We start from the raw sequence: 135,134 nt of genomic DNA on the forward strand, positions 1-135,134 counted from the left end.
CTCCCCAAAATAAATGCTGGAGTGTTAGAAATCTACGTGGTCAGCAATCCAACTTCACTCTCCACATCCTGTTTAACATTGATTGATAAAATAAATCCATTATAGTTCATGTCTGATGCTTATAATATAAGTCAATTAATATATGAAATACATAAATAAGTTATTTGATAAATATAGTTGGTGTCCATTGGTCTTTAAAGATGTATTAGAAAAATTCTATTTAAAAATAATTGAAAATGACATCAAAATATTCAAAAAAGTCAATCTTATAGTCATTTGTGTGGAGACATTGAGTAAAGAAAGTGGGCGCACTTTGAGTTTGAATCCTTTAGTGGTATTCTATGTGACATCAATCAGTTTTATTCATGTAATAAAATTATAAATATTATTTAGAATCATAGACATCAAAGACGCCGTATGCGTGGAGGTTGTGTTTGATCATGACCTATGACTCTTTAAACACATGATTCCAAACTATCCTACCTCAGAAGCAGCAAAAATACCATGAAGGTGATTATGTGATTGTGATGGGATTATCTACCTGCGCTATGAGGACATTGAATCAGGGAATAAGATATAGTTAAATATCTAGCCAGAGAAGTGGAAATATGAGAGGTGTTCTATTATATTTTCTCTATGCATTAGGATCGACTAGAATTATTGATTTGGGTTTATTTGATAAATATATAGTAATTCATTCAGGAGTATCATATGGATAAATTATTATGGGTACATGATAATAAATGATGATAAAGAATTCCATCAGAGAGTTGGCAAACTCCTTTGTATCTTCTAGAGCATGAGGTGTAACTGGGCACCCCACGCGATTCCAAGTCAACTTATCAATTGGGTTGGACTGATTATTGATCAATCTATATGGTGATATAATTAACCAATAAGGTTGACCAATAAAATTTAATGGGCCTTTGGAGATATAAACTAGACAGATACATGGTCCTCAATGGTCACAATCATAATATCTTTAAACATTTGTAGCTACACCCTAAGTTGAGACAAAGACTTCTAAAGAAGTCTAAAGGCATTTTACAAAGGGTTCCCATAGAGCATACATAGAGGGGGTGTACCTTATTTGATACCCAAGTGAGTCACTCATGAGTATCCTCCCATTTTTTCTTCTCTTCGTCTTTAGTTATGCCTCTAGCGAGACTAGATGGCATGTAAATCGTATGTCTAACATAATAATTTGAGGAAATAAGAGGATTTCATGTGCTTTGAAGATTTCATGGATACATCTAGAGTTTTGACATCTGAATGGCTCAAAGAGAATCATCCAAGGGACCAAGAAATTTCATATTTAGTCATGCAAATGTGATATTTTTGTACTTTCTATGTTTTAACTTTAAAATTAATCTTCCATTTTTAGTATAAAATAATCTTCAACTAAAGTTAATAAAGGCCATGCTTCCCAGAATAGAGAACTTCACAATTTCCTTATATTTTATTGATTACATCATTTCACCTTGGGATCTTTGCATACATATGGATTTTAAAGCCGTGGGACCCCTATCATCGAACATGAGTTTTCAACAATATAAACTGAAATATGACATAAATTTAGAAGAAATGTACTCATATAGTTACAGACTTCATAAGCCTAATAACTATTTATGAGCTAAGTTAACACCTTTAATATATGAGTTGCTAAGAGACAAGGGGTTCATCACCATTTTTATAGAACTTTTTTCTCATTATTTACCACATATTTGGCATCCCTCACATGGGCGACATTACTTGAATGCCTTAGTGTATGGTCTATTGTCAAACCCAAATCAGTCATCTTATTTAGGATCATTTTTTTGAGAAATCACCATATAACTCGCTCTGATATTTATATTGCATTGGTCAATGACTTCATCACACATATTCCTTGATTCAGTATCTTCTTATACAAATGATTTACTATCCCATATTTCCCACACAATCCCCTTCATACACTTATTATTTTAGGTGTCGCAGCTATAAGAAAAACTTTTATAACCATAAAAGGAATATAACTGGTGGATAGTTATATATTTCTCTATAGTGCACCATCTATCCTTAGCACCTCCACTCTGATGGTTATAGATCAAACATGGTCATCATATGAGAAAGAAAAAATAGTGTAATTATATACAGATATTTCAATTTCCTTCTCAATTATCCTTTAAATAGGATTATTCAAAATACATTCAAACATAGGTGATCATCACATTATGATTTCATTGTAATTTACTAGTCAATTTATATGTTCTTCACCTTCATTATTATTGTCACAATTGTATAATCATAAATATGGAACAATTATCTAAGTTCATTAATATGGAACAATTTGTGTAGTGTGTGACTAGATTATAGGCCATATTTAATTCACGAAGGGACCACATCTCAAGTTTTTTTGCCTTCTCAGCACCTTCAGATCATCATCATAAATAGACATCAAGATTTATGCCTATTGTTTGTCATTTACCATTGCATAACCTTGGGATCCATGTAATTTGTTGCTATAGCTCTCACCATCGTATTGCATGACCTCAGGGTTTTCATTGACCCAAGATTTCATGTCACTTCTGTAACTTTTGTTGTCATCCTTTATATATCATCACCCTCCCATGTTATCCCTTAAAAAAACTAGCAAAGTGACTATTGTTGATATCTATATTCAATTTAAAGATCTATCTCTTGTTACTGATGCATTCCCACTTGAAGTGGGGTTAGCTTGGAACATTTCCAACAAATTGTAGCTTTGGTCAGTGTGAATATAAATGCCAAACATATAATTAACATAATTTGGACCCAAAAGAAAACTTGATTATGTGTACCTCTTTAGTATCAATTTTTTCTTCCATGAACTAGAGTTATGTACTTAGCCCTAATTATATACTTTAGGATAAATCTCACATCCTTCTATTTTTATTGTCCTAGATCAGCTTATAATGAGCTCCCAATGTTTAGAGCATAGGCCAAGGTGTTTGCCCTCCCTTCATGTACACGATGAACCTGATTACGTAGGAACAAGGGATTCATTTCATCTTTGCTCGCCATTCAAGAGTCTGTTTATGAATGATCCTCAAACAAATTAACTCATATCCCTCATTGGTATGAGAACTCTTAAGGAGTTCAATGGTGCCAAACCTTTTGATGTTTGTGTCTGTGTACATTAATTGGGACAATCCTATCAACCTCCTTGGTTCATCTCTGCATATTCCCTAAATTTAGGTTTTATGGTAGAAATACTTCATAGTGAATTTATTTAAAAGCCATGAATTTATTGAGGAAAAGATTCCTGCGTCATTCTTAAAGAGTGGAATTCTATCTACATAAAAATATTTCAGAATTTCTTGTGTTTAACAATTTTTTTTCACACATGACTCATCTTCATAATAAATGTTATAATAAAATTTGATTTCTTCATCAAATACTTAATTCCAACTTTAGATAGTCTGCATAAGATCCCTATTTTCTGCCGGGATCAATGAAATTTCTAGAATTAGATCAACCTTGATGGATCTTCATACATGCAGGACATCAAGAATCCTTGATGGATCTTCATACATGCAGGACATCAAGAATCCTTGATGGATCTTCATACATGCAGGACATCAAGAATCCTTGATGGATCTTCAGAAACATCACTCTTTTTCAATCAGCCTCTCTAAGAGGAAGCACCTTTAAATATGTTTTCTACATAGTTTGGTGGTTCATTTCATAAATCTAAATATATTGATAGATATAGAAGAGAGAGACAAAGTTGATCAGCCTTGTCAGATATGAAGCTCTGAAGTTGGATAATTATTGGCCATTGATATAATTCAAATATTTGTCTCTCATCCTTACAATGCCCACATCATATCAAGGGATTCTTCCTAAATATCCCCAAAATTCTTCCAATGGTTGGCGATGAATTTCCTTTTCCTTCTCAATCAATGGCTCACAACATCATGCCATGTGTCCTTGTGGAAAAAAAAAACAAAATAAATCATAATATATCAATTATATTAAGAGTGTGACATGGTGTTGGGCCAGTGTGCACCACATTGACACTCAATATCTTTTAAATGAATCCTATATTGACACATCAACACCACTTAAACACGTGAGCATTAATGGATACATGGATCTGCCTATGTGTTGATATATTCACTAGTCACAAGAAATAAAAATAATTATTTTAATACATCATCACTGATCCAAATGACACATTTATTGCAAATAAAATATGTCCCTTTTCTTGATCCATTCACATCATACATGCATATTAAAAAATTACAATCTCAGATTATGATTTTCTATTATGGCGTCACGACTAGCAATGCCATAATATCATCTTTTTGCTTGGCAATCCCAATAATTCTGAGAAATGCAGACTGGTGGCCATTTGATATAACTGAATGAAAACATGTGCCACAGTGAAGATTAAGACCCAAAAAATGCTTTTAGAAATTCATTTAAAGTGAAAAAATATAAATCAATATAATTTCTAGCTCAAAAAAATCATATGTTCGGGAATATAATGTCAAATATTTCAGGAAAAATAATATTCCATTCTTAAAAATATATTATTTCATAATATCGTGTTATACAAATCCCTAAAAATACCTAAAAATTCACAAAAAAAATAAAATATGATTCTAAAAATAGATTTAATCATTTTTATGCTTGATAACAGGCATATATTATCCATATAATGAAAATAAATTTGTGAATATCATGATATTAACTTCCTTAATGGGTATTATCAATAACCATTCGGTACTATCATATACACCCCTCTCTCTCTCAAGGTTTTTATTGGATAAAGTGATTTTGGCTTCTATTTGTGAGATTTTATGATCATAGTGCACCACTATGAACTAATTTTGAATGAACTTATTATCAATGGATGTTATATGGCCATCAAGCCAAATCACACCACCATGTTTCATTTAGTTCATTGACTAAAATGTTATGTTCATTATTATTCCAGTGTGATGTTCATAATGAAGTCCATGAGTATGTGCAATGACGTAGTGACCTATGATGAGATAAAAATATAGTGATCACTAGTTTTTAAACATGTATTCTAAAATATTCATATTCAGATATTCAAGATAAAATGTGAATTATTTGGATATAATAGCACTAACTAATCCTACTAATATGATAAGTATAGTTGATCATGTAGCTATTAGTGTGGCAACAATAAGGACAAATAGTGGATGTTCTTTGAACAAAGAGTTCACTGAATTAAGTCAAAAAATCCCTGAATGGTATTATACTTAAACATCAATCAGGTTTATTCATGTCAGAGTTGTATAAGTTATTCATTATCTTGAGACAACAATGATATATCATGGATGAATGACTATAATTTGACTTTGACTTACGAGCCTCTAATCATGGGATTCAAACAAGTTATAGCTCAAATGTAGTACGTGATGGAAATAGATGTGGCCGGCAAGCCAATCACACATTCCACATCTCGTTCCATGTTCATTAATACAACATAGTCATTATAATGCACGTATGATGCTTATAATGAACTCCATGAATACATGATCATACTTAGTGAATTATGATGAGATCATAATACGAAGATCATTAGTCTTCAAACATGTGTTCTAAACATTCCTATTTGAAGGATAGGCGAGAAGGACATCGAAGTATCCTGATTGAATAGCACTATCTAGCCTCACTCATATGATGAGTATGACCGGTTCGGTAGCCATTAGTGTGGAGACACTAAGGATAGATAGTGGGTGCTCTTTAATGGAAAGAGTTCACTGAATTGATCAGTATGAATCCTTAAATAGTATTACACCGAATTTTCAATCGTATTGATTCATGTCACGATGGTGTAAGTGGTCCTTAGACCTGAGACACCAAAGACTTATTGTGGATGGGCAGGTGTACTTTGACTATGGCCAACGAGTCTCTAATCATGGGATTTTAAACGGTTTTAGTTTGGATGCATCAAGAAGTTCATGAAGATGATTGAGTGGTCAAGATGGGATCATCTACCCTTGGTATAAGAGGTGACAACTCAAGGAAGACGATGCGATGAAGTTCTTGGCCAAGGTAGTGAAATATAGGAAAAGAGTTCTACGATGATTTCTGAATGCATCAGTACTAACTCGGATGACCGATTAGGGTTTGACAATTGACCATAACCTAAGTCATCCAAGGAGCGTCAAGTGGATGAGGGATTATACGTACAAGATAACCGATGACGAACATATTTCATGAGTGAGTCGATACACACTCCTTTCTATCCTCTAGAGCACGAGTTGTAGCTTGGCCCCCCATGTGTTAGAGAGTCGACCTATTAATTGGGTTAAATCGATCCGACGTTAATTAATCTATATGATGATAAAGTTAATTAATTTGGAAGGCCAATAAAGGTTGTTGGGCCACTAGAGTCATTAACTAGACTGATACATGGGCGTAGAGGGTCACACGCAAATAGTCTTTTGGATGTCGGAAGATATACTTAAGTTGGGGGGGTTTTATGAAAAATACCCACTCAGTATATATAGGGGACGGCCTTGAATGAAATTCACCTAGGCCAGAATTGTTTAGGGGCCTTTCCCCTTCTTCTACCTTCTCCCCACACCCCCTCTCCATCCCTGATGTGATTGGGACAACGTAACGACGACAGAGATTGAACGGGGCTCGCCAACGAGAAGGAGGAGATCCGACATGCCGAGGATCACATGGATACATCTAGAGGCTGCACACTTGAGGAGTGTGAATTGTCTCACTCCGGGATACAAGAAATCGCGGATGCGATCCGTGCAAAAGTACTTCGTTTCATGATTTTATCGATGTCGTTTCGATTCCGTTACATGTCTTACGTTGCAGAATATTTTGATTTATTCGTCCATATCAAGGTCTTTAGAACCCAACAGACACTTGGTAAACTTTTCTCATATTGAGAAAATATCATGAATCTTCTCCATGCGAAATGAGTAAGGTTCAAATCTAGAGTTAAGATGTAAATAAGGGTCTTATCCTTACAGAAGTTGTATAACCTCAATTATCTTACTTGGAGGAAGTCACTCGGATATTAAAGTTGCATGAATAAAAAATATAGAGTTAAGATATAAATAAAGATGACACATTTCCTTTTGTTTGTTCCTAATGAAAGAAGAAAAACGGCGATTCAAGTCAAGATGAGCTCGAGTGCATGGTTGTTTGTGTGAAACTGGTGAAAATCATGGCACCAATGAGGTGGACTCTCTCAGGGAGATTGGAATATAAAGTTTAGTTCAATTACTATATTTATGGGAAGCTCAAGCATTATGCTTATGAGATCAAGAAAAAGAGAAAAGGGAAGCAAAATCTCCCAAAAGGAGGGAACAATGAGTAAACATTCTTTCTAATGTTGATTAAGAATCTATGTATTTCTTGAGGACTAACTCATGAAATCCAAACTGAATGTTGCTCATGCACTATTTTAAAGCATCACAAGATCCTCACTTCTTCTCATTATTACCACTTCATCCTTACTCTTGCGCAATGTTTTCAAACCTTAATTATCACTATCTACTAACTACTATCAATATTTTAATTATAGTACTAATTATCACTATCTCACCTTTCATTTTCTCATCACTTGATTTCATATTTTAGATGCATCACATCTCATCACAATAATAACCGTTAACTGTTTTAAGAATATTAAATCCTTAATTACCCATTTCTTGTGGAGATAATCTGTACTCATCACTAGTTAAAATTACTTAGTGAGTATATGTTTATACTTTTTTGAATAATCTCAAAAACACCAACAGTGAATTAAGACACTAAATTTTGAGCTTGTAGTAAAGTGATCCCATATAACCAAACAATTTTATCTCTGTTGAAGAAGCCAATACTTCATCCATCTCATGAGCGATCAGTGAAGGCTTATTCAACCATATGATGGAAGCAAATTGCATTGTTATTTTTAAATGTTGTTGTAAAATTAACTTGCCTACAATCAAATAAATTTGATAAAAGATACAAACTTACTCAAATGTATATTGTGAGTAAGGTCGTCTCCACAGGGACTGGCCTTTAAGAATAGTTTTAATATTAATTAATAAAATATAGTAATAATACTAAAGATAATGAATATACGAAGAGAAAAGTGATTAGTAAGTAAATGGAATATTACTTTAATAAGAGTACTAGAGAAGATAGAATATCATATATTATATGTATATATATTTTGTAAATATTAAGAATTGTAAAGAAGTGAGATACTAGATATCGTAATTAAGGATGATATTAACCTAGGTGGTGAGAAAGTAGATAAGATAGATATAGCAGTAATATATCTTGAATAGAGATAATAATATATATTATTTAGTTAATAGTAATTGTATTCTAGATAGAAGATAGGTGTAAGTATATTTGATTAAGGGTAACTAAGTAAGCTAGAGAAGTATTTCTATATGTACTAAGAACATATATAAGGAGAGAATTAAGTAATTACCTATATATAATATAGCTAAATAAGTAGATAGGTAAGTACAGATATGAAGATATTAAGAGCGAATAAAGGGATTAGAAGAAGTAATGAGCGAGTAAATATATGTATGTATATATATATACAATCACTTATAATTTCAGAGAATATATTATACAGTTACAATGCTTAATCTAGAGCTAATATATCTAATGTAATAAGTTTTTATAATTCTTTTATCTATAATTTTTTTATCGTCAAAAATAGGGGCTAAGGGACAGTTCTATCAAACGCCCTTGAGGTATTTGACAGAAATCCCGATAGAATATCGAAATAGGGTAGATTTATATTTTTATACGTTTATTTTATTAAGTAAAAAATTAAGAAATAGAGGTAGTTACGTCGACACTCGAGAGGTGTTTGAAGGGAGAACAAGAGAGGAGGTGTAATTTTTATATTTGATATATAATTTTAATAAGGAAAAATATGTAATAACTTAAGTAGATTGATTTATATCATCAATTGCACTCCAGGCGCTTGATGAAATTCTCAAACCAAAAAAAAAATGAAGATGAAAACAAATACCCGATGAAATTTATTTTTTCATAGATTCAAACTGAAATCTGCCAATGCATGAGTGTAGGTGACATGAAATTCTACCAGATTAAGCAGGAAGCAGACCTGATTCGTCCTGAGTCATTGAGCAAGGGTGGTGGCGCCGGTCACCACCGCATAACCTCAGTATGCAGCCCCCTTAGCTCTTCTCCCCCGTCCTGGAAACAAATACTGGTCATCTTCAGCCTTCTCTAGCGCCATCCGGAGCTCCAATAGCGGTCGAAGGGGTGTCACACCCCTCCTCTTGCTCTCGCCGCCACTGGATGGGATCCACGCCATCCTTAGACTTCTGGTCCAAAGATGTTGAAACTGGGGCCTTCGGGGCCACTTTAACGGCTTGGGATGGACCTCTTAGGCAGTTCGATGGAGGGGGATGGCTTTGGGGTCCTCCCGGGACGTTAAATCGCCCAATGGTCCCCCCTTGTCGGTCGAAAACTGCCTCTGACCAGTAGTGTTGATGGCCAGGGGCGAGAGTGGACATAAATGCCCTTGGCCTTTGGATTGCCTTAATCTAGGTCCAACGACTGCGATAAAATTACAGCCGTGGACCCGGATTAGTATGGTGTTCCCCCCCAGTCACTCCATCTTGCCCCGTTAGCAGCCCACGTTAGTGCCTCATCAGCCTTGTGTACTTCTGATTCGTCTGTTGAAGGATCCCGCAATCCGCGTCAACCATCAGAGCCTAGCACAACCCTGAAAAAATATATAAAACAAGTTTAAAATATTGGATAGATCTCGCCAACCGATCTTCTTTAAGAAGATCGGACGGACGAGATCATATCCCTTTATTTCAAATGCCCCAAAATGATACATTCTTCGAGCCAGGTTGGTTCGAAGCCCAATTTTTATATATATATAATTTCATCAACGGGCCACGATCCCTTTGTTTTTCATCATCCCGGCCCGATGCGAGAGTAAAATAGATAATGGGATTTGCATCCCTTACCGAAAAATATAGAAATATGAAATGCTTTATAAACGTCGTCATCTTTTCTCTGTTGAATTAAGATGTCGTACCTCTATGTGAACTCGAACTTGCATCTCCCTATGGGCATGAATGCACCTATGTGCACCTTATGTGGCCATTGCAGTTGCTTACCGGGCGCTGTCCCTAGCCGACAGTGGGCTGGCTTGAGCCCTGCGCTCGATGGCCTGCGGCTAGCTTGGGCAGCTACGGGCCTGGTTAGATCCTTAGCCGGCCCAATAACCTACTTTTTTAATTTTTATATGTATTTCTCCTCTTTCTTCTTCATTTCATTTTATCTCTTTCTTTCTGTCTATTTCTTTCTCCAACTTAGTTTTCTTCCCTTTGATAACATAGATACATACTAAATAGAACATTAGAAAATTAAAAATGTCTGCAATATATTTTTACTGAGAAATATTTGAAGTTGTGAACATGCATTAAAATGTGTTATTTCATTACTTGTTGTATTTAGTCCATGAAATGCAAAATTAGTATAAAATTGGAGAAAATACACATGAAATGTTCCCAAATCCTCTTTAGAATATGTATAATTACATGATACATTTTGGGTCTATCACCATACTATATGAAAAGGGGTTTGATTGATTATATCTTTCTATTTTTAGACGACAAGAATCCTCCTCAATGAATCTAAAAAAATCAATTAAAAGAACAATGAGTTTTATAGTTGTGTAGGAAAATTGTCATTTGATTATCTCAGAGGCCTATCCTTTCTCAGCCCCACACAACATCATTATTTTGATATGTCATTGGGAAGATTCAGAAACAAACTTACAAGATTGAATTGATGTTTCTAATCCCTAAAGGGGCACAACCAACTAATGTGACATGTCTTCACGAGCATACCATTACAGATTTTAGAGGTGCATTCGGTCTTCCTTGGTGTTGTAAGATACAAATCATCAAAAAGTGTAAAAACTTACTATGGATTGTTCAACTCGAGGGCACTCAACGCCATCACTTGGTGTCCTGGCACAAATTATGTCAATCAATAGATGAGGGAGGTCTATATATTATTTATTACAGAGATGTCCAAGAGATGTTTGAAAATAAGCTAAGGCACATGAGGACCAAATTTTTTTCATTATGTACTATTTTTCCATCGAAATATTGTGAATGAGGTCAACTCTATCGATATTAAAGGATGATAAGCCAGAGACAGGGGTGATATTGCAATTTTATAATCCCTTATCGTTGTTAATTTTAGCTTATGCAATAAAATTTATATGACCTTCACTTAAGATGTATAATGATAAGTAGAGGTATCGTCCATGGGAAGCTAGTAAAGTAATTCAATTGATGATCTACTTGAATAATTTGATCCTGATTAGAGTTAATTTAATCTTCACTTAATATCAAATGACCCTAATTAGAGGAATAATTTAGAAAGGGAGGTAGAAGAGATTAGAAGAATAGAAGAAACAAGGAGCTCTAAATTGAATTCTTTGATCCAATTAAAAGGATCAAAGGAGTCAAGTAGAGGGATAAAGATAGAAACTTGATTTGCGTTTTAGCTGGTTTTAGGGATTTGGTAATTCAAAATGTATTAACTATTAGATCATAAAGGGCAATTTAATCTCTCCTAGAAATTAAACCTTCTTTTTTTGTAAATTTTTTATGGTGCACTTGGAATAGCTGATAACTTGCAATTTATAATGTTTAATTGGTTAATATTTTAGTACATTTATATGTTTTAATGGTTATATTTGCATGTTATCATATATAAACGGAGACAAATGACTTACACTTTGATTGTATTATTATTTCTACTTTTTTATTATTTTTACATGGTATTTAACCTCATTTCATTGAATAAATATTTCTTACAGGCCTTAAATACTTGGCTAAAGGTTGTTAAGAGCTTTCCTAATTTTCTGGAATTTTTCCATATATTTTTATAATTTTTGGACCAATATTTAGCCAAGAAATGATTTTACGAATTTAAATAATACATATTTTATTTATTTGACATTTTAAGAAAGCATTTTATAATTTATGTACATATATACCATGTGACATCCACGTCATTCGCATGAAATTTGGGCAAATAACTGGATGCATTTGTTTTAATAATAATTATAAGAGAGAGAGAGAGCATTATTTGCTCATTATGGCATTGCAATGCGCAATGCCATAATGAGCGAATGAGTTGCTAAAAAGGAGTGGTGGGGTCGGTGAGGAAAAGGTACATTTTCTTTTTATTATTGTTTTTGTGCAATATATGCACGCAGAGAATCGATATCCGCGTGCATTTAAGACGTACTTCCTCATACGTGCAGTGAGTTAGCCGCGTGCATTGATTGCACGCGGCAACCGACCCACGTGCATTTATAAAGAAATAAACCCATTGCACATTATTTAATGCACGCAGCAGTCAATTCATCGCGTGCATTAAAAAAATTGAGGTAAGCTCACCGCTTTACTATTTTTTCATTTTAAAGGGCGTTCACACGGATAACGTGGTGCTTTGCTAGCCATTTAAATGAAGCATCAATTTTCCAATGATTGCGCATTGTGGACGCGCACAACGACGTGTTAGAATGTGATCCGAGAAGGGGGAAAACGAGAAAATAAGCGTCAATCAATCAGAAAATGCCATTTTATGAGATTTTTTGAAAAGAGATAAAAGATCCAACGGTTGAGATTAAACGCCAGTAAAATGGCGATATCTTAAGATCTAGACGTCGGATTGAGCCGAAATTTTGAGGGCATGTTTTTTTTTTACCCCTCTACGATCCATATAGATCTTCAAATAAAGGTCTGTAAAAAGGCAAATTTCACTTTTGGAAGCTCTCCCCAAGAATTTGGCCAGGAAGGACACAAGAGGTTATTCTGAAGTCGACAAATCTTCATTATGCATTCAATGTTGTAAGTTTGTCATTTGTATTTTGAGCTTCTTCTTGAGAGATTCTAAAACGCCTTGGCATGGGCGAAATGTACATACCCTAGAAGTGGTTTTGAATGAAATTAACATTGCAATTTGAGTTTGATTCGAGGTCTGATTTTTAATCTTTAGTTTTAAATAGATTTGGAAAAATTCTGCATTTTAAGATTTTTAAATAGGGTCAGATTTCACTTTTCCCCCAAATTCTTCACTTTCTCTCTCTAGGTTAATTTGTCTATTTTCTCTGTCGAGATTTTGAAATTGATTGTTTGGAAACTTAGTTCAATATAAAAAAAACCTAAATATAAAATTTCATTCAAAATTTTTTCCATCTTGAAGTCCAATTTTGAAAACCCCTTTTTGATTATTAATTTCCAATTTTAATTCATAAAAATTATCTTAAAATTTTAGAATAATTGGGAAATTAGTAATTTGAATTAATCTGATCTAATAATTAAAATTATCCTATGTTGAGTATTTTGACCGAAAATATTTAAAATCAAAATTAAGTTTTTACTTAATTTTGATTAATTAAAATCATATTTAAATATAATTAAGGTTTATTAATTATAAAATTAATTCATTATTTATTATAAATTAGATAAAAATTCTTGTTTGTTGCCTCCCTGTGATTCGAGCCCTTGCTTGCTCTATACCCAATATTTAGTGATTAAGGGTATTTTAAAAAAAAATTGCATAAGTCTAAAAGCCCAATCAATGACGTACTTATACATCATTTTTAGGCTTATCAATAGCTAGGTAAATCTCACCACTCCTCTGAATCCCAATAAGGGCTTGTACATTTTGCTCAAGCCTAGCAATTTAGAAGTTCAGACCAAGATTGACAAGACTCACGAAGAAATTTGCTGAAAAATCATCCAAATTACACCACAAATTCAAATACAATAAGAAAAATCCAGGATGAAGCTTCTCTCTGTCTTGCAGCTGTGAAAGAGCAACCTCCAGAATGACCTCCTCTCAAAATTTGGCTTTTATACTTAGGTTACATGGTAAAAATTACCATTTCACCCCCAATTAGTAATTAATTTGTATCCATCAATGTACGCTTGATCTGAATGATCCAACGATACAGATAGAAAGAGGAGGTTGAGATGAGCAAATCCATAAAAAAATAACCTCAATCGGACTTCAAGATCAAGTTATTAATAAAGGAAAATCGACCAATTAAGCCGTTGGATCAATTTTCATTTATTTGATTTAATTTTTTTCTACACACAATGTCATGTTGTTCTCTTGTTGGATGATGCATTTAAACTTAAAATGGCAGGTTCATTCTCACATTGCCACGTACCCCCTGCTAGAAATAAGAAAAAATAGAAATGAAATTTAAAATCATTTAGTCTTAGTTGATTATAAATTTTTGATTTCGAATCCTATCTGTCCACTGAATCTCAAAAAAATTCCTGAATCGTTTTCACGGTCAAATAGTTCTTAAGTTAGCAAACCGTGAGTCATATTCACGATTTGCTAATTTAGGACATATTTACAATTTCAAATGAATAAAGATACGATAAAAATATAATAAAAATATAATAAAAATGCTCTTAAAAATAGCATAAAATTGGTTTTCTGATTCTTTAAAAATAGTAAATGTCTTCTGATAAAAATAGTGAAACAAATCATAGCCATATACCAAAATAGAGATAAATCAATTTCAAATTTATTAAAAAGAAATTTACAATATATATATATAATTCAAAATGACTAAAGATTTTAGATCAAATATAAAGACAAACTTAAGTGGTTTTATATCTCTGTTATTTAATAACAGAGAATCATTAAAATCACTTAAGTTCAAAAGGATAAAATGTTAGTTAAAATTTACAAGTATTAGCATTTAAATAAAGAAATTAAAACATCATTTCATTTAGGTTTCAAATTCAAAACCCTAATTAGAAAGAAAATTGAATATTTCCTATCGCCTCCCTAGGGTTCGACCCCTTACTCAAGCATTAAGGGACAAAGAAATTTTAGTGATTAAGTTCAATAAACCCCTAAATAACAACATATATACACGCATTATTGAGCTTATCATTTGGCGCCATTGCCAGGGAGGCAGCAAAGCTGACTTTCATTTTTTTTCGACTTAGGGATTCATTTAAATACTTATTGGAATGATGAATACTATGCAAGTGTTTTCTGTTTGAATTTGATTTTTTTTTGTGTTAAAAAAAACTGCTTGAAATAATGTATAACTGTTATGGAATTAATCAATTCCATAACGGAAATATGGGAAGTATGGGAAATATGGGAAATTATTCTCCTTATTGTTCTGATTTTATCAGTGCATCAACATCTAATTTCCCTGATTATTAAAATAATTTTCACTCACATGCTCCTCTTTATCCTCTTAATCCTCAATTTTCAAATTCGTATTGCAATCCTTCATATAATCATATCGACGTTTCCATGATTGAATGTCAAGAGAATAGATAGGAGATTTGCAATAATCAATACTACTCGGGAAATTATTTTTCATATGATCAATTTTCTAGCAATTATTCTAATTTTCATCCTATTTCTAGTAATTTTCATGATAATTTTCCTATTTCAAGGAATATGAATGGATTTAAAGAAAATGAATGTCATAATTCTAGAATTTCTGACAAATTTGCTTCCTATGAATCCCAATCTGAAAATTTCTCTTCAAATTATTATTCCCCTTCTACTACTGATCCTGGTAAGAAAATTTGCTTGAATTAATTGTTGAAAAAAATATGCAAAATAGTTCAAATATCATTCATTTTTCTGACAATTGTGATGCATATGCACATGATAATTTTGAATCTCCTAAGTGTGATTCTCCATCTACTTCTGATCTTGGCAATAAAACCTTGTTTGAATGGATGATTGAGAAAACTATGAAATATATGCAAGGAAATGAACATAAAAATTCTCAGATTGCTGACATACATTCATCCTATGATTCTCGATCTTCAGATTGTTCTTCTCTTTCTACTTCCGATCTTCGTGGTAAAACTTTGTTTGATGTGATGATGGAGAAAGAAATGCAAAGTGCTTTGAGCGTCGCTAAATTTTCTAAAAAGTGTAATCCATATGCTTATTGCAAGTCTGAATCTTCAAATGCTTTTTCACCTATGTCTCGTGATCAAACTAACCAAAGTTTGTTGGATTTGATTGATGAAAACAAACTATGGGAAGATTATATAAGATTGCAGGAAAAGGAAGAAGCTTGGGATGAAGAGAAGAAGCTCATTATGATTCAGATCAACATGCTGAAATCAACACAGACCAAGATGAGCTATGAGTTTTCTGAAGATTCAGCCCAACTCCAATCCATGTAACCTGCTAATGAAAGGGAAGATCAATCTTCACTCAAATCTATTACTAGTTTTCAAATTTCTAATTCATCATCTTCATACCATGAAAATGATTATATTCATGAACTCGAACCTAGAGAAGTACCATTTAACTGTGTAAACGAAGTTCATGAAAATAAAATCAGAGATAAGGATATCATGTATGATAGTGATGCAAACGAGGTAGAGGAAGACTCATTTTCTGATTTTGTCATTGATTGCAAAGATTTGATTAATGGAGATGAGAATAAGATGAAAAATGACTTGGTGATTGGAAAAATTTTAGATTTTGAGGGTTATTGTCCACCGATCACTTTTTCCCAAGCACTTTATTCAAGAGCTCCTAGAAGACAAATAGATTTTATTATGGAGGATAATGGTCATACGATGGAGTTGGATGATATTCTTATCCATATGCATATGATATTTGAAGATTTTGGAAATGAAATTGAGGAAGAAGATGAAAAATTTCTTGAAAAAGATTTCATTGAGGATAGAAAGGAGTTATATGAGAATAAAAATATGAGTATATGTGATTATCATAAAGAGCAAGAAATAGATTTCATTCATGATATTAAAATAGTTGAAACTTTTTTTTATGATGATTAACCTTTAATATCCATGAATGAACAGTTGAATGTTGCATATTTTCCTCTTCATTAGATATCTTTGAAAAGGAATATGATGAGAGAAGTAAATATTATGCCAAAACTAACAAAATTTTTCTTCACCGATTGGCATAATCATCTTTTCAATAATGAGAAAATGAGTTTTCAAGCTCATGATTGTCAAATAATCTTGCTTAATCAATCTATAAGTTCATATTTTCTGTTAAAAATGATTTTCTTTTCAGAGTGGCATGATCATTTTATGGAAAATAAAAGTCTTTCCCATATGGTTATTGACTATAATATCCCATCTAAACAACTTGATATATCATGTCAGGAAAACATCTTTAAATATCTTTTTAGAGGATCATATAGGTATTTCATGGATTATTTTATCTGGGTTAAATCAAAATTGTATTGCACTGGTATCCATATTCTGAAAATTCAACTTGCTATAAAAAATCTGTGGACTTACCAAGGCATAAAACCCACCATGAAATACAAATACATCCATATGGGAATAGAATTACTTGTGTTAGTATAGTAGTATCAAAACTTTCAGCATGAGATCTATTTTTTAGTGGCATGCGCTTTGTTTGCTTTTCATAAAACTCTTTCTTAAAAAAAAGAACGGAAAAAAAAGAGAGAGAGTGCCAAGTTAGGCATAACTTTGGCTTTTATTTTCTTTATTACAGTTAAATAAGGAAGAAGGCAAATCGTTCAACAGCAAGGGGGAAGCAAATCACCATACCCAAGCAAGATGGAAGAATGTTCCTACATCCAAGAGGTGGCATCATCTCAATAGCAAGGTACAACAACATCACTACACCCAAGGTTTGTTCTTCTAATTTCTATTTTTGAATTGCTTGTTTTGTTGTTAAATCTAGTTTGGAATTGCATGTAGCTACATTCTTTAGTGACACCCATGAACAAACAAAAGTGGGGGGTAGAGGTCATAGGAGTATATTTTCTTCGTCACTTAAGAATTTTGAACAAATAAGCAAAACTTTACCTTGCTATACCATAGGAATAATTGAGGTCAATAAACTGAGATGACCCTCCAAGTTTTGATAAATGAAAGATTAGGTAACCTTTTTGTGCCGTAGAATACCATTGTAAGGAGTGGCTCTGTAGGCGAGTCCCTTCGGGGTTTAAGCTCAGCATAGTCAGAGAATTTCTTCGCCCACTTCTTCTTTTTAATCCGAAATTCTTTCCTCAATGCAAAAGTTCTTCTAACATGGGAATAGCCCATAACCTATGGTGAATGTTACGGGTATTATCACTCCCAATCTCTTTGTGTCCATGTGCAAGAACCTTAAAAAGAGTGAAATAAGCTGTATAACGACATACCCTATAAGTGGTGTCAGCCGCAAATAAGTGCTCTGCACAAAAGTCGTTAACAGCAGTTAGGAATCAAGTGCTCTGCACATAATAAATGGCCTTAACTGTAAATGGTGACAAGACCTATCTACTTTTACAAAATAAACGCTAATAAACCTCCCCCTTAGGTTATGGATGGCACTGTAGCTTGTGATGGAGATGGTAGCGTTGATGACCCTGACATTAATGATTTGGATCACATTTATGAGGCTGTGACGATCTAGGCAGACATAATCATTGAGGATCCTGACCTTGTCTTGGGGGGTGTGGTTGCTCGATTGAGAGTCTTAGTCACATGCATTCGAGCAACGACTCGATGATGCCAACAATACATGAAGATGTGCAAAGTCCTTGAACAAAAAAATCATAACCAAATCCCATCATATTGTCAAACATGATGGAACAGTACGCATGACATGTTACATGCTGCATTAGAGAAGGGAGATGTCATCAATTACATGGCTTTACAAATCTTGGCTGCCATGGATAAGGACATAAGAGTGACTCACGAAGGGTGGGAAATGTTGGCCAACTTTTGGGACATCCGAGGGCAATTTTATAGAACAAAACACTATGTTACTGGCTCAAATATAGTGAGAGTCATGGAAATGCCTCACATTTTGAAGACGTTGAGGAGACATCAATAATGTGCTACACAAGCTTGATGTATCTACTATCTTTACATGGGGATGAAATCTGACTTCTACGCTAGCTGCATCGATTGAACATGCGTGTGAGAGTATGAAGATTAAGCTATTGAAATACGAAACAATTTGATCAAAGAACCGTACGATCACAACATCAACCATTCTTGATCCGTTCAACAAGGGGTCATCACTCGATCCTAGTGTCAATAATGATGATGTGGAATTTGTATGATGAATAGTACCCCTTCATGGGGACCACGATCTAGCCTCAAGTGACAATAAGGACAAAAATTGGCTCATTGAACTCATCAATGGGCTAACCCCCCACCCCTAGAGAAACGAGGCGATGAGTAATCAACCTAACTGAGGAATTGGAAACTTATCTCCAAGCATGAGAGAAACAGGACACATATATTGCACTAGGATGGAGGGCATGCATATGCACGCAGAGTTACTCTCGACTAGCTACTCTTGCACAATATCTTTCTTTTTGAATGTGTGACTAGTGCCCCAACAGAGCTCTTGTTCTCTACATGAAGTGCAGTCATCACATTCAAAAGGGCTCATCTTACTACTGAAAGCATTGAGCTTCTTGTCACTATGAAGTGTTGGTTATGTATTGAGACTTTTCAACTTCATGATGGGGATAATGACAAGGGGTTTTCTTACAACCTCTCGCCTAACTGTTGTACCCGTCGCACACCTCAACGATGGCATCTGATGAAGGCAGGTGGATTGCCCCTACTCCATGAATCACCATAGCTATGGCGCACATGCACGTTGCGGACATCAAGCAGCCTTCTCCCAACACTACCTAGTTATTACTCTTGTATTTATTCTTTCACTGCATCATGGGCAGGGGCAAGTAGGGTCCATGTGTAATTGGGACATTTATGCTCGCTCCACGCCTATAAACGCTTATAAACTCTATACTTAAATTTATAAAACCCCCATGGATGGCATCCATGGCACAATTGGGTTGGTCTACGGGAACAACCCTTGGGTTGGCTGTACCCGGCATTGTGTTTTTGCCAATTAAAAAAAAGGGTTTTCTTAAGATAACTAGCAGTGTGAGGTAATAGTTCTCATTTAAATACACAAAACACTTCATATAAATTTTTTTTTTTTTATTTACCCATCCAGTCCTTTTTTAGAGAACAATATGTGCCTCATATTGCAAGTGGGAGGGAGCGTACCAAGGCGGGGGTGAGCAGTTGTACCACTTGATGGAGTTTTAATTTTGAGTTTACTGATGATGTGTCTAGATTTAACTTTGGAATATTCCATACCATTTGAAAAGTCTTTTTTTAAGTTGAGACACATTTTTTAACGATAATGCTCTATATTCATACAATAATGCTTGATAAATGATTTATATATTTAACTTACGATTAAGCTAGAATATTAGAAATTTCCATTGTATAGACGAATCTCCATCAGATACTGAAATACAGTATGTCAGAATGGTCCATTGAATAGATGAAGCTCCCTTAAATTAAAAACCTATTGCCCCTTTAATTTTGCTTCTTTCTTTACTTAAAAATTGTAATGTAATAAGCTCCATTAAATAGATGAATTTCCATTAAATAATGTTCCATGAAATAACGATAGCTCCATTAAATAAAAAACCTAGTATACCAGAATTTTTATCATTAGATGAATCAAATTAATTTTTCATACTTTCATCGCTGAACAAGGAGGAATGGTTAAGAAAACAAGTGTCAAGAGAGAAACTATAAAAAATGTATTAAAGTCATTTTACATACAATCATGGAAGTTCAGTGGATATTATGTATATATATATACTATTATGTACATGAATATTCACATCAAAATACTGAGAAGTATGATATAATTATATTGACATACATACATAAATACCTTCTATTCAATTTGGCAGTTTAAAGAATAATCATTTTTTTGCCTCGTGTATTTATACACATTAGAGTGTATTAATTTTTTAAATAATTTTTTAAATATTAATATCTACCATCATATCTCTCCTTTTAATGTGTCTTAATAAATTTTAATTTCCATTTACTTTTCTTTTCCCATAATTTAAAATTTTAATATCGCATAGGCTCTTATACATAAATACCTTATATTTTGGCATCATCTTATACTTAATATCACCATAGTATTTCTTTTGAATTATGGAATAAAATTGTATAACAAAATGTATTTTAAAATAATTTAATAATTTTAATTTATCCACACTATTTCTCCTTTTATTGTAAAAATAAAAAAAAATTATTATCCCCTTTCCCCCCTTTTATCACTTAAAATTTTCTGTCACCATCATTATATGTGGCGGCCGTCCCGTCACATCACACGTCTGAGACCCTCCATTGACATCACATCACCCTTCACAGGTATTATGTCACCATCACCGGAATGAAAAACATCATCTATCACTGTCACATTATCCTTCACCGTAATGAATTATGTGACGTACGATGTTTGTCATTCCCTAATGGAAGCTCACCTCCTATGAGTGACAGGGGGATTATCTTGGAGTAGCATGGTCTCACAGTAGCACTCCCGCATGATTCTTTAATGAATAAACCCACACCGAATGTAGATCATCCCATCCAAACCCTCATCCTAGGTGGAAATTTCTCGTCACTCCCACAACACCACTATGGTTTCTAAAATAGATATTTGATGTGTTGATGAGTTCTAAGGGAAGCTCATGCTTACATATCATTACATCTTACTTGTTATGGGAGACTTGGAAACGAAAAAATTATTTTCATTCTAGAAAACAGCCCATGTTTATGCAAGATATTGTGCATTGATTCAAACCATGGTTGAGTATAACCCATCAATTAGTATCACCTTCCACACAATGATCTTGTCTTAGAGAATCCCAGGCACATATATTTAAACTGTGACCACATTGCGGCTTGTTCGACGGCAATCACCACCATTTGGGCTCTTGAAGCTCAATAAGGATGGTGCAGCTAGGAAAATACCGAGACAAGTAGTCAGTTGAGAGGAGACAAAGGGAGAAGAGAGAAGAAGGGTGCGGCACTTGAAAAATTCAACCACGGTTAATTATATGCAGGGCCTTCTCATATTTATACTAAATGGGATTTTTTATCAAACCTAATAAATTTTAAGTATATATTTTGACGTCAAAAAGATCATTACCTTGAGACTGTCTAGGTCCATGTACTACTCTAGCTACCACTCCAATACATGTTATTTGCTAACATAATTAAATTTATAATTCATCTTATATTAATTAATAATGTATTGGTTTATAATCCATAGGTTGAGTTTCCAGCCCATAGGGTATAAAACTACACCTTGTGCTCTAGAAGATACCAAGGAGTGTATTGACTCACTCATAGAACCTTAATGTCATCAATTACTAGTTATGTGTATTCCTGATATGCTTAACACTTCTAGAATGACTTACATTATATTCAACTATCAAACCCTAATTGGTCATCTGGTAAACTTTGATGTCTTTGGAAATTATAAGAGAACATTTCTCTTATCGTTAAAGTCCTAGGGCAAGGACTTCATCATTTCTCAATTGTTGAATTGTCTTCTCTTATATAGAGGCCTATATGTCATATGTTTACCATCCAATCATCTTTGTAAACATATTGTGACACCTAAAGCTTAAAATATTCAGAATTCCATGAATAGGAACTCATAGGTCATAGACCAAGTACAACTATCAATCAGAGAGATGTTTTTTGTTGAATGGTCATAGGACATACATAGGTCATACCATTTATAAAACTGTGATATGAATAAACTTGATTGAGAGTTTGGTAGAGTGACATTCAGGGATTCATACATATCAATTCAGTGAACTATTTCTGCAAAAGAGCACCCACCATATATCCCCTATGTCCCCACAATAATGCTTACTAGATCCACTATACTCATCATATGAGTGAAACAATATAATCCTAAACATGTTCAATGTCCTTCATGAGTATCCTTCAAATATGAATATTAAGAACACATGTTTAAAGACTGTTGATATACATATATGATCTCATCATAATTTACTAAGTGGGATCATGTATTCATGGACTAAAATATAAGTATCACACATGCGCCATAATAAATACATTGGATTAATGAGCATTAAATCAGATATGGAAAGTGTGATTGGCTTTCTTTCCCCAACGTTCCTTTCAGCTACCTAAAGTATTTTTTGAAACATGTACATGTACCCCCCATCCTGGCCTACCTTACACCATTGACCTATCGTCATTTATTCCTATACTTGCCCATCTATTATCCATCTATTATACAAATGTCCTTTAATCCCATTTTTTGTATTCTTTTCCTTTGTGATATCATTCTTTCATGATATCTTCTCCTTGCTACTCCACCTTTATTTTTCATATATCTTCTTAATTCTCTATCATTTTTTCTTATTATCATTAGATGAATCATATGAAGAGCTTCTATTTCATCAGCACTTAATTATTTTTTAACAAAATTATTTTATTATAGTATAGCATTGTTTTAAAAAATTAAAAATATAAAAGATGAGAATAAAACATTATTACATTATTTTAAGGAAGTGTCAATCATTGAATTTAACATTCATCAGTCGAGTGGGCAAATTCTTGTAAATACCTTTGGTGTATTATTTTCTTTTGTCTATCTTCAAGAGTAAGATATCTTAAGTATTATTTATCCATCCATTATTTCCTCCCTATGTTTATCCATTATATCGAGCAATCCACCATTATCTTTCTTCTGTACCCATAATTTGATAGGAGCCTCACCACCCAGGTTTCATTGCTACACCATTGATATTATGTGCTTAAAAAAGAGGATAAGAATGCATATCATTTACTTGAAGGTAGTTGGAAGGTCAGTGAGAAATTCCAAATACTAAGTAGCAGCCACATGTGAATAATTGATCCAGATAGGAAGAGAGGAGAAGGTACTATAATTATTCACATGTGAATAATTGATCCACATGTGAATAATTATAGTACCATACCAAGTGAGAAGTAATATTCCCTCCTCATCACCACCAGCTCTTTCTGATATCCTAAGGGAGTTAACATGTGTGCTCTAGCATTGCATGGAAATATCCATACTTAGGTTCCAACTTCATATCTTTAATATTTCACACTCATGTTTTTAGGCTCAGAAAGAGAGTGTACAATCCAAGAAAATTTTAAGGTCATATGCAATTGATTAGCAATGGATTACATAGAGGGGTATGATAACATGTGAATTATTGGAATAATGTCATCCAATTTACATGCTTTGTGCATTAAACTAGAATGTGTGTTATCCTCTCTAAAAGGCTTATATATCTCTAGTAACATAATATTTATTTTTGTGGATTTATTGGGATTTTTAGTGATTTTTTTGCCACCGTATAAATGAAATTAATTTTATGAGTCAGAATATATATTATGTGTTATGATTTAGGATTTATTTTATGGGTATTTTAATTTTTTTTCTTATTTTCTTCCATTGCCACATTTCACCATTTGATTTGATTGATCGCTGATCAATCATGACTTTCACAATGATTATCACATCTAGTCAGTGTAAAAAGGAGCCATTATGGCATCATAAATGTGATGCCATAATGGCCAATGACTGGCTGGTGAAACTTAATTTGTAGGGCGAAGTGGACCAATAAAAATATGAGATTAAAATCATATAAATGAATGTGGGAAGACTGAGAAAATATCGTTATTTGGATGCTCTTTCAAAAATCAAAATTTTGAAAGAAGTCAGCGCAGCGATGTAACATCACATGATTGGCAAAAAAGAAGGCAACGCGTTGACGTGGAGTTTCAGTCCACGTCGCCGCATCATGTAAGGTATGTATAATTTTCATTGTCGGTCGGCTGATTTAAGGAGAGTGAGTTTCTGAGATACATCAATCTTGTCCTTGATCTCTTAGGTGTTTAAGAAGAGGTGATAGAGAAGAGAAGGGGCTTACCTGCACTTGCGAGTTGTCGTGACCCTGATTGAGCATAGGGATCCATGGGAAGTGTTGGCTTATACACATCTTGCCATCACATCATGTATTTACACCGTTCAATCACATCGCATGCCTTTTACATCATTATGGCTTTGTCATCATGCACTTATCCCACTTATATGAATCATTCTTTCATCGCATGGATATCTATATACATACATTCTTTTTTTTTTGTTATTCCCTTGTCTATCTCACTCTTTCTTATAATATAATTCATATCACTATCTCCTACCCATTATTATTACCTTAATCATATTAATAACTATCACCTCATGCCTCATATGTCCATTGTCTATATACACTGTATTTCATACATATCCCCATCATCTCATTAGTCTTTATTTAAATAATATTGAATCCATAATTAACATGTGGATATGATATGTACTCATCACTAACTAAATTTATTTACATGAGTATAAAACTATATTTTTATTGATTAACTTCAAAAGCACCAATGGTAATTTCAAACCTAACTTTGAGCTTATCAGGTACAACAAAGGATCTAGAGAACATGAATTTTTTTAATTTCAAACCATTTTTTTTCAAATTTATCGAGGTGATCCACAAAGTTACTATTGTGAACCGCTAGGAGTAAAAACATAGGCCTGGAGAAGATAATTGTTTTCCGAGATCATGCCTTTTTTTACAGATATTATTGAGCATATCATACCTATGAGAATCATTATTTGTATAAAGATGTTTTTTTTATTCTAAACATTGATAACCCCTCTCGGGTTTTCTAAATCAAAAAAGGGATAAACTTTTGAGCGCTGAGTCATTCATCCTGACGGGTAAGTGACAAACACAAAAAAACATGCTTCTTCCTATAGTAGTTCCATGTAGTTTTATGATTATTTTCATTGATGGTCATAGATGCATGTTATTAAAGTCTAAAATGAATTACTAAATTTTATAATAAAATTATGAATTATCTTGATTTTATGTTATTTGAATAGAATCTTGTAACATTACTTTCACATGTAGATACTTATACAAGACAGAAAATATACATTTTATTTTGTACGATTAAAATAATTTCAGGGGTTTATTATACTCTTCAAATAAAAAATCTGAGGTTTCTTAATTTTCTGGTATTTTTACGGAATATTATGACACTTTATTCACAAAGAATACATACTTTAAAATTTATTTAAATGTTTATTACGGATTTATTGAATTTAATGTTCTCCACCATATCCCAATCCAGCATTTGGATCATCACCAATGATTGCCATCAGCCAATGATTGGCTGCAGCAATTTTTAGTGCAGCCAATGATTATGTAAAAAAAAGTATTGTAATTTTTAATGATATTATTGATTAAATGAATTATTTTTTCTAAGTAAATTGGAAGGTACATAAGTTGATTTTTAGGAAAATTTGAGAAGACAGCAGGAATAATACGATATATTTTCAGAAGAAAATTACAAGTTTTTAGGGTTTTGCACCAATGGTTATTTTACAAAGCGAGAATCGTCTTTTTATGAACTGAATAACTTAATACAAGGTAAGCCCCATTTAGAAATAAAAATAAATTAATAATAAAAAATATGGTGCTCTTTCTCTATAGCTATTGGCCTTTTTCCTCTTTGGCATTCTATCTCTATCTCTCTCTATCTCTATCTGTTTATATATCTATCTATCTCTATCTCTTTACTGACCTGACTCTCTCTTTCTCCAAGGATCTGACTGTCTCTTGCGTCTTGATCTTGCTTCAACAATCTAGCTCTCTCTCACTCTGGCATTCTTTCTTAATGACATCGCTCTCACTTTGGCATTCTTTCTGAATTTTAATTCTCTCACTTTCTGGACTTCTTTCTACAACTTAGCTCTCTCTTTTTGGCATTCTTTTTGCATGGCCTAGCTCTCTTTGTGGAATTATTTCTGTATGGACTACCTATCTTTCAAGAATTCTTTCTGAATGACCACACTCTCTCTTTCTGATATTATTTTCTCTCAGATTCTGGCCTTTCTCTTATGGTGGTTCTGGTGGTCTGGGAGTCTCCATCTTGTTTCTTGCTTCGTGTAATGTGTTGGATGATAAGAATCACAGTTCTTGTTTCCTATCATTGACATATTGGTGAAAATATTATTGGCTATTTCTCCCTGCTGCCTTTATAGATGTTATTTTATCGATTATTCTGCATTATTTTCTGGAGATGTTTATCATTTATTATCTGATTAATATGGAATTTTATTGTCATGTAAACTGTAGCTGATTTGTACAATGAATTTAAATATTAATAAAGTCAATTTTTGTATATTGAATTGGTTTTGAGACAGAAAACTGAGAGGACATGATTCAAAAGCATTGTTCAATTTACCCAATACTGATTCTTAGTCATCCATGAATATTAATTGATTTGTGTAATTGTTTGCTCTCTGATTTTTTCTTCTATAGAGATATGCGCAATACATCAATACAGATGTGTGCAATATCATCTATAGAGATCTGAAATATTGTCTACAAAGAAATCTGAATTTTTCTTAACCCTGTATTACTGAATTTGAAGCTAAATTTTTTTCTAAAAATTGTCTACAGATCTCTGAGATAGCTTGCAAGTTTCAAAGTTTTAAAAGCTTTAACTCTCTTTCTGTAAAATTTCCTACAGCATCAACTTGGATTCTTATCTGTACTTTTGGCAGTATTAAAAGCTTTACCTTTATTTTTGCAAAATTTCCTACAAAATCTATTTGGATGTTACCTCTAATTGTCACAGCTTTAAAAGCCTTAACTCTCGTTCAACATGATTGCCTACATCATCAATTTGGATTTTCATCCGTAATTTTCATAGATTTAAAATCCGTAAACCTCTCCACAATATTTCCTAGAGCATCAAATTGAAATTTGACCTAAAAGTTTTAAAGCGTCTAAAATAGTAAATCTTCAATATGAAATTTCTTAGAAGCTCATTTCATTTTTTTTGAACTTACAATTTCTCTGAAACTTTTAACTGTTGAGATTCTGTAATCCCAGATACCACTTTCTTACAGAGATTCCACGTTTTGATGAATTGAATCAGAATTTTATGTAGTCATTATATAGCAATGAATATTGAATAATGTTCTGAAACTTTATGCAGTAGTGAATTTCAAATATATTTTTTGGAATTTTTTTTAAAAAGCTATATTAAATATTTTCTGTAATATATTGGTTTTTTTTGCTAATGATAGTTCGGAGTTTTAGTGACACTTTTCTACTCAATTATAAAACTAAGCAGGTTGGTTCCCGAAACAGGATAATTTTTTTTTCTCCGACTGAAGAAGAGTAGGAGTGTCACTCCGGGAATATAAAATTTGAATTTAGAAAAATATAAGAGCTGATATTAAAAACAACAATTCAACCCCTTTCTTAGTGTTTTTGACATCTGCTTGTTACAACAGATTAAAACACATACTTCAAGTGCCCTTTTTAAAAAAAAAATTGATGCCCAGGACAAGTGATGAAATTAGAAAATTACCTATTTTATTGCAATTAAAGTGCCCACCACATGGAACAGGAGGAGAAGAAACAACTGGCACATTTAATGCAAAAAGTTATCATTTTCTTTCTGTCATTTCAGTTATATGGGGCGCCATAAGATTGGACAAAAAAATGATCACAGGAATAGAATTTGAGAACATGTCCGCATATTATATATTGCACGTACCTTGGAGGTTTTTATTGAGAAGACATGTGCCAGAGGAGCAATGGAGCATTTTTTTAATCCGTATCATATGCAAAACATTTGATAAATATGACAATTTTGAACCACACTATGGATCTATGAAGACGAGAGAGAAAATATAAATGGCTAAAATTTCTCTAACTTTAAATGATGTATCAACGAAGCTAGAAGGACTCTAAATGATGTATTTACCCCTCTATCTATAGACCATATTGGATCTATAAGTAGACTCCATCCTTATAAAAAGGCCTCCCTTCGGACTGCTCTGAATTATGATTTTTTCATTCAGAATCTCGTTTGTTTCTGTTCTTGCATTCCACGAGTGAATAATTAAAGGGGTTATTCACATCGAGATTCATAAAACACAACATTGGGCACATGACGACAAGGTTATTGTGATCTTTGTATTTTTTTTACTCCTATTGCCATCCTTTTTCCTAGATTGTTCTCCGTATTTCCTAGGTTTTCATCATCTCACAAACCGCCTCCAATTCCCCTGCTCATCACCATGTACTTTCCTCCACCTCTGCTGCCAGAGATAATGATAAAATCATCATCACTTGCCCTGCTTTGCCAATCTTTGATGATATCCAACACCATTGCTGTCACAATCAGAAATATTAATTTATCCACTCATATCCACTTCCATCAGCCGTCACCATGCATCCAAAGAACCATCTAAGAAATTTAATGAGAATTAAATATGATTTCTCTGTAGAAATTTCAATTAAAATCCCCAAATTTAGTTTTTTTATAATTTTAAATAATTTGGGTTAATTAAGATAATTATTTAATAATCATTTGATAATTATTTTGAATTAATTTTACTATTTTCATTTAATTAAAATATATTTAGTTACAATATACTTAAATTGAAACTTGATTTCGAATCTGCCTTTGAAATAATCTCTCATGGGATTTAACCCTTAGTCACACTATGCTCTTAATAGGAATATTTTTCAAGCCCTTTTGTAAACGCTATATTTTCCTCTTTCCCAAACTCTTTGAAGTAGTCAACTAAAACATAAAAGCTAAATCCACTTATTTAAATTATTAATTAATTGAACACATTTTGAATTCATTAACTAAAAGAGATGATGTTTTTCCTAAAGAAGCTACAAAACTTTTGTGAAATCTAAAGCTTAGACCTGGAAAGAAATATCACCAAGGGAAAATAAGAACCTAGGTTAAATATCATTAAAACAAGGCTTACAAAGGAGTGCCAGGCTATTTTGGAACTTGTCTGCCATCGGTAATTGTGCAAGTATAGTCCCTCATCCAGTTGATGCTCTTATTATGACTTTGGGAATGGTCAACTATTAAATCATAATTGGTTATCCGAGTTTTGGGTTTGTGTCATCAGAAATTTATGACATTGGATTCATAGAGATATCAATCTTCTAAGGCAGAATATATGTTTGGAATTATTTAAATATTTAATATGGTTTTAAATGACTTTACATGGTAGCTATCGCATTCTGACACGTGTTGCAGTCTGATTCAATGCAAAAGGAGATATTAACAGATCAATGCAACAACACGTCATCACTCATTACGACGTGCTCTCGCCTCTCACTCATGTAATGTTCTCAAGGAGGCCCCAATCGATAAAGAGATCAAAAGAGTCTTCATGACTTTATAAGTTTATAACTTTATATTATAAACTCATATAGTTATAAATGTGTATTCTCCAATTGAGCCTTCACAAGTTCATCTAATTATAATTTTTCATATTTTCAAATGTATGCACAAGATTTCATAATCAAATATTAGTTCCCCCCTTCTGAGCTCAGGACGGATGATGGATTGGGGGAATAAGATGACGCCCCGTTCAGTTCGTCATCCGTTCACGGCCCTTAACCCTAGCTATAAATATCTCGTCGGCATTTTCAATCAAATGGCGCTCCCTTGTCAGTCGCCTGGTCTGTTCTTCGGTAATTAGAATTTAATTTATCGTCTTTCTTGCAATTGAAAGTTGGAATTACTTTATCTTGTTTCCGCTGATCTCGAAAATACTGATTTTTCTCATTATTTCGTTGATTTTCGGCAATGCACGTATCATATTCTCTTCTGTGACATGATCTGTGTGTTAGTTTTTATAAGAAGATTTGTTATTGTTAATTTGGTTATTCTGATTTGATTTATGCCTACTTGTCTAACGGCATTTCATTTATTGCAAGAAATTATATACCTTGTGTTTTTTATGTGCCCACCTTGTTAATTTTCTCGTCGATAGATAAGTTTTAACTTCTAAAGAAACCCTATGAATCATTTGGGAAGGGTTTTCGATCTCCAGTTTCAATCTGAGAATCTGCATTCAGTTTATTATTTAATAGTTTCAACATCTTACGAAATATACTATGCAAGTGTTGTTCGAATTTCCCAGTTGAGAGATTAATTGCGAGTTTTTCACTGAATCATTTGGGAAGGGTTATCGATCTCCAGTTTCAATCTGAGAATTTGCATTCAGTTTACTACTTAATAGTTTCAACATCTTACGAAAGTGAACTATGTAAGTGTTGTTCGAATTTCCCAATTGAGATACTAATTGCGATTTTTTTTCTGAATTAAAACTTTTAGATGTTTTTTTTTCGCTTTTTATCATGTTCATAAATCTGCAAAGGGACTTCGATAGTGATCCTGGAGTTAAATTATGGCTTCCGGAATTGACAAGTCCCTCATATCAATCTTCCATCTTCTTCACTTTGTCAGCTTCAATTTCCATTTCCTGCTGATCATTTACGGATGGAAAATTGCAATCATTCTCTGAAATTACTATGATTTTTTTTACCTATTTCTGTAAGTTTTATTGAAACAATTGGTGGGCTGTAAACACTTGATGATTTATTAGCAGATTATTGGATGTTGATAGCCCTTGTGTTTGTGATAGTATTTTTAGCAAGAAGGTTGCTCTTGTGATGGGTTCTCATACATGTTAAAAATTGTTGGATTTTGCGAATATCACTGAAGAAAGTGGAGAGAGACATGATGATTAAACATAACATGGGAGAGAGAGAAATAGAATGATGGACATCTCTCACTTGAAAAGAGGTGGAAAATATTATTGAAGTATGTTTGCATTTCCTTATAATTCATTCAAATATAATAATCAGGGGATAATTCTTTTAAGAATTCTATCTCAAACAGTTTCAATGGTACCCATGGACTTAATCTTAATTTACTAGGGCATCAAACTTAGAGTATTTCTAAAATAAATTAAAGTATTCTATTGAAATCAAATGCCTCAAAGTTGACAAAATAATTTGCTAATTAAAAGTTTACGATTGTTTTTTTAAAATCGGGGTGAATGTTACATCTGACAAAAACAGGTGGTTGTAGCCTTGTAGGTATGATTTCGTAAAAAAAAAGCTCATTCCATAACTGAAAAACTTTCAATGGTTTAATATACTGAATATGATCACTCTCTGTAAAAATATAAGTTTTATCAAAGAGTTTCAGTCAGAAAATGTACCTATAAGGCATCTGGAAACAGAAATGAATTTGGAACAAGTGACATTCATGGGTATCTTCCACAGCGAAATCAGAGGTCAAAGAGAGAATAATTTTATTATTTATTAATATTAAATTTATAAATTCGTACTCTCACTGGACAGAATGCATATTCCATATAGTGGTTATAGTGCAGGGATGCGGATGGGACCGTAATTTCGTCTGTGGACAAAAAAATCGTCCCGTCCAGGACTTAGGACGATTGACGGGACGAAGAATCGCTTGCCCGTCCCCAGACGGGACGATTGCTTTGTCCATAGACAAAATAACCGTCTCGCCTGGGGCCTTGGACGGGGGACGGAACGGTTTCTGCGTCGTGTGGGAGTATAGGATGTGCCTGACAGGTCCAGTTCTAAAAATTGGGATGTAGGACCGGACGGGCTTCGTCCTGTCCCGTCCAACGTCCACGTCCCAGATGATCCGGAACTATATATCTGGTTTAGTTTAAGGACTGATATAAAATTATGCCACAACCATGCATTCAAAAAAATAAACTAAGTGTAGTTTTTCATTAGGGAAAATAGCGAGAACTTAAGAGAAACTATGCTCTTTTATAATTTTTTATAACAACAGCTTGATCTCAACCCACAAGCAAGCAATTGATCATTTATTCACCATTGTCGAAAGACTAAAAATCTATGATTAGTGGACAGACGATGGTTTGTCATTCCTTTCATCCCAATCCATCATCTGTCACTGTTGTAAGGATGACAGTCATCAGTCATCCGTCATTAGACATTGGTCATCAGTCATCCATCTGAGATGACGGACAACGGATGACAGAAAATTTGGAGAGTGAGAGGGAAAGAGATTGAGATAGGAAGATGCCATTTGGAGAGAGGGGGAGGGAATGAGAGAGACACAAACCAGCGGTGGCTCTGAGAGAGATAGGTTTAAAAAACCTTTTTTATTGACTTTAACTTTATAATCTTTTATAAGGTACGAGTTTGCGAGCGAGAGTGTTTATGAGCAGAAGCACCTTTAAGAGTGAAGTGACGAAAGATTATTCCTATTCAGCTTCTTGTTGCTGAGGAGAGAGAGAGGGAGAGAGAGATAGATAGATAAAGATAGATAGATATATGTAGAGAGAGATAGATAGAGTTAGATATATAGATAGAGAGAGAGGGAGAGAGGGAGATTTTTATATATCTATAGAGAGAGAGAGGAATATCCCACTATGGAGAGATGGCCAAAGGGACAACAATAAACCATTGGAATGGATGACCTGAAGGCCGACTATCGATGGGAGGAGGGATAGAGAGGGAAATGGCCATTATGTTCCTGCTTTGGCATAAAGGAATGACACAACAGGAGTAAAGACAGAATGGTTACGATGCCAACAGAGACTACCAAAAATGATGACAAAATTAACATAACCTTGCATCATATGTGAGATTCAACATGAATGAACTGACTACTTTTGCTTGTCGCTTCACTCCGCTCTTGCTCGTAAACTCGCACCTTCTTTTATTTATCAAAATGCGTGTTATTTTGAATGCTTACTCTATTAAGTAAATTAAAGCTTCTAAGGGAGATGGCGAAACAAGAGAGATAGTCCGTTATGTTCTTCGGCACCGACGAATGACAGAACAGTGACGATGATGAAACCTGGACAGATGACAACAAATCCTTGGAAGGAAAATGGAACAGACGGCCATATGGTCCCATCCAATATTTTCATCATCCGTATAGTGCGGGATCGTCCAGGACGTGGACGAAGGACGGGACGGGATAAAGATGGTCCTGTCCAATATTTTTCGTCCACGTCAGAAAACCATCCTGTCGAAGACATTCTCGTCCCGTCCCTCGTCCCGTACGCGGTAGTGCTTTAGGCCACTCAGAATTTGACACGTGGCACATCACGTGTCAACTTTCAACTGGAGCTCTCAGACTGATACATGACTCCCGCAGGACAGAGAAACAGTCCCGTCCTCCGTCTTTCGAAGTTTGTCCAAATCGCCCTGTCTAATATTTTTCGTCCACGTCAGAAAACCATCCTGTCGAAGACATTCTCGTCCCGTCCCTCGTCCGGCACGCGGTAGTGCTTTAGGCCACTCAGAATTTGACACGTGGCACATCGTGTGTCAACTTTCAACTGGAGCTCTCAGACTGATACATGACTTCCGCAGGACAGAGAAACAGTCCCGTCCTCCGTCTTTCGAAGTTCCTCCAGATCGCCCTGTCTAATATTTTTCGTCCACGTCAGAAAACCGTCCTGTCGAAGACATTCTCGTCCCGTCCCTTGTCCGGTACGCTGTAGTGCTTTAGGCCACTCAGAATTTGACACGTGGCACATCACGTGTCAACTTTCAACTGGAGCTCTCAGACTGATACATGACTCCCGCAGGACAGAGAAACAGTCCCGTCCTCCGTCTTTCGAAGTTCGTCCAGATCGCCCTGTCTAATATTTTTCGTCGACGTCAGAAAACCGTCCTGTCGAAGACATTCTCGTCCCGTCCCTCGTCCGGTACGCGGTAGTGCTTTAGGGCACTCCCGCAGGACGGAGAAACCGTCCCGTCCTCCGTCCAAGCTCGCGGACGAGATGGTTGTTTCGTCCCGTTTGAGGACAGGCAGACGATTCTTGGCCCCGTCAATCGTACGGCCATTCTCGGACGGAACGATCTTTTAGACCATGGACGAAATAACCGTCCCGTTCGCTTCCCTGTACTATAGTCATCCGTCCTCAAACCAGCCCTAGATAACCCTAACCCTAAAATTGAATAGAGAAACTCATGGGGAGGGCAAATTCGTCATTTAACAAATACTTTCTCTCTCCTCCTCTCCTGCCTTTCCTCCCAACGACACGTTTCTCAGTACTGGCAAGTTCTAGAAGCTGCTCAAGAACACTTCTCTATCATCAATCAGATTCATACAGAATTCCCTCGCCAAGGGTTTGTTTTGTTCTTCATTCTGCAGCAGATAATCTCATGAGGTTTGATATTTCTATCAAGGAATTCTTCATGATCTTGCTCTGATTCTTAGATTGTTCTCCAGAGGAATTTCTATACATGGAGTTTTGAATAAGTTTCGTTGAACTTCCTTTTCTTCTTCTGTTTTGTACGATTATTCTTTTCCAGCAGTTTTATTTGTTAATTTTTTTTGTTGTTTCTGATCGAATGCGATCAAGCGAGAAGAAATTCACATTTTATAGATTTCTTTCATCATATTTTTTAAAAGTTTATAATGATGCTTATCTAATTAACTCATGTTTGTTCAACCCTTCTTCTCGGTTTTGATTCCACGGTGAATCTTTTTTTCCTACGAAAAATTCAGACTAAGCATGATGAAATTCACATTCTTGGATTTCTCGATCCATTTTTCTCTATGTTTCTCCATTTTTCTAGCTTTTTCTTCGTCAGGGTCGAATCGAATCAATCGTTAAGAAAGTAAACTCCATTGTTTTTCTCGATCCATTTTTCTCCATTTTTCTATATTTTTTTTCGTGTATCTTTTTTTTGGTCCTCATCGAATCAAATAAATCACGAAGAAAGTTAAATCCATCTTTTTATCTAAATATATTTTTCTCCATTTACTCTATTCTTTCTTTTTTCTAGCTTTTGATTGTTCTATGATTCTTTTTTTCTCCTCCTATTCGAATCGCACCACGCATAAAGAAATTCAAATCCTTTGATTTTGTAACTTTAATTTATTATTTTTTCTGCAGGATCGAAATCTTACCGAATAAGAGGAAATTCACATTTTCTTATTTTCGAGCTCCATTTTTTCAGTTTATGGCAGTTCTTTTTTTTTTCCTGGCCGAACCTAACCAACGATTATGAAATTTACATTAATTTTCTCCATTTTTTTCTGCTCTCTAACTTAACTCTTGATCAAATGATATCAAACATGAATAAATTTACATCTATTTCTAGCTCCAATTTTTTCTCAATTTTCCTCTATTTTTTTACGTTATGATTCTATTTTCCTCTAATTTGTTAGCTCCATTTTCCTCTATTTTTATGGCGATTCTTTTTTTTTCTCCAGATTCAATCAAACCAACCATTAATAAATTCACATTAATTTTCTCCATTTTTTTGCTCTCTAACTTTAACTCTTGATCGAACCATACCAAAATTTACATCTATTTCTAGCAACAACTGTCTTCATTTTTCTCTATTATTCTGGTTCCTGATTTTATGGCAATTCTTTTTTTTTCCTCCAGACCAAATCTAACCAACCATTAAGAAATTTACATTAATTTTCTCCATTTTTCTGCTCTCTAGCCTAACTCTTGATCGAATCATATTAAACATGACGAAATTTACATGTATTTCTAGCTCCAATTTTTCTCAATTTTCCTCTACTTTTCTGGCACCTGATTTTATGGCAATTTTTTTCCCCTCCAGATCAAATCAAACCAGCCATTAAGAAATTTACAGTAATTTTCTCCATTTATGCTCTCTAACCTGACTCTTGATCAAATCATACCAAACATTAATAAATTTACATCTACTTCTAGATCCAAATCTTTCTCAAATTTCCTCTGTTTTTCTACGTTCTGATCTGATTTTCCTCTAATTTTTTGGCTCCATTTTCCTCTATTTTTCTGGCGATTCTTTTTTTCCTCCATATTAAATCAAACAAGCCAATAATAAATTCACGTTAATTTCCTCCATTTTTTCTGCTCTCTAATTTAACTATTTCTAGCTCCAATTCTTTCTCAATTTTCCTCTGTTTTTCTACGTTCTGATTCTCTTTTCCTCTATTTTTGGAGCTCCATTTTCCTCTATTTTCTGGCGATTCTTTTTTTTTCTACATACTAAAATCAAACCAGCTATTACTAATTTCACATTAATTGTCTCCGTTTTTTCGACTCTCTAATTTAACTCTCGAACTAATCGTACCAAACATGAAGAAATTTAAATATATTTATAGTTTTCTCAATTTTCCTCCATTTTTCTGGCCCCTGATTTTATGGCAATTCTTTTTTTTCTCCAGATCAAATCTAACGAGTCATTAAGAAATTCACATTAATTTTCTCAACTTTTCTTCTCTCTTGATCTAGTTTACATTAAGAAATAAAATTGTGTAAAATATTTTACATTAATTTACAAAATGGAACTTCACTCTTGATCAAATCATACCAAGCATGAAAAATTTACATTATTTATTTTTTTGGCTCCATTTTTCTCAATTTTTTTTACTCTGATTCTACGGTGATTCCCGCTTTCTTTCATCAGAATCAAATCATACCAAGCATGAAAATTTCCACATTTTCTGATTTTCTTGCTCCAGTTTTCTCCCATTTTCTGGCTTCTTATTATTTAATGTCTCTTTTTTCTGATCATCAGGATCAAATCACCCCAGGTATAAAAAAAATCACATACTCTGATTTTCTACCTCCATTTTTCTCCATTTTTTTCTACCTTACCATGAAGAAATTCACATCCTTTGAATTTCTAGGTCCATTTTTCTCTATTTTCTCTACCTTCTGATTCTACCATGATTTTCTATCTTTTCCTAAAGATCAAATCACACCAAGCATAAAGAAAAACTAATCCTTAAAGTAATCCTCCATTTTTCTAATTTCTAATTTTATAGTGATTCTTTTCCTCCTGTTTAAATCATATCATCCAATAAACAATCAAACCTTTCATTTTCTCCAACTTACTTAATTTTCCTCCGGATCAAATCACACCAAGCATAAAGAAATTCACAACCTTTGATTTTCTAGCTCAATTTTCTTCCATTTTTCTAGCTTTTCGATTGTACGATGATTTCTTTTCCTCCTGTAAAAAAAACGCAAATTATTAACAAATCCATTCATTTCCTCTAACTTTATAACCTTCTGATACTCTAATATTTTTTTCCTCCGTATCAAATCACGCCAAGCATTCAGAAATTCATATCATTTGATTTTCTAGCTCAATTTTCCTCCATTTTTCTAGCCTTTTGATTCAACAGTGATCCTTTTCCTCCTGTGAAAACACACCAACAATAACAAATCATATCCACTCATTTTTTCCATTTTTTTAACTTCTGATTCTAATATAATTCTTTTATCCTCCGGATCAAATCACACAAGCACATAGAAACTCACTTCCTTCGATTTTCTGGCTCCATTTTTCTAGCTTACTGATTCTATTTTTATCCTCCAAATCAAATCACACCAAGCATAAAGAAATTCACTTCCTTTGATTTTCTTGCTCCATTTTTCTAGCTTACTAATATTATTTTTATCCTCCAGATCATATCACACCAAGCATAAATAAGTTCACATCCTTTCATTTTCTAGCTTACTAATTCTATTTTTATCCTCCAAATCAAATCACACCAAGCATAAATAAATTCACTACCTTTGATTTTCTTGCTCCATTTTTTCTAGCTTACCGATCCTATTTTTATCCTCCAGATCTATTCAGACCAGGCATAAAGAAATTAATGTACCTCGATTTCGGCGTTCCAATTGTCTTCTTCACTTTTTTTTCTTCTAACTTTTCCATCTGACCACAATCTTCTTCGAATTCGCCAGCCGGCATCCCGAAGTAAAGTGGGCAGAGAGAGCCGACGAGGTTTACCTCACAATAATCTTGCCAGATGCAAGAAACGTGAACGCTGATCTTCAACCGGAGGGAATTTTGACCTTCTCCGCAAATGCCGGCGCAGAAAACCATCTCTATGAGCTTAAATTCAACCTCCATGATAAGATCAACGTGCAGGTAACATTTAAATGATAAGTTTTTTAAGGAAACACGATTTTCTTTTTTTCTTCCTTTTTTTGTTAAATCAGGAAAGAAAAAAATAAATATAGGCGCGAGAAACATATTCCATTTAGTCAAGAAGGCAGAGATTCGATTATTAGCTCCCACATTAATATAGTTTTTTTTTAAGCCAAGATTTTCTTTTCTTCTTTCTTTTTCTGGGGGACTAGCCAGATGTTCCTTTTTTTAGTTAAATCAGGAAAGCAAAATAAATACAAGCGCGAGGAAGAAGGCAGAAAGTCGGTTGTTACTGGAAACTCTTCAAACAAGAAAAATAATACAAACATATGACTGTCTATTTTTTTCTTCCTTTTTCGACTTGCCAGGTGTTTTATTGTATTTTTACCAAATCATGAAACTAAAACAAATACAAGCGCGAGGGATAATAAGAAATTAAAAGCACACGGTTTTCTCTTATTTTCCTTTTGTCACTTGCCAGATGTTTCACTTTATTTTTGTCAAATCAGGAAAGTAAAATAAATACAACCAGGAGGGGCATATTCCGTTTCTTAAAGAAAGCGGAGTCTGTGTTTCTTTTTTCAAAAAAAGGAATTAATCTCATCGAGATTATCTTTTTTTCCTTTTTCCGTGACTCCCCAGGAGTTTCTTTTCTCTTAAACTAGAAAAATAAAATAAATAGAAGCGCGAGGAAAATATTCAATTTAGTCAAGAAGGCAGAGACTACCTGTTAAATTTTAATAATAAGAGATTAAAAGCATCACGATTTTCTTTCCTTTTTTTTCCACCATCTCATGTATTTCATTTTTATTTTCGCCGAATCAGGAAAGTAAAATAAATACAAGCGCGAGGAAAATATTCTGTTTAATCAAGAAGGCAGAGAGTCGGTGGTGGAGGAAGCTCTTACGTGACAATGAGAAGCCACCCCACTACTTGAAGGTTGACTGGGAGAAGTGGGCGGATGAGGAAGATGAAACTGGTGCGTGGCTTTTCAATTATTTTTAATGAATTTTATTAAAAAATATTTATAGGTAATCATTTCATATTTACGGATGATATCAGGTACTGGGGGACTGGACTTTGAAGGCGAGTTCTAGCGTGATAAAATGAAAAGTAAGGATAAATCTATGCATATACGAGATGCATGGAAAATAAGAGAGTATTTACCTCATTTTTAGCAGATGAAGATCCTTCGGCTGGAGGGAGTGTCAGCGATGTTGAAATAGTTCACATCAGCGACATTATACCCAAGGTCATCTGTTCCTCGAAGGAGAATAAGAAAATTAAATTCCAAAACTTTTGTATTATAAAATGAAATTGTTCTTGCTGTAAAAATAGTTAGGTCAATTTAATGTTTAAACTCAATTGATGTTTTCATTGAATTAAGCTACTCTGATTGTCTGTAGTGTTTATTCAAGGTATATGAGCGTTAGTGTACATGTCATAGGATGGATTATAATACATAGGAAATGCGCATGGAATATGAAAAATAATTGAAGAAAAAGCTCGATAGATTTGAGTTAAGGAGCTCTCAACCTTCGTAGATGGTTCTCACGTAATTAACGTATTCTGGAACCAAACAATCGTAGATGATGCCACCGGGATGAGCATCCAAAGCAACCAGGACACCTGGGGCACAAGGATTGAATGTTAGTACAGTTATGATAACCTTTATGGGAATTGGTATAGAGGAGATATATAAGTTTCAAGATAGGTCGAGGGCAGAATGAAAGTAGATAAATACGTTTTTAGAGAGAGGGGGAGAGATAGACACCAACTGGGCCAAAGGAATGTCGTTAACCTCATGGTTATGTTTTCTGAGGATATAAATACTAGTTGTTTGGAAAGAGATCTCGATGTGTTTAAGAGGGCAGTCAAGAATCAAGGTAAGATCGGCCTCTTGGCTCACTGTCTAACCTTATCATATACGTCCCCTCTGACTGTACAATGATCCCCTATCCTCACGGTCGCCTCACAAGATCTTCAGCCGACTCCCCTCCAATTCGATTCCTACCTCTACTAACCGGTTATCTTCTAATTTTTTATGATCCCCATCCCTGCGATCCTTAACCCTTCAACCCATCACTAGCCGGCTCGTCCCTGGTCAATCCTTGCCTCCTCTGTTCGGCCTCTCTTTTCTCCTCTCCCTTGATATGAACCTTGATCAAGGTTCGTATCAGAGACATCAATGTGGATAGAGATAGAGATATCTACACATATACATACTTAGAGAGATGGAAGTAAATTGAGATGAATAGACAAATAAAGAAATGGAAGTAGAGAAATTTTTTAAATAATGAAAGTAGAGAAATAAAAGGATCAATGTCGAAAAAGAGAGGAGCTTGGGTAATATAGGGCATTGAGTTAAGGAATATTTACCGGGTGCCAACCAACCCTTCGTTCGGTTACAGGGCAACGGGGCCAGCCAAAGAATATTCCTCAGATTCATTGAATCATCATATGCTAAGCAAGACCCTGGGAGAAAGTCTATTATAAGCCAAACTCACGAGTACGAGGGCAGAACAAAGGAAATAACAAGGTTGAAAACGAATGTATAAAAAAGAAAAGAGATCTCCACCTCTTTGACAGTAGCCCATATTAATGGGGAATATGTTCTTCTCATACGCAGGATACTCTCTGGCATGAAACCTGGCCATTAAATGCAAATAGTAAGAATCATAATAACGCGAAAGTTGTTTTTCAACAGGAACACTAATTCGTTATGATCGGTCTGAAAGTTTCGAGGAAAATTATGAACTGGGATTAAGAAGGAAATAGTGTCTCTAAGTTAAAAGGATGGCAATCAATTTGCACGTTTCAAGGGTAATTATGAACTTCAAATAAGAAGAAAATAATCTATTTACTAGAACATACAATTTGTGTGTAAGTTATTTGGGTCTCTGGCTACTATCTTCAGAAAGATTGTGACACAGACTTGGATCGTTCAGCTTTTGGCCAAGATCATAATATGTGCCTGTAAGTTCGTATTAAGGGAGAGGACAGAAAGGATGGAAGATGCCGGAATAGTTGTCGGCACTCTCCTTAAGGAGGGACAGGGAATGCCGGGATGGACTGGACGCTGCCTAAGAGGAGGTCAGACACATCTCTTGATACTTCTTGGCTGCTCTCCCATAGGAGAGCTGCCTATTTAAAGGAATTACGTAATGGTCAAATGACTTAAATACCCCTATTGGACTGGAGTAACAAAACAGACGTAGATAAGACGGGGATCTTATCAGATCAATATATTCAAATCAGTTGTAACAAAAAATATATGAAAATCTACCAACGTCAATCAGTGTCACAATCAGAGGATAGGATTTATGGGGTAGAAGAAGATGGAAGGAGAATGGGTAATAGAGACGTAGATAAGACGGGGATCTTATCAGATCAATATATTCAAATCAGTTGTAACAAAAAATATATGAAAATCTACCAACGTCAATCAGTGTCACAATCACAGGATAGGATTTATGGGGTAGAAGAAGATGGAAGGAGAATGGGTAATAGAGAAAATATGGACTGGAGAACCATCCAAGAGGTGATAACTATGAGAAAATCGAAATGGAATTGTGATCTTCTTGTGTCTTCTTGAAACAAAGCTCTTATCAATTCAATACAATGCGTGAGCAGAACAAGAGATATACAAGGTTTGTATAACGTAGGTATACGGAACTGAATGCAAGATACCAGGAACCAGGATCAAGCGATCCATTCTTCTGGATGTTTCTCCTGCTCTCCAGCCTATCGCCCTGCTCTTGAAATCAATACCTGTAGGTCTTTGATACGATACCCATAAGAGTATATGAAAGGAGAAAGAGGAGTGGGCAGAAAGTAAGTGGGCCAGCTGGAGCTGAGCTGGCCAAATAACCACCTTTCTTGAAAGGTAGTTAGTTAGGAAATAAAGAAGCAGTACAAATAAGGAGGCAGGGGCGACAAGAAAGGATACGGAGTCTTTGGACTTTCTTGAGCAAGGGGTCTGGAAGATACGGGAGCTGCATTCGGCGAGGGATCTCTCCAGAGTTCTCGGGGGAGCAAGCGTGAAGACACCGTGTGGTATTAGGAAGAGACGAGGAGCATCGTTGAGGCTATTTTGTAAGTCTACATTCACAGTATTTTTACCTAATTCGATACAGCCGCGTATCAGTCTTCCCTTGTCTTTATTTATAGGGTATTTAGCCCCCTCCTTCCTTTTGAGCTGACATGGACCTGATTCTTTAATTAGCTCGCCTCCTTTTATATTTTCTTAAAAAGAACTTATAAGGAGGCAAATTCTCCTCCTGAATCGCAGGTGCACTCCCTGCCCCCAGCCTCGGTTGTGAAACGACCGCCCAATCTGGAACTTCTTGAAAATGAATCTTGAATGCCTCAGGTCGTATTTATATGCTCGTGGCACGTGCCACCGAGAGAGCACATGTAGTTGCTACCCTGGCAGCACCTTCCTTCCTTCGTTGATAAGAAGTTCTCTCAAAGAACTTCTCATATTGTGCTTTGGTCAAAGGCCTACAATCAATATGTATGTTTCAAGGATAATTATGAACTAGAATTATTTATTAGCAACTTGTCAGTCTGATATTTCGGATACTGGCTACTATTTTCAGTAAGATTGTGATATGTTCTTTTCGAAGAAGTACAAGAGAAGGCATAAGGAGTCAGCCGGTCAACGGCCCGTTGACCGCACGACCTGACCAATGGGGACTAAGCCCCTATAAATAAGAGAAGAGCTGATGGGGAAAGGTATCGGGCTTTTCTTGAAGTCAGAGGCTGACGGTTACGACTGTCAGAGGGAGAGAGCGCCACCACGATGATCTTTCATACTGTTCTTCTCGTCTTATTCTTTCCTTGTTTCAAATCCAGAAAGACATTGTGGATTTCTTGGATAATTCTTGAGTCACAATTAAGAAGTAATTCATTGATACTACCTTGTCGTATCAGATTGCTTCCGCTAAAAGGCCTCATAAAAAACTGCAAGTCTATCTTGTAGTTTGAACAAGAGCAAAGTTGAGTCAACTTACAGTATACCTAGTCTTCCTGTGTCGGGGGCTAGAAAAATATGACCATGGAACAAGTCATAGCGGCTCAGATTAATGTTTAGACCAATCATTGGGCTCCTATCGGAAATTAGTTCAAACAGGAAGGCGAGATATGCATTCAGTCCCTGAAACACAGAAAATTGTGGATACAGGATTCAGATTTCCATGCAGAGAGTACAAAATCCTGCATTCATTAACCCCAGAAAAAGCCAGCTCTTGATTTGTATTTTTTAAATGAGAAATATCTAGAACTTGGAAGAGCAATGCAAATAAATTTCTTGATAATATAGAAAAAAATTGCCCCTTAAATCAGTTCAAACAGGAAGGTGACTTATGCATTCAGTCCCCATTATTCCCAAAATTGTAGGCAGAGGATTCATATTTCGGTGCAGAAAATGAAAAATCCTGTAGTCATCAAACCCAGAATAAATCCAAAGATTGATTTCTGTTAGGAAATTTAGGCAAAGAAAAAAATAACTAGAATTGGGGAAAAGCGATAAAATATTTTCTTATAACATAGAAAACATTACTCCCGGGAAATCAGTTCAAATAGGAAGGCGAAATATGATTCAATCTTTGAAACTCCGAAAATTGCAGAAACAGGATGCAGATTCCAATGTGGGGCGTGCAAAAACTTGAATTCATTAAACCCAGACAAATTACAGACATTGACTCATAGTTAGTAAATTAGGCAACGAAAAAATTCTAGTACTGGGAAAAGCTACGCACATATATCTTTTTCTACAGAAAATATCAGTCATTCAAATCATTCAAAGTCGGAAAGCGAGATATCCATTAGTCCCCGACACTGACATAATGCAAAACTCTGAACTTAATTAGATTCAAAATCATGCATTCACTAAACCCAGAAAATTTCCAGATATTAAATTCTATAAAGACAACAAACGGAATATGTTCACAGTATAGAACTCATCGTTGCACCTCATTTATGAAGCGTCTTCCGTATGGAGTTCTTGTCAGTTGGCATTTATCCTCTTCCAATCCTTCCACGTCGGGTATCTGACGCCGAAAAATAGAAAACCAGATGTTGGAATTTGAATTTGAACCGAACTTTCTAGCATTGAATGTTCACCTTCAACACGGCGGGATCCAAAGCGGCCTGAATGGCAGCGGGATCTCCACCAGAATCCACCGCCAATCGCGCGAGTTCCATCACGGGCTCCGGTGGCCATCTGATCCGTTCATCCTCTTCTCTGAGAGATCGACGGCGGATCTCCATTCTTCCCCGAGAAAATCCAGAATCTTCAGCGTGGAAACGATTAGACCGCGGATCGCTACGGATCTTCAGAATTTCCGTCGAGAATGGAACGAGAAACCTGAGACATGACCAAATCCGAGTTGCTTCCATCTTGTCTACGGCGGAGGCGTCGTTCTTCGATCCGAGAACGGAAAGAAGATCTGTAGCGATCGCCGATGGACATGGCGGCGAGGAATACGGCAAGAACAAGGATTTGGTAGCGGATTTCGCGCGAGGAAGAGGAATTGAGGAAGAACAGCAGAGAGATATCGCGAGCGCCGCTCCGAATGAAAGAGGAAGTTTGATCATCCTTCTCTGAAGAACAAGAACACTGTTCATATATTTATCATCCATTTTTTAAAATATATATATATGTGTTTTTTAAAGAAAAATAGTGCCTAGATTTCTGATTTCTTTAGCTCCCATTCAGATGACGATGATGATGATTTTTATAAAATAGTGTTCTAGTTCACTGAAGAACTATTTTTTTATCATCCATTGTTCATATATTTATCGTCCATTTTTTAACAAAATTATGTTTCTTAAGGAAACGTAGTGCCTAGATTTCTGATTTCTTTAGCTCCGATTCAGATAATGATGATGATGATTTTTTAAAAATAGCGTTCTAGTTTTCTGAAGAACTATTTTTTATCATCCATTGTTCATATATTTATCGTCCATTTTTTTAACAAAATTATGTTTCTTAAGGAAAAATAGTGCCTAGATTTCTGATTTCTTTAGCTCCCATTCAGATGATGATGATGATGATTGTTTAAAAATAGCGTTCTAGTTCTCTGAGGAACTATTTTTTATCATCCATTGTTCATATATTTATCATCCATTTTTTTAACAAAATTATGTTTTTTAAGGAAAAGTAGTGCCTAGATTTCTGATTTCTTTAGCTCCCATTCAGATGGTGATGATGATGATTGTTTAAAAATAGCGTTCTAGTTCTCTGAGGAACTATTTTTTATCATCCATTGTTCATATATTTATCGTCAATTTTTTTCACAAAGTTATGTTTTTTAAGAAAACAATAGTCCCTACATTTCTGATTTCTTTTGCTCCCATTCAGATGATGATGATAATGATTTATTTAAAAATAGTGTTCTAGTTCTCTGAAGAACTATTTTTTATCATCCATTGTTCAAATATTTATCATCCATATTTTAAACAAATTATGTTTTTCAACAAGAAATAGTCCCTACATTTTCTGATTTCTTTTGCTCCCATTCAGATGATGTTGATAATCAATTTTTTAAAAATCTTCTAGTTCTCTGAAGAACTATTTTTTATAATCTATTTTTAATATATTTATCATCCATTTTTTTAACAGAATTATGTTTTTTAAGGAAAAATAGTGCCTAGATTTCTGATTTCTTTAGCTCCCATTCAGATGGTGATGATGATGATTGTTTAAAAATATCGTTCTAGTTCTCTGAGGAACTATTTTTTATCATCCATTGTTCATATATTTATCGTCCATATTTTTGACAAAATTATGTTTTTCAAGGAAAAATAGTCCCTAGATTTCTGATTTCTTTATCTCCCATTCGGCTGACGATGATAATGATTGATTTAAAAATAGTGTTCTAGTTCTCCGAATAACTATTTTTTATAATCCATTGTTAATATATTTATCATCCATTGTTTTAACAAAATTATGTTTTTTAAGGAAAAAGAGTGCCTAGATTTCTGATTTCTTTAGCTCCCATTCAGATGTTGATAATGATGATTTGTTAAAAATAGCGTTCCAGTTCTCGGAAGAACTATTTTATATCATTTATTGTTCATATATTTTGATGGCGAGGACGCCAACACATCACCGTCGAACGCGTCACCACGGTCAACCGGAAACAACACGCGTGCTATGGACCCGACGGCGAAGTAAACCGAAGTCAACCCGCCACGGTCAACCGAAGTCAACTCCAAAGTCAAAATGCCGCAACCGTCAACTAGCACGTCTCCACCCGCGCACGTCCCTACGCGCGTCATGACACGATGCCAAAGGCAGATCCACAACTGCCCTTTGGCATGACACGGCGCATGTCTTTAATTTCTTGTTTCTAATTTCTTTTCATTTTCTCTTTCCTCCAAGGCCTATATATAGGCCATTGTTCTCAAGAAACATTAGGTAGTCATAATTTCAAGAATTGAGTTTCAGTTAAACTCTTCTTGGAGGACTGCCCTGCCTCCCTCTACCCTCAAACCCTAACCATCGCCGTTGACGCCGTCGCCGCCGCCCCCGTCACGTCGCCAGTCACCACCTCTCCCCATCCATCTTCTTCTCTTCCTCCTTTCTCCCACTCTCTCTCTCTCTCTCACGCCTGCCTCAGGCGCCCTTCCAAGGCCGCCCAAGGCAGCCACCCAGACGCCCGCCATGCGCCATGGCTGCCACGCCATGGCCGCCTGGCCAGGCCGCCCGCCCGTGCCGCTGCCGCCAGCCGCCAGCCAAGGCCGCCGCCCAAGGCTGCCTTCAAGGCCAGGCCGCTAGCCAGGCCGCCAAGGCTGCACAGGCCGCCAGCCGCCGCCATGTCGTCAGCCGCTGAGCCGCGCTATGCGCGCGCCTACGCCGCTTCGCGCGCAGCACGCGCCGCGCGCGGCGCTCTGCGCGCTCTACGCAGCGGCGTGCGGATATTTGCCTACGCCTGACTCTGCGACAACAACATCTAGTCTCAACCAGGGCCATTCAACACCCGGAGCGCCCAGATTCCGTCATTTAGCGGGCCTCTCAATGCCCGTATTTGCCGAGCTTCATCGCGATCTGAATTTCCCGCAACCTCTTCACGCACTACGGTGACGAGGTACGCCTGAACTCTTTGGTGTCGAAGTGTTCTCCGTTCAGTGTTTTCTCGAGAAGTTTCCACCGCCGTCAGAATTAGATTTGGTTTAGATTTTCTACTTCTTCTCCCTCTTTCTCGAGTGTTTCCTCGCGACGCGAATTCGGGTATTGATTTCGGTGCTTAGGCATCGTCGCAGTGGGGGAAGATAGTACTCCCGCCCTCGATAAGGGTTGGAGCTGCACCACCAGATTTTAATCGGTTTTAAAGTCCGAATCCGACCGTCTGAATTTCTGTGGACTGTTTTATCCCTCCCTACAAACCCGTCTATCACCCTTTACCCGTCGTCAACCCATCCGTCTCCTCGGTCACCCTTTTTCGTAGTCATCCATTCCTTAATAATCCATTCCGTAGCCGTCCTGCATCATATTTATCATCCATTTTTTTAACAAAATTATGTTTTTCAAGGAAGAATAGTGCCTAGATTTCTGATTTCTTTCGCTCCCATTCAGATAATGATGTTGATGATTTTTTTAAAATAGCGTTCTAGTTCTCTGAAGAACTATTTTTTATCATCCATTGTTCATATATTTATCATCCATATTTTTGACAAAATTATGTTTTTCAAGGAAAAATAGTGCCTAGATTTCTGATTTCTTTATCTCCCATTCAGATGATGATGATAATGATTTATTTAAAAATAGTGTTCTAGTTCTCCGAAGAACTATTTATTATAATCCATTGTTAATACATTTATCATCCATTGTTTTAACAAAATTATGTCTTTTAAGGAAAAATAGTGCCTAGATTTCTGATTTCTTTAGCTCCCATTCAGATGATGATGATAATCAAGTTTTTAAAAATAGCGTTCCAGTTCTCTGAATAACTATTTTTTATGATCCATTGTTAATATATTTATCATCCATTTTTATAACAAAATTATGTTTTTTGAGGAAAAATAGTGCCTAGATTTCTAATTTCTTTAGCTCCCATTCAGATGATGACGATAATCAAGTTTTTAAAAATAGTGTTCTAGTTCTCTGAAGAACTATTTTTTATCATCCATTGTTCATATATTTATCATCCATATTTTTGACAAAATTATGTTTCTTAAGGAAAAATAGTGCCTAGATTTCTGATTTCTTTAGCTCCCATTCGGATGATGATGATGATTTTTTAAAAATAGTGTTCTACTTCGCTGAAGAACTATTTGTTATCATCCATTTTTCATTTATTTATCATCCGTTTTTTTAACAAAATTATGTTTTTTAAGGAAAAATAGTCCCCAGATTTCTGATTTCTTTAGCTCCCATTCAGATGATGACGATGTTGATTTTTTAAAAACAGTTTCTAGTTCTCTGAAGAACTATTTTTTATGATCCATTCTTAATATATTTATCGTCCATTTTTGTAAAAAAATTAAGTTTTTAAGGAGAAATAGTGCCTAGATTTCTGATTTCTTTAGCTCCCATTCAGATAATGATGATGATGATTTTTTTTAAAACAAAATTATGTTTTTTAAGGAAAAATAGTCCCTAGATTTCTGATTTCTTCAGCTCCCATTCAGATGATGATGAAGATTTTTTAAAAACTGTGTTCTAGTTCTCTGAAGAACTATTTTTTATCATCCATTGTTCATATATTTATCATCCATTTTTTTAGCAAAATTATGTTTTTCAAGGAAAAATAGTGCCTAGAATTTTTATTTCTTTAGCTCCCATTCAGATGATGATGATGATGATTTTTTTAAAAATAGTGTTCTAGTTCTCCGTAGAACTATTTTTATCATCCATTGTTCATATATTTATCATCCATTTTTTTAGCAAAATTATGTTTTTCAAGGAAAAATAGTGCCTAGAATTTTTATTTCTTTAGCTCCCATTCAGATGATGATGATGATGATTTTTGTATAAGTCATGAAAGATAAGTGGTTCCTTGTTATTCCAATTAGAAGATGTCTATTTTGTTTCCGACTTCAGAGGGAGAAATTTAATTCATCGAATCTTTATTGACGATAATGAAATGAATGGATCCTTGTTTCACCTTCTAAATTGACACCAAAAAGATAAAGAAAAGGTGAGAAGCTATGGAAACTACAACCAGCACTTGTACATTGTTGGGCAAAACACATCACTGCATTGAAAAAAGAGGATTTGTGTAGAAACTGGACTGATATTGTATCATTGTCACAATCAGATGTTATCTTAAATCACAGCACAAAAATCGATAGGACATAGCCAAATATACATTATAAAATATAATGATGAAGATTGATGTCCATTTTTTGAACATGCCATTGCAATACTGATACAAAACCAATTATAGTAAAGAAGTTTGACAGATAGGGAAAGTGTATTCCAATAAATGTGAACTACCATGGCTTGCCTGGCGAATATTATTGATTCACACTACAAAGATGATTGAAATATGTCTTAAGAATATATTACATTATGGTATATACTGCCAGAAATTCTTATCCGAATATAAAAGGTATACGTATAAATAGTCTAAACCTCATATTGAACCTTAACAAATATCTAAACTCCTAGGTTCTGAAAGATGCTTGAATTTTCAAGAAGCATTGTACGACTTAGTTTTGAAAACCATGGCTACTGCTCGTCCTTCTTGCCAAAGTGTACTACTAGTCGAACTGTTTCCTTTAATCGATGATTTTTTGTCATGGAAGCTAATTAAATAAATCAAGAGATTGGAAATATGAAAAAAACATGCATGTCAATAAATGCCCTTGGTTATTATTTTCCTTCTCAAGTGTCCATTCATCTGTTAGGCTAATTATCCTTCATATTTAAGTCAGCCAATAAAGCAGTAAACTATGTATTAAAGAGAGTACTTTTCAAGGGTAATATGCCATTACATCCCATACCAAAAACAAATTTCATCCTCAAACATTTGATGATTCAAAATTTTATTTTATCATACCTCACGACAAAGTTGAAAATATTCATGGATGTTAGATAAAAATGCCTTGTTAATCATTTACTTTATTCGATTACTTCTAAAATAAAGACATGATTTTTCATCCCAAATAGCATTTTTTCCCATAAGAGGCGTTTAACCAAGACTATTATTAAATATAAAAATCCCTAAACCGGGGAAGTCTGCTTACCCCTCAAAAAAAAAACGGCTGGATAATTAGACAACTAATCCAACTTTAAAATATCCATAATTAGAAAGTAGTTTTTTACTCCAAATTAAATCCATCCATGGTTCAAATGTTATTTTGAATATAACAGCCAAATTTTCACCAAAATTAAAGTCAATATTCGATAAAAAGAACCTTGGTTCTTGAATATAAATTGGTTTCTAAGTACTTTTTTGTTGGGTTATTGTGGCCTTGAACTGGATGAACATGATAATTCCGTGCAGTGGAAGACTTAAAATGGAATTACAACAACATCAATAAAACATTGAAACGAAGAACACATGCACAGATTGCATCTGTGATTTCTCGTGGAGGTATCCACACCGTCCATGGCACTTTGAATTTCATATCTCTCTCTTTGAATTTCACTTTGAATTTCATTTCATTACTCGTGGAGTGGAGTAGAGCTCTCTTTCTTTTCTCTCTCTCCCTCTCTCCCTCTTACTTTCCCTCTTTGTTTCTCTCTCTATTGATCTATCTCTCTCTCCATCTTTCTACCTCTCATTCTTTGACTTTTCCCTCTCCTTTTCACTCTCTATCTCTCTCTCTTAGTCTCTCTCTCTCTTTCACTCTCTTGTCTTCTCTCTCTCTCTCTCTCTATTTCTTGCTCTTGTTCGCTACATCTCTCTCTCACTCTCTTTCCTTCTCTCTCTCTCTCTCTCTCTCTCTCTCTCTCTTTCTTGCTCTCGTTCTCTCTCTTTCGCTACCTCTCTCTCTCTCTCTCTCTCTCTCTCTCTCTCTCTCTCTCTCTCTTTCTTGCTCTCGTTCTCTCTCTTTCGCTACCTCTCTCTCTCACTCTCTTTCCTTCTCTCTCTCTCTCTTTCTTGCTCTCGTTCTCTCTCTTTCGCTACCTCTCTCTCTCACTCTCTTTCCTTCTCTCTCTCTCTCTCTCTCTCTCTCTCTCTTTCTCTCTCTCTCTCTCTCTCTCTCTCTCTCTCTCTTTCCTTCTCTCTCTCTCTCTTTCTCTGTCTCTCCATCTCTCCTTCACTCTGTCTCTCCATCTCTCTCTCTCTCCCACTGTCTCTCCATCTCTCTATCTCTTTCTCTTTCTCGCTCTCTCTCTCTATTTCTTGCTCTCGTTCTCTCTCGTTCGCTACCTCTGTCTCTCTCACTCTCTTTCCTTCTCTCTCTCTCTCTTTCTTGCTCTCGTTCTCTCTCTCTCTTTCTTGCTCTCGTTCTCTCTCTTTCGCTTCCTCTCTCTATCTCTCTCACTCTCTTTCCTTCTTTCTCTTCGTCTTTCTCCATCTCTCCTTCACTCTGTCTCTCCATCTCTCTATCTCTCTCTCTTTCTCTTTCTCTCTCTGAGTCTCTTTCTCTCTCTCTCTCTCCCTCAATTTCTTGCTCTCGTTCTCTCTCGTTCGCTACCTCTCTCTCTCTCACTCTCTTTCCTTCTCTCTCCTCGTCTTTCTCTGTCTCTCCATCTCTCCTTCACCCTGTCTCTCCATCTCTCTCTCTCTCCCTCTGTCTCTCCATCTCTCTATCTCTCTCTCTTTCTCGCTCTCTCTCTTAGTCTCTTTCTCTCTCTCTCTCTATTTCTTGCTCTCGTTCTCTCTCGTTCGCTACCTATCTCTCTCACTCTCTTTCCTTCTCTCTCTCTCTTTCTTGCTCTCGTTCTCTCTCTCTCTTTCTTGCTCTCGTTCTCTCTCTCTTTCGCTTCCTCTCTCTATCTCTCTCACTTTCTTTCCTTCTCTCTCTTCGTCTTTCTCTGTCTCTCCATCTCTCCTTCACTCTGTCTCTCCATCTCTCTATCTCTCTCACTCTCTTTCCTTCTCTCTCTTCGTCTTTCTCTGTCTCTCCCTCTCTCCTTCTCTCTGTCTCTCCCTCTCTCTATCTCTCTCACTCTCTTTCCTTCTCTCTCTTCGTCTTTCTCTGTCTCTCCATCTCTCCTTCACTCTGTCTCTCCATCTCTCTATCTCTCTCACTCTCTTTCCTTCTCTCTCTTCGTCTTTCTCTGTCTCTCCATCTCTCCTTCACTCTGTCTCTCCCTCTGTCTCTCCATCTCTCTATCTCTCTCTTTCTCTTTCTCGCTCTCTCTCTCTATTTCTTGCTCTCGTTCTCTCTCGTTCGCTACCTCTCTCTCTCACTCTCTTTCCTTCTCTCTCTTTTTCTCTCTCTCTCTCTCTTTCTTGCTCTCGTTCTCTCTCTCTTTCGCTTCCTCTCTCTCTCTCTTTTTCCTTTTCTCTCTTCGTCTTTCTCTGTCTCTCCATCTCACTCTCTGTCTTTCTCCATCTCTCTCTCTCTCTCTCTAGCTCTCTCTCACTGGCAGTCTGGCACTCGTTCTCTCTTTCACTCTCTTGCCCTCTCTCTCTCTCACGCTCTCGTTCTCTCTCTTTCGCTCCCTCTCTCTCTCTCACTCTCTTGCCTTCTCTCTCTTCGACTCTCTCTCTCTGGCACTCGTTTTCTCTCTTTCTCACTCTCTCTCTTTCTTTCTCTCGTTCTCTCCCTTTCGCTACCTCTCTCTCTCTCACTCTCTTGCCTTCTCTCTCTTCGACTCTTACTCTCTCTCTCTCTCTCTTTCTCTCTCTCTCTCTTATTCTCTCTTTCTCAGTTGTTCTTCACCAGTTCATGGCGAGGCAGTCGATCAGCGAAGACTAGGAGATGATCCGAGCTCGCGATTCTCAGCTGTGATCTGCGCTCTGCGATCTTCGATCGCCGAAGAAATGCCGATCCCGCGCCCTCGTCAATCGCTCGATCAGCCTTCCGAATCGCTCAAACAGCCCTACGCCATGGATTGCGATCGCAGCGTCGCCGAGCTTCGAGCCCTAGACTGCAATCTCACATCTCTCTGCGATCACATCCAATCCGAAGGCTTCACCGGCGGAATCTTCTCCGACGTCGTCGTTCAGGCCTTGGGCACCACTTACCATCTCCACCGCATCATCCTCTCCCGAAGCCCCTACTTCAGGTTCGAATTGGACAGGAATTTTGTTTTTTCGTAGAAAATTTCGATCAACCTGGACGGAGATCTTTCTCCATCTGTGTTCTTATTGTTTTCTTCTTCTGTTTGAGTGACATTGATACCACTCGCTCTCGTTTGGATTGTAGTTCTCTCTCGATCTACTGTCTTTGCTGTTGCATTGAACAGGAATATTGTTTTTCGGAAGAAAATTTCGATCAACCTGGACGGAGATCCTTCTCCATCTGTGTTCTTATTGTTTTCTTCTTCTGTTTGAGTGACATTGATGCCATTCGCTGTCACTTGGATAGTAGTTCTCTCTCGGTCCACTGTCTTTGCAGTTGAATTGAACGGGAATTTTGTTTTTTGGAAGAAAAATTCGATCAACCTGGAGGGAGATCCTTCTCCATCTATCTTCTTATCGTTTTCTTCTTCTATTTGAGTGACATTGGTACGATTCGCTGCCGTTTGGATTGTAGTATTTGCAAATTCAAGATTTTTATTCGAGATTGTCTTTGAACTTGAATACACTGTCGTGTATCAGAGATGCATACAGAAATATGTTGTGCCCAATACTACGGTCTCTTTTTTTCCGATCAGATCAGATTTGAATTTTTTAATTTTGCAGGAATATGTTGCAGGGGCCTTGGAAAGAGGCCGGCGCGCCTACTCTGAAATTGCTTATTGATGATGATAATGTCAGTCCTGAAGCGATGACGATGGCGTTGGCGTACTTGTATGGACATTATCCCAAGTTCAGTGATAGAAATGCGTTTCGGGTGTTGGCCGTTGCATCGTTTCTTGATCTTCAGGTGCTGAATTTTCTGCAGAAATTCTTGTTTTACTGCCTAGACTGGTTGATCTAAAGAAAATTGATGGATTCTCGTTTCAAAAAGGAGGAGAAGTCTGGATGTAATGTTAATTTATGCCTCAGGATTTATGTGGGATTTGCACGGATTTCATCATTTCTGAACTGTGGACATCAAACTTCTTGACGTATCAGGTTGGCCCGTTGGGTAGATGCTGATCATCAATTTCCACCTGATAATTGGCAAGAAATTCCTATCCTGGTATTTTATTTATTGTTTAGGTATTTGCGGAGAGCCATGATTATGGTATTCATGGGGAGCGTGTGAGAAGCGCCTGCTGGGGATATTTATGCCAGTGTGCATGTGTGGAGCTCAGGGAGGTATGAACTTTTCTCAACGTTTTTAATGAACTTTTCTCTTTCAAAAAATTCTTTTAATGAACTTAAGTCAATGATCTGGTTGTTGATATTGGAACCTGTAAAATCTTTTCTTCATTTCTAACCCGGAACTCTTGAGAATTATTGTGTTGGTATGAGCAAAGGCGTGTTTTCTTGGTATTTGAGGCAAATATTCTAGTATTTGCGACGAGATAACCTTGATTCCTAGCAACGGACAACAACTCTCGATAATTTTGACAGAATGAGATGATCTTTAGCTCGCATACTTCCTGTTTTTGTCGGACAGAAAGGTGATATTCCTGGATGAGCTCTTTTTACGGAAGAGATATAAAAGATAACAAAATTCTGAAAGTTATAGGAAGAAAGAACTATTCCTCAATCGTCTGGAATGTGCCCAAACTTATTGCTGATGGTAAGAAAATGTGAGTCTTTCTTCAAACAACTCGTTGTAAAACTGAATGGAATGCGTGTTGAGGGACTTGACTAATCGCTCTTTGTCGTTCCAAAAATCTTTTTCTCGAAGATTGTCTAATCACCACCTCTCGGGCAGCCATTTTACTCGTAATTACTGCATTTGAACTTTCTCCAGTGACGCATCAGTTTCTTTTTCATTTTCTAGAAGATAGAGGTCTTGTATGTATCGTTTTCTAGAGGAATCTTAGCCCATGTCATGTTTCTAAGGAGAAATGAACTTCTAATGCACCGATTAAATTATCTTGAAAAAGTACGAAGCACTTTAAATTATCTTGTCTTATCGATTTCCTTCCATTCTAATGTTTTATTTAATCACGTTGTATTTAAGGAACAGTAGTGGATCCGCCATTCGAGGTGAGCCAGGCGTTCATGTGATAATATTGTACGATTTCATTTTTCTGAAACAAAGGCAGGTTTAATCTTAACTGTCAACAAAGCAGAAAAGAGTGAATGTTTGCTTGTGAAACATTGATTTGAATGTTAATAATTAAGACCTCACGTAATTGCTAACTCATTCTTCGTGCAAGAATTTTACGGCCCATAGATTCTGTTGATTCTTTGAAAAGACGGCACATTAATACAAAATAAACTCGTGCACTCATTATTTAGCAGTTTATGAAAAAAATCCTCTATGGATATTCCTTCATCCTCGTAAACAGGCCTCTGAATATGATTCTCTATGGAGTAGGTGCTACCCAGGCTTTCTGCTCCAACATTACTCGCTCTTCTAACATCAGATGAACTTTGGGTGCCCAATGAGGAGAAACGGTATTGCGTTAATGCCTCATCAGCGTGTCAAGTTCTTTGAGATTATGTTGTTAATCTTTAACGGTCCTCTCGTTGCAGCTTTGAGTTAGCCCTGCACACTTTGCTTAAGAGAGATTCCATTAACGAAGCAAAAAACGTGGAGCTCAAACAAAACTTCGATGATTCTGCTTCTCTGAAGGGAAAAGCACCTTCTATTAAACAAATGGAATCAGAGTTGGAGGGCATGAGCATACAGGAAGTTGACCTTTCAAGCTATTCACCAACCAACGACGGAAGTACTCTCTCTGCCACAAAGCCTCTGAGACAGCTGGACAAAGTTGGAAACTTTGCTTTCCTGCAGACTTCCTTTCCATGTTCTCGTGTTGAGGCACATGATTGCGGTGAAAGAAGCAGAGTATCAGATGCGATGTCCTTGATGGAAGGGCCTTCGTCCACTGATGAGTCTCATTTTCAGCTTGAACGGGATTCATCAGCAGATTGGGGAGGCTCCGATGGGCTTCCTTTCGAATGGGCTGAGAGAAAATACTGCCAAAGTCACCCAGAGGGGTCAGTGAAGAGTGTCCCTATTGCACAAAGAGAAGAGTATGAGGCTTTTATCAACATCTTCGAAGGAGGTTCCCTTCTATACTGTCACATGTCTTTTGAGGCATTGTTACATGTGAGAAAACAACTTGAAGAATGGGGCTTTCCTTGCAAAACCGTGAATGACGGTCTTTGGATGCAGGTCAGAACGTAAAAAACAAATTAAAATTTTGAATTGCCTTTTTCTAGTACACGAATTTAACTTTTTCAAACTCTCTTCTCTCCTGGTGATACTTTCCCTTGGTTTGAGGATTGGCATTATGGTGCATTATTGGGTATTTGAAATTGTGTGCTTCAATTTATTGTCCGTGAGTTTTTGCTCTATTGGATAGCATCTGTGAATTTGGGTTTGGGCTTGGATTTTCCGTAGCCAAGGTTGATTTATTAGATTTTTGATATGGATTTTTGTTAATTTGATTTCATTTCTAGGACTAATCAGAGTAGCTGAACGATACTTCTCTTCCATTGAGATGGGTCTAAATCCGGATTCAGATTCTTCAAGTAATTGCTATTAAAAATATTAAATTCGATGGAGTTAAGGACAAAAAACTGTTTAATTTTTCTCAAACCATATCTCCTTGCGGCTTTTTCCAATTTATCTCTATGTTTAAGATGTTCGGTTAAAAGGTTGGCGTTTACTATGCATTTTTTGATTATTGGAGATTGTGGGTTTCTCTCAGAGAAGCGTGAATCATTCTTCACTATTTTCGATTTCAAATTTTTATAGCAGTATCTGCAGATTGGGGTTTCGACTTGGATTCTTGGGTTACGATTTTCGTTAACTCTTTCTTCAAAAAAAAAAAGATTTTCAGAAACTCTAATATTGTTGTTGGGTTAGTCAGATTTTCTTAACTATACTTTTCTTCTTTTCAGATGCTCTTAAGTCACAGGGTTCAAGAAATTGCTGCTGACACTTGCATCTCCTGTTGCAACACAATGTCTCAATGCACATGCCGACAAGCATATGGCTTTTCACGCGGATGTAATTTTGGAGGGTATTATGAGCAAGAACACACCCGAGGCAATGGACCGCAGAATTTGAGAAATGTATATATTTCAGATGCCCAAGGAGAAAGAAACGGTCTTATTAGCCCGGCTCGTGTCCACGTAAGGGGTCCTATTGATGGGCTCGCTGGTATTGGAAGGGGAACTTCACCTGTTCATGGGGCAGCTTGGCCTTCCACGCGTGTGGTTTTTTCTCGTGTCCCTCATGGAGTTGGCCACAGAAATGGTCATCAGTCACTAGCCAATGATGAGTCAGAAGTTAGAGTTGATTCCTCAGGGAACATATCTGGAGATGGATTAACAGCTTTGGTTGGACTTGGTCACAGAGGAGCTTTACATGTTCATGCAGAGCAATCAGATGCTTATCAAACAGAGCTGCAAGAGTCATTGCGGACGGCATCCCACGTTCCTAGCACAAGCGGTGTGTCGATGCAGATGATGGAAGCGCCAGAGGGTGATCTTGGGAATGGGTGGGAGGACTCTGATGTTTCATCGGTATCTTGGGATTTGAAAACAGCTCTTCGACATTTCCCCCCTTTCCGCTTTGGGTAATCCTTCCATACTTTGCAATCGCTTCTTGAAATTTATTGGAGCTAGTGTTCTCTACCCTCAATGATGATGATGAATTTTCATTGTCCATATCATTTGTCGGTGCCAAGATGATGATGATGATGAAGACGTCATTGTCATTGTGAACCATCTGCAATTAGGACGACAATGAGTAACTCTTCATTGTCATCATCACTTTAGCAGCAGACGACTATGATGGAGGGATGTTATGCTCCCAGTATCGGGAGGATAAAAAGGACAGGACTCCCAGCAGATCGAAGAATAAACTCCAAAATCGATCGTCCAATATTCGAGAATTCCAGAATCCAAGAGGAATAGAGAGATAGAGATATTCATGGAAGGACAATGAGAAACAGAACAAGAAAAGAATAGGGAGATCTGCGACGATTCTCCCTCCCTCTGGATCCGGGAACTCTCCTGCTCTCCAGCCCGATCTTTAGCAACTGAAATCTCGCAATCCCCGCTTCCCCCTTTGACGCCTTTATGTTAACCATCCCTACTTAGTTGACCGGCGGCGCTTTGACCTTTGATACGTATGTGGCAGAGTCGTATCAAGGGACAACACCATTCCCACCCTCCATCGCTAGCTTCTCGTTTTTGTTAAAGATGGCAACATGACGAAACTTCATTATCCTCATCATTTGTCTGAACCAGGATGACAATGAAGATGCTGAGATCTTCATCGTTGTATACTCTTGCCTAGTATTACGATGACAGTGAAGATGGTGTGATCTTCGTCGTTATAGACACGTGCATAATACTAGGATGAGGATGAAGATGGTGAGATCTTCTTTGATATAGACACTTGCCCGCCACTAGGACGATGGTGGAGATTTCGTCATCATCGCAGAGTTCGTGACGATGGCGATTTCTGGATGACGATACGACTTTCCTGGGATGGTTACACTACTTCGAGATTTTTTGATCACGGAAATCATTTGACTGGAAAATTTCCTTTCTTATGGTGAATTTTTTCATTTAAAAGCTGAAGGATAATATTAACTCTACAATCAGATTTAGTAAAATCTTCATTTATACTACTAACTTATTCCGAGATTAAAGAATATTTTTTCGTTGTTATGTTTCTGAAGGGATATACTTTCTTTGACATATTTCTTGCTTGCAGAAGGCCTTTGTTAAAGAGTCTCAGTAAATTCAAGCCTAGTTATGATTGCTTATTTTTCATGCATCATATGACTGAAATTCTATGAAAATTAAATTTACATGATCATAAATTTCGGTGATGTGGAGGATGTCATGCTGAGATCGAAAGGAACGAAGAACGGGTCGGCACTGATTGTCATGGGTACCAAAGCTGCAGCGGATCGAATACAATCCAATATAGAAACTTCAGGATCGACTACACTGTTGCACTGTCATGCGCTCCACCACGGGTTTATCGTCAAGTGGCATCATTAGTGGGTCTGCAGCTCGTCACCTCATTTATATATGAGGCGAAATTGAAGTACCAGGATCAGGAGCTGCAATTCATAGCTGATTTCCTCAAGAAGCGGAAGAAGCAGAAGGATGCGAAGATCAACACAGACAGATACAAATCCCGGGCCCCCAGCAATAGCAATGACCATGTCGAAAGGGGAACAGCCTTTGGGAACAACCAAATGCTTATCAAGTTACTTGACGGAAAGACACGATGCATCCAAATCCCCCAAGCCCCTATTTCTTGCGAGACCCTGAAGCAACATCTCTACAACATAACCCGAATTCCCCCGCACCTCCTCCGCCTGGTCTCTGAATCCAGAGAAATCTACGACGAGACCATCATCTGCTCGTCTAATGATGGTCTCTACCCGTCCTGCAGCCTTCTACTCCGCCTTCGTGATGGTTTTAGCTTCAGGAGAATGCGACAGCGCCAACAAGGTGAAGACGGCAAGCACGCAAAGATCCCGCAAGGAGGTAACTACGGAGGACGCTTCAAAGCAGGGTCCGGGACAAGGAGGGGGGAGCCAGGACGACACTCACTGGGCGAGAGCGACTTGAGACAACATTATTGGCCTCACGATCAGGAGAGCTACACAAGGACCGAGGGGCTGCAGAGGCCAGGGTATCAGGTGGGAAGGCACCCAGGCCAGACAACAGTAAAGTTTAGGTGGCCTGGAAAGTTGCAAGGAGACCCCTGGCTGGCAGGAGTCCCGGGTTGCTCAGCTCATGCCCAGCGGCCTGGTGGGATGCGAAGATCATCAGGAGGCAAACCCCACAATGCCACACGAAGAGAGAGGGTTCAGTGGGACGAGAGGACCGGGAGGATGCTCCCGAAGACATGGAGGGAGGATAGCGGAGCAACACGCTATGCAGGCTCTTTGCACCACACGCTTGGCAACCTGCAGAAAAAATCGAACAGACCTACAGAAGACGGTCCGCATGGGGGAGTGGGAGATACAATGCGATGGAGTCGCAGTCTCCCTCACCAAGCCAGGAAGATGCTTAGACAATGCTTTGCGTCACGGGGGGAAGAAAGTTGTAACAGAGCGGGGTGGTCAGAACCTCTCCCAGGGTCTAGCTGAATATGCACTGTTGACCAAGTGCCAGAGGTACAAGAAGTAGACGGGTGGGTGAGAGTCGGTCCACGACGACAACGAGTTACCCGTCTGCCAGAGTTATATATAGCGGGAGGGACTGAAGAGCACTGTTATCGATGCTTGCAGAGCGGCCATCGGGCAAGGGAATGTCGGGGCCAGCTGGTCTGCCTTAGATGTTGGAAGACAGGCCATCGTCAAATGGAATTCCCAAGAGACGATAAAGAAGTGGTCAGACAGACATACCTCAACCGGAAAACCCACGGTCCCAAGGGCCCTCAACCTCAACCAAAAAACGACAACATCCGGCAAAATGGAGCACCGGCAGACCACCAGGGAACCCTGAGGGGCTGCCTAATCGGAGAGGTCTTGCGCGGCTCCCCTACAGCAGACGAGGTTTGGAAGGGTCTACATATAAAAGTTACAGCCCTCGCCAAGGCAGAGGTCTGGACCCTGGAAAGAGGTAACTTCTTTCTTCGGGAGCATCAATGGCAGCTTACACATCACTGATCAGCTGGGAGCAAGAAGTCAGCGGGGGTGCACTAGTGAGATGGTGTCGGGTTCTACCAAGCGATGGTTCAACGAAGGGATCCAGTGTCTCACACATTATAGAAGCTCGAGGCGTTCGAATGGGATACCGGACCAGACCGGCGCTGGAGGCTTTGGTTAGACCGTTAGGAACTCTCAAACGTGTCTTTTCTTATGGCTTGGAGTCGGGGAACCCAAACATAGTGGTGCTAGAAGTCGAGCGCATCCAAGCAACCACGCCTCCGCCCATCCTGAACTTTTGGGGCCCAGAAGGAAACTATGAGGTTCGAATCACAACAAAATTGCCACCGCCACCGCCACCGCAATCGGCTAATAGACAGTGGGCTGAGAGAGAAAAAGGCAAAGAAGTAGCAACTCCTTCCGGGGAGACGTCAGTTTCCAGAATGAAGACGGTCACCCTAGAGCCAAGGAGACAGCAATCAAAAGTCAACTCAGGGAAGGAGGATGACCCTAAAGGGATCTCACCCAATCCAGGAGACACAATGCAGGTACGACAGGAAAACCAGATGCAACAGACATCTGCCTCAAAGGAGATAAACAAGGCAGACTTAGGGATGGGGGCAGAACCAAAGAGCCAAGAGATTGTGCAAGAACTAGGAAGCACACCAAGTAGAAGGGCAAAAATCAGTGAAGGAAACAATGAAACTGTAAGCCAGCGCCCGCGGCTAAGCAAGAAGGGTCACCAACGTAGTGAAAGGCTTGTGTACAAACGTGAAAATAGTTGCATGGGCAAAGGCTGGGAAAAGTGGCCGTCTGCTACTAGCGGCTGAATACAAGGCCCGAGGTAACAATCGAGAGGACCAAGGATTGAAAGGGGCAGCTGAACCCCATGGCAATTGCAAAGAGATTCTCTGCCATCCCTGCAGTGCCATAGTAGAGTCAGCTGACGAAGCAACAACCATGATGAACCCTCCCAACCACGTCACAATAGAACCGGCGATGGAAAAAAGGACCATGGAGGCCTCTCCCAATTGTGCTGCAGCAGAGCCGGTGGGCAATCAAACAATCACGGAGGACCTTCCAATTTGTGACTCCACTGAGCCTGTTGGAGAACAAACAGCGATGGAGGACCCTGTGATAAACCACAGGGCTAAAGAGATAGCACTGAAGGTTGGACTAAAGCTGGCACATGGCAGCGAAGGGGGTGAAGATCGTTCTCCATGAAGTGTATCTCATGGAACATTCGTGGACTCCGCGATGAAAATAGGCGCGGAGAAGTGGGAAGGTATCTGAGAGAATGGGGAGCCACCGTGGCATGCCTACAGGAAACCATGCATGAAAGTGTGAGTCACGGGAATGGAATACACTGGGGAGGGGGCTTTCTTGAAGGTTTTTTGGTGGTCAACGCCCTAGGAAGGTCAGGGGGAGTAGTGGTGGCATGGAACGAGCGAATCTTTTCAAAAATAGACTCGTGGACTGGTCAATTTGCCGCAGCAGTCAAATTAAAGCGCATGAATGACAATTTTGAAATGGTCGTAGCTTCGGTCTACGGTCCAACCAGCGCCTCACGGAGAAACGATCTATGGAGAGAGTTGGCCGATCTAGTGGGCACCTTCCAAGGGTGTCCTCTACTCATAGGAGGGGACTTCAATGTGACATTTCGGAGCAGGAGGGAGAGATGTCGATTCAGAAGCTTTTTGGGCTTTCATTTCGGAGTCATTACTCCACGAAATGGGTCCTATCGACTGCACGTATACATGGCGAATCACAATGGGCCATAACTGGATGTCGAGATTAGACCGATTCTTATGCTTGGTGGAGCTGGCAGAACGTTTCCCACTAGCAGACGTAAGATCCCTCCCAAGGCCATTATCAGATCACACTCCCATTGTATGGGCTGGAAACGAAGTAAACAGAAGACCCACCTATTTCAAGCTCGACAAGTCGTGGCTACAAGAGGCTGGCTTCAAAGACGAGATAATGAGAAAGTGGTCAGCACAGACTCAACTCAGATCCGAAATGGAAACACTTACAGCAAGAATTCATGGGCTGAGGCACCACCTGGTGGAGGTTCGTAAGCGCATCCACGAGAACAGAAGGCAATCTAGAAAAGAAGCCCTGCATAGGATCAAAGTTTTGGATGACTTAGAGGATACTCGATTTCTGGACGAAGCTGAAGCCCTTGAGCGAAGAAAATGGAGAGGCGTGGTTGCCGAAGAAGACAAGAAGCTGGAGATGGACTGGAGACAAAGGTCTAGACAACTGTGGTTAAAGGCAGGGGATGCAAACACGAGATTCTTCCATCTAGCTGCTAATGGGAGAAGAAGGATAAACCACATTCAAAAGCTGAAAGTGAGAGGCCAGGAACACATCGGTCCAGAACTAGTGGGTTGTGCTGTTGCCGAACACTTCCGCTCGTTCTACAAAAAAGGACGGCGTAATCGGTGGGTGTGGTGTGGTAAGGGTGCACGAATGTTGAACCCGGCTCAAAAGGTTGATTTGATTTGGCCTTTCTCAGAGGAGGTCAAGGAGGCAATTAAAGGTCTTAATGGCGAAGGGGCGCCAGGCCCAGATGGTTTGCCAGTATTCTTTTACCAAGAGTTTTGGGATTTGGTGAGACCAAATGTGATGGCCACGCTTGAAGAATTTCGCCAAGGAACGGGCAGTATGGAGAGAATCAACCAAGCATACCTCTTTCTCCTTCCAAAGATACAAGGCGCAGATAAAATTGAGGATTTCAGACCAATCTCTCTATCCAACTCCATCTACCTAATCATCGCAAAGGTCCTGGCGAATAGGCTGAGAGTAGTGATCGGAGAGCTTGTCGGGCCTCCCAATCAGCATTCATACCGGGCCACTTACTGGTGGATAGCGCAGTCGCAGCGGGAGAGATAGTTGCTTCATGGAAACGGCACGGGACCAAGGGGTTCATGTGGAAAGTGGATTTCGCCAAAGCATATGACACACTAGATTGGCGTTTTCTTCGGGCATCAATGCAGAGAAGGGGCTTCCCGAAGGAATGGATCACATGGGTAAAGAGATGCATAACTTCACACTCTCTCTCGGTGTTGGTGAACAGGAGGCCAGAAGGAGGGCGTATACAACCACAAAGAGGTGTAAGGCACGGTTGCCCGCTTGCCCCCTTACTTTTCGTCTTAGCGGCAGACGCACTCGCAACTTGCACCAACCTAGCAAGCTCCCATGGGCTCTTAAAAGGATATCAGACAGCAAGCCACCCCGAGGGTATTCCACTACTGCAATACGCAGATGACACCATTTTCTATATAGAAGGCTCGGTGGAGGAGGCGAAAAACTTGTCCACCTTACTAGATCTATTTGCAGACTTCTCCGGTCTACAGATCAGCCGGGCTAGATCACCTTTTGTGGGTAGGAGCCTCTCTCAAGAGGAGGCGTCACGATGCGCAGAGACACTTGGTACACCACTTGGAAGTCTACCCATGAGATACTTGGGCCTGCCAGTGACCGCAGGAAGGATGACTAAGGTAGATTGGCAGCCGGTGGTAGGGAAGGTCGAGAGACGACTAGAAGGTTGGCAAGCCAGGGTGCTGTCTAGAGGAGGCCGACTAGTGCTAGTGAGGTCAGTCCTGTCATCAATTCCCATCTTCCACCTCTTGGTGTTCAAGATGCCAGTAGGTATCGGTCAAAGGCTTGAAGGCCTGATGCGTCGTTTCCTGTGGAAAGGAGCTGGGCCTAACGAGGGTCGAGGGCTGGCATTGGTGGCATGGGATATCGTCTGCAGACCTACCACACATGGAGGCCTGGGTGTTCTCCACCCAAAACGCATGAACACAGCACTACTAACAAAGTGGGTGACACGGCCTATGCACCTTCGAGAAGAACTAGCCATCCAAATTTTGGGCGACAGCTATGGTCGGTGTTTAAACTGGGAGGAGAAAGCAGCCCCAGGCAGGGGAATGTCGCCTTTTTGGCAGGGCCTTAGACAGATTTTCCCCCAAGTTAAAGACTTTTTCACTGCCCGACTTGGAGAGACCCTTGGTCTTCGGACATCCCTTTGAAGGAGGCTTTTCCTCGTCTCTATGCGCTTGCCAGATGCCCCGATGCCACAGTGGCAGAATGTTGGGACAACATATGGAATCCAACGGTAGACGGTGCTCTCTCAGATCAAAGGGTGGCAGAATTTTTAGGCATGCAACAAGCTTTGTCTCAGCGCCGGCCAAGACATGGTGACCAAGATGGATGGACTTGGACAGACACTCCCTTCTCTGTTCGGAAGGCCTACACGAAGCTATGCCAAGAAACAGAGGATCAATCAACAATCCAGGCATGTCGGGCCATCTGGCGCCTCAAGATTCCTTTAAAGGTTAAGATCTTTGGTTGGCTCTTACTACGCAAGAGACTAGTGCACACACCTTCCGTCGGAGGATGTATCCTAATACCTCTGTGACGTGCACTCTATGCACGAATGGGGACGAAGACTGCAACCATCTATTCTTTGCGTGTCCAGTCGCCCGTTCAATATGGGCTACCCAAGTGCATTTGGCGCCGAATGCGACGTCAGAAGAGGTTTTTTGGGAGTTCATAAGGCAAAGGGGCCCTAGGAGGAGGGAAGTGGGTGGTCGAGCGTTGACAGTGCTCTGGGCGATATGGCTACACCAAAATGAGGTGGTATTTAGGGGGGCCAAAGTATCCAAGGAAGGGCTAGCCCACGAGGTCGAAGGCCTCATGGCATGCCGGTTCGCAAGAGGGGTAATCAGTTAAGAGAGGGGTTGGCCAAGTGGGAGGAGAGATTTAACTCTCTCCACATGTAACTCCAAGTGGTTACCGCTTTGTTGGGTGACCGCCTTAAATCACTTTTCAAAAAAAAAAAAAGTTTGGGAGTAGTGGGGACTCTATTGGGTAGTTTCATGGAAGGACAATGATCATTCATTGTCCTTCGAAATTATTGCTTCTGACAAGTTTACGTGAGCACCTTGTGTTACTAATGTAGTCTATCTTCCGCTTCATTTTTTTTGAAATCAGAGTAGAATTTGAAGATGTGCACAGATTGGCTGATGGCCAAGTGAAACACTCTCCTGAAGCCTTTTATGCAGGTTCTTTGTGGAAGGTTTGTTTGCAGCATTCGATATTTCTAAAAAATCTCTCTTTTTTCCTATAGCTTGGCCACATTCGTGCTTTTATCCTAATTTGTTGATCCGTGATTGTGCTGTAGGTTAGTGTTCAGGCTTTCAATAATGAGTACCCTCAAGGACGACGTACCATTGGTACATTTCAGTTCTGATCTTCCTCTACGAAAAAAAAATTCACAGACACGTTATTTTCTGGTTTTCCAATTTATCAGGTCTTTTTCTTCACCGGCGCAAGGCAGAGGCATCAGAGACTTTGAGAAAGGTAATTCTTCTTGAACTAGTGGAAGTGTCGGATGATAATACCAGATAATTTTTTGTTAGTATTTCGCTGTAATTACTTTTAATCATATATTTGAATACTCTGTAGGCTCATATGTACGTAGATTCAAGGGACAAGGTCACTGCTCGTTATCAGGTACGCCAGGCATGCGATTTATAAACCTTGGAATATGAAAGAGCAGAAAATATAAGATGTTCATGCTTTGATCTAGCATGTTCTCAGGCAGATGGTTTATATAGCATGATATAAAAACTAGGATGGCGTGAGCATGATGATTCTATTGAAAATCTTAATTGGTATCCAGTATAGAAAAGAAAATTCACAGATTCTTCTTGTTCTTGAGAAATAGAGGTAAATGAATTTTGTCCGTAAAGAGATTTCTTCGTTTCTTAAAGTTCACTGATCGTGAAAATACCGAGAGTCTTTTTCTGGTAGGTACAAAAAATGAATCATCTTACTCTTTTTAGATTGCACGATTTTCTCTATCGAAGTAAAATTTGATTGATTTTTTGCTAACTTTTTTCGGAGATAAAATCATCATACATTTTGGCATTCACTGCTGAAGGTTGTGATAATATTATGAGGCGGTGAGTGGATCAGATATTTATCATTTTTTCAAAAATAAGTGAAAACATAAGATGCTCATGCTTTGATCTCGGGGTGATGACTCTATCGAAAATCGTATTCAGTATCTGGAATTGAAAAGAAAAATACTGGGTTTTTCTGATTTTTTGGATTTTTTTTGAAGAAAAAAAGGGAAGATCACCTGAAACCGGTGATCAACCCGAAATTGATAATACAAATGATCATGAATTGTTTTCTTCTTTTTCTTCGTCCCGTGATAAAATAATTGGAATAAGTGATTTTTTCACCCCAGAAAGAATTTCCCATTTTTTTAAAATTTTTATGATCAGAAAATTATCAGTCGTTCTGTTCTTATAGGATCTTTTCTCTCCAAATCAAAATTGATTGAACTTTTATTTACTACTTTAATTTAACGAGAAATTAATTATTTTTCAGCTGATCTGCCCTTCAAAGAGGGAAGTAATGGTGGTCGGGAGCTTCAAGGACTCTGGGACGTTGCTCCCAAAGGCCCCAAAGGGCTGGGGCTGGCGCACAGCCCTTCTATTTGACGAACTTCCAGATCTTCTCCAAGGAGGGGCTCTTCGTGTTGTGGCTGTCGTTCAGCTTGTCTGATCTGAACCTCAATTGCCCATTATTTTCAGGTATTTTAATTTTAATGCAAACGCTAGAAGTCCTATTTATTTGAGCATTGCTGTTTCTTTCAGGGAGAGTGTGCTCCGCTCAGTTTCTTGTTTCCATTCTCTTTCTGGAATCTTAAGGAGTTTCCAAATATTATTTTATTTGTAATCGTTTTCCAAATTTTGACGTTCATATGAAATATACCTCGTCCAAGTTGGAGAATAATTGTTGATGAACGTATATTTTCCCTTATTATTTACTTCTTTCAATTTTTTTCCAAACGCAAGACCTCATTTAATCAAGCTGTGTACTTTCTTCTGAGGTGAATGGGTTCCTCTCAATTCTTGTTTCTATTCTCTTTCTGTAATCTGATGTAGTACCGGAGATGAAGATCGATCGTAGACAGAGTAGAGAGCTGGAAAACAGGAACGATGATCCGAAATCTACTTCCAAGGTTCAGTCCTCTGCCCTGATATCGATCTTACTTGAACCTATCATATCAGCAAGGGGAAAAGGTGCCTGTCACATGTGTCTCCGAGCCTGTACATACGGATTCAAATAAAGGGGACGAGGGGAGCAGAAAGACGTCAATCATTTTCTTGATTCTCGGTGGAGAGGGAGCTGCAGCTTCTTGAGGAAGGGGGGAGATACTCCTTCGCGTGGCAGGGCGAGTTGATCTGACTCCACCTCTAATTCTTATCTTTTCCTCGTGTTCTCTCCTTCAGTTGTCATTTGGATTTCCGTTTCTTGAATAATTGCCAATAATAGCAGTATCTGGTTGATTTATATATTTTATTGCTTGTTCGATCCTGATCCAGTCCAGGATCCCGACACGCGCTCGCAAGGGGCGCGACTCCTTCCACGATAACCTTCCCAAAATAACCAATGCCCAAATCTATCGGAAAATCCCACTGCATAAGGTTTCCAGTCAAAGGGCCTGGCGGCGCTCGTCTGGTGTAAGTGGGTTGATCAGGTCTTGGCTTGATGTGTTGAACCCTAACAGAACCATATTCATTTTCCAGATAGTCTTGAAATGTGCTTTCACCTTGGTTGAGTTGCAACTCGTTGCTGATGAATTTAGATTCGACCTCGAAGGATGAGTTCAATACATTTTGTGATTGTCTCTCTTTCTGGAATGACAATTTGTGAATTTGCATCAACTGTTGCAACAAGCCGTGCAAAGGATGCAGGGATATAGCCGTATTTATGTTAATGCACTTTTTAATGATAAGTTAGCAAGGTATTTCTGGTCCTTAGCATTTTTGAAAATTTGGAATAAAAGGAGTGATCTGCTGTGACGCGGTCAATAAAAAAATCTTTTTGTAGCTAATATTGTTCATAAACTCTACATAAGGCATGAAAAATAAATAAAAGTACCTCGGTCCAGAGGTTGTACTATTATTCTGACTTGTACCTTGCAGAACTATCTGAATTGTCTTCATAACATGAATCTTAATCTTCATTGACTTCGTAGCATGCATCTGAATTGACTTTGTAATGTTCAGCCGGTGGGACTTCGTAACATGCTCTAACATTCAATATCACTGTTATGACCAGTATGTTTCAACCACCTAATATCTCTCATTCTGAAAAGAGCAGACGTTCATGCCAAAGCTTTGCTCTAATCTGTTTAGTCGGAATCCCATTTATTTTAACGCGAGTCTGTTATTCAGCGCTGATGCATGTGGATTCTGCTTTAGATGAATTCCATTCACTTTTCTTCGTAATCCTTCTTCTGGAATATCCTTGTTTTTCATTCTTAATGTATTTCCCAAATATTTTCGTTTTTCCCAAATATTCATGCCAAAGCTTTGCTCTATCTGCTTCTTCCTCGAGGGCCTAATCTGTTTAGTCGGAATCCCATTTATTTTAACGTCGTCTGTTATTCAGTGCTGATGCATGTAGATTCTGCTTGGGATGAATTCCATTCACTTTTCTTCGTAATCCTTCTTCTGGAATATCCTTGTTTTTCATTCTTAATGTGTTTCCCAAATTTTCTTGTTTTTGATTTCTCAAGGGGTGTCTTTTGCTATTAAATTTTCTGCTGAATTGGAAATTAATGCAGAGGAATGTATATTCTGCTTCAGAGAATTTTCTTGAGAAGAAGAACATATCACTTTTCCATTCTCTTTCTGGAATGAGATCTATTTCCTAGAAGGGGGTGTCTTTTGCTTTGAATTTTTTTGGTGAATTGGAAATTAATACTGAGGGACGTGTATTCAGCTTCGGAGAATGAGTTTCCCACTCCTGTCTTTTCCATTCTCTTTCTAGAATGAGATCTATTTCCTAGAAGTTGCTTCTTCGACAAGGACAAGCTGCCCGTTTGTTTTCTCTACCCATGAAACATCTAATTCATATCGAGAATCTGTGGAATTTGATCTTGGGGAAAACCTTCCATATATAATATCAATTGACTTGTGATCTTGAATAGAATTCCAATTTATCAAGTACAGATCTCCGGTCTATCCGCTGCGCACGGAACGACTGCCGAAAAGCTGGATTCCAACTTTCTTCTTGTTCCTCTTGCGATACGTTCTTGAAAAGAATATATTGGTCCATCATTTCATTTTTTTTTGCAGAAAATTCAAGCTGATAAATGTAGATTCTGCTTCAGAAAATGAGGTTCCCTGATTTTAGTTCTTTTTATCAGTTTTTGATGTTTATTCTCTTAAATCTCTGGGATTGTTTTATGTTGCAGGGGGATGTAAACGCTTATGTCATGGCTCATCGTCAACGACCTCTCTCTCTCTCCCCATCTTCCTAACTCTCTTTCTATATCCCCATCTCTGACTAACTCTCTCTCTCTCTCTACCCTTCTCTCTCTATCTCTCTCCTCATCTCCCTCTAACTCTCTCTTTCTCTCTCTCTCTCTCACTGTATCTCTTTTTCTCTTTCGTTCTCACCCTCTTTCTCTCTCACTCTCTCTCTTTCTCTCACTGTCTTTCTCTCTTTTTCTCTATCTCTCTCGCTACCTATCTGTCCCACGCTCTATCTTTCTCACTCTGTCTTTCTCTCTCACTCTCTCTCTTTCTCTCACTGTCTTTCTCTCTTTTTCTCTATCTCTCTCGCTACCTATCTGTCCCACGCTCTATCTTTCTCACACTGTCTCTCTCTCACTCTCTTTCTTTCTCTCTCATACTCAAATCTTTCTCTCATTCTCTCTCACTTTCTCTATCTTTCTCTCCCACTCTATCTTTCTCACTCTCTTTCTCGTTATCTCCTTCTTTCTTTATCTCTCTTTCTCTCTTTCTTTCGCTCTCTCTCTCTCTCTATATTTATCTCTCTCCCTCTCTTTCTCTATCTTTGTCTCCCCCATTCTCTCTTTTTTCTCACTCTTATATCTTTATCTCTTCTTCTCTCTCATTCGTACGTCTCTCACTCTTTCTCTTTCACGCTGTATCTTTCTTTCTCTCTCTTATATTTTTCTCTTTTTCTCTTTCACGCCATATCTTTCTTTCTCCCTCTTGTGTCTTTCTCTCTCACCCTTATTCATATTTCTCTCTCTTTCTTCTCCCTCAGCCTTGTAACTTTCTCTTTCATTCTCTCTCTCTCTCTCAGTCTTGTAACTTTCACTCACCCTCTTTCTCTCTCACCCGTATACATGTATCTCTCTTTCTTTCTCCCACAGCCTTGTAACTTTCTCTCTCATTCTCTCTCTCTCACACATCCTTGTAATTTCACTCTTCCTCTTTCTCTCTCACCCTTATACTTGTATCTCTCTCTTTCTTTCTCCCTCAGCCTTGTAACTTTCTCTCTCATTTTCTCTCTCAGCCTTGTAACTTTCACTCTCCCTCTTTCTCTCCCACCCTTATACAAAGCTCTCTCTCTCTCTCTCTTTCTTTCTCCCTCAACCTTGTAACTTTCTCTCTCATTCTCTCTCTCTCAGCCTTGTTACTTTCACTTTCCCACTTTCTCTCTCACCCTTATACAAAGCTCTCTCTCTCTCTCTTTCTTTCTCCCTCAACCTTGTAACTTTCTCTCTCATTCTCTCTCTCTCTCAGCCTTGTTACTTTCTCTCTCCCTCTTTCTCTCTCACCCTTATACAAAGCTCTCTCTCTCTCTTTCTTTCTCCCTCAGCCTTGTAACTTTCTCTCTCTCTTTCTTTCTCCCTCAGCCTTGTTACTTTCTCTCTCATTCTCTCTCTCAGCCTTGTAACTTTCTCTCTCACCCTTATACAAAGCTCTCTCTCTCTCTTTCTTTCTCCCTCAGCCTTGTAACTTTCTCTCTCTTTCTTTCTCCCTCAGCCTTGTTACTTTCTCTCTCATTCTCTCTCTCAGCCTTGTAACTTTCTCTCTCACCCTTATACAAAGCTCTCTCTCTCTCTTTCTTTCTCCCTCAGCCTTGTAACTTTCTCTCTCATTCTCTCTCTCTCAGCCTTGTAACTTTCACTCTCCTGCTTTCTCTCTCACCCTTATACATGTATCTCTCTCTTTCTTTCTCCCTCAGCCTTGTAACTTTCTCTCTCATTCTCTCTCTCTCTCTCTCACCCTTGTAACTTTCTCTCTCTCTCTCTCTCTCTCTCTCTCTCTCTTTCTTTCTCTCTCTTACTCTCAGACTTGTAACTCTTTCTCTCTCTCTCTCTCTTACTCTCAGCCTTGTAACTTTCTCTCTCTCTCTCTCTCACTCTCAGCCTTGTAACTTTCTCTCTCTCTCTCTCTTACTCTCAGCCTTGTAACTCTCTCTCTCTCTCATACTCTCAGCCTTGTAACTTTCTCTTTCTTTCTCCCTCAGCCTTGTAACTTTCTCTCTCTTTCTTTCTCCCTCACCCTTGTGACTTTCTCTCTCTTTATCTCTCTCTCTCTCTCTCACCCTTGTAACTTTCTCTCTCTTTCTCTCTCAGCCTTGTAACTTTCTCTTTCTTTCTCTCTCAGCCTTGTAACTTTCTCTCTCTTTCTTTCTCCCTCACCCTTGTGACTTTCTCTCTCTTTATCTCTCTCTCTCTCTCACCCTTGTAACTTTCTCTCTCTTTCTCTCTCAGCCTTGTAACTTTCTCTCTCTTTCTCTCTCAGCCTTGTAACTTTCTCTCTCTTTCTTTCTCCCTCACCTTTGTGACTTTCTCTCTCTTTCTCTCTCTCTCTCTCTCTCCCCTCTCTCTTTCTCTCTCAGCCTTGTAACTTTCTCTCTCTTTCTCTCTCTTTCTCTCTCAGCCTTGTAACTTTCTCTCTCTTTCTATCTCTCTCTCAGCCTTGTAACTTTCTCGCTCTATCTCTCTCTTTCAGCCTTGTAACTCCCTCTCTTTCTCTCTCTCTCTCACTTAGCCTCATACATATATCTCACTCTTTCTTTTTCTCTCACCCTTATATCTTTCTCTCTCTTACTCTCACCCTTGTTACTAACTTTCACTCTCTTTCTCCCTCACTCTTACCCATCTCTGTCTCTTTCTCTCTCACTCTTACACATCTCTCTCTCTTTCTTTCTCTCTCTCACCCTTTTAACTCTCTCTCTCTCTCACCCTGGTAACTTTCACTCTCTCTCTCCTCTCTTTCTCTCTCTCACCCTTATATATATATATATATATATATATCTCTCTCTCTCTCTCTCTCTTTCTCTCTTTCTCTCTCACTCTTCTCTCTCTCACCCTTATATCTCTCTCTTTCTCTCTCTCTCTCTCTCTCTCTCTCTCTCTCTCTCTTTCTCTCTCTCTCTCTCTCATCTCTATGGGCTCCCCTCTCTCTCTAGAACCCCCTCCCTTTGAGCCCTGTAATCATCAAATCCCAAGAAGCAACCATCCAAACCCCGCAAATATCTCCCCCCACCCCTTCATTTTTTTCCGCCCGTAATTCCCACCATCCATCCTCCACCGTCGGATCAAAACCCTAGCACCCCCCTTCCCCGCCCTCCGATCCCCATCCGACGGCCCTCCCTCCCCCTTCCGATCTAGCCAGGAGGTTTAAACTCCCCCCTTTCTTCCTCTCCAACTGCCTTATCCCCTCCCTTCTCCCTTCTTCTCCCTTCTTCCTCTCCAACTGTGCAGGGAAGAAGAGTTCTACTTCGCTCGCCATGGAAGCGGCGGGCTCGAGCTCTCTGCTCATCCGCGCTCCCGTCTCCTCTCTCGACGAAGCCTCTCCTCCTCTCTCAGATGAAGAGTTCTTCCTCAGCGGCGCCGACGACGACGACGAGGAAGAAGAAATCAGCGGCGATTTCAACCCTAATCTTCCCCCGCTCGCCGCTGCACTGCAGAAGTCCTCTTCTATGCCCAAAGCTCCCGTCACCTACGCCGACGACGACGCCGCCGAGCTCCTCGGCGCCGCCCTCGCCGAGTACGAGGCCGAGTTCTCGTCTAGTGCCAAGAACAGCTCCCCGGCGCCATTGGGTAAGTCTAAAGATTACGAATTTCATGTTGGGTCGCTCTCGGATTGCGGAGTTTTTGTTCGAGAATTGGCGTTTTTTTCTACTGGGTAAGCCTGAAGACGCCGAATTTTCTGTTGGGTCGCTCTCGGATTGCGGAGTTTTCTCTTCGAGAATTGGCTTTTTTTTCAATTGGGTAAGCTTAAGGATGCCGAATTTCCTGTCGGGTCGCTCTCGGATTGCGGAGTTTTTGTTCGAGAATTGGCGTTTTTTTCAACTGGGTAAGACTGAAGATGAAGAATTTCCTGTTGGGTCGCTCTCGGATTGCGGAGTTTTTCTCTTCGAGAATTGGCATTTTTTTCTACTGGGTAAGCCTGAAGATGAAGAATTCCCTGTTTTGTCGCTCTCGGATTGCGGAGTTTTTCTTCGAGAATTGGCTTTTTTTTCAACTGGGTAAGCCTGAAGAGGCCGAATTTGCTGTTGGATCGCTCTCGGGTTACAGAGTTTTTCTTCGAGAATTGGCTTTTTTTTCAATTGGGTAAGCCTGATGAGGCCGAATTTGCTGTTGGATCGCTCTCGGATTGCAGAGTTTTTTCTTCGAGAATTGGCTTTTTTTTTCAATTGGGTAAGCTTTTGGATGCCGAATCTCCTGTTGGGTCGCTCTCGGATTGCGGAGTTTTCTTTTCGAAAATTGGCTTTTGGGTCTGCTTTAACTGAGATTGCAGAGTCTTTTCTTGCAGATGCGGGGACTGGCGAAGAGGGCAAGGTTGGAGAGGAGGAAGAATTGGGTTTCAAGGCTGCCGCCGTTGAGAAAATCAAGGTTGAGGATGAAACTGCTGCTCCGGCTAAGGTGGTAGAGTCTTCTCTTGCAGATGAGAGATCTAGCAAAGAGGCCAAGGTTGAAGAGGAAGAAGAATTGGGTTTCAAGGCTGCCACCGTTGAGAAAATCAAGATTGAAGATGAAACTGTGGCTCTGGCGAAGATTGTGGAGTCTTCTCTTGCAGAGGAGAGGTCTAGCAAAGAGGGCAAGGTTGAAGAGGAAGTAGAACCGGTCGTCAAGGCTGCCTCCATTGAAAAGAACAAGGTTGAGGATGAAACTGCAGCTCCTGCTAAGATTTTAGAGTCTCCTCTTGCAGATGAGAGGACTGGGGAAGAGAGCAAGGCTGAAGAGGAAGAGGAATCGGCTGTCAGGGCTGCTACCATTGAAAAGATAAAGGTTGAAGATGAACCTGCGACTGTGGCTGCTCCGGTTAAGATTGTAGAGTCTTCTCTTGCAGATGAGAGGACTGGGGAAGAGAACAAGGTTGAAGAGAAGGAATTGGCTGGTGGGGATTCTCTGGTTGCTGCGGCGACTAAAGAGATCAAGATTGAAGATGAGCCTGCGACTGTGGCTGCCCCGGCTAAGATTGCGGAGACTCCTCTTGCGGACGAGAGGACCAGCAAAGAGAGCGAGGTTGAAGAGAAAGAATTGGCTGTTGGGAATTCTCAGATCAAGATTGAAGATGGCCCTGCGACTCCGGCAAAGATTGTGGAGTCTCCTCTTGCTGATGAGATGACGAGCAAAGAGACCAAGGTTGAAGTGGAAGAATCACCGGTTGAAGCTTCTCCGATTTCTGCGGCCATTAAAGAGGTCAAGCCTGAAATTGATCCTGGAAAATCTGCTGTTCCGACCAACATCACAGAGTCTCCTCTGGCTGCTGATGAGGCGACAAGCAAGGAGAGCAAGGTTGAAGGGGAAGAATCTCCTGTTGAAGCTTCCCAAGTTGCCGCCGCCATCAAAGAGATCAAGCTCGAAGATGATTCTGCAACTCCGACTCCTCCTGCTAAGTCCCTTGAGGCTTCCACAGGAACCAGCGAAGAGAACAACCTTCAGGAGAAACTTGTTACCCAGGCGCCTCCTCCAGTAGAGAATTCTCAGGCTGGCGAGACTGTGAAAGAGAGCAATCTTCAAGAAGATTTATCTGCTGTGGTTGAGAAGAAGATTGAGGGAATCTCACTTCCTGGAGTTGTGGCCGATGAAGGTGGCATTTTAGAGAAGACTGGCGAGGTCTTGGTAAGTGATAAATTGCATGCAGAGGCTATCCATGAAGAACCACTGATTGAGGGCAGCCAAGAGAAGGGTTTGGTGCATGTTGAGAAGGAGACTCCGATTGCTTCACCTGAAGCTGTAAATCAGTCTGCCATCGCTGCTTCTGCAGTGCCTGGGGAGGAAGAACTTTTAGCTTTGGCGGAGGAAGAACTTGCAGCTTTGATTGATGGCCTTGGCGCCGGTGAAAAGCCAAGCTCTTCTGCAAAGTCTTTGCAGGGGCCTGCGGATGTTGAAGAATCCCACAAGCAAAAGCCATCTGAAGTGGTAGATGATGCTGGAACCACCGGAGAGAAAGTTGATTTTAAATCCGGGGCGATTGCTGCTGTGGTCCAGGACGGTGGTGAAGAAGGCGAGTTGGGCCAGGTTTCAGCGAAAGATTCAAAGATTACCATCCAGAAAGATGTTTTGCCTGCAGCTGGCGATACTGCTCTGGCATCTCTTCTCAACAACGGTTCTCATCATGCAGTGAATACCGATCAAGTTCCAATTGGAGGTGGCTCTGAAGCCAGTGATGCTGAAGCAAATCAGTTAGATGAACATGATGAAGATATCAAAGTTGAAAGCGCTGCAAAGTCTGTCGCTCTCGACAATGGGTCTTCTGCCGCTGCTCGTGTTTTGGGGAGCACCGATGGGTATTCAGACGAGGCAGATGGGCAGATTGTGTCGTACACCGACGAAGAAGAGACCGAGGAGGATGATGATGACGATGAAGATGGAAAGGAGCTGTTTGATTCTGCGGCACTTACTGCTCTCTTAAAGGCAGCTTCTGGGGCCTCATCCAACGGTGAAATCACGTTTACTGCTCCAGATGGCACCCGGATCTTCTCTGTTGACCGGCCTGCCGGGTTGGGTTCTTCCATCCCTCCTCTCAAGCCGTCGGCCCCACGCTCGGCCCGGCCCAGCATATTCTCTCCCTCGGATCTTTCCTTGACCCCAGAGCCAGAGGCCGCCGTGGACGAGGAGGAGAAGAAGCTGCAGGAGAAGGTGGACCAGATAAAGGTCAAGTTCTTGCGCCTTGTCCACAGGCTTGGCCATTCCCCTGAAGACAGAGTGGCCGCCCAAGTCCTCTACCGCCTTAGCCTTGCAGAGGGGATTCGGCGGGGGCGGCAGATCGGCCGAGCTTTCAGCCTCGAGAACGCCAAAAAGAAAGCCCTGGAGCTTGAAGAAGCAGAGGGGCAAGAGCCGCTGGACTTCTCCTGCAACATCCTGCTCCTGGGTAAGACTGGAGTCGGCAAGAGCGCCACCATCAACTCCATCTTTGGCGAGAAGAAGGTCCCCACCAGCGCCTTTGACGCTTCGACGGCGGCGGTCAGGGAGATCGCTGGCACCGTGGACGGGGTGAAGGTTCACATCATCGACACTCCTGGGCTCAGAGCCTCCGTCATGGACCAGGCCACCAACAAGAAGATCCTCCAGTCTATCAAGAAGCACACCAAGCGATGCCCACCGGACATTGTGCTTTATGTGGACCGGCTTGATACCCAGGCCTGGGACTTCAACGACTTGCCGCTGCTGCGATCGATCGCCGCTGCCATGGGTCCATCAGTCTGGTTCAACGCCATTGTGGCTCTGACCCATGGCGCGTCTGCCCCGCCCGATGGCTCCACCGGGACCCCTCTCAGCTATGAGGTTTACGTGGACCAGCGTTCGCGGGTGGTGCAGCATGCCATCCGCCAAGCCGCCGGAGACATGCGTCTGATGAACCCGGTGGCCCTGGTCGAGAACCACCCGTCCTGCAGAAGAAACAGAGAAGGTCAACCCATCCTCCCCAATGGCCTCAGCTGGAGATCCCAGCTCCTCCTCCTCTGCTACTCCTCTAAGATCCTCTCCGAGGCCAACCGTGTTCTGAAGCTGCAAGACTCATCTCCGAGCCAGCTGTTCGGGTTCCGCTCCCGGTCCCCGCCTCTTCCCTTCCTCCTGTCCTCCCTTCTCCAGTCAAAGCCTCACCCGAAGCTGGGAGCTGACCAAGGGGAGTCGGACCTGGATGTGGAGGACCTGTCTGAGGAGGAGGAGGAAGAAGAAGGAGAAGAAGACGAGTACGACAGGCTCCCCCCTTTCAAGCCCCTGAGGAAAGCCCAGCTCGCCAAGCTCACCAAGGAACAGAGGCGGGCTTACTTCGACGAGTACGATTACCGGGTGAAGCTCCTGCAGAAGAAGCAGTGGAAGGAGGAGATCAGACGAGCCAAGGAGATGAAGAGGAGGGAGAAGCTCGGCCAGGAGGCCCCCGGCGCGGATGACATGGGCGGAGACTACGACCAGGATGGCGGTGGCGCCCCGGCGACCATCCCCGTACCTCTGCCGGACATGGTCCTCCCTCCGACTTTCGACGGCGAGAACCCGGCTTACAGATACCGCTTCCTGGAGCCGTCTTCTCAACTGCTCACTCGGCCGGTGCTGGACTCCCATGGCTGGGACCATGACTGCGGCTACGACGGGGTCAGCCTCGAGGACAACCTCGCCATAGCCGGCAAGTTCCCGGCTTCGGTCTCTGCGCAGATCACGAAGGACAAGAAGGACTTCACCATCCACCTGGACTCGTCCATCGCCGCCAAGCACGGGGACAACGGGTCGACCGTCGCCGGGTTTGACATCCAGTCTGTGGGCAAGCAGCTGGCGTACATCCTCCGGAGCGAGACCAAGTTCAAGACCCTTAAGAAGAACAGGACGGCAGCCGGAGTCTCTGTCACGTTCTTGGGGGAGAACACTGCAGCAGGGCTGAAGGTCGAGGACGAGCTCACAGTGGGGAAGAGGCTCGGCCTCGTGGCCAGCGCCGGGACGATGCGGTCCAAGGGAGATGCCGCTTATGGTGCCAATTTGGAGATCCGATTGCGGGACCGGGAATTCCCCATTGGCCAGGACATGTCCACGTTGGGCTTGTCGTTGATGAGGTGGCGCGGTGACCTGGCGCTCGGCGCGAATCTGCAGTCTCAGTTCTCGGTTGGGCGTGGCAGCAAGGTGGCCGCGAGAGTTGGGCTGAATAACAAGCGCAGCGGGCAGATCACGCTACGGTTGAACTCCTCAGAACAGCTTCAGATTGCGCTAATGGGCGTCATTCCGATTGCGGCCTCCGTCTACCGGACCATCTTCTCTGAGGATTGAAAGACTAGTCTCTCCAGGTTTGTTTCTTTAATACGTCTGGGTTTTTGTTTTATTTTTCTTTGATGAAACTTCTCCGGTGTTTTATCTGTTGTTCTTTGTTTTGTTGATGATCTGCAGATCACGCTTAGGATGAGCCCCTCCGAGCAGCTTCTGATTGCATTTATGGTCGGTTTTCTATCTGCAGAAGCATTTTCTCCGAGGGATGAGTAATAATCTCGCCAGGTTTGTTTCCGATATTTCCTTAATTTTGTCAAGTTTTTCATTAGTTTTCCTGTTGGACCTGGATTTGTGTTTGATTTCTTGTATCAAACTTCTTCGGTGTTAATCCATTATTGTTGGTGATGTCGATATTTAATGACTTCTTTTTCTTTCACTTGTGATTGAGCATTCCTTTTATTTGGGAACAAGATTACTATAATTCCTTTTATTAGTATAATTTTATCACGTGGAATTAATTTGTGCTAACACACGTGGCTCATCAACATTTTTCTTCAAGGAAATATAGTATATGATGTTGGTTCAGCGATCTGAAACAATACTCCCGCAGTAAACTGATAAAAGAACTAAGCATGATAGCAATCACGTGTTTTAATGATAAGCTTGTTTGAAACGTGGATTTTCTTGTAAGTTATGTTAATAGTGATTAGTTTTAGTAATTTAAACTAAATTCTTGAATTGTATTTTTTTGTAATGAAATGTACACGAGGGAATCTTTTATTTATTTCATTTGAAAACATCAGATAAAGGCTCATATTACAGGTAAACTCTTCTAGAGGAATAACTCACAAATAACCAGTGTGACTTTTGACATATTTAAAAAGTATCCCATTTCCCTGCTTTCATTGGGAATAGTAAAATAATTGATTAGGTGATTAGAAAAAAATGAATCTGTTTCTGATAGAAAAGAGGACATTATTTTTTCTGATCAGTAAGGTGCAAAAAGGGGGAATTCATTTTTCCTTCCAATAATACATTTATGTTGATTATTTTGCAAGAACAGAAAAAAAGATAAGAAAACTAGCGTTCTTTTCGTCAAAGAAGAATATAGTCATAACATATTTATTGGTCAGTTGGATAATGGGAAGCCAAAAACACACAGTTAATGGGAGGTTCATCTGAATTTTTCTATAGTTCGTTTATAAATTTTACTTTTAAAAAACCTTGTTCCACTCTCTTTTACATATGCATTGGGTTTTGATTGATTAAATTAAATTAAGTGCTTTAAAATATTTGAGTGTTTTAATGAAATTAATGATGAGTAATTGGTCCCATGATTTATGTCTTGAAGGCTAATCTTCCTAGTTTTTTATTTTTTCTATATTTCTGTATACTTTATATTAGTTCCTATCCTTATAACTCAATTGGCTAAACCATCTATGTGATATCATCTTAGCATCTTATACTATTTCTAACATTTTATCATATTAATTATATTAGAGAAGCCAAGATGCATCAATGTATGAATGGTACAAATGAGTAATTAATTGTCATTGCATTTTCATCAGTTGACATATAATGCATGTTATAGTCCTTATTCATATTTGTCTATTTCGCTCTTGAATATTTATCAAATCATTGGACATATATTGTTCTGCTTAAAGTATTTTCCCCTGCTATAGTTTTAAGGTGTTATTCGTCTTCTCCCCTAGGAACTGTAACATAACCCAACAATTAAAATTTGTTATTTTTTACTTCACAAAAGATCGTGCGCTATGCTCGATTGAAAAATTCAAATAACTTAGATTAGTGATTAGATGCTTCTTAATTTAAGAGGGTCTTCGATTAGTTAAAAGTTGCATATTTTAATATTATGTTGGTTTGAGATAAGAACTCTAGTGTATAAAATCTTGGGTTTAATTCGTCGATAATTGAGTTGATCCTTAATTTATTGATAGTTCTATTTAAAAATATGAAACTTAAAATAATTATTAGTTATTAATTTGAAAGGGTTGTCTCCAAAAGAGGTGATGATTAGGGTGTTAATGAGTTTTTAAAATTGATTAGGGATGATAACAGTTTTTTGTAAGAGAAGAAATGGAGAGATGTGATAACAAGAAGAGGTGAAAAAAATAGTACATATACGTGAACTATAGGCATATAGTGATAGTACAGAATTGAGAGATGAAGTGGAAAAATTCCATGGATGCATTGTATGGATAGATGGATGTTAGTGGGTAGATAAGTATGGACAGATAGATGTAAAAGATGTTGAGAGAAAGATGATGATGTAAGCCTAACAAATTCACCTTAATTAATATTTTTTGCACAGAAACTTGATGGATCTCAAACTTGTTTTCTATCACTTGGCCTACAAAAGTACGAAAAAAATTTAAGATAATTTTTCCAGAAATATGCGGGTCTCTTAGAGATATAATGGGTTTAAATATACTTTCTTATGATTGTACCACTCCACCATTTGTCTTGATTCTATTTGTTCAGATTATGGCCGATGATTAAGATATAGCAATCTGCAAGAAAATATGTGAGATCATCATACCTAAGTAATACTCAGTCGTGAAATTCAGAATAACAACAAAGATAAATCAAATTTCAAAGTAAATACTAAAGAACCTACTAATGAGAGAAAATAGTATGGTCGTTTAAATACTTCTTTTTTTCTACAAACAAGTTTTAAACTCACTATAAGGTATACACTTGAGTGGGATGACGAGCACAGATCGGCTACACAAAGAAGGGTTAAATTAAAACAGTTGATTTTCAGTCAACTGGATCAAATTAGATGAAGAAATGGTTGAGAAGAATTGAAATGTACTATATGATAATAAAAATGAGATAAATTAATCAACCATAAATATGTCAAAATGGGATTAAAATTTTGTCAGTAAATCAATGAGAAAGTCAACTCATGTGAATGACTTGACCAAATCAACTCACTAGATTCTGGAAGAAAGTTTTTACACTTTTCTATATTTTAAAAAGAGCACATCCTAAGAATTATGAGGAGTATTCTTGTAAGTTTTTAGTTTTTAAATAACAATACCAGTTGACTGTGTCCTACTAGTTGACTTTAGTCTAAATGTCAGTGAAATGTTATTACCAACTCAGTGAGATTTAAAATTTTTTAAAATACCGTGAAATTCATTCAGACTTTGCAAAATGCAAAGTCGATTGATATATCCACAACTGAGGCTGAGTATATAGTAGGTGGATTATGTTATGCTAAGAAGCACATTGAATACTACGGAGTCACATTGAACAAAGTACCCGTTATGACACCCATCATGTACATGTCATCTTCGATTCTCCTTCCCCTTGAGAAAGAGAGAGATGGAGCGAGAGACAGATAGAGCGAGAGACTAACCCAGCGAGACGATAGATTGAGAGAGAGGTAAAGAGATAGAGCGCGAGACAGATTGAGAGAGAGATAAAGAGATAGAGCGCGAGACAAATAGAGAGAGTAGGGAATGGCACGTCCTGGACGTGACGCCCTGGATATGACGAGACGGATGATGATCCATGACGGCCGGTGACGTGATGAAAGTTTCGTCATGTCACCTTCCCGTCACACGTCCTAGGATTTCTGAAAAATCCGTCACGATCGTGTCACCGTCATGGTTTGCGGCGTCCCCGTCACCGGATAGCGTCACCGTCACGAGTGACGGGAAAAACAACCATGCGGAGGAGAGAGAGTTGGAGGGGCATATCTCCAATTATCTTTGGACGGCATCCTTTTGTGCGCGTGAATTAATGCAGAGACTTTTCTGCAAAATGCCAAGAGATCGAACTAGCGACACCACGTGGCTAAATCTCGGCCGTCGAAAAGCTTAAATCTAACGTTTTTAAAGCTTTTTTGGTCATTTTAAAAAATCCGTCACGGCCGTCATCCGTGACAACCATCCCTTCACGTCACTCGTCCGAGGACCTTGTCACCGCCGAGTCACCGTCACGCCCAGTTGGTCATCCGTCACTGTCACCATCATGTCATCCGTCACGTTGCCGTCACCATGACGCGTGACATGACGGATGACGACTGCCATTCCCTGAGAGAGAGAGATAAAGAGATGGAGCCAGAGACATATATATATAGAGAGAGATATAAAGAGATAGAGCGAGAGACACATATGGAGAGAGAGATGAAGAGATAAAGCGACAGACAGATAGAGAGAGAGAGAGTGAGATAAAGAGATAGAGCTAGAGACAGAGAGAGAGAGAGAGAGATAACAAGATAGAGCTAGAGACAGATAGAGAGAGATAACGAGATAGAGCTAGAGACAGATAGAGAGAGAGACAGGTAGAGAGAGATACAGAGATAGAGCGAGAGACAGATAGAGAGAGAGATAACGAGATAGAGCGAGAAACGCATATAGAGAGAGAGATAAAGAGATAGAGCGAGAGACAGATAGAGATGGAGAGATAAAGAGATAGAAGCAAGCACTCAAAACGTTCCCATTCCAACCTGTGTAGTGCGTAGCACCCATCATGTACAAGTCATCTACGACTTTAAGCTACACCCATCAACGTAGAGAGAGAGATAGGTACATAGAAGACGCGGTCATTAGTGCGAGAGAAGTCTGTAGTTGTAGAGGGCGAGGAAGCAAGCCCAGGCCAGGCAGACCTTGGCCAAGTCCCCAGCGACGAGGTTGCACTGTTTGAAGGTCCGGGATACATAGATTCAGATAGAGAGAGAGATAAAGAGATAGAGCGAGAGATAGATAGAGACAGACACACACACGGATAGAGAGAGAGAGAGAGGAGAGAGAAGCACTCAAAACGTTCCCATTCTAAGCCCGCGTAGCACCCATCATGTACAAATCTACGATTCTAAACTACACCCATCAACGTAGAGAGAGAGATAGATAGATAGAAGAAGCGGTCAGTAGTTCGAGAGAAGTCGGTAATGGTAGAAACCAAGGAAGCAAGTCCAGGCCAAGTCCCCGGCGACGGAATTGCGCGGTTTGAAGGTCCTAGATACAGGAATACAGATAGAGAGAGAGAGAGAGACAGAGACAGAGACAGAGAGAGAGACGGAGAGAGAGAGAGAGATAGAGCGAGAGATAGAGAGAGAGAGAGACAGATAAAGAGATAGAGCGAGAGATAGAGAGAGAGAGACAGATAAAGAGAGAGAGATAAAGAGATAGAGCGAGAGATAGAGAGAGAGAGAGACAGATAAAGAGAGAGAGAGAGAGAGAGAGAGAGAGAGAGATAAAGAGATAGAGCGAGAGACAGATAGAGAGAGAGAGACAAATAGATAGAGCGAGAGACAGATAGAGAGAGAGATAAAGAGATAGAGCGAGAGACAGATAAAGAGAGAGACGTATAGATAGAGCGAGAGATAGAGAGAGAGAGACAGATAAAGTGAGAGAGAGATAAAAAGATAGAGCGAGCGAAAGATAGAGAGAGACACACACACGGATAGAGAGAGAGAGAGAGGAAAAAAAGCACCCAAAACGTTCCCATTCCAAGCCCGTGTAACACCCATCATGTACAAGTCATCTACGATTCTAAACTACACCCATCACCGTAGAGATAGATAGATAGATAGATAGATAGAAGAGAGAGAAGCGATCACTAGTTCGATAGAAGTCTGTAATTGTAGAAACCGAGGAAGCAAGCCCAGGCCACACAGACCTTGGCCAAGTCCCCCCCCGACGGAATCGCACTGTCTGAAGGTCCTAGATACAGAGATACAGATAGAGAGAGACAGAGATAAAGAGAGAGAGAGAGACAGAGATAAAGAGAGAGAGAGAGAGACAGAGATACAGATAGAGAGAGACAGAGATAAAGAGAGAGAGAGAGACAGAGATACAGATAGAGAGAGACAGAGATAAAGAGAGAGAGAGAGAGAGAGAGAGAGAGAGAGAGAGAGAGAGAGAGAGAGACAGAAATACAGATAGAAAGAGACAGAGATAAAGAGAGAGAGAGACACACACACACACACGGATAGAGAGAGAGAGAGAGGCACTCTAAACGTTCCCATTCTGTAACACGCATCATGTACAAGTCACCTACGACTCTAAACTACAACCATCACTAGAGATAGAGAGATAGATAGCGAAAGATAGATAGATAAAAGAGAGAAGAAGCGGTCATTAGTTCGATAGAAGTCGGTAATTGTAGAGACCGAGGAAGCAAGCCCAGGCCACGCAGACCTTGGCCAAGTCCCCCGCGACGGAATTGCACTGTCTGAAGGTCCTGGCGCAGCCGACCAGCGCCAGGACCAGCCCGGCGCACACCGCCAGCCCAGCCCGCGCCGCGCCGGCGCCGAACACGACCGGCCCCCACGCCAGCCCAAGCGCGGCCGCCGCGCCGTAGAGGGCCGCCGCGGCGGGCCGCCGGCGGAAGCCGCGGTCGGCCCAGACGAGCCAGGCGGCGAGCCCGAGCAGCAACGCGGCGGACATGGCCATGAGCCGAAGGGCCGCGGCGGGGGGGCCGCCGAGGAGACGGGCCGTGGCCGCGGTGAGCAGCGGCGGCGAGGCCAGCGCTACGGCGAGAGACTTGAGCCCGCCCTTCGCCATCGCCATCTTCTTCTTCGAGCCCGCCGCGCCGCTGCTGGCCGTCGTCTCAGCCGGGGCCTGCCGGCGTTGCATGCCTCGCTAGCACGGAAGATGAGAGAGCGAGAGAGAGAATGAGCGAGAGAGAGAGAGAGGATGAGCGAGAGAGAGGGAGAGAAAGAGAGGATATGAGAGAGAGAAAGGGCGAGCGATAGAGAGAGGGAGAGAAAGAGAGGATATGAGAGAGAGAAAGGGCGAGCGATAGAGAGAGGGAGAGAAAGAGAGGATATGAGAGAGAGAAAGGGCGAGCGATAGAGAGAGGGAGAGAAAGAGAGGATATGAGAGAGAGAAAGGGCGAGCGATAGAGAGAAGATGAGCGAGAGAGAGGGGGAGAAAGAGAGAATATGAGAGAGAGAAAGGGCGAGGGAGAAGATGAGAGAGGGAGAGAGAAGAGGAGCAAGAGAGGGAAAGGGAGATGAGAGGGAAGACGGGGGTGATAGGAGAAAGGGAAGATATGCGAGAGACGAGGAGAGAATGGACGAGAGAGAGAGAGAGAGAAATGAAAGAACGAGAGAGAAGATGAGCGCGAGAGAGAAAGAGATAGAACGAACGAGAGAGAAGATGAGAGAACGAACGAGATAGAAGATGAGCGGGCGAGAGAGAAAGAGATAGAACGAACGAGAGAGAAGATGAGCACGCGAGAGAGAGAGAAAGCGAGAGAGAAGATGTGAGAAAGAACGAGAAGGAAGATGAGCGAGATATAGAGAGAGAAGATGCGAGAAATAACGAGAAGGAAGATGAGCGAGAGAGAGAGGGAAGATGCGAGAAGGAAAGAGAAGAGGAGCGGAAGAGAAAGAGAAAGAGAGAGCGGGAAAAAATGAGAGGGGGAGAGAGAGAAAGAGAGAACGAGAAAGAGAGAAAGAGCGAGAGAGAGAGAGGAGAGAAGATGAGAGAGAGGGAGTCAGAGAGGGGGATAGAAATACGGGGACAGAACAACGGTATGAAGGACGCGTGCTACCACGTGGAAGAGACGTGACACGTAGTACCTTAGATCTTAAATGTTTATCCAGGACTTCATGAATTACACTGGAATGAAATTAGGCTTGTTTATCCAAGTGGTCATAGGCTTCGTCATCGTCACAACTCCGTCATCAGTCTCATCTTTGAGAAGATGGATGATGTAATTTTGCCTTTAACAAATGCTAAGCCTACTTCTCTTATGTCCACTACTATCTTAATTGGTATTATAGTCCCAGACGAAAAAACTGTCCAGTCCGAGGATACTAGACAAATTTTGGGACGAAAATTCATCCCGGGGACCATCGGACGGGACGATTTTCGTCGCATGGGACGAAACAATCGTCCGTCCGGAGGCTCCAGGCGATGGACAGACGAATCTGGACGAAAAACCGCCGGATCCACATCCGACGGGTGAGATGTTGCCATGTGGCCTCGCTACGACAATTTGCATCAAAGTCCCTGTATTTTAATCAATATTAATATATTAAAAATATAATTTTTTTTTCGTCCGGAGAGGACTGGACGGGACAAAAAACCATCCCTAGATTATTGGACGGGACGGTCTTTTTGTCGCCGGACGAAAAACCGTCCCGTCCTTCGTCCCTACACTAATATTCGACGTAGGACGGGACAAATTTTGTCCCGAACCGTCCACGTCCCGTCCCGTCCGCGTCCCTGCACTATAATTGGTATTTAACTCCACTTCTATTGGTTACTACAACATCCCTCAAAGAGCAATGCTTGAACATCGAGCTTCCAAGTGCAGTCCTACAACCAAGACATCTTTTGGAAGTCAACCTTATGATTTTTGTTTTTGGGTGTATGACATGTTTTCAGTTTTAACACTTCAATAACTTTGCGTACAAAAAAACCAATCATCATTTGAATAGTCTAAGTTAATGCCTGCAACCATTATCCTATAATCCATGCTAGTCATCCCCATCATTGATAGTCATCATCTTGTTCATCAACGGTTGTGGTTGGAAGTCATTCCCTTCGTCATAAGTCATCGTCCCCTTTGTTGGTGGCCCTTGTTCCTATCGTCAGCAATTGTCATCCTCATCGTCGATGATCGTCTTTCTTGTCATCAGCAATCATCATCCCTATCATCAGCAGCTTTTGTCCTTATCATCTATGATCGTCATCTCCATTGGCTGTGATCAGCATCCCCGTCCACGGTGGTTGTTAGCATTTGTCATCCTAGTCTTTATTGGCCATTTTCCACTTCCATGCAAGTCGTCATTCCCGTCGTCAATAGCCGTCACATCCCTATCCTTAGAAGCCATCATCATCGGTCCTCCCCATCCTTGGTAGTTATCATCTCTATTATCATTTGTCACTGTCCCATCCTTGATAGTCATTGTTCCCATCCTCGATAGTTATCATTCCAACCATTGGCTATCAGTGTCAGTGTCATTGGATGTTGTCATCCCTATCATCGATGATTGTCATCCCCATAGTTGGTGTTGGTCATATGAGATTGTCTATGTTTGTCATCAGAGTCAAACAATCATTCTGGTCATCGACGTCTCTGATGGATATTATGTGACCGTTAAGCCAATCATGCCACCATGTTTATTTAAGTTCACTGAATACAATATTTGTGTTCATTGTTATTCTAGTGTAATGTTTATAATGAAGTCCACGAATATGTGCAATGACAGTGAATTATGATGAGATCACAATACAAAGATTACTAGTCCTTAAACATATATTCTAAATATTCTTATTTGATGGAAAGTCAAGATAAACATTGAATTATTCAGATTGAATAGCATTGACTTATCCTACTGATATAACAAGTGTAGTTGATCATGTGGCTATTAGTGTGGCAACAACAATGACCAATGGTGGATATTCTTCGGAGAAAGAGTTCACTGAATTGATCTGAAGAATCCTTGAATGATATTATACCTAAACGTCAATCAGGTTAATTCATATTAAAGTTGTATAAGTTATTCATTATCTTGAGATACTAATGACATCTCATGGATGAATGAGTATAATTTGACTTTGACTTACTAGCCTCTAATCATGGGGTTCAAACAAGTCATAGCTCGGATGTAGTAAGAAGCTCAAAAATATGATTGCGTGGTCAAGACGGGATCATATGCCCTCGGTATAAGAGGAGATCGACTCAAGGAAGACGATGAAGAAAATTTCTGGCCAAGGTAGTGAGGATATTGGAGAAGGAGTTCTCCAATGATCTCCGTTATGCATCATTGCTAATAGAATGATGGCTTAGGGTTTGATAATAAACCATACCCTAAGTCGTTTACGAGTTTCACGCGGATGATGGGTTTTACATATACGGTAATCGATGATGGTAAAGGTTCCATGAGAGAGTTCAACACTACTCTCTATCTTCTAGAGCACGAGATGCAGCTTGGCACCCCACAAACCGGAAACTAAACCTATCAATTAGGTTAAATTGATCCTTGGTTAATTAATCTATATGTTGATATAGTTAATTAATAAGGTTGGTCAATAGTTATTATTGGGCCACTAAAGTTATTAACTAGAATGATATATGGGCCTAGAGGGTCACACACATAAGGTCATAAGGGCATTGGTGGGTATATTTTAGTTTAAAGATTTTTGAGAAAAAACTTAAAGTGAAATATAAAGAGGGAAAGGGCTCTCATTTCAAGCCCCCATGTTTGAGAGCCCCTCCTTTTCTCTATTCTCTTCTCCACTCATCCAAGGAGAGTGTCTTCACGGTGAGAAGATCTTCTAGGTTCCAAGAAGAGTTGAAGAAGAAGATGTGGAGATCCTAGCGTCGAGTGATCACGTGGATACTTTTAGAGGCCAAATGCGTGAAGGGCTTCAGAACAATCTTGAAGTGATAAAGTCAATGATGGAACGAGTTCCCCACAAGGTACACTCAATGTTTGATTTTAAAGATCAATTATGAATCGATCAACACGCTTTCACATCCATGGAATCGTATTTTCCATGGACGAAACAAGGCACAGAAACCAACAGTCTCTCCTTCATCATGTGCATCGTTGATATTTGTCATCCCCATCTTCTCAACCTATGCAAGTACTTTTCTATTCTTGAAACATTTCTCCATCATCCTAAATGGTATCAGTCATCTTTGTCATCTATTGTTGTTTTTGTCATCAATCCTCCATCACATGTGACAGATGGTTGATGATCAAATTTAATTCACTCAGTGATCTGTCCATTACGCCAGACAATGATAGATGATAGATTTGACCAGAATGGATGACTCTTCATCATCTGTCCGATGAGACTAAATGAGATTCTCCGGACACGATATTAAGGCAGTTTGGGACTGCACAATGGTCACTCAAGTATGCACCACGTGGTTGGACCGTCCCTTGTGTAGATTATGTTTTTTCTCCAATTTTCAAAGTAGATTATGTCACTGTTTGATCTTAATTCTCTTGGTGGTTAATCTGGAATAATTATCTCTTAAACCCATTGGAAAAGGAAGGAAGTTTTTTTTCCCCTATACCTTTTCTCCAGTTTTCAAAGTAGATTATGTCATTGTTTGATCTTGACTCTCTTGATGTTTAATCAGGAATAATTATCTCCGAAACCCGCTGGAACGGAGAGAAATATTGTTCAAAGTATCTGGAATAACTCTCTTGATGTTCAAAGTAAATTATTTTAGATTAACAACCAAGAGAAGTAAGATCAAACAGTCACAGAATTTACTTTGAAAATTGGGGAAAAAACAAAAGAAGAAAAAAAAAACTTCCTTCCAGTTCCAATGGGTTTAAGAGATAATTATTCCAGATCAACAACCAAGAGAAGTAAGATCAAACAGTCACAGAATTCACTTTGAAAATTGGAGAAAAAAAACTTCCTTCCAGTTCCAATGGGTTTAAGAGATAATTGTTCCAGATTAACCACCAATAGAAGTAAGATCAAACATTTGACATAGTCTACTTTGAAAATTGGAGAAAAAATATATGATAAAAAAAACTTCCTTCCAGTTCCAACGGGTTTAAGAGATAATTATTTAAGATTAATCACCAAGAGAAGTAAGATGAATTAAGATCAAACAGTGACATAATCTACTTTGAAAATTGGAGAAAAAATATAGGAGAAAAAAAACCTCATTCCACTTCCAACGGGTTGAAGAGATAATTATTCCAGATTAACAACCAAGAGAAGTAAGATCAAACAGTGACATAATTTACTTTGAAAATTGGAGGAAAAACATTGGAGAAAAAAAAAATACTTCCAGTTCCAATGTGTTTAAGAGATAATTATTCCAGATTAACACTTAGAGAATTAAGATCAAACAGTGACATATTCGACAGGAAATTGGAGAAAAAAAAACTTCCTTCCCGTTCCAATGGGGTTCAGAGATAATTATTGCAGATTAACCATCAAGAGAGTTAAGATCAAACAATGACATAATCTACTTTAAAAACTGGAGAAAAGATATACGAGAAAAAAAAAACTTCCTTCCACTTCCAATGGGTTTAAGAGATAATTATTCCAGATTACCCACCAAGATAATTAAGATAAAACAGTGACATAATCTACTTTGAAAATTGGACTAAAAATGTAGGAGAAAAAAATCATAAAAGAGAATTTCAGGCAAAAAAAAAAAAAAAAAATTCATCCACCCGATTAAGCCGCAAGGAATGGCAATATCGTAAATAATGGAAATCAGGAGAATATATATAATTTGGCGTCGTCGTCGCTCAGTTGTGCCTTTTTCTTCGTCTTCTCTGCTGGAGGGGCTTGCGAGCCCTTACCAGGTACGCTCTGCCCTGATCTCCCATTTCTCAATCGATCTCGTTTTTTTTCTGAAATTCCGGGTCTGTGTCGATTCTTCCTGAGTCGGTTCTCGCTTTCTGATTTGCAATTTCCAGCATTTTTTCGTAATTTTTTTCCGCCCGGTTGTTTTGCGATTTCCGATCGGTGGTTGTCAAGAGGGGTCGTCTTTTTTTATTGGGTCGATTCTGTTTTTCCGGTTCTTCACCTGGTTTTTTCGGATTTTAATCACCGGCTACAGTTTCAGATCTTTCTGTTTCGCTGTGCAGGCGGCTTGAGAAAAGGGTTTCTCGAGAATTCGTGTTGAGTGCTGATTATCTCCGGGAAAATTCTGAAGTTGGTTTCTTTCTCTGTTTTGAGAAGAAATCTTCGGAAGGTTGGGGGGAATTTAAAGGGCGAGAATGGCCCTGAACGAAAGGAAGACGATTGACTTGGAGCAGGGATGGGAGTTCATGCAGAAAGGGATTACGAAGTTGAAGAATATCTTAGAGGGAAGGCCTGAGACACAGTTCAGTTCGGAGGACTACATGATGCTTTACACGTACTGATTTCTAAAAAAATCTCTTTTCCTTCATCATTATTTTCTTCTTCTTCTTCCGTTTGCCTATTTTTTGATGCATTGGCTAATTTTATTACAATAATTCTTCCGCAGGACAATCTATAATATGTGTACCCAAAAACCTCCTCACGACTATTCCCAACAGCTTTATGACAAGTACCGAGAAGCATTTGAGGAATACATTACATCGATGGTAATGGGAGGATATATTTTTGTGAACACAAATTATATGGTCTTATCCACTTTCCTTGTTATTCCTCTGTTTGTGTACCTTTTTTAACGTATTCCGTTGATATCTGGTCTACATATTCAATAAAATGATGATAAGTTTCTCTCTTGGAGGGTTGATTCCATCCGCTCAGTTGAATATACCTATACCTTAAGTTCCTTGTTTCTTTATTTTGAGATCTACCCGCAAAGTTATTTTTTTCTAAATATTGGTCGATTGGGTGATGGCAATTTTTAATTGACCTATATGGGTTGATGAGTGTCAAAATTTTTTTAATGTGATTCTATCCCATAAATTTCAGTTACCATTCTAAATCCAGATGCCTTCATCATGATGTTATCTGGTACATGAACTTAGTGAGATCGTTGATGTGAAATGATTACACGATTAAAATGTTTCTTATAATGTGAAAAAAAAACTAGCTGTTTTCTCTATTATTTTTTTTCTTTTATGATGAATGTTTCTCAATCATAACTTTTAGCGTCTTTCTTTTTCTTCAGGTGATGCCATCACTAAGGGAGAAGCATGCAGAGTTTATGTTAAGGGAACTTGTGAAAAGGTGGGCGAACCATAAAGTCATGGTCAGATGGCTTTCTCGATTCTTCCATTATCTGGATCGCTATTTTATAGCTCGCAGATCTCTCCCTCCTCTAAACGAAGTTGGACTCACATGCTTCCGTGATCTGGTGCGTTAAAATGATTTCTCTCACTAATAAACCTGGTGTTTAATTCACCAAACGTTCTTCATTTTAACCTTTGAGCTTTGGAAACCTTTTCATACTTGCTTCAACGTGATCAGATATATCAAGAAATGAAGGGAAAATCTAGAGATGCTGTAATATCACTGGTATGTTTTCAAAAAAAAGACCAATGCCATTCGGTTCTTGCTCAATTTCTTCTCACATTTTTGTATCAGATTGACAGAGAACGAGAAGGGGAGCAGATTGATCGTGCCTTGCTGAAGAATGTGTTGGATATATTTGTTGAAATCGGATTGGGGAATATGGACTGTTATGAAAGTGACTTTGAGGCGGCAATGCTTGATGACACCGCATCATATTACTCGCGTAAAGCTACAAACTGGATTATGGAGGATTCCTGCCCCGAGTACATGCTCAAGGTGCACAATTTTTTTTCGTACCTTTTCTTCACTTCATTATCCAATATTCTTTTTTTGTTAATTCAGGCAGAGGAATGCTTGAAGCGGGAAAAAGAGAGGGTTTCACATTATCTACATTCTAGCAGCGAGCAAAAGCTATTAGAGGTTTTCTTAACGCATCATTTATTCATTATCTGTTCTGCCTTCTCCGTTTCTTCATTTAAAACTATTAGGTGCCTTTTCTACTTGACGTTGAGAATGAAGTTCTGCTTCCATAATATCTTTGAGTTCTTAAATTTTTCAGAAAGTACAGCATGAACTACTTTTTGTGTACGCCAGCCAGTTGCTTGAAAAGGAACATTCCGGATGCCATGCTTTGCTTAGAGATGATAAAGTAGTCCTCTTAACATTACTCTTCTGCGCCAATTGTTATATCTCAAATGCTAATTTATTTTGTACTCACAATTTATTCTTTTTCCTTTTTAAAATCTCAGGTGGATGATCTATCTCGGATGTACAGACTATTTTGCAGAATACCGCATGGCCTTGATCCTGTGTCTCTAATTTTTAAGCAGGTGATAAATAAATTTCTTCTCGCATATTATTTGTGATGCCTTGGTTTTGATTTTTCCCTTTCTTGCAGCATGTCACTGGGGAAGGCATGGCGTTGGTTAAGCAAGCAGAGGACGTAGCAAGCAATCGGAGGGTGAGCAAAGGGCTCTCGCAATCTTATTTATATATTTGGGATTAATCTTCCTTAAGTTAAGAATGCTTTATAATATTATCTGAAATTCACCTAAGGCTACTAGGCCTGTCGGCATAGCAGTATGAACTTGAGTCAAGACTCAACTAATTTATTTGAATTAGCAATTGGAAGCTGGGCTTAACAGATTGAAGTTTCCGGAGGCAAGAATAATGTGTAAACATCGGAGACCATTTGGGCACAGGACACTAGGTATGGGTTTGGAACATACTGATACCCCTATGAATACATGTACCCCCGCAACCAACTCCTCCCCCTCCCCAGAAAAAAAAGCCCAATGGGGTAGGCGTAAAGGTTTAACCCTTGGGGTCTATTTGTTAGTGAGATAGTCAGCCTTATGGGCTAATGGGCCCTATTCTATAAGCCCATTAGCCCTCTTATCATTCTCTCCCTCCTAGGGTATATGTATACCCAGCCATGTACTCTATTGAGTTATGTCATTATCTTCTTCCTTCCTCTCTTGACACTATTCAATAAGAAGGGAGAAGAGGAAGGAGGGAAGAGAGTGTGGTGGGGCCGATGGGGGTTGAGAGAGCTCATCAGTATGGAAAATGCCTCCTAGAAGGGAGATCATCCATTTCGCAATTTATCGTATCTTTACTTTTTCTTCATGAAGAATTCCAATCTTCGATAGAGATCTCAATCAAGGCTCCCATCACATACCTCTGTAGGGTGCTAGAGTTGTATGACACTTTTATCCATCGGCATTGTCATTCTTCCAGAGTTTCAACCTAATTGGCTGCCAGGCTCGGGAGGGATTTCAAATAAGAGTCTCATCATTCATTGCTAGAGCATTGTTCAAAAAAAATCATTCATTGCTAGAGCACCCAATTGGAGAAGATCCAATTATATTGGGATCTCCATATCGGCATTTTCATAATAGTACACTCTTAGAAGGAAGAATGGAAAATGCGTTAAGAATAACCCAGGTTACAGGAAGGATAACCTGAAATTTAACTTCCGCACACAACCTGGGTATGTACAACTTGAGGCCCGGCTTGGACATCATATTCTAGGTGGCCTGTTCTATTCTGGAGACCATTGGTGAAGATATCCATAACATGTTTAGATGTTCCCACCAACATGGCAGCTTCTACTCCCTCCCCAATGCAGTGCCTGTCTCTGAGTCTGTTTTCTTTTCTGATTATGCTGCACTGGGTCATCTGCCAGAACAATTGCAGGTGTTAGTCAGTGCCTTCCTTCCTTCCTCCTCTCCTACCTTTTTGTAAGTTAGCGATGTCTTATAAGTGGCTAATGTGACTTGTAAGTGGCACACGTGAGAGAATAAGTGACCCATCGTTTTTTTTCTTTTAGTCACTTATTCTCACACGTGAGACTAAGGGACTTATATTAGTGGCCCCAGCCTGCTAACTTGTGGTGTCGGTGCTTAAAAGGAGTGCAACTGTTGAATAGATTTTCTTTCTCAAAAATCTGATTGATGTTTGGGGAACTGGCAACCCTGGAATGGTGTTCTTTATCTCCCCTGAGAATTATTAACAGCAGGCGTAGTATCATAATTGACTTTGATCACATGTGTGAGATCAAATAGACTTTTAGCTTGAGTTTGTCAGCCCCAGCTTGGCCTCACTTTCTTCCTTCCCTTGATTTCTGTCTTCCAGGAGATTTAGTTTTTCATCTCTTGTAGCACTCCCTGCAACTTTGGATGAAAGATCAACTTGTGGTTTTGATAAGTCTCTACTGAGAATGTATCAAACCAAGAAGCGGAGGATGGCTAATTCCACACGTGCAGATTGATCCAGCACGTGTGAACATTTGAATAAAAGAGCGGGAATGGCATGGCAGGAGGAGGCTATATATAAAGAAGAGGAGGCATAGAGGAGGGATATCACGAATTAGGTAGAACTTGTGGAAGAGCGCCAGGAGATCCTCCTTGCAGTGCTGTCATCGTCCAATTCGGCGGCCAGCGTCCTCGACGCTCGGGGCAGTTTATTCTACTTCGTCCTTCTCTCTCTCGATTCTATCATGAACAATCGTGAGGATTGAGTCTTATTGATTCTTACGGTGGGACTATTCAGATCAATACTAGTTACCACCAATTTGAGTTGATTCTTCATCGATCATTCGGCACTCGACTGAGATTTCTACTCCAATTCTCGGAAACGTTAAGATCTATTCAGTGTCTTAACGGGTTTCTTGGCACGAGTAGCTGTATCCGGCTTTCGTGAGGGTAAGAACTCCCGATTCGGAGGTTCTTGAGAGTTTGTTCACCTATTGTTCTCTTTTCTTCTGTCTTACCTCTTCCATCTCTCCGATTCTTCTCTCTACCCCTCGTCCCATTTCTTGATTTTGTTAGATCTCCATGGGGATCGTAACAGTTTCTTTAATTGGTAATCTAGAGTTTATTAGTTATACGAGTAACTATTCTAAAAATTGGGGAAAGTGACCGATTTCATGGGGGTAGAATCGATAACCTTGATTTTAAAATTTGTTCTACTTTATCCTTTTAATTTTTTTAGTAATTTAGAAATCAAATGTCCCAATTTGCCACAAATTTTTGTACAGTGGTTGTGTTCACCCTTTGAAGATAAAACACAACAACCGCTATATGTTCTTCCTTCTTTTAAGAGTTCTCCCTCCCTGTTTCACAGTCAAATATATTTCTACGGCATTTCTGTCATAAATTTCTGTTGCTCGTGCGTCTGTTATGTCTATCGTATTCACCTGCCATGGATTGTACTCACCCATTAAACGTATCTTCCTGGCAGGCAGAGAGAAGGGATACTGTGGGTACCCATGAGCAGGTTGCTAGTGTACTAAATTTACATTGTATTTCTCTTGAATCTCATTTATTAATTCCATTTTCCCCGTTTCAGGTTTTTGTCAGAAAAGTTATTGAGCTCCATGATAAGTACATGGCATACGTTAATGACTGCTTTCAAAATCACTCTCTCTTCCATAAGGTTGGCACTGGATAAACTATGGTTTCTCTCAAATGTTAGTTCCATTTGTATTTGTATCTTTTACGAATTTATTGCCTTTATAGGCCCTTAAAGAGGCTTTTGAGGTCTTCTGCAACAAGGGAGTTGCCGGTAGCTCAAGCGCTGAGCTCCTTGCTACTTTCTGTGATAATATCCTGAAAAAGGGAGGAAGTGAGAAAATGAGCGATGAAGCTATTGAAGAGACCCTTGAAAAGGTCCGGTTTATTCAACTTGTTTCTTTTTTTATTCTTTTCTATTTAGAGCTGAATCATATATTGATCATATTTTTATTCTCTTATTTTGCAGGTGGTGAAATTGTTAGCATATATCAGCGACAAAGATCTCTTTGCCGAGTTCTACAGGTGGAAAAACTTTTATTTCAACGGAATTTCATTTGGCTAACTTTCTCATTTCTGTATATAATTTTCGGGTGATGCATATGCAGAAAGAAACTTGCGCGGAGGCTTCTGTTTGATAAGAGTGCCAACGATGATCACGAGAGGTGTATATTGACGAAACTCAAGCAACAATGTGGTGGGCAGTTCACTTCTAAGATGGAGGGCATGGTATTTATCCAAAAGCAGGATCTTTTATTTCATATCTTGTGTAATAAATTTATTTGATACCTTATCCTGCTCCATTCCTAGGTCACTGATCTAACATTAGCGAGGGAAAATCAATCTCAGTTTGAGGAATATCTCAACAGCAATCCTCAAGCTAGTCCTGGAATAGATTTGACTGTCACCGTGCTGACCACCGGATTCTGGCCAAGCTATAAATCTTTCGACCTTAATCTCCCTGTCGAGATGGTGGAGTGACCATTTTATTGCGAGCAAATTATTTTAATTAAATAAGAAACACGTTTATCACCTTACGGTTGTTGTTCCTTTGTTTCAGGTGAACAGTGTTGAGGTGTTCAAGGAGTTTTATCAGACAAAGACCAAGCATAGAAAGCTTACTTGGATATACTCTCTTGGTACTTGTAATATTATTGGAAAATTTGAACCCAAGACCATCGAATTAGTCGTAACAACATATCAGGTAGTTCTCTCTCCTCTGTCTTAAAACTATTTTTTGGTAGTTTCTGGTCTGTTGAACACATGCATCCTTCCCTGTGTTGTTTTATCTATTTTCCTTGCAACTGGTATTGGACAGTAAGTGACTTGGCCCATACCAGATAACTTATGTTGTCTTTATTATTCTGCGCCATTCTTGACTTTCCTCTATGGTCCCATCACCAGTAACTTCTATTTAAGCCAGTGGTCTTTGAGGTTCTTATTTCCAAACCCTAGCCTCCACTTTTGCATCAAGAGCACTGCCCCTGCAGTGTTCGACGAGGTTCATTGAGACAAAAAAATGACTGACAATTCCCATTCCCTTTAAAAAGAAACCAAAAATAGAATATGAAAAACTAAAAACGTAGTATAAATGAATTAATAGTATTTTTCAGAGACTTTATTGTTGAATTGAGGTTTGGGAGTATCTATACGTTACATGTTTATTTATTTTTAAGTTTGATTCCAGAGATGTCGACCTTTTATTGGTTGAAAGAAAGAATTAGCTAAGAAATTGATATTCTATTTTTCCTTCTTTTGTTCACGTTCTGGTTTCTGATTAAAAAGGAGTGTGTTTCTGATGAAAAATAAGTTGTTTTCTATTGTTGTAGGCCTCTGCGCTGTTGCTATTCAACGCATCGGACAGGTTGACTTATTCAGAGATAATGAGTCAGCTGAACTTGACGGATGACGATGTGGTCAGACTGCTCCATTCCCTCTCCTGCGCCAAGTACAAGATTCTCAATAAAGAGCCCAACACCAAGACAATCAGCCCAACTGACACATTCGAATTCAATTCGCAATTCACTGATAAGATGAGGAGAATTAAGGTATGATCCGGTTATTCCTCCCATTGTCCCTCTGGATTTTTATTTATGTATTCATTGTTTTCTCCGTCATTCCTACTTTTGCGTTTATCTTTATTATTTCTATTTTTTCTTATTTTTATACCTCTCTGTATTTATTTGGTTCGATTTCTCCACACCTTTTTTTTAGATTCCTCTTCCTCCGGTGGATGAGAAGAAGAAAGTTATTGAAGATGTGGATAAGGATAGACGGTACGCAATCGATGCTTCGATTGTTAGAATAATGAAGAGTCGGAAGGTCTTGGGTCACCATCAATTGGTTACTGAATGCGTGGAGCAGCTTGGCCGTATGTTCAAGGTAAGCCCTCATGTCTTCTTTCTCCCTGCATTTCATATTCATTCTATGGCGTCACTTTGGCAATATGGGTTTTTGCATTTGTCCCTGTTTCGTATACTTGTGTGTGTGATTTGAAAGGAATGCACTCTTTTCAACAGAGAATCAGTCTTCTGTTTATATATATTTTTATTGAGATAGCCTCAGAGAGAAGGGGTGACAGATAATTAAGAGATAGGTAGAAGAAATTAAGTGGTTAGATAGTTCCGAAATGGTTATAAAGAGAGACGAATACATTGTTGTGATTTCAAAGGAATGGACTGTTTCCTACGGAGAGGGTCATCTGTTTATTCATAGATCTATTTCTTTAGAAATAGCGTTAGAGAGAGGGGAGAGAAAAATAAAGAGTTTTTTTAGAAAAAATAAAAAAATAGAGAAATAGTAAGAAAGTGGCGAAATGGGTGCAGAGATGAATTATGGAGTAAGAGAGATAGGAAAGAGAGGTAGGTAGTTAAGGAAAACATAGATAAATAGCTATGTGGTTGATGAATAACGAAAATATAAAAGATGAAGAGGTGGAAAGAGAAGATTAACAGAGGAACTGATAGATTGATATAGAGAAATATAAAAGATAGACATAGAAAGAAGAGTCGTGGATGGCAAGATGGAAAGATGGAGAGAAGATACAAAAACGGAGTGGCGAATAGATGTAGGAAATTGCTGGAAACGGTGGACATTTTAGTGATATATATATATACACTGTTGTATATATATATAGAGAAACAACTGTTGCGTATCTCTTGTCAAATATGATCTGATTTCTAATTCTTTTTCTTCCAATTTTGTGAACGCAGCCCGACTTTAAGGCCATCAAGAAGCGTATAGAGGATCTGATCGCTAGAGACTATCTAGAGAGAGACAAGGACAACCCCAACACGTTTAGATACCTGGCTTGATTTGATTATCCGGGTAGAGAAGGAAGATAAATCGCCGCCTTTCTCTTCCGGAAACTGCCTTCTAGAGCAACCCTGCAGCTCTCCCCCCCTGAAAGAAGGTATCACTTGAAACAGGTTCCCATTTATGTGCTTTCTTATCTATGTACATTCTTATTTGAAGCACGGAACCACGCCGTATTGGGAAACTCCATCTCGAACCTCATTTGTTAGCCTGTGAATATGTTTTAATGTGGGTGTAAACGATTTTATGTACCTAATGATGTGTTTTATCTCCTCGGAGTAAGCATTACTTGAGCTGTTCTTTCAATCTTTTGGGTGAAAATCTTGCCATGCCCCTGTATGGATTGCACTGAAAAAACACGGTTGATTACTCGATGATCTGATTTTTATTGCACCCTTCATTGATTCTCTGATCATGTTTCTTATGGTTATTGCCAAATGTATCTAATATAATGCATTGGAATTATGGTGACATGATTTTACTCCATATCATGATAAAGTAGTATGATGATATAATTTATGGGAAGTGTGATAATGTGAATTTTTGTTGCATATCATGTTGCCGGTGCTTAACTTATATGAACTTAAGATTAGCAGTTATGATATATTTCCAAAATCTTGAGAAATTTTTCAATCGCGTGTGCTCTTGTTGTTAGGGACAAAATCAGGAGAAAATTCTCGCATCGCTCTTTTTTGGTTTTAATGAATGGACTTCAGAAACAATAGAGACACAAAACCAGCCGCTCAATCTTTTTTTGTTGAAAAATGTTTAATTCTCATGCACAATTATCTTGCTAATGTTTTTTTCCGGTGCGTTTTTTATTTGCAAGGATTTCTAATATCTTACTTACATCTTTGGTCGATCCAAGCACGCTCTTTGTTCGACTTAGGATTGTTATTTATCATAGAATTCTGCTGCTTGTCTTACAAAAAAAAGAATTCAGCTGCTTGTACAATTTTGCTTGATGTCTCAATGTCAATATTATTCCTCTGCTGAGGTTAGGTCAATAGTAAATTTTGCAGTCTTTCGTTAATTCTGTGGCTTAAATTTTTTATTAATGTGCTAAAAATTGTTTTTAGTTTTTCTTCGTTTTTATCTGATTATCTTTTTTTTATTGTTCATCACTTATAATATTGTATTCGAGCTTGGTGTTTCTATTAAAATATAAAGTTAATTGAACATTGATCAAACAAAACCTCCTAATTTTCCTGAAAAATATTGCCAAAAAGTTTAACTCCTAATTCCTTGACTGTAATAATTTTAGGATTCTAGAGGGTCCGTGGGTTTTGGATTTTCCAAACATAAGACATTCTAATTTGACTCTTAGTTTTGTTCTCATATTTTAGCAAACTTCACTCCTGAGACATTCTAATCATATTTATTCAGATATTTGCTTAGCATCAGAGAGAGATGGCTTAAAATTAGTTATTTGTCCCTCAATAAAAAGACAAATTGCGGTCCAATTGATGTGAGATAGTTGATGCAAAATAAATCATCTGCAGGATCATTTGAGACAAAAATAATACCCACTCTTTAAAAAGTTGCATGCACATACCTTGCAATCGTACTCCCAATTTGAGGCTCTTAAATATTCATCTTTACTTGAGTTGTTAAAATAATAAATACAATATTCTTCATTTAGTAGATTTAAGCAAAAATGTTAGAAAAATTCAGCAAAGGTCCAAAATTGTTATAAAAAATTGTGTGGAAACTGTATGGTTCTCATGCCTGAAGTGAATTTTAAACTTCAGAACTCTCAGATCTAGAGAGGGATAAGAGGTTCATTGTTTGGTTATGGATGAACATACCTTGCAATCGTACTCCCAATTTGAGGCTCCTCTTAAATATTCATCTTTACTTGAGTTGTTAAAATAATAAATACAATATTCTTCATTTAGTAGATTTAAGCAAAAATGTTAGAAAAATTCAGCAAAGGTCCAAAATTGTTATAAAAAATTGTGTGGAAACTGTATGGTTCTCATGCCTGAAGTGAATTTTAAACTTCAGAACTCTCAGATCTAGAGAGGGATAAGAGGTTCATTGTTTGGTTATGGATGAACATACCTTGCAATCGTACTCCCAATTTGAGGCTCCTCTTAAATATTCATCTTTACTTGAGTTGTTAAAATAATAAATACAATATTCTTCATTTAGTAGATTTAAGCAAAAATGTTAGAAAAATTCAGCAAAGGTCCAAAATTGTTATAAAAAATTGTGTGGAAACTGTATGGTTCTCATGCCTGAAGTGAATTTTAAACTTTAGAACTCTCAGATCTAGAGAGGGATAAGAGGTTCATTGTTTGGTTATGATGAACACTGTTCATCGCGGAATGAACAGGTGAGAATCTATGTTTGCGCTCGTGTTCAGTTCATTTGTGTTTGCCTGCAAACAGTTTGCTAACAAACTACATTTGGGAAGAATTATATTATTTGTGGGGAAATTTGACTCCTACCTGGAAAAAAATCATTGGTGGGGATCGGGGATGTGAAGGATCACACAGGAGGCACGAGACGGAAGAAAGAGGGGGGTGGGGGGAGCCGGTAAGGAGGAAGGCGCCAATGTATTTAAAAAACAACAAAAATCAGATTTTTCCCAGGCATTGTTCATGCACATTTACAAATGAATGAATTTATTTTCCATCCCTAGATCTAGATATTTAAAAATCAGTAATCATTGAAGCAAATACTTAGATAACTCTGACATGAGTTCATGTAAAAAAGTTACTGTGTAACATATAACTTTTAAATCACTTAATATCACAAATCTCCAGGCCATATGGTGTGAATGATTGAAAAGTGAGAAGGGAGAAAAAACATTTTGAATGTAGTAGTATAGCATTTTGAATGAATCTTAAGCATGTTTTTGTTTACCTCACTCTTCATGTTGATAATAGCAAAAGCAAATGGATCTGGACATGACGATGCATTAATAGAGTTCAATGGGAGGATGGAATTTACAAAATATCTCTTGAATTTTGAAACATAAAGACCAAACACTTTGGGGCGAATTTTTTACATATACTATGTCTAATATACTCACCCCTGAGTGTATTTACTCTTGAGTGACTGGGTATATAACAATTTTGTAATTAATTTTCTGTACAAATCATAAATGGCTCTAGCAAATTGATGTTTCCGGCAGGTTGATAAACTAACAGAAATTTAATTTGTTCCTCCATTTTATGGGAGATACTAAAGGATATTTATGGTAGGTTAATAAATCTAATTGCACTACATGATATAAGTATGAGACATTTGATTTAGTAAATATCTGTCTGAATTATGCTCTTATCTCCTAGGTCTACAGCCTTCTAAGCACCCAAAAAAGTTGAGACATTCTTGAGCTTAATATTTTCTCATATAGGAGACTACCATTAGAACTTACATCTAAGGATCCTTATCGACAAAAAACCAAAACCTAGACTTGATGTTTGGTCTGACCTTGCTCTATTCAAAGACCATTTTGCCCCTGTCTTGATCTGGTCAAGCTTAGTCAACGTCAATTTTAGAACATCAAAGTTTTAACGTCAAAGTCAATGTTTTAAATGAAACTCAAGAGCTAAAAGGGAATACTAAATGATGAACATGCAAATTTGTTTGTAGAACCTATATAATATATTAAATTAAATATTGACATGACTTTACACCACAAGGAATAATGCCACATAAAATATGTTAAGCCAATATTGGAAAACAGAATATTCGCAATATGATGGATTCCACTGAAGTTGGTCTCCTTTTCATGTGGATTACATTTATCAATCTGGATGAAAAAGAATATATAAGTATGAAGATTACGGGCTTTGGAAACACAGGTTTCGATTAGAGTGGGAGAGGGAGAGAGAGAGAGAGTTAGAGTTAGAGTTAGAGTTAGAGAGGAAGAGAGAGTGACATGAAAGAGAGAATTAGAGAGGGGCGAGAGAGAGGCAATGAGATACAGTTAAGAGGGGAGTGAGTAAGAGGGAAAGAGACAGAGGCGAGAGAGTAAGAGGGAAAGAGAGAGAGAGACAGAGATATAGAGAGGGAAGATATAGGGTTAGAGAGGGAGAGAGTAAGAGGTAAAGAGAGAGATAGATAATGGGAGAGTGAGAGTGAGGAAGAGAGAGAGAGAGAGAGAGAGAGAGAGAGAGTTGGAAAGATATATATGTATAGAGGGGAAGAGAAGAAGAGGGAAAGAGACAAATTTAGTGATAAGAGAGAGAGGGGCAAGAGAGAGCAATCCAGAGAGAGGGAGAGACAGAAAGAGAGAGTGAGAGGGAACAAGATACACTGATATGTAGAGAGAGAGGGAACAAGATACACTGATATATATATAGAAAGAGAGAGAGAGAGAGAGAGTGAGAGGGAACAAGAAATACTAATATAGACAGAGACAGAGTGAGAAGGAACAAGATACACTGATATAGAGAGAGACACAGTGAGAGGGAACAAGATACACTGATAGAGAGAGAGAGTGAGAGGAAACAAGGTACACTCATATAGAGAGAGAGAGAGAGAGTGAGAGGGAACAAGATATACTGATATATATATAGAGAGGGAGAGAGGGAACAAGGTACACTGATATATATAGAGAGAGAGAGAGTGAGAGGGAACAAGATACACTGATATATATATAGATAGAAAGAGAGTGAGTGAGAGGGAACAAGATACACTGATAGAGAGAGAGCGAGAGAGTGAGAGGGAACAAGATACACTGATATATATATATATATAGAGAGAGAGAGAGTGAGTGAGAGGGAACATGAGACACTGATATAGAGAGAGGGGAGAGAGTGTGTACAAGAGGGAGAGGGGGAGAGAGAGAGAACTAGAGAGAGAAAGAGAGAGAGAGTGAGAGAAAGAGAGGAAGAGAGATACGTATTGAGAGACCTCTAGAGCAAGAGCAAGAGAGGGTGACAGAGAGAAAGAGAGGGAGAGAGAGAGAGAGTAAGAACAAGAGAGTGTGAAAGAGAGAATCAGAGGAAGAGAGAGTGAGACACAGATATGGATAGAGAGAGCGAGAGACCAAGAGCATGAGAGGGCGACAGAGGGAGAGGAAGAGAGAAAGAGAGAGAGGGGGAGAGAGAGAGAGAGAGAGCAATAACAAAAGAGAGCGACAGAGAGAATGTGATATAATCCTATTCCCGAAGGGTAGATTGTCTCCTTTTCTTATAAGCATGTGTACCCCTCCCTTGAGGAGGGCAGTCAAGACTTATGGTAAGATCGGCCTCTTGGCTCACTATCTCAATCCTCCCTGTCTCGGTCCCGTCCCCTTGACCATCCAGCGATTCCCTATCCCCTTGATCGTCTCACCAGATCTTCAGCCAGCTCCCCTCCAATCCGATCCCTACCCTTGCCTTTCAGTTCTCTTCTCGTCTCCGACAATCCCCGTCCCCGTGATTGTCAACCCTTCACCGCGTCCTCAGGCGGCTTGTTCCTGGTCGACCCCAGCCCCATCTGTTCTACCCCTCCTATCATTCCCATCTCGACTCTCCTACCTGGGAACATCTACCTCGCCTCGTCCTCTACCCTCCTTCTGATACGAACCTAGACTGAGAGAGAGAGAGAGAGAAAACTAGAGAGAAAAAGACAGAGAGTGAGAGAAAGAGAGGAAGAGAGATACGCATTGAGAGAGCACAAGAGCAAGAGAGGGCGACAGAGAGAAAGAGAGGAAGAGAGAGAGAGAGAGCAAGAACATGCGAGTGCGATAGAAAGAATCAGACGAAGAGAGAGAGTGAGACACAGATACAAAGCGAGAGAGAGCAAGAGAGCAAGAGCAAGAGAGGGCGACAGAGAGAGAGAGAGGAAGAGAGAAAGAGATAGAGAGAGAGAGAGAGCAAGAACAAAAGAGAGCGAGAGAGAGAATGAGAGGAAGATAGATTGAGAGAGAAAGAGAGAGAGAGAGAGAACTAGAGAGCAAGAGAGGGAGAATGAGCAAAAAAGAAAGAGAGAGAGAGAAAAAGCAAGAGAAAGAGACGCAGGAAGAGAGCGAGGGGAGAGAGGTTGGGAGTATACAACATAACTTCTAAAATATAGTAATAGGAATTTTACTTCAGATGTTCTGTTCAATCAGACAATAGAACCTCAACTGGACAGGAAGTATGATCTACCCTAGAAAGGCAAAACGGCAGTCTGACAAACTTTGGACAGACCGCGAACTTTGGTCTGGCCGCTCCACAAGAAGCCCTCACTAATGAGTTTTTTAAAAGTCAAAAATATGACAAACATATGATTCAAACTCACAAATTCAATATTGGCACAGATTCAGAAGATACTCATCCACTTGAGAGTTTTTATACTGAATGAATAATAAATCTTCACAGAAGAATACAAAATGCTATAAAACACCATCAAATTTGATTAAAGGATTTCTAAACATGAAGAAATCCGCCATACGACATCAAATTAAACTTTGGTAATGTACAGTTAACTATAATAGTTGCTCAAAACGATGCTTGTCCTTGTTATGCTATGTCATAATGGAAATGAATTGTTTTTCACTGATGCAGCAGGGATTGTTTCACCTTTCGAGGTCAAATAATAATGAATAGCAGGACAGATCATTGATGCACATCAAATAATGCAGAACCTGCAGCACAGAAAAAGAAACAACACAATGAGTTCGTGGGAATCAAGAGAGATCTTTGAACAAAAATTGAGCGTGAAAAAAAAATCAAGAAGAGGGTCGAACTTACTACAAGGAGTAATTGAGGCAGTTACTGTAGATTATAGGAATAGATCCTCCGATATTTCTATACAAATGGCTCTTCCTTATTAATTTCTGCCAAGAATATGATTGACACAGAGCCCTGTACCAATTCTCAAGCTGTCAGCAGTAAAAAGAATGCTAGTTATCACATCCCAATTCCCCTGTACAGAGACTATACAAAGATTATTATTTTCTGAGCTTGATCGACTCCAGAAGAAACTATATATTTACAGGGAGGGAATTCTCCCCAGACTTGTATCGCTCTCTAATGGTTTCCAAGGATATCTGTAACGAGATGAACAATCGTGTCTACGGCATGGAAGCTCAACTCAAGAACTCTCTCCACTGAATTGATGTCTTTCGATCCGTAACAACATTCTTCCGGATGAGCTTTGGCATGATTGAATGCGAAGTAAGACCTTCTTGACGCCTCCATGGCATAATTGATGTCCTGGGCCTGTAAAAGGTAGGGTTGTTTAGAGATCTTATAAACCACTCAAATCTACGGCTGTAATACCCTCCGATACTTCCAGCAATCAACAATAGAAGTATTTACATAGATTCATAGATCCTTTGAAAGAAATGCGTGGCTAATAGCAGGTGGGGTTTGAAGGCGACGAGGAATTATTTTTCGTCGTCCCTACAATTGGTGTGCATCTTCATCATCGCCATCTGTGTGAGTCTCGAACGATTGATGATGAGAAATTCAACGGATGGATGACGATATTGGTGATGATGGCATCCCACATAAACTAGAATTAAATGAGGATGTCAATGAAGATAGAATTAATTCTATCTTAGACATTCCACAGGATGGCGATTATTCAACAGATGTCAATGAGGATGTCGAAAATAAAATTAAATGCCTGATGATGACGGTGGCTAGGAAATCGGATGACAATGACTTGACGATTGGTCATTATCATTGCAATCATTGATACGAAACCCTACTCACTGGTGAATTTTTTTTTGAAAATAATTCAAGGCGGTCACTCGACAAAGCGGTTACCACCCAAAGTTACATGTGAAGAGAGCTAAAGCTCTCCTCCTACATGGTCAAACCCTAATCACTGGCGGTCATGATTTTGCTGAAAAACACATGGACAACAGAAAATGGAATACAAATATTAGAGAGCTTACAAAGTTCAGGAGTCTAAACAAAGTTGGGCGGTTCTGCAATGTAATGGCATTGTTGCTGTCGCCCCTAGATGAGTTGTGGCCCTTTGTTAAAGCAGTCTTGTCAAGGTTGCTCTGATTATTTAAGTTTTCTACATCTGAAGCAGAAGATGGTGGAGATTCCTCTGTACCAAAGTGCAAACAATGATGTCAATCAACACTGACACTGATCCAAAAAACATGTCACTGATTAATTTTTTTGAAATATTTATCTGAACTTTTTTGCTCTGATTAGTTTTTTTTTAAAACGTGCCACTGATTAATAATGTAATTTTGCATGAATATATCTTTCTCTCGCGATAATGTGTCTCTAACCTGTTACTGATACGGCCCCCCTTCTATCTAAGGTTAGTTTCGTCATTTAAGACCACTAGGGCATTTTGTTCATTTAGCCCTAGTGTATTTCCTTTAAATAGAAAGCCCTCCCTGTAAGAGGGAAGCCATGGAGAATTAAGTTAAATTCACTTGTCTCTATTCTCAATGTCGAAAGTCCCCTCTCTCCCTCTGTTATCCCCATCAATGGTGATCGTCTCTAACTCACTGCGTCTTCAAGCGATTCATCCATGGGATAATCCCCACCCATGTCAGTTCGGCCTCTCCTCCGATCATTCCCATTCTACTCTCCAGCTCAGGAACATCAACTCTTCTCCTTTAATCCCCTTTCCCTGATACTAACCCACATCAAGGTTCTTATCAGTTACATGTTTTTAGGCAGATATTGCAATTATACTCACCCCAGTAACATGTCTGTGTATATTCATCATATGCTAATGAAGAAGGTAAGCTTTTTGTTCTTCAGATTTTGCATCTCTCTCCTCTGTGACCTAAGGGCTCATGACAAGGAACGTTCCTGTGAGAGAGACTAAGTTTTTTGGCTATGCCTGATTCTCTGGCCTATGACAACAATGATGATCCTTGTCAGTGTGCCAATGCCCTGCTGTTCGGCTACCCAAGTCCTCTGGTGAGCAACACTGACAATGTTCCTTTCTGAGCAAAGGCACCTAGCCCTTGACAACTTGGAATTACCGTGACAGGCTCCTATTCTGCTACAGCGATGAGTATTTGGGTGATGACTACAAGTCCAGACGACGTTTGTCTTATTATTCTGCTGTTTCAGCGGCACAGGTGTGATCATAGTTTTCTCCTACATAGAATGTTTCTGCTTCTGCCCCATTTCTGCATCTTGGGAACTGATTACTTGGAGCGATGTGTCTTTTGCAGGAGAATTTAAAAGGTAAGTTTATATGAAACTCCCAGATATAATATCTCCACTTGTCACACTTGACATCTCCAGAAAGTGCTGTATGGTCTGAAGCAATGGGTTTGAGCATGGTTTGAGAAACTATCTCCCAGATTTAATATGTCCACCGGGCACTTTTGGCGTCTTCACAGTGCGTTGTATGATCCGAAGCTATGGCCTCAAGCATGGTTTGAGAAATTTACTCAAGCCATGAAAACTCTTGGGTATCGCCAATGCAACGGTGATCATATTCTATTTTAGAAACACGTTGCCTGGGGACATAATTGTACTGACTCTGATTATGCTGGCTGTCAGGTAGATCGACAATTTACAATTGGATATTGCTCTTCTTTGTGGAAATATGGTCATCTGGTGAAGCAAGAAACAGAACTTGTCTCTTGATCAAGCATGGAAGCTGAATTCAGAACAATGACACAAGGGATCGCTCTAGATTCGAGAAATTCTTCAAGAACTAGGAGGTTCCATTAGCTGGGTTCAGTCAACTTTGGTGTGATAATAAATATGCCATCAGCCTCGCCCATGATCCTGTCCAACATAACAAGACTAAGCATGTCAAGGTTGAACGACATTTCATCAAGGAGAAGCTGGAGACCAATATCCTTGAGATTGTCTACATCAACGCTCATAACTAATGGGCTTTCCAGAGATCAGCATGAGCTCCTTGTGTCCAAGGTCGGCATGAAGGACATTCACTCCTCAGCTTGACGGGAGGTGTTAATGAATATATCTTCCCCTCGTGATAACAGGTGCTTCTAACATGTTACACATTTCTAGGCAGATATAGCTCTTATACTTACTATTGTTATATTTCTGTGTATATTCATCTTATGCTAATGAAGAAGGTAAGGTTTCTGTTGGTCAGATTTTGAGTCGCTCACTCTCCGCTGGACCAAAGGCCTCGTACAATAATCCAAGGGGAATTCTTTTGAAAGAAAATACATAAACAGAGATGTAACTGCAGTTTTATCTGTGTAATGTTCATGAAAAGTTATCAGATTATATCCAGAAGAACCATCAAAGAAAGAAAAGAAATCCTGCCTTGAAAGCTTTTTTAAAATCTGATCAATGTATTTTAACATTCGAGATGCTCTTATCTGAAATATCCTTTGACAAAATGTTGAAGCATAATTCAAAAAACAATTGTTGAAGCAAGCAGATGATTGTGATACATTTATTTAATGAATAAAAAAATAGAGAGAAACCAAAATTAAGATGCTAGTCGAAGAAGCCGTCAGTTTACTTACCTGAAGGAATGAAGAGTAGAGATGTATGCAGTTCGTGCTGATCTTTCATTGCCGTTGACTGTTTGAAGAAGACAACTTTCATATAGGCCACCTCTGTACATTTGTGTGCAAGGGAGGCAGCAGCCATTTCCTTGCATTTTTCAAACTCATGCGCACAAAATCTGCATCAGAAGAAAGAAAATATTTTGGTTTACATATCACCACGGAGTTTCAAACAAAGAGTCAAGAGAGCGATGCTCAAGTCCATGTCGACTAACCCGCATAGCTTAGCCGTATCAGAATACATTGACATTGAAGGGAAAGCATCGCCAGCATTCCCATTTTCAGTACTTGATAATTCAAGAAGAGAGGCCACATGAAGAAATTTCAACGCTGATTTGAAGTACAGACCAGTGCCTTCACGTTCAAATCCTTCAGCCTACCATGGACAAATAAAAAATTCAATAAACCAAGCACGACAAATAAATAGAAGAAGCAAGAACAAACCTTGTACCGATCTGCAGTGTGTTTCAAATCCCTAGCCTCCTTGAAAGCAACAATTACATTAGGGTTTTCGAAATTTCTAATGAAACTTGGGACGTCGACTTCATTGGATGGTTTTTTTTCAAGCTTCAACTGTTCAGTTATGGAAACCGCTTGGCTGACTTTGCATGATGCTTCTTTCTCTTCCACCTCAGAATCGGAGCTTAACTGCCCAAGCTTTTTCTTCAATTTTGCAGACGGTTTTTCAGCAGGATACTTATCCAGAGACATATCTGCCTTTAAATTTCCTCCGGATAATAAATCTGGCGCATTACATGGCGCGTCCTTTTCTACAACATCTGGTTTGGCTTCAAATGAAGAAACAGACTCCACAGGAGACTCCCGGAATTCACGAATGTTTGACCTGTTTGAAAGATTTAATGAGTTCTAAGCTCTGAAGTTGGAAAGCAGAGTGAGAGAGATGTACCCATGCAGTCGATGCGAGAAGTCCCTATTTCTTGAAGATGATTGCCCACATTTAGCAACATGAGGATCCTTCTTGATTTTTTTCCCAATGCCCCTCACTTTTTCAACCTTGTTTTCTTTAATTAACCCATCGACTGTAGCGGGCTCGCTGTTTATCCTATCAGAACAGTTTGTTTTAGAGGCAACAACCTGCTTTTCACTCAACAAACCCAAGAAGCCAGCAGTAGTATCTGTTCCAGAGAGATTCTGTGGAGCACAATCGGTCTGACTTCGACTTTGACTTTGGCGACGTTTGACTTTGACTCTGACCTTATGGGAAGTTTGGACTTTTTCATCACTGCTGACCATCCCAAGTTTGTGGTCTTGCCTCGGTTTACCTATAACTAAAAGACAATGCAATGAGCAGCGTGATATAAAAAACATGCATATTGAGTAGGGTTCAGCGATAATAACAAGTTTGCCATTGACATCTCTCAATAATACATGAACGAATGGTGATGAAGATCATGAACTTGTCATTGTCATCCCAATGAAAATGAATAATGACGAGACGACGGACGATAAGACATCACCGTCGATCATCAACATTATAAAATCGTCATTGTCATCATTGATGACATGAACACGAATTGCAAGGATGATGACAACTCCTCATTGTCCTCATCTGCAGTGATAGAGAACCCTAATATTGAGGATGGACAGAAAAGTAACCTTCAACGGAGCAGCGTTTCACTATGCTGCACTTCTCTCCTTGCGTTGTAGGTAATTTTACAGAAGAAAACTCTACTGATTGACTGACGGCATCAATGCTATCAACGATCAAATCGTCAACGAGTTTTCGTTTCTTCATGACTGGTTTAGGAAGCTGAATCGAATTGAGAACAGCGTCATCCTTAGGAGGTAACTGGTACAGTGATCTGAGCGCCACTGTCGTTTCGTCTTCACTAAAAGTACACTTGTTCATTTGGGGCCTATAGAAGGAAACATATGAAACATCATACATATATAATGATTCATCTGGGCATGAAATTCTCATAAATAAAATATGGGTAGTCGTTGAAATCACTTACAACCAAGTCAGCATTGCGCAAATCCACCTTTTTGGAAGGGAATCAGGGTTTGTGCCGTAAGGCAAAAGGCGCCATTTCTGGCAGGTATCACAGCACACCCAATTTTCCTCTATCATTTGAGCAACAGTTGCTGAACCTGCACAAAAAAATGGAAGAAAATTAATCATATGAATTTAAAATCTTCATATCAATCAATGATGCAAATCTTAATACTCTCACCATCTACGGCCAGATCATTAACTGGGACGCCAGCTGCCTTTTCAAGAGGATCATTCATAGGGCCCATCTGAATATCCTCAGTCAGAATAGAAGCTGATTCACTAGAAGTTAATCCAATCTGCTTCTCAGAAAATTGACGACTTCTCTTACTACCAACTTTCTCTCTCTTTTCTCCAGAAGACAATGTTAAATTCTTATTCTGTACCATCCCTTGAGCTTCCTTTGGTTCTTCTGGTACAACCTTAATCTTGGACTTTACTTCGCAATTTTCAGAGGCATTGAGTTTAATGTTGACTTTAGAGTCTGGTTTTAATACCTTTGCCTTTTTCAAAATAACCCCTTTAGATTTGAGGGGCCTTTGATTTATATCCCTGACATCAACATGGACCACGGATAAATCTTCTTTGTGCACCACTTGATGTTGAATTTCTTTTTCTTCCAGGCAAAGGAAACTCTCATGCAGAGGAGAAAGAAACGGCTCTCCCATTGCTTCAAATTCTTTCATAATCTAAGAAAAATAAAATAAAATCAATGTGAACAGAGAAAATACTAAATAAAATGAGATTTAGTAGTCTTTTAGTGACCTGGTCGATATCGTCCTTAGGCATGTCCTCCTTTGGCTGAAACAGATTTTTATTCGATCCCATATTTAATCTTTCAGATCCAATCTTGATTCGGATTTTCAATGCAGGCTCCTTCCTTTGAATTTCTCCAGATGTGCTTGCACTAGGACAGACAGAGTTTCTTCTCTCTTTAACCCCTGATGACGGCACTAGTGAGAGAGAGTTGTTTTTTCTTTGACCCTGCAGCCGCGAGATAAAAAAAAAACAGGAATTAAAACTAGAAAAAAAAATTGCCGGAATAAAAAACTATTTTTCTTCGTTTTTGGCGCACACATTCTGAGGAATTGTCGGTGTTTCTTTTGCAGGGAAAGCAACCGGCCCACGCAAATAGATAGGCAAGAAAGAACCGTATTGATCAATCTTTTCCGCAGCTGCAGAATCACATATAAATTATCAAAATTTCAAGCCTCTGAATTTCAAAATTCAACTTCTTCAGCAACAAATCTCACCCAATTCTTCTCTAGAAACTCCATCTTCCAGCTTCCTCTGGAAAGTATCAAGCAAGCCTCGAATCTTGTCATCCTAATTTCATCAACCCGAGGAATATAAAACAGTTAAAATGCAGAGTTCAAGTAAAACCCAGGTATCAATGATCATATAAAGAAAGAAACTGAGAGAAAAAGATAAAACACATGCAGAGCTTACGTAAAACCCATATCTTGACTCAAAGAAAATCAACGATCTCACGGCGAAAGAAACCGAGAGAAAAATCAAGTAAAATACTGAACGGGTGAAAACCCTGATACGATTTCGAGGAAAATCAACGATCATACCATGAAAGAAAGCGAGAGATCACGATCGGAGGCCACACCCTCTTCCAAATCGTAACCTTTTTCCTCCATGATAGGCATAATGCCAGCGCTAGTCTGCAAACGGAACAAGACAAGCATCGAATTACCACCCAAAAGCGCAAAAAAAATAATAATTAATAAACTAGACTGAAGCTTCTCCCGCCCCAGCCCGAACCCACTTCACCTCTTCGACCCAGCGCTTGAAAGAAGGCCGAAGAACCAGAGAAGACATGGGTTGAACAATGCTTAAAGGGTTTCAAGCCCCGGGCTTCATGGATCAAACCCTTTGAAGCAAAAGGTCGTTCTTGGAAGAAAAAGATGAATAAGAAGAAGAAGCTCTTGAGAAGTCGCTCTGGGTCAAGATTTGGGGAGAAATGGATGGCCGAGAAAACCCTACTCGAAGAAGCGCAATGCGCGCTGCGATTCTGTTGCCTACTTTCCCGGACAGACGGACTGACTGACTGAAAAAAAGAACCGGAATTGGCGCTCCTTCTTTTCTTGCATTTTTTCTTCTCCTATTCATTCGGGAAGAGACTGTTTAATTATTTTTCTCCTATTCTCATGCATATCTTAATTATTGCTAGAACCCAGTCGGAGGAATGTGGAGAAATTTTTTATATTTTTTCTATGTTCATACTTGCAAAATTTGTTGGTGTCATTTATAAAGAAAGGGACTTTATTGTCTTGATCCTGTCTGGAGAAGTGTTCTTTTTTTCTTATCTTTGGAATTAAATTCTTTTTAAAATTATTTATTTATTTTTCTATCTCTACTCTTGCAGAATTTATGGGTGGGAACTACATTTTTTTTTATAAAGAAATGACTTTGTTGACCTCATTCTCCCAGGAGAAAAAGTACATTTTTTAAGGCAGTTTTAGACCTGTTTCTTGTGCTTATCTTAATTATTGCTAGAATCCAGTTGGAGGAAGGTGGAGAATTTTTTTTATATTTTTTCTATGTTCATACTTGCAAAGTTTACTGTTGTCATTTATGAAGAAAAGCACTTGATCCTGTCTGGAGAAGAAGTGTTATTTTTTCTTATCTTTCGACATTAATTCTTTTTTTAAAAATCTTTACTCCTGCAGAATTTATCGGTGGAAACTACATTTTTTGTGCAGAAATGATTTTGTTGAGAAACTCATTCTCCCAGGAGAAAAATTACATTTTTTAAGGCTGTTTTAGACCTGTTTCTCGTGCTTATCTTAATTATTGCTAGAACCCAGTTGGAGGAAGGTAGAGAAATTTATATTTTTTTATGTTCACATTTGCAAAGTTTATTGGCGTTATTTATGAAGAAAAGGACTTTATTGTCTTGATCCTGTCTAGAGAACAAGTGTTCTTTTTTTACCTTTGGAATTTAATTCTTTTTTAAAAAATATTTGTTTTTTATCTTTACTCTTGCAGAATTTAGGGGTGGAAAGTATATTTTTTATACAGAAATGACTTTGTTGACCTCATTCTCCCAGGAGAAAAAGTACATATTTTAAGTCTGTTTTCGACCTGTTTCTCATTCATATCTTAATTATTGCTAGAACCCAGTTGGAGGAAGGTAGAGAAAATTTTTATATTTTTTCTATGTTCATATTAGTAAAATTTATTGGTCTCATTTATGAAGAAATGGACTTTATTGTCTTGATCCTGTGTGGAGAAGAAGTGTTTTTTTTTCTTACCTTTGGACTTGAATTCTTTTTAAAAAAATTATTTTCTATCTTTACTCTTGAATAAATAAATGGGTGTAAACTTCATTTTTTATCCAGAAATGACTTTGTTGAGCTCATTCTCACAAGAGAAAAAAATACATTTTTTAAGTCTGTTTTAGACTTGTTTCTCATGCATATCTTAATTATTACAAGAACCCAGTTGGAAGGTGGAGAAAAAGTTTCTATCTAACTTTACAGTTGCACAATTTATGGGTGCAAATTATATTTTTTATACAGAAATGACTTTGTTGACCTCACACTCACTTAAGAAAAAGTATATTCTTAGTCTGTTTTAGACCAGTTTCTCATGCATATCTTGCTTACTAATATAATCCAGTTCGAAGGTGGAGAAATTCTTATATTCTTAATATGTTCACATTTGCAAAAAAATTATCAATTATGAAGAAAAGGACTTGATTGTCTTGATCCGTTTTCTATCTTTACATTTGCAAAATGTATTGGCATAAAGTTTTGTCATTTATAAAGAAAATGACTTGATTGTCTTGACCCTGCCTGGAGGAGGTATGTTTTTTTGTACCTTCACACCTGAATTGTATAACAATTTATTATTCATTTCCAACTTGCAACATTTATGTTTTCTACATTTCCACTTGCAACATTTATGGGTTTAAAATAAAGTTTTAAAACATAAAATTAATCGTTGACTTCACTCTCCTGAAAGAAAAAGCATATTTTTAAGATTTTTTAAGATCAGCTTTTCATCAATATCTTTACATTTGCATATTTTCTATCTTTACACCTGCCAAATTTATAGGTGTAAACTGCATTTTTTTTACAAGAGAATGACATGATTGTCTTCCCTGTCCTTGGAGAAAAGACATTCTTATTATAATGTTTAATATCATTTTCTTGGGCATATCTACTGCATGAACCCAGTTGGAAGGTGATGACATTTTTATATGTTTAATACCTTTACATTTTAAAAATACGTCAGTGTAAATTTTTTCATTTATTAAGAATCACATTGATTGTCTTGACCATGTCGGGAGAAGAAGTTTTTATCTTTAAACTTTTCATTTTTAATGCATAAAACACATATTCTCTATCCTTACACTTGAAAAAATTATTGGTGTTAACTACATTAATTTTTACATAAATAACTTTATTGACTTCACTCTCCTTGAAGAAAAAGCATATTTTAAGACTGTTTATGGAAAGTTTCTCGTGCATATCTTACTCCTTGAACCCAGTTGGAAGATGGAGGAATTTTTTTTCTACATTTTCAAATTTTATTGGTCTAAAGTTTTTCAAAGATGCAGCAAATGACATGGTTGTATTGACCAGGTCTGGAGAAGAAGTGTTTTATCTATCTTTTACCGTTGAAGATTTTGACAAAAAAATATTCATTTTTTGTTAAATAAAATGAATGTTTTCTGTAGTTCCCCTTACAAAATTTATGGGTGTAAAACACAACATTTATGAAGAGAATGACTATATCTACTTCCACCTCCTTGGATAAAAAGTTTTGTTTTCTGTACCCATAAAATTCATTTTTATACAGAAGAAGTCTTGATTGTCTTCACAACCCCTCCTTGCAGAACGATCTTATTTTTTCTATCTTTACACTAAAACAATTGATGTTATAAAATTCATCATTTGACAAATAAAATACCTTGATTTTATTAACACCCATTAGAGAAAAAAGCTCTTTTACTATATTTAAACTTGCAAAAAATGGCTATAAAATTCATTGAATTTTCCCTTCTTAAAGGAAAAGTAGATTTATTTTCTTTATTAAAACACCTGCAAATTCGTGGGTATAAAATTCATTTTTTACACAGAAAATGGCTTGTTTGTCTTCAATCCCCTTTTACGAATTTCATATTTTTGCCTTTACACTTGAATGATTTATGTTTAAATTTAATGACTTTAAAAAAGAGGACTTGATTTTGTTTAACTCATTAGATTAAAAAGTATTTTTTCTATCTTAAAGCTGGCATAAAATTAAGTGAATTTGTTAAAGACTTTTCTGCCCAGTCTTGCACTAAAAAAGTTACATACATATAATATCAAATAATAATTCATTAACTAAATGACACTTATTCTGGTTCATCAACTCAATGCACAAGTTGATGAACCAGAAAATAGGGCTAAATATGTATTTAAGGCTTCTGGTTTATACAAAAATATTTTATTCACGAGCATAGAGCGGGTAAGGGTCGAATTCATAGGGAGCAAGTATTGACTAAGCAAATTTTATCTTTGATTTTTATTTTTTGGTTTTTATATTTATTTCAAAATTTTAATTTAATTTAAATAAATAATTTTAGGGGAAATTAATTTAATATAATTATAAGAAGGTCAGAAAATATCATTATTACTTAACCTAACTATTTGTATTTGATATAATAATTTTGAGAATTTTAATATCCTTTTTATAGTAGAAAATTCCTAATTTGTTCCAATTTAAACTACCTTTGTTGTCACTTCGGGAAAGCTGGGCTATGGTAGAAGAAGATGGACATGAGTGGATTGAAGAGGATCAAAGAGATATTGTGCTGATTGCAATAGAGATGATGTCAATAGTGCCAACAAGCGGTGGAGCGGGGGCAAATGACAACGATTATACCATCATTGGTACGACGAGCAGCAGAGTTGAAGGTGGTGTGCATGAGATTGGAAACATAGGATACCGGTGACGATGACTGATAAACCAAAATTTGGGTTAAATAAGCCAATTTTAATGTTTTGATTTGCACAACAATATTTATAAAATTTCCTTCTTAGAATTGGATAATTAAAAGTCGAATCCACAAGAAGCTGGTAATGATAGATTAAATTTAAATTTAAATATATTTTAAAATAATTATTTTAGGTGATTTATATTTTTTTTATTTTAAAAAAATATTTTCTGGAGAGAAAAATAGTGAAAACTAGTCAAAACTATTTTAAATAAATGAAATAAATGTTTATTTTATTTTAGATAAGTACTGATTATTTAATATGTTTTTTAAATTTTTTGGGAATTTTTAAGGCAATAAATAAGTTTATGTTTAAAGAGAACCTTTGGTCACCCTTCCCACAACGCAATTTGCAGTTGGCAGCGCTCTATTGGGGGCCAGAAACAAGTTGTGTACTAAAAATACAATAACTTTTGGTACAGGAGGATTTTTTAGTGTTGTTTGATTTCTAGAAAGCTTGAAGTTTTGGATACCTGTTATAATGATTAACTAGGAAAAAATGTGAGAGAACTCAATTAAAACAATATGGATAACACACTAATCTTGTTATCACTTTCCCTAAAGGCCAAGTGGTGTTCTTTCTCTAAAAATCTTGATCACCGTTGAACTCTCTCTCCCACGATCTTGTTGAACAATAATGGATCAAAGAAATATAATGCACTAGGCCTCCAACAACAAGTTGGGAGCAAAAATGCAAGATGAGATACAAAGAGAGGGAAGAAGAGGTTAAATAGAAGTTCCCTAACTTTTTCCCAGCCATTGTATTTAATTCGAAGGGTTTGAAGGGCTAGTATTATTTTATTTCCAGCTTGTATCCATGCCTCTCCTTGCCAGATTTGAAATCCGGCCTTTAAATTTGAAATCGTAAGTTATTTCCACAAGTATTGCCTTTAGTTGATCAGTTCTTAAGGAGGTTTGAACATGCTTCTAGGGGTGGGCTTCTTGCGTATTAGACCTCTTCTTACTATGTATGAGATGGCTTAGGTTCCTCCTTTCCTCCCATTTATATCCCAGATTCAGCACTGCATTTACCTAAGTCCTATTTTTCCAATAAAACTTCGAGATGATGTTAGAAATCCACTTGATTCAAAGGAATCAAGTGGGTATAGTCTCAAAAATCATTAGCTTATATAAAAATATAGCTTAAGAAAATAAATCATAATTTTCATGTTATTCTTAAATGGCGAATAATCCAAGTGCAAAAATTAAAATATGATAAAAGAATTATAAAACATAGTTTTATGGATCTAATTTGATATTATAAATAACCTAGGGAAAAAGACAAATATATGAGTTAGAAAAAGACGAAAATCACAATCACCTCCTGGTCATGTGCCCAACGGGCCTAGTGGTATTTTTTCTACAAGTGTCTTCATCTCAACGTCACTTCCTCAATCATTCACTCTTGGAGACCAAGAATGGACCCAAGCGAGATTTTGAATGAGCAAAACACTCCAAGGGTAATTAGGAACACAATCCAAGGGTATCGTTTTTAAAACATTGGGGTATTCTATTTATAGATTGAAGATAGTAGAAGGATATAGGAGGGAAATGTGTAACTACCCTCAAACTTTAAGCCCAAAAATCCTTCTAGATCCTTGGATATCATTGTTTCAATTTGGAGCAATCTAAGCCATCTGATTTTCTCTCTCATCTGAATTTTATGACAGATTTCTAGCATGGCAGGAATGTCTAGGAGCATAAAACGACAATTAATCTTTAAAAAAATATTAAAATATTCAAATTTATATTTTTTTAATTATGAAATTATTTTATGTATGCATTTAACTTCAGAAAATTCCATAAAAATACTACCAAGTTCAGAAAAATCACAATGTCATATCAAAAATATAATAAACCCCTTAAAATACTTTTTAAAATGTAAATAAATATTTTCTGAATTGTGAAATTATTTTATTCATGAAATTGATGTCAGAAAATGATGTTATAATACAATGAAATAAATAAAAAATAGCAATTTCATTATAAAAGTGCAATAAATGATCATTTTAAAATTGGAAATACATTTTAACCATTAATAACATGCATTTATAATAATTTCAAGGAGAATAAACACATTAAGTGCATGAAATTACTATAAAAAATAGCATGCTATTTGTGATTATCACCTTGTCTCATAAAATAATTTGACTACTTAGTGATGAGCAAGGGTAGTCTTTGTGGGAAATGTATCCTAGGGAAATAGTTCTCTCTATAGGGTGAATTTGATGTGACGAGAATAGCATTATGATGACAATAGATGTGAAAAGGTGACAATGAGGCTAGATGAGAACCAATGATAAGAAGTATCTGATTTAGGGTTAAATAACTTAGGTTTAATAAAATATAGGAGGGTTTGAAGGTAAAAAGGGTGGAAACGGCATGATGGAACATGGTGATGAAGGTGGTAAAAGTAGGAGTTGAGTGATTAGTGAGATCAAGATTGTAGGTTAGGTTTTTGTGGACAAATGGAGAAGAGGACATGTGATGGGACCGTAGCGGCATAGGTGACACGCGAGGTGGATGGCAGATGAGGATAAGGAAGGATGGATAATGGATGGTCTACCTAAATGAAATGTGTTGAAGAATGACCCATGTAAGGCAAGATACTAACGTTAAATCCCTACGTTCCACCAAGATCAAGGTGTCTTCTTGACTTAGATCACCCTCCCCAATTCTTTTTTTATCCTCTCCAAGCACTCAAGACACCAAAAGTACTCTTTATGAACCTTCAAAACCTCACTTTCTTTTAATCTACCTCTCTAGGAAGAAGTGAGTTAAACGATATTTTTTACAAAGTTCAGGAGCACAATTTATACATCCAATCATATGGATGGATACAGGACATAAAGATGAAGCTGCCTTTAAAATGTCAGCTGAATCAGAATTCTGTATTGTCAAACATCAAGGCTAAATTTACATTTAATATGAATATTTCTCTCTCCTCATCATTGTTTTTGTCGTCATATCATTATGTCAGAGTTTTGTCTTTTCATTGTAATTAATGCAATCATTGGTCCAGATGCATCGTCATCATTTGTGATTACTGGATCTCATTGCGCCGCGTGACACATGCTGAGTCATAAAGAAAGGATTAAATGTTAATTATTATAATGTATATCAATAAAGTCTTTGGTGTCTGACGTGGCAGCGCGTCAACATACACCACGTCAGCTCACTTCCTTCAAAACCCAATAAAAGATAAACACATATGTGCCCCTTGTACGCATGACGCTAGGTGTCTTATGACACACCATTATTTTGGACTTGTCAAAGTATTTTAAAATCATTGTTTTTAAAATTTTGAGCCTCGGCTTTCATGTCGCATTAAAATTCACAAAAGCCAAAAAAATATCAAAATTCACATAAAATTGAATATAAACCCAAAAAATATAAATAAATAAATGTTTGTACTTGTAAAAATCATATCTTTATGTGTGTGATGTCAAACAACTCAGGAAATATCATATTGCGAGTCAAAAAAATATTTTCTTTCATGATATGTTTCAGAAAAATCCCTACAAAAGCGTAGAAATGCATAAAATTCAGAACGTCATTCTCAAAAATGGATTTAATCATTTTAGGCTTCATAACATGTATATATAACCAAATTATTGTGAATAAATATGTAAATTGCATCGCATTAACCTATTCACAACGTGTGTCATTACATAGGGAGAGAGAGAGAGAGGAAGAGGGAGAAATATATAAATATAGAGATAGATAGAGAGGGGGAGAGATAAAGATAGAGATGGAGGGAGGAGGCAGAGAGGGAGGGAGAGGAATAGAGAGATAAAAGGAGGGATAGGAGCGAGAGAGATATATATAGATACAGAGAATAGAGAGGAGGAGAGAGAGAGATAAATAGAGATGGAGGGAGGAGGCAAAGAGAAAGATAGATAGGGACATGGAGATGGAGAAGGATAGAGAGATATATGAACAGGAGCGAGATAGAGATAGATATATGAGGGAGAGAGAGAGATATTGATAGAGAGAGGGGGATAGGGAGAGAGATAAGAGATAAAGATAGAGAGAGGGGGAGAGGGAGAGGGATAAGAGATAAAGACAGAGAGATAGACAGAAATAGAGTGGGGGGAGGGGGAGAGGGAGAGGGAGAGAGATATAAAAATAAAGAGAGGCGGAGGAGAGAGGAGGAAGGAAAAGAGAGAGGTGGGAGAGGGAGAGAGAGATAAAGTAGGGAGAGGGGGAGAGGGAAAGAGAGAGAGAGATACATATAAAGAGAGGGTGAGAGGGCAGAGAGATAAAGATAGAGAGAAGGGGATAGGGAGAGAGACAATAGATAAAAATAGAGAGAGGGTGAGAGGGACATAGAGATAGATAGAGATAGAGGGGGGGGAGGAGAGGGAGAAGGAGAGAGAAAAAAAGATAAAGAAAGGAGGAGGAGAGAGGAGGAAGGAAAAAAGAGAGGCGGGACAGGGAGAGGGAGAGAAACATAAAGATAGGGATAGGGGGAGAGGAACAGAGAGAAACATAAAGATAGAGAGAGGGGAGGAAAGAGAGAGAGATAAAGATAGAGAGGGGGAGGGAGATAGAGATAAAGATAGGGATAGGGGAGAGGAACAGAGAGAAACATAAAGATAGAGAGAGAGGGGAGGAAAAGAGAGGAGATAAAGATAGAGAGGGGAGAGGGAGATAGAGATAAAGATAGAGAGGGGAGAGGGAGATAGAGATAAAGATAGAGAGGGGGAGAGGGAGATAGAGATAAAGATAGAGAGAGGGGGAGAGAGAAAGAGAGAGAGATAAAGATAGAGAGGGGGGAGAGGGAGAGAGAGATAAAGATAGAGAGAGGGGGAGAGGGAGATATATATATATATATATATATATATATATAACGATAGAGAGAGAGGGGGAGAGGGAGAGAAATAAGAGATAAAGATAGAGGGAGTGGGAGAGGGATAAGAGAAAGATAGAGAGGGGGGGAGAGGGACAGAGAGATAAATAGAGATAGAGCGAGAGAGAGAGAGAGGGAGAGGGAGAGAGATATGAAGATAGAAGAGGAGGAAGGAAAAGATAGAGGGGGAAGAGGGATAGGGAGAGAGAGATAAAGATAGGTAGAGGGGGAGTGGAACAGAGAGAACGATAAAGATAGAGGGGGAGAGGGAGAGGGAGAGAGAGATAAATATAAAGAGGGGGAGAGGGAGAGAGAAAGATAGAGAGGGGGAGAGGGGGACAGAGAGCGATAAAGATAGAGAGAGGGAGAGGGAGAGAGAGATAAAGATAGAGAGGGATATGGAGAGGGAGAGAGAGATAAAGATAGAGAGGGATATGGAGAGGGCGAGAGAGATAAAGATAGAGAGGGATATGGAGAGGGCGAGAGAGATAAAGATAGAGAGAGGGGGAGAAGGAGAGAGATAGATAAAGATAGAGAGGGAGATGGAGAGGGAGAGAGAGATAAAGATAGGGAGAGGGGGGAGAGATAGAGAGAGATAGACAAAGATAGAGAGGGGGGGAGAAGGGGTGGCAGATAATTAAAATATAGAGAGACAGGGTGGGAGAGAGATAAAGATAGAGAGAGGGGGGGAGAGGGGGAGGGGAAGAGAGATAAAGATAGAGAGAGGGAGAGGGGAGAGGGAGTGGGGAGAGAAATAAAGATGGAGAGGGAGAGTGGGAGAGAGATAAATATAGAGAGAGGGGGGGAGAGGGAGAGATAGATAAAGATAGAGAGAGGGGAGGAGAGGGAGAGGGGAAGAGAGATAAAGATAGAGAGATAGAGGGGGGAGAGGGAGGGGGGAGAGAAATAAAGATGGAGAGGGAGAGTGGAAGAGAGAGATAGATAAAGATAGAGAGAGGGGAGGAGAGGGAAAGAGAGATAGATAAAGATAGAGAGAGGGGAGGAGAGGGAAAGAGAGATAGATAAAGATAGAGAGAGGGGAGGAGAGGGAAAGAGAGATAGATAAAGATAGAGAGAGGAGGGGGAGAGAGGGGCAATGAAAAGAGAAGGGGGGGGGGAGAGGGAGAGAGAGATAGATAAAGATAGAGAGGAGACGGGGAGAAAGGGGCAAGGAAAAGAGAGAGAGGGAAGAGAGAGGGGAGATAAAGATAGAGAGGGGTAGAGGGAGAGGGAGAGAGATAAAAATAGAGAGAGGGGGAGAGAAGGGCAAGAAAAAGAGAGAGGGAGAAAGGTAGGGAGAGATAAAGATATAGAGAAGAGGGGGAGAGAGTGGGAAGGAAAAGAGAACTAGAAATGGAGGTATAGATATAGATAGAAATAGAGATAACAATTAGAGATAGAGAGAGGAGCGAGAGAGAGAGAAGAGCGAGAGTGAGGTAAAGACAAAGATAGATATAGAGATAGAGAGAGGAGAGAGAGAAGAGCAAGAGTGAGGTAAAGATAGAGATAGATGTAGAGATAGAGATAGAGAGAGGAGAGAGATGAGAGAGAGTGAGGTAAAGATAGGTATAGAAATAGAGATAGAGAGAGGAGAGAAATGAGAGAGAGTGAGATAAAGATAGGTATAGAGAAAGAGATAGAGATAGGAGGAGAGATAGTGAGGTAAAGATAGGTATAGAGATAGAGATAGAGAGAGGATAGAGAGAGATGAGAGAGAATAAGGTAAAGATAGGTATAGAGATAGAGATAGAGAGAGGAAAGAGAGATGGGAGAGAGAGAGTGAGGTAAAGATAGTTATAGAGATAGAGAGAGGAGAGAGAGAGGAGAGAGAGTGAGGTAAAGGTAGTTATAGAGATAGAGAGAGGAGAGAGAGGAGAGAGAGTGAAGTAAAAATAGGTATAATGATAGAGATAGAGATAGGAGGAGAGAGATGAGAGAGAGTGAGGTATAGATAGGTATAATGATAGAGATAGAGAGAGGAGAGAGATGAGAGAGTGAGTTAAAGATAGATATAGAGATAGAGAGGAGAGAGAGGAGAGAGAGTGAGGTAAAGATAGATATAGATATAGAGAGAGAGGAGAGAGTGAGGTAAAGATAGATATAGAGATAGAGATAGAGGAAAGAGAGGAAAGAGTGAGGTAAAGATAGATATAGAGATAGAGGAGAGAGAGAGGAAAGAGTGAGGTAAAGATAGATACAGAAATATAGATGAGATAGAGATAGAGATAGAGATAGAGATAGAGAGAGATAGAAATAGAGATAGATATAGATATAGAGATAGAGACAGATAGAGATCTATATTTTTATCTCTACATTGCTTAGTATGTTTGAAATCTATAATTTTACCTTTACATTTCTTAATATGTTTCACAGAATTTTAGAGCTTTCATGTGAAAGCTTAGGTGGCAACTCATTGTTGTCACAGAAAGCTTAGGTGGCAAGGTTAATAGAAGTCCAGTGGCTGTTTACAAGTTGTTTCTTGTGTGTCTCTTATTTGTGTGACTTTGGCACGCGGCCAATAATAGTATATTTGGGAGGTAATGGCAGCATTCTGGGTTAAGATAGGCATGATTAAAAAACTATCCCCAATGCTGTATAGAAAACAAAAAATCATACATTTCATGCTTAGAAATAAGAAAAAATACGTATATTATATAAGTGATTTTTGAAAATACCTAATTCCTTCTAGAATTTTATTGATTATCCAATATATATCAACAAAGTGAACTTGAGTTTATATTGAAAATACTTTATTTTTTGGGTTGAATTGAATAAATATTAAATTGAGCCCTTTATACGTTAATTTGATAAATATGATATTTGAATGGTATTGCACGACAACTCATGTCATTTTCTATGAGTTTATATGATTTTTGCCTTGAAGTTATTCTAATATTATGCAATTAACACTATTTAACTAGAAATGAGCTTTCATATAAAATAAATATTTTATTTAATCTTTAATTTTACTGTGAAATCTTAATTATAAATATTATAAATAGAATATGCCACTTAACAACATCAAATTGAAATATTTTCCCAACAGTTATGAACGCATGAATATTATTCGTTGTTTTGTGACTAATGCTTCTTGACTTATTTGTATTCAATTAGTCTTATGAAAATGGACATATTTTTTATTATATATGTTTGGTTTGTATGGATTGACCATTCTCGGCAGAATTTTTTTGACTTCTGATGAAGCCATGGATATTTTGCTTGTGAGAAGACATCATTGATGTAACACAAAATTGAAATATTTTATAAGATCAAAGGAACTATGTCAAGGTTGGTGATGAAATTTATAGACCATAAAAATTACTTGGGAGGATCAGCTGTAGAAATGTACTCAACTATACACATCAAGCTGTGAGTAGAAGGTTGCATCAAAAAGTTTAACAAAGACTAAACCACGTTTATATTTATAATTATTAAGAGAAAAATCCTTACTATACCCACTCTGTTCTCATCAGTTCAAGACCTCCCATGGAGTAATAAGACCCAAATATTTTGATTATGATGTCTATTTACCTGGAGTATTATGATCCTAGCCACCTCCTTGATCCATAAAAATATTTTCCATAATCCTGCTATGTATGTTTCTTCTTTCAGAATATTCAAATTTTTTTTTTTTGGTATCCCTGCATTTATCGAGGAAAAAACCCAACCATCATATAAAGGATTCCATCTACACACTGGTATTTGTGTAAATACATAACTCATCTTCATTCTTAATGAAGTCTTAAGATTTTGTCATTCTATCAAAATTCATATTCTAACTTTTTGAAGATTGATTTAATCAATAATCTATATTTAAAAATCTATTACCTTGTCGAGAAATCATTTGGAGGTATAAACTTTATTTTGTTTCACATACACCTCTCCCTAAAGGTTTCCATCAAGGAAGGTAGTCTTAGCATCCATCATCTTGATTTTATAATTATGTCATGTTGCTATGATGAAAATAATTTTGATTGACTTGATCATAGCAAAAGGTGAGATGGTAGTTTCACAAACAACTAATTGTCTTTGAAGACAACCCTCGTTACAAACATAACCTTGAAAGTTTTAACTTTCCATATTTATTTATCTTTGTTTAAAGCTTCACATACACCTGATGGGAAAGATACCCTTGTGAGGATCTATTAAGTTCCATACTTGATTTGTGTGCATGTAATGCATTCTAGAGTTCATTAATTCTTGTCAATTTTGGATTTTGAATCTGTAATAACCTTTTTTATGTCAGATGGTATCCACCCTTGAGTGACTTTATATTAATTCAATTTACAAGCATCACATATCAATCAACGTGCCTAGTTACTTTGATATTTATGAAATTATTTTGTTTTTATTTGAACAGGTTTATGATGAACACATCATCTGGGGAGATTGCATTGGTATCCAGATCTGAAATTTATTTCAAGACCTAGTTCAATCTCACTATCTTGTTATACAAGATGGTAGTCCTCCAATAATACAACCATACTGTTAACAAAAACCTTTTTTCTTTTGGGTGGTAGAATTAATATCCAAAATTTGCCTTCAGACATACATCAAACCTACTCTTCTCATTTCTACACAAAAAACTTATTTGGGCCATGCCTCTTCCCATAGGCTAGAAGTCCACACTTTAACGTGATTAGAGTTGGTCTTTGTTTATTTCCACGTCTAATATGGACTTTGAAATATCAATTTTCTAAATAATATGTTCAATATGGAGCTATCTAGAAAATCTCATAATGGATCACATCACGTCGAGCACTTAGTGGTTAATCATGTATAAGCTACCATCCATTTAATGTTTATGGAGGGGTCAACTGAATTAGGAGAACCTTTTTCCTTCACCGATGTCGTGAATTCAGTTCTTAGTTTTCTCCCTTTAACTGATAAAAACTTTATATCTTTTAGGTATAATTTTTTAACTCTTTGAATTTCTTGAAGACTTTGGATTTTTAGCACATAACTGCACCCATAAAAATATAAAGAATCCATTGGTGAAAGTAATAAAGTTTGAATAACCCCATTTTTATTGGATGGGTGTAGGGTGAGATTCATGAGAACGTGTCAGCCCCAATATGCTCCTAGAATGATCTAGCTTTTTTTTAAAAGGAGACTCGGGTATTTTACCCATCAGTCCAGATTCATGGGTATTTCTTTCTCAAGATTCCCCTAAAAAATATGATCATGTTAATTAGCTATTGATAAACTCATATTTTGTGTGTTTTAATTTTTACTTTATAATTTAGATACTCAATATATGTTACAGGAAAAACTGGCTCTGTAAAAACATAATTATGTAGTGATGATAAAGGCTCCTCTCGATAGAGAATGGTGATTAGGGATGAGAAGTGATACTTTATAGGATAAAAGCTAGAGAGAAATGGTGATGAGAAGATGATTAATAATAAATATAACTTGTGAAAAGACAGGGGAACTATAGATAGAGTTGAGATAGATTAATATTAAATTACAGAAATATGAAAGGATGGGAAGGCTGATAATTATGGAAATATATTTGTAATAATTAATGTATAAAAATGTTTATGTATGGAATAATGGATCACATTTAATGATGAGAAATAATGATGGGTGAAATGGATATGGATGGATGGATGTAGATGGATGGACGCTGAGAAGAAGATGACAATGTAAGTACGAGAAAATCAATGTACATCCTTATGTTTTAGGATCAAAGTGATTAGTGGCTACAGGAGAACCCATCCACTTATCTCCAACCTTACAACTTCATTCAACTATTTGTACCAAGGAACTCAATGGATCTCAAACTCACCTTATTTTAATAAGCCTGAGAATGCGGGGTCAAGTTTGAGATGTTTTTACATGAATACATGTTGTATTCATAAGTTCTATTTATGTGGATGAATAAAGGAGATGAGAGGAAGATGACCTCAAATTTTTAGATCATAACTCCTAGATCATTACATGTTGTGTTCTGAAGTTTGATCACTATGTGTTTTTTTCATTTTGTCTCTCTCCACATCAATCCACCTGTCACAACACTAGTGTGTCTGTAGAATCATAGGATTCACCAAATATTCTGACGTATTTTTATGCAGTAACTGCTGATCTGACACATGTGCCATCAGTGGAAAAAATATGTCTTTGACTTCTCTGCAATTAGATCAATCATAGCCACAATGATGCAGAAAAATAAAAATATCATTCTAAGCTTAAATGTATCCATATTTGATAAATTTAATTCAAATAAACATATACAACTCACAAGATTAATGTTATAACTGGTTTTTTATCTCTTGGTTAGACGAACTTCAACATTTTTCTTGTTAAATATTTACAATTAATTGTATGGAGTTGAATGGTGATGTTTCACTCACATAAACAGAGGACAAATTGACCAAGCATGTGAAACATTCCAGTAATTCAAGCATGTTTAATTAGTTATCTTGTACCAAATAACCCTTGATTATATGATTATTTAATAGACTATTTTACATCATAAACTTCCAAGTCATGCTTTGCTTGTCAAATGACTTTATCGTTTGTTGTCTCGTGAAATTGTTCATACATGTTCACTTAGCATGAGAAACTCATAGATAATCTATGGAAACACCTAAAAATGAACTATATTATTAGGATACTTTCATTTATGATAATTTATCAGATCCCTTTAGTGACGACAATGGCCGCTCAATATGAACGTCATTCTCAAGGACATGGGCACACTGCTTGGACCTAGAAACCATCTTCAGATTATTTGACTAATTGTAAATGTTTGGGCTTGTTAAATGATATTCTTTTAAATGATATACGGCAGTAACTTGATGAATTTTTCCATGAATGAGACATGATCTCTGAAGACCTGGCATGTTCTGGCTGATGTTATATTCATTAAATTATGCTCCCACTAAATTTTTGCAATCTGTACAACCCTTTGCTTATGATGTTGTGAATTAATTGACCTTTCTTAGGTGTTTATTAGGTATTATAAACCAAAAATAAGATCAATATTACAAGATAAGCTTTAGACAGTTTTCTCATATTTTTTATTGACATAACTTTATAATACTATTAACTTTAATCCATTCTTAAAACTAAGATATACTGTCAAATGAATCATTTATACATAAATTTTATATTATAATACGTATTTAATGCATAAATATTTTAAATTATATAATGCTGATGTATGATTTTTAAAATATTTCTAGAGTTTAATCCTTCACTATGGGAATAGTTTAATGAGTAAATTAAAATAAAATGTTAACATAATACAAATATATCCCACCATCCAGTGACTTATGTCAGTATAGAGATTTTACCGTATTATATTTACCTTGTAGAAAAACCAAGGGGCTGAAAGTTAGACTATTCGACGTCTTCAATATAAAGGTGAAAATGTTGATTCCAGATCTCGATTGAATGTCATTAAATAATTATAAATTATGGAATTCATTTAGGAACTATGAATGATGCTTTTGAATGTGTGGAAAAAGTTAAGCTTGAATACCTTAGTAACATGGGCTGGACAACCTTATCAATGTATTTAGACCTTTTTCAACATATTAATATCATGAGAAAATGCTTACAGTGCATCTTGGGATGATACTATTTGACTTGAGATTAGATCAATGAAAGTTTTCATGACTTTGATACAATCAAGTTAATTTAGTGAAAGAACTTTGAGTGGACAAAACTTTTGAGCAGTGTACACAAATTTAACCCCAAAATTTTAATTCCCAATTTTCATTGAAAAAATTTCCAACAATATCTTAATTTAGTTGACCAGAAAAATAGCCTTATAAATATTAATGACGAGGTTTATTTACATCTTCTGTATTTGTTTAGTGTTCAGAATGATAAAAACATAAAAAGAGTCATCCAGCAGGAATGTGAAGTTCATTTAAAATTTTTAATTATATTTATATTCTTTATTTAATTAATATCCATATATATTTAATATTTTTAATATATGATTATTTTAAAAAAACATGCATGCAATGATGTAGCATAACTTCTCATTTTGAGATGTGCAAAGTAAAGAAAAGGAATAAATATGAAAACATTTAACCTGAAGTCTCTGGATGTTAACATTTTAACCGTGTCATTTGATACAATAAAAGTAATCCACATTGCATTCAAGAGGTATCATTGGGACAATGAGATTTATAAAAGTTACATCTTCCTCTTCTCTAGCCAATCACAAGCTTTCATGACACATATTCACACTTTATCATTTTATTCTTATCTCCATTACATTCAAGGTGGTAAAATAATTGAGGCAATCATATGATCTGGCTTAAGTATTTACCTTTTTCAACTGTATACAACTTTATCCTGTGAGTACAAGAATATGAATATCACATTTACTTGATGAGTATCTCAGAAAGTAATACCAAGAGATTATTAGATACCAATCCAAAAATGTGTAAAAAATTATTTCCAAGCTTCTCTTTTAAGATTATTCACTGAAATTGTTGTTTAGATATAATTATTTAAACATATTAGTTTTATATATTTCGTACTTATAATAACATATTTTACTTCTCTTGGGTTTTCCTAAGATTATTTTAAACTGGTACTGTTGGAATTCTGTCTCATCCTCCAAAGAATATCATCAAAATCATTTACTCAAGAGTTGATACTACATTCATCATACACAATAGATAAATCATAAGTTTTAGTTTATAGTTCTGAATTAAAGAGAAACACATTTTTTAAATTTATATGTACTGAAAAACTAATCCCAAGCTCTTTCATATATGTAATAAAATCATTTACAATAACAAATTAGGATGAAATACGACTTGATCCAATGGTTTAGATTTTTTATTGGCTGCTTCTCAATAGAGAAGTCCAAGATATTGGATGAAAATTTAATCAGATCTACAATCCTTCACAGTTGTATTCTACTTGAATATAATTTTCCATTTGGGAGAGTTTCATAAAAAATGAGAGGTTTCCAGATCAATATCTGTATTTAATTGTTATAATATTCTTTTAATACTAGGGCTACATTCAAATTTAGAAAGGAAAAAAACATTGATAAAGTAATGTGAATAATCCTGGAAAGAGCATTTTAAGTAGCTGTGGCAAAACCATACTTTAATTTATTTTTAATACCTAAATTCAGTATTTCATTCAAGTAATTAGCACAATTTTATGCATTTAAAGAGTTTTAAATAGGGTTGTTATCATATATTTATACGTTAACTAATTTTTCCAAGTAATTTCAAAATTTTCCTAATTTTTGGTTAATTTATAAATTGTATGGAATTTATTTAAGCTTGGGACAATTCTATTTAAATGTAAAAGGCAGGTTTAAAAACTAATTCTTATATTAATTAATGTGGGAATGAATTATTGAGTTTTCTATAATTTTATTGGATTTTCTCGGAATTTATTCGAGGAATAAATGAATATTTAAATAGGAAAAAGATATATTTATAAGGGAAATAGGAGTTTCAAAGAAATTTCTAAAGCTGGAGGGGTTTTTCTTGAATTTTTGTTGGGATTATGCCTTTAAAACAGCTCATTATCTCCCATTGCACACATAAATATTCAATTAAAAAAGTCGCAGGGTTTTTATCAAATTAATCGGGCTTTATGGTTTTTTAAGGAAATATGAAGGAGAGAGAAAGCAGAGGGGCATTTGCATAAGTATTTTCTGGGCGGCGTCAGTTTGTGCTCGTGAATATTTTCAGGTATTTTTGTGAAAAATTCCTAGAAGTTGATTTTGCAAAGCCACATGGCCAAATTTGGATGAGAATCCAACAGCTTATAGCCATCTGTTGATGCTTATGTTGAAGGCAGTAAGTGCGCCACCTGTGCAGCACATATAAAGATCACGAAGGGGAGGTGATGTGGCGCCATTTGGCTGGGGGAAGGCAGTAAAAATGTACGGGTAAGTGTAAATCGCCACATATAATGTTTTATTCTCTTATTTCCAGGATGGGGTACATGGCGCGCTGAGAATGAACCCGCCAAAGCAGTTATGATCTCACCAGCCAATCAGCAGTCGACACATTGTGCGGGTGTTTCAAAATTTAAAATTAAATAAATAAAAATTGATCCAACGGCTCAGATTGGTCAATTTTCATTTATTAATGACTTGATACTAAAGTCGGATTGAGGTCAAATTTTCATGATTTGCTCATCTCGACCTCCTATTTCTATCTGTATGGCTGGATCATTCAGATCAAGCCCCTATTGATGGATAAATATTAATTATCAATTGGAGGTAAAATGATAATTTGTACCATTTAACCTAAGTATAAAAGCACAATTTTGAGTTGAGGAGGTCATTCTGGAAGGGGCTCTTTCACAACTACAAGACAAAGGGGAGCTACATCATGTATCAACTAAATTCAGTATTTTTTACTTCATTATATTTGAATTTTAGTGTAATTTGGATTACGTGTTTGTGAAATTTGTGATTTTTCTTGTTGATCTGGATCTGCATTTCTAAATTGCTTGGCTTGAGCGGTATGTACAGGCCCTTACTAGGATTGAGAGGAGAGATTACTAAATTGATCTAGCTATTCCACTTGCACATTAAGAAAAATTAAAACAAGATGTTTGACTTCCAGTTAACATTAGATTAAGTTTATGAGGTAGTAGTAATTTACTTTGGATACTCAGTTCCCCTAAACCCAAATCAAAACTAAATTTTCTTTTTAACCCCTCTATCTGACTATTTTGTTCATTTTTATTGGATCAAATAGGTCAATTTAGAGGTCCCTAATTCTTCTATTCTTCCCATCTCTTCTACCCTCCTTTCTAAATTCTAAACCTAATTAGGGCGATTTGATCTTTATTGAAGATGAAATTTACTCTAATTAGGGTTAAATTATTCAAATAGATCACTAATTGGATTGCCTTACTAGCTTCCCTTGGATACTACCCATACTTATCGCTATACATTTTAAGTTAGGTTTTATAAATTTTATTTTATAAGCTAAAAAGCAACAACAATAAGTGATTATAAAATTGCCAAATTCACCCCTAATTTTTGGCTTATCAGTTTTGAAGTTTAAATACACCTCTCAGAAGATATTTTATTGATTCTGGTTTGCTTGACTTAACTCTCAGTCCGATATACATATACTAAAAATAAATCATATTGTTTCATGATTATGCGCATCTTACTTATATTTTTTCTATGAGATGCTATGAATTAATCCATCATAATCAATTTATGTATAATTCAAGTAATCATATAACATTTGAAAAACCCTTTTAACTCTACCATAAATTTTACTTTTATCTGAAGGTTATCTTTTCAGATTCATTGTTTCCATTTGGGTTCATGCATATTTACCTTCACTTTTTTGATTTTATTCTTGTGGATATACTTACGTTTCA

The 135,134-nt window shown here is 38.1% G+C and overlaps 7 protein-coding genes and 1 non-coding gene across 16 annotated transcripts; 5 read left to right on the forward strand and 3 right to left on the reverse strand.

Moving 5' to 3' along the window:
• Nucleotides 1–31,204: 31,204 nt before the first annotated feature.
• On the forward strand, nucleotides 31,205–31,306 carry LOC144714714 (small nucleolar RNA snoR99). Its single transcript, XR_013584446.1, has one exon. It is a non-coding gene; the product is annotated as a small nucleolar RNA snoR99 (small nucleolar RNA).
• Nucleotides 31,307–34,794: 3,488 nt separating this feature from the next.
• LOC144714144 (uncharacterized protein OsI_027940-like) lies at nucleotides 34,795–40,096 on the forward strand. 2 transcript variants are annotated; one of them, XM_078588840.1, is made up of 5 exons: nucleotides 34,795–34,992; nucleotides 38,533–38,719; nucleotides 39,545–39,698; nucleotides 39,782–39,832; nucleotides 39,901–40,096. In XM_078588840.1, the coding sequence occupies exons 1-4, from the start codon at nucleotides 34,988–34,990 to the stop codon at nucleotides 39,814–39,816; spliced, it is 381 nt and encodes a 126-aa protein (XP_078444966.1). In that variant the 5' UTR covers nucleotides 34,795–34,987; the 3' UTR covers nucleotides 39,817–39,832; nucleotides 39,901–40,096. The 2 variants fall into 2 exon arrangements, with proteins under 2 accessions (XP_078444966.1, XP_078444965.1); XM_078588839.1 differs by having other exon boundaries at nucleotides 34,798–34,992; nucleotides 39,782–40,096.
• LOC144714142 (T-box protein) lies at nucleotides 37,633–45,329 on the reverse strand. Of its 6 annotated transcripts, none has more exons than XR_013584263.1 (8): nucleotides 44,846–45,329; nucleotides 44,695–44,772; nucleotides 43,735–43,877; nucleotides 41,298–41,368; nucleotides 41,099–41,194; nucleotides 40,256–40,348; nucleotides 38,448–39,976; nucleotides 37,633–37,789 (listed from the first exon to the last, which is right to left on the reverse strand). XR_013584263.1 is itself a non-coding variant. In XM_078588837.1 (8 exons), the coding sequence occupies exons 1-7, from the start codon at nucleotides 45,317–45,319 to the stop codon at nucleotides 39,894–39,896; spliced, it is 1,038 nt and encodes a 345-aa protein (XP_078444963.1). In that variant the 5' UTR covers nucleotides 45,320–45,329; the 3' UTR covers nucleotides 38,341–38,643; nucleotides 39,887–39,893. The 6 variants fall into 6 exon arrangements, 5 of the variants coding, with proteins under 5 accessions (XP_078444963.1, XP_078444964.1, XP_078444961.1 ...); XM_078588837.1 differs by lacking the exon at nucleotides 37,633–37,789 and having other exon boundaries at nucleotides 38,341–38,643; nucleotides 39,887–39,976; XM_078588838.1 differs by lacking the exon at nucleotides 37,633–37,789 and having other exon boundaries at nucleotides 38,341–38,676; nucleotides 39,887–39,976.
• A 7,874-nt stretch (nucleotides 45,330–53,203) lies between these two features.
• Nucleotides 53,204–68,859, forward strand: LOC144714417 (BTB/POZ domain-containing protein). The gene is made up of 13 exons (XM_078589153.1): nucleotides 53,204–53,858; nucleotides 54,478–54,661; nucleotides 54,784–54,852; nucleotides 54,940–55,038; nucleotides 56,219–56,298; nucleotides 56,377–57,022; nucleotides 57,754–58,433; nucleotides 66,480–66,564; nucleotides 66,670–66,721; nucleotides 66,799–66,848; nucleotides 66,954–67,001; nucleotides 67,887–68,092; nucleotides 68,447–68,859. Exons 1-12 carry the CDS (start codon nucleotides 53,614–53,616, stop codon nucleotides 68,061–68,063), a joined length of 2,415 nt encoding a protein of 804 aa, XP_078445279.1. The 5' UTR covers nucleotides 53,204–53,613; the 3' UTR covers nucleotides 68,064–68,092; nucleotides 68,447–68,859.
• A 5,122-nt stretch (nucleotides 68,860–73,981) lies between these two features.
• Nucleotides 73,982–79,893, forward strand: TOC159 (translocon at the outer envelope membrane of chloroplasts 159). 2 transcript variants are annotated; one of them, XM_078589151.1, is made up of 3 exons: nucleotides 73,982–74,382; nucleotides 75,083–79,562; nucleotides 79,663–79,893. In XM_078589151.1, the coding sequence occupies exons 1-2, from the start codon at nucleotides 74,070–74,072 to the stop codon at nucleotides 79,543–79,545; spliced, it is 4,776 nt and encodes a 1,591-aa protein (XP_078445277.1). In that variant the 5' UTR covers nucleotides 73,982–74,069; the 3' UTR covers nucleotides 79,546–79,562; nucleotides 79,663–79,893. The 2 variants fall into 2 exon arrangements, with proteins under 2 accessions (XP_078445277.1, XP_078445278.1); XM_078589152.1 differs by having other exon boundaries at nucleotides 75,098–79,562.
• A 5,567-nt stretch (nucleotides 79,894–85,460) lies between these two features.
• On the reverse strand, nucleotides 85,461–87,244 carry TSPO (TSPO(outer membrane tryptophan-rich sensory protein)-like protein). The gene has a single exon (XM_078589072.1). It carries the CDS (start codon nucleotides 86,091–86,093, stop codon nucleotides 85,596–85,598), a length of 498 nt encoding a protein of 165 aa, XP_078445198.1. The 5' UTR covers nucleotides 86,094–87,244; the 3' UTR covers nucleotides 85,461–85,595.
• A 4,382-nt stretch (nucleotides 87,245–91,626) lies between these two features.
• On the forward strand, nucleotides 91,627–100,807 carry LOC144714133 (cullin-1). The gene is made up of 20 exons (XM_078588820.1): nucleotides 91,627–91,762; nucleotides 92,048–92,319; nucleotides 92,431–92,530; nucleotides 93,067–93,252; nucleotides 93,366–93,413; nucleotides 93,483–93,686; nucleotides 93,753–93,830; nucleotides 93,970–94,059; nucleotides 94,160–94,240; nucleotides 94,309–94,371; nucleotides 97,155–97,190; nucleotides 97,263–97,349; nucleotides 97,433–97,582; nucleotides 97,674–97,729; nucleotides 97,813–97,933; nucleotides 98,015–98,176; nucleotides 98,265–98,408; nucleotides 99,034–99,252; nucleotides 99,419–99,586; nucleotides 100,417–100,807. The coding sequence occupies exons 2-20, from the start codon at nucleotides 92,180–92,182 to the stop codon at nucleotides 100,516–100,518; spliced, it is 2,235 nt and encodes a 744-aa protein (XP_078444946.1). The 5' UTR covers nucleotides 91,627–91,762; nucleotides 92,048–92,179; the 3' UTR covers nucleotides 100,519–100,807.
• A 5,954-nt stretch (nucleotides 100,808–106,761) lies between these two features.
• On the reverse strand, nucleotides 106,762–115,050 carry LOC144714510 (cysteine-tryptophan domain-containing zinc finger protein 3-like). Of its 2 annotated transcripts, none has more exons than XM_078589258.1 (15): nucleotides 114,724–115,050; nucleotides 114,522–114,614; nucleotides 114,198–114,270; nucleotides 114,022–114,119; nucleotides 113,710–113,928; nucleotides 113,126–113,633; nucleotides 112,907–113,042; nucleotides 112,548–112,807; nucleotides 111,838–112,219; nucleotides 111,375–111,774; nucleotides 111,146–111,306; nucleotides 110,889–111,049; nucleotides 108,348–108,508; nucleotides 107,194–107,664; nucleotides 106,762–107,087 (listed from the first exon to the last, which is right to left on the reverse strand). In XM_078589258.1, exons 1-14 carry the CDS (start codon nucleotides 114,769–114,771, stop codon nucleotides 107,473–107,475), a joined length of 2,892 nt encoding a protein of 963 aa, XP_078445384.1. In that variant the 5' UTR covers nucleotides 114,772–115,050; the 3' UTR covers nucleotides 106,762–107,087; nucleotides 107,194–107,472. The 2 variants fall into 2 exon arrangements, with proteins under 2 accessions (XP_078445384.1, XP_078445385.1); XM_078589259.1 differs by having other exon boundaries at nucleotides 111,838–112,213; nucleotides 114,724–115,049.
• Between the last annotated feature and the right edge of the window lie 20,084 nt (nucleotides 115,051–135,134).

Source organism: Wolffia australiana, chromosome 17 (genome assembly GCF_029677425.1).
Source record: "Wolffia australiana isolate 7733 chromosome 17, ASM2967742v1".
NCBI classification, from domain to species: domain Eukaryota; kingdom Viridiplantae; phylum Streptophyta; class Magnoliopsida; order Alismatales; family Araceae; genus Wolffia; species Wolffia australiana.

Excerpts from the sequence above, each read along its gene's own strand:
- LOC144714144 (XM_078588840.1), top strand. Across the intron at positions 38,720-39,544 it reads ATGATAAGATCAACGTGCAG|GAAAGTAAAATAAATACAAG; the intron begins GTAACATTTAAA and ends TCGCCGAATCAG. Across the intron at positions 39,699-39,781 it reads GGATGAGGAAGATGAAACTG|GTACTGGGGGACTGGACTTT; the intron begins GTGCGTGGCTTT and ends GGATGATATCAG.
- LOC144714142 (XM_078588837.1), bottom strand. The coding sequence starts at position 45,319 with ATGATCAAACTTCCTCTTTCATTCGGAGCGGCGCTCGCGATATCTCTC. Across the intron at positions 41,369-43,734 it reads ACAGGAAGACTAGGTATACT|GTTTCATGCCAGAGAGTATC; the intron begins GTAAGTTGACTC and ends TTTAATGGCCAG. Across the intron at positions 39,977-40,255 it reads CGTGAGAACCATCTACGAAG|ATGACCTTGGGTATAATGTC; the intron begins GTTGAGAGCTCC and ends TTCGAGGAACAG.
- LOC144714417 (XM_078589153.1), top strand. The coding sequence starts at position 53,614 with ATGCCGATCCCGCGCCCTCGTCAATCGCTCGATCAGCCTTCCGAATCG. Across the intron at positions 66,565-66,669 it reads ATGCAGGTTCTTTGTGGAAG|GTTAGTGTTCAGGCTTTCAA; the intron begins GTTTGTTTGCAG and ends ATTGTGCTGTAG. Across the intron at positions 66,722-66,798 it reads TCAAGGACGACGTACCATTG|GTCTTTTTCTTCACCGGCGC; the intron begins GTACATTTCAGT and ends CCAATTTATCAG.
- TOC159 (XM_078589151.1), top strand. The coding sequence starts at position 74,070 with ATGGAAGCGGCGGGCTCGAGCTCTCTGCTCATCCGCGCTCCCGTCTCC. Across the intron at positions 74,383-75,082 it reads CAGCTCCCCGGCGCCATTGG|AGTCTTTTCTTGCAGATGCG; the intron begins GTAAGTCTAAAG and ends CTGAGATTGCAG.
- TSPO (XM_078589072.1), bottom strand. The coding sequence starts at position 86,093 with ATGCAACGCCGGCAGGCCCCGGCTGAGACGACGGCCAGCAGCGGCGCG.
- LOC144714133 (XM_078588820.1), top strand. The coding sequence starts at position 92,180 with ATGGCCCTGAACGAAAGGAAGACGATTGACTTGGAGCAGGGATGGGAG. Across the intron at positions 93,831-93,969 it reads GCGAGCAAAAGCTATTAGAG|AAAGTACAGCATGAACTACT; the intron begins GTTTTCTTAACG and ends TAAATTTTTCAG. Across the intron at positions 94,060-94,159 it reads CTTTGCTTAGAGATGATAAA|GTGGATGATCTATCTCGGAT; the intron begins GTAGTCCTCTTA and ends TTAAAATCTCAG.
- LOC144714510 (XM_078589258.1), bottom strand. The coding sequence starts at position 114,771 with ATGTCTTCTCTGGTTCTTCGGCCTTCTTTCAAGCGCTGGGTCGAAGAG. Across the intron at positions 114,615-114,723 it reads TCAAGCGCTGGGTCGAAGAG|ACTAGCGCTGGCATTATGCC; the intron begins GTGAAGTGGGTT and ends TTCCGTTTGCAG. Across the intron at positions 113,634-113,709 it reads CTAAGGACGATATCGACCAG|ATTATGAAAGAATTTGAAGC; the intron begins GTCACTAAAAGA and ends TATTTTTCTTAG.